Raw genomic sequence first — 103261 nt, 5'->3', positions numbered from 1 at the left:
TGGGGAGGCGCGCAGCGGGGATGTAGTCTCTTCTCCCGTGTCGGTTGTAGTATCAGGATATGAAACCGTCCCCGGCATTCACCGATAGCCTCACACACTGCACCCCCCTCCCTTCCTCGTCGACGGCACGTCGCTGCAGCCTTAAGTGAACACGAATGTGTCGATACGCACCGAATAAAAGCGCATTTCTTGGGCGTCCGTAGCTCCGCGAGCTTCCCCATCCCCCAATTCCGTCTCTCGTTTCAAAAAAAAAAAAAAATGGGAGCAGCTTCTTTTTTCTTCCGCGGCTTTCTCCGTCAAAACAAGACTTGTCGTTTGGTACGCGCACTTTCTCCCTCGCCGTCCGTTCCTGTGCTCGGCAGCCACCCCAGTGCAGCCGACATTGCACATACCGCCATTCCGGTGCGCAAGCAGTCCGTGTAACGGCACAGTGTAGCAGGCAGCTGGGGCTTCCAGGGGAGAGTTGTGAAGAGGGGATCTCTCTCGCTCTCTTTTCTCCCCCTCCTTCCCTCCACAGCGGAGCGGCAGCGAGGGAGAAGAGGAGGAGGAGGGTAAAGGAGGGGGAAGCCCACGCTGATAGCTGGAGGTGGAGGGAGCCCCAGCGCGCTGTGTGTGTGCGCGTATGCGTGCGTGCGTGTGTGTATGTGTGTGTGGTGTTCGCGCGTATTATAATCGTTGCTAGGAAATCCTTTCTGTGGGTGTGTCAGGGAGGATCTACAAGCAGGATGAGAAGGCAGCTGCAGCACACAAAAAAAAAATCTCTGAAAAACAAAATTTTGAACATTTTCGATTTGGATCCTTCTTTTTTACCCCCTTCTGTTGTGAAATGAGATGTGTGGCTTTGTCGTGGGTTGTTCGGCATGTGTGTTTTTAATGTGCAATAGTGTTTGTTTACTAGCATATTGTGGCCCTCTTAAAATAATCACGGAAGTAATTTTTTTCAAGTTTTTCAGAAAACACACAAAAAACTGGACAAAACATCATAAGGAGTGGCTTTAGGCCCAAAAATGTCAAAAATGACTTAAGCAGTTATTTTAAGGAGGTGACATATGTGAGGTAATATACACATATAGGCTGCTTCAGCTATTGTAAAGGAATTGATTCAGAGCAGGTGTGTGTGTGTGTGTGTGTGTGTGTGTGTGTGTGTGTGTGATTACTGGTGGTATTCTCAGATAAATCACTCTCTGCTTGCAGAACAGTCAGTCCTCACCTATGTAAACGCACCCCTGAGGGCAACAGATTTATCTGCAAGAGGACGGTTCGCTACACACACACAAACACACACACACACACACACACACACACACACACACGCCTCCCTCTGTTACCCCTTCCCCTCGGCGTGGAGATGGATTGCCCATGTCCCCATTGTCTAGATGCAAATGGACTTTAACCCCAAATTAATGGATAACTCCCCAGAAAGGCCTAATAATGCTCTGCTCACATGATGTACACACACACACTTTGGCTGGCAGGCACCGCCAACCTCTTATTTGATGAAATATTTAGAAACGCTGGATTCACGCTCCTATACATCATGTCCATCTTTAATTATCACCTTCAGAGCAAAAGCAACTCGCTGTGTTGATTAATTTCTAAAACTGTATGTGTTTTATTTTTCCTCGTCCCTTCCATGAGGAGCGCTTCCTAAATTAAATCAAGCCCTGTTGGGGAATTTCACAAACCACACAACCACTGCGACCAACCTTTTCTCCACAAGAAGAAATCCTGCAATCATGCTCTTTGACTGTTTTTCCATCTTCTTTTATAGCCTTTCTAACACAGACATATGACATTGTTGTAAATCTATTTTCATTTTATGTGTGGACATTTGATTTTTTTTCAGTCCGGTTGTATCCCCTGCCAAGCGCAGGAGATGATGACAGACACTAGGGGTTTCACATGGAGCTGGGTGCAGGAACAGGGATGTAGATATGATCCCCCATTAGCTGTGGCGCCATGCTGCTCCGCAACATTACCACGGCACTAAAATTTTATTTTAGTAGCCCGCTCACTCAAGTTGATCAAGAGGAAAAGGGAGTGGAAGGGGGACGAGTGCGTCTGTACTCACTTGTAATATTTTTGTAAACAATAAACCCCCTTCCTCTGTGTGTACCTGTCACCTCCTGAGCACACAAAAAATGACCCCCCCCCCCCATTTGCTTCATGTCAGGAGCCCACATTATGTAAAAATTCATCTGGGGAAGAGGCCACTTGTTGCTTGAGATGACGGAAGCGGGCTGGGGCGAGGAAATGTGAGAGTGTGTGCATGTGTGTGTTGGGGGGGGGGCATTTTATTCAAGTAAGATGGATGTTTTAATGCATCTGCTTCATGTAAAGTCCTCCACAACATGCCACATAAACATATCTGTCATTATGGACGCAGCCGCCTGGATGATATTGGAGAGGGAAAGTGAAGAGTTGTCAGAAGGCTGCGGCAGCATGTGTGTGTCTACTAGGAGTCACAAATAGACAGTATGTTTTCTTTTTGTGTGTGTGTGTGTGTGTGTGTGGGGGTGTGGGTGTGTGAGTGTATTCCTAAAATGATTTCTATGATATCTGATAGATGGATTAGCTCGTCGCTGCTGAAACCAAAGAGCAATTTAAGGGTTTTCCTGGAACTCACTTTTGGCTATTTTTGGTTAAAGTCAAACCAAGAGCCCAGCAATAATGATTATACTGTAGAAACTACAAACACACAATCTCTCTAACTTTAGCGAATTATCTCCGCCAAGGAGATTATGTTTTCAACCGCGTCTGTTGGTTTGTCTGTCTGTTAGGACAGGATTTTACAAAAAAACTACTGAACTTGATGGAAAGATGAAGGAGGGACAGATCAACTGAAAAATGGCAGCACGCGAGCACTTTGGATAAAAGCACATGAACGCACAATTAAATTGATTTAGTCAACATTTCTTGGAGATTTATTAAATTAGTTTAACACAAAGGCGATCCAACTAGAAAAGAATAGTTTAACGCGGACACGTACGACACTGAAAATAAAAACAAAAAAAAAACCCACCTTGCTCACATTTTTCTTCCTGCTCAGCAGTCACACATAAACATGTTCTTAAAAAAAAAATAAAGTAAGTCTGTTCCCTTTTTAGCAGCCAAGCGAGTCCTTTGAACTGTTTCCAAATCTCTCACTCCTGGTTATCGCCACATTCACTCAGTCCCATGATCAGCAGACGGCTGTATACACAAGCTATCATTGTGCTAAAGAGACCTGCCGCTGATGAAAGACCCTTGTCGGTGGATTACCAAACACTTCCTGATATTACACCTGTGGCGGCAACAGCCGGCACACCTGTACTTTCTGACCTTGATTGTTTTATTGTTTTGTGTGCTTTTGCCCGTGAAGCCACATTGGTCATGACTGGGCAATATAGATACGTCTCGTTTTGCAACGATGATACGAGTCGCAGTTGTCCACTATTAAGTTTTACTGGCTTTAGAGAGAGAGACACATTGCCTTGTTGAAGAGCAACAGAACTAAACAGGATTACCAGAGGATAATGTTAACCTCTCTAAGATTTTCTTTCCAATGATACATTTCTCCACAGAGGAAGCTCGTGATTTTTTTTGTTTTTTTTTACTCCGACACATTCGCTTATTGAAGTGAATTTTTAGTGAAGTTTTTCCATGTCGTGGGACTACTTACTCGACACATATTGATAACGAGAACAAAAATTTGCACTCGCTTCCCATCGTAGCGTCATGACTGGGTTGGTAATCACATCAGTTTTATTGATTCTGCAATTTTGCTTATTGATTCCTACTCAGAATTTGATTTGGATTCCCAACCCTACACACGTGCAGGCTTGTGCAACAATAATTTTCCAGTGTTCTCGTCACTACTTGGCTGCAGTTTGTGCGGGGAGATCGGAGGACGAACGAGGTGGTCTTCAATTTTACTTGAATTTCTTGGGGAACAGAACAACATTGATTATGAAGTAGAAATGGTGCTCAGGCCCGAAAAGACTGCTGCGAACGAAACGTCAAATTTCTCCAAGATTCACCAAAGACAGCAGTAATAGCAAAGATATTTGTGTTGACACGTAGGAATACGGAGGTATAACGTGATATTGTGGCATCTCTGCACCGGCTGACTTTGGGGAGTGATACAAATGAATACAGGATACAGCATTGACTTTAGAAAAGTAACCAGCCCTATCGCCGTCTATGTCCCTTTGCAAATGTACCATCAAAAACATACATCCGTGCAAAACAACCTTCGTAGTTTTGATAATGGTCAACTCTAAATCTGGCATTACAACGTTTTTTTTTTCTGAAGTCATTTTTGCTGGATAGACGGATCGACAATTCAGTATTCACATGAAAACTAGAGGTCAAAAAGAAAAAAAGTAAGATAAGTGAGTTACCCGGGCGAAAAAGCCGGAGGGAAATGAAGTAAAAGTGGGTTGACCCTGTTGTGGGTTGAACAGATCGGATCAGCTGACCTCTGACCTCACATCTGGGCCAAAAATGGCCTCCAACACATACTTCCCTTTTTCTCTGTCAGGCACCAGCGATGACCGAGATCACATGACTCTCCGGGCCGGCCATGCCGTTCCGCGTGATGCTGCTGCAGATGTGGAGAGAAGGGGGGAAAGTATAAGGAAGAAAAGAAGTTTTTATTGAAAGATTGGAAGGGGAACAAGGGCTAGGGGGTGACATGAAAACAAGTGAACGTGTCAGCAGACAGCGAGGATGGGAGGGGGCTCACAAAGCTAGCTTTGTTTCTGTTCCGGCTGCTGCATTAGCAGCTGCAATAAAAAAAGCTTAGAGTGAAAGAGGATGGATGGACGATGGCATGGGGGGATAAATGCCCTGGCATGACGTTTAAGAGACGTCTCTGTTTGCCACTTCAGTGTGCTGTGTTTTAATGCTCCTCCTAGAATATGCACACACGCCATAACTCATAGAGAGATGAGGATGTACACGATTATGGATTCATGATAGAGGCTCCACTGTGTGTCCAGTGATGTAATGCTCTTTTATGAGTGATACGCCAAATGAGAGCAAAGATGAAAGAATTTAGTGTTTGGCAAGAAGTCATATTCCAGGAGGCTTCGCTCTCTTAGCTCACCCTTTAGTGGCTGTTGCAGTTATGCTCACCTATAGGGTCACTAGGCCTCTATAAACTTAAAGTTCATTGTGTGTGTGTGTGTGTGTGTGTGTGTGTGTGTGTGAATTCACCATGCACTTCCCTCTGGGGCAAACAACCTCCTCCAAAAATCACATGACCATGTAAAACCGTACAAACAGGCACCATCTTTAAGTCTGGTGGCACCTTGAAGTGTTTTCCATTTGCCAGAGAGGAGCTGTTCTAAAATTGGAACCAGAGACAGGTTTAACGTCTGATTCTTAACCTATCGCAGATGTGTCACACACACACACACACACACACACACACACATGCACGCACGCACGCGCACCCGCACACAAGCGAGCAGTCGGGTTAAGAATGAGCAACTGTATTACACCACAGCAAATGAGAAGCATGGCATCCAGAGAGTAAATCTCAAACATTTGTCCAAGTTTATCAATACTGCCATATGTGAGCAACATCATGATCGGCTTAAACGCTCATCTGAAACTCACGAGCCAAATGTTCTAAAAGGCAAGTATTGTCTTCTCAGCAGCTGGGCTGTTTTGATGATGAATATTACAGATGTTTCCTGAATAAACTGCATAATGATGAGGCCCGCTGTGGATGCGTGTCACATTTAAGCAAACAACTTAAGACGTTTGCGCCCTAAACTAGGGTGTTCTAATGAACATAACTTTGTTCCAGCAGATGTACAGTATGTACATCCAGGAGTGAAAACCACCTGACATCTCTGCGCATATCCCACAGAGGCGTGTTTACCCAACACGGAGAGGGCTCGGGGGCTTTAGCTGTAAACCAGTCTTGGTTGAGGTTGTTCTAATGAGGGGAGGGGGGTTGCATTTCAGGCTGCAGGCGTTAGTTTGACTGAATGCAACAGAACCATCCTTCATCAGGGTCGAAAGAGATGGATGGGATAAGAATGTGGATCGGTGTGAGGTCAGTCTGTATGCACTCCCCTGTAACAGCTGAAACTTTGGTTGAAAGACGAAGACCGAGGGCATCGCAACTTTGACAGGAACTATGAAGAATTGAACACTTCTTTCCAGAATAAAAAGCTCTTGGAAATTCATTAAAGTAACAAAACTCTGTTGCACAATTTCCCACAAAAAGAGCAAGCTGTAAGAATTGAAACCCCAAACTTCTGCAGTTGTTGTTTTTGTTTTAGTCGTTGATGCAAACTATGTAGTCATTATTACAAAGTGATTCCAATGACATTCTTCAACTTCTGATTTAGTCCAAATGAAAAAAGAACCTGTAAAGGTCACTCATATTCAGCGTTTTGTAATTAGCAAATTTTTAAATGTAATTGGTTGGAGACTGCATAATCCACAATGCAACAGGAGGCTAGGGCAGAGACAAATAATGAGTGGGTGGGGTCTGACTTGGCCCTCCCACTCTTCCTACCCATCAGTCTTTCTGAGAGGCAAAGCCAAACCCATACAGGCTGGGTAGATGTAGGTATTGTTGCTTTTGTGTTTTCCCCCACTGCTATGTGGGCAGCAACTTTGGAAGAGCCCCAGTAGAATCACTCAGTTTGAACTTGCTGCTTCTGCCTGCTTGGGCTTGTAAAGTATATTGTTGTTGTTGTTGTTGTTGTCAGATGTCACTGGAATGGGACGTATTTATTGTACCAGGACCACTGTGGCTGTGAGGTTGGTGTGCCATCAGGTGCTGATGGTCACAACCATGTTTTGGTTCAGACATCTTGGCCTTCTAACGGCATTCATTCATTTAGTCGGAAAGGAATCCTACCTGAACTTCTAAGGGCTGCTGGGATTTATGGTCAAATGTGAGGAACAGATAATGTGACCTACACACGCATTTAAGCTGACTCACTTGACCGTTCTTATGTGTTGAGGCTCATTGGGATTCTGATTGGAATTCGCCTGACATTTCCAAGTAAAGTCGTTTTGTTTTAGCGCAACAGCATCGAATGTAGAGAAACAGCAATGAGTAAAACCAATACATACTAATGATAGCGGGCATCCTAATGTGAGCTCGTGGGGGGAATTTGCATCGAATTGAATTAAATTGAAAGAAACCTGTTCCTCATTTTGCCGAAGACCCCCTGGAACCGCTTGGAGATCTCCCCCGCACCCAAATTTTTGTGACACTTCCTCCCCACTTCTCCCCCATCTCCCTCCGCGCAGCCCACATGGCTCTCGGCACGCTTCTCTCCCGGCCGCGGTGATGCAGGGGTTAACGTGGTGACGTGGTTCTCCTGAAGCGTTGACCCGCGGGGGCAGCCGGTGGGGGCTGCGGTGGAGACACGAAGAAAGCCTCGGCTGAGGTCCTGTTTGGGAAAGGAGAGAAGAGGAGACTCCAACCGCCGCTGGTTCTGCAATTATTCTCAAAGCTGCAATTCGTCGCCTCTTCCGCTTCGTTTTACACACACACACAAACACACACAAACACACACAAACACACACGCACACACACTTCCTCAGTTTAACGGGATTGGAACGGTGTGTGTCTGTGTGTGTTTTACTGCACCTTCGCTTGCAATCATTTTTTTAAAGTCAGATCGACACAGACAGCGACGTAGCCCGAGCTCTTTCTCGGTCGGGCCAAATATGGGAGATAAATTCAGTTTTATGCACAAAGTTGTCCGGACCATTTGGACTTGATCAAAAGCTGCGAGGCAAACGCGCAGAAATGGACTCCTTTAACGCCCGTGCTAAATGTTTATAGTCCTTCTGCAATTGGAGCAGTGTGTGTGTGTGTGTGTGTGTGTGTGTCTGTGTGTGTCTGTGTGTGTGTGTGCGTGACAGTGTTTGCCCTGCGCTGGTCATCCACGGTGGGCTGGCGGAACAAAATGCCTCTGAAACGGGGAGCATATATATATATATATATATATATATATATATATATATATATATATATATATATATATATATATATATATATATATATATATATATATGATGTTTAGCAGGCACTGATGTGGTGTTGATTTTAACAAGGTGGGTGACCTCGGAGATTGATCTGTTATTTGGTGAACTACTATCAAATAGCTTTTAGAGTTCCAGGGAATGTTTGATTGTTCACTTTGATGTCAGTCCACATGAAACCCACCGCCAACCCGAAGTGTTTCTGCGCCTCATGCTTGATCAAACTTCTACAGGGAGAAGGAAGTTGGTGCTGGATATGAGGAAGATGAGCGAAGGAGGCCTTCCGCTCCTCCTCCTCCTGCTCCTCCTCCCTCGCGCAGATCCGGATCACCACTAATCACATTTGCAAACAAAACAACACCGGTCAGAGAAAGGTGTGTGTGTGTGTGTGTGTGTGTGTGTGTGTGTGTGTGTGTGTGTGTGTGTGTGTGTGTGTGTGTGTGTGTGTTAACCAGCATACTGCTACTATATCTTTGCTGACATGGATGGAGGTGGTGGGTGTGTATTCATGGTGTGTAACTCACAAGCATACTTGATGATGTCCCTTTGCCCCCTCCCCTGATTAAAAAAAATGCAAGAAAGCTCCGTTCTGGTCTGGTAGAGAAGCAGACAGAGTGCATGGGGAACAGCAGCAGCGCGTTTCTCCATCAGTTCTCTGCTTCATGTCAGCGGTTCAGCTCCAACCGTGGGAGCGAGAAGACGCGCACCCAGACAGTAATTCGCTCTACAGCCTCACGGCGACTCGCATCCACAGGATCCGGCGCTTGTTTCGGGAAAACCCCCTCGGCGGATAAATCCACCAGGAGGACTAAACGTGTAAGGAAGCGAAGCTATTTAAGTCCGTGCGTTTCAATGCACCCTTGCTGCGGACGATTTTTCGAATAGTCAAGTTTTAGGAGGAACGAAGACTTCTCGGTACAACGGTACAACAAACTTATATCTGTAAACGCTTTTACAGCGAGGAGACGGCCGTTTTGTAGGTAGGTGGTATAGTTTGTACCATTGCAATATTTTTTTGTCAAAAATTGTCATTGCAGTTTTTGGGATTAACCTAAACAGCCCTGAAGCTATTGTTTTTAAATGTACTTCTAATCGTGGGTCCAGTATCCAACGTGTGCCGTAGAAAGAGTATGTATTGCTTTATATGTTTGTTTATAGGCGTAAATTACGCCGCCTAGTCTAATTATGCGGTTCAGGGTGCTTTTTATTTGGGCCTCCTTGAAAGTCGCTGGACTGTTGTACACTTTGAACCGCTGATACGTTTTTATTGACTCATATTATCTCGACTGCCCACCAATATCCAAACTATTGTTTTTATTTATTTATTTTTAGAAGGGCAGATCCTCTACGCTACATACGTAAGACGGTTGATCGATCCGGGCCTCTGGTGGGCGAAACGGTGCCAGTGTGGTGGCGCAGACAAGGTGACTGATGCATGTCAAGTGTGGCTGCTGCGTTTAGGTTGCTCCAGAGTTGGCTGTTATATAGTCTGTCAGGCTTACTTCTCTTATATTAAGTTACACGGCAACACTGAGGATACTAGGTTGCTGTTTATACCACACACACACACACACACACACACACACACACACACACACACACACACACACACACACAGCCCGCACACGCGCACGCGCGTTGGAAAATTCACACCTCTGCCTATTTTACCGATCATGTCTATAAATGCCTGAACTCAAACTAATTCTAACATTAACCCTTTAACCGAATGTCCTCCCAGTGCACAGATGTCTCTACCATAAACTCGCTCGTTCTACCAAAAATATCGATACACACACGGTGAGAACACATCCATGTGCCTTTTTGGGATGTATCCTCGAATTTAAGGCCACTTTGGGGGTGAAGTGTCTACAAAATCACTGGTCAAAGGATGTTTGGAATCATTTCCATTATTTAATTTATCAAATTTTTTTTTTTTTTAATTTCAAGTGGCAGGTAAACATTTTTTTGTCACACATGTCATTTCTGAACAATATAGTTACTGTGTTTTCGGTGGCTACTTCACCAAGCACCTGCTTTGTGAGTTACTTGATCTCATCGCTGGAACATACACTTGTGTCAAAAATATTTGTTAATAATAATACATTTTATTATTATTATTTTTACATCGTTTTTATTTTGGACATTTTTTTTTAGCGGAACCAAGCATTTTTGTCTTGAACCTCCAGCATCAAGCATAAATCCAGGATTGCTGCTGGATGTCTTTTCATATCTGAGCAAGCACAGACCTGAAATCACCAGCCAAGGTTTGACCAAGCAGCGTTCAGGAGGACAAGATGACCGGAACATTGTTGCTGTCAGCCACGACAGTCGAAAGAATCAAGTACTTTAAAAAAAACAACAAAAAAAACTTTACATTTTGAGTGAAGAATAAGAGAAGGTCACCTGACCTTTTGACCCCGCTGCACATTCAGGGCGTCCAGCATGTTAAACCAACACCTTTTAAGATTCTTCGATTCCTCAGACGTTTTACACATTAACAAGGTGTGTTTTATGATCTTCGTGCAAAACTCAACAACTAGAAAAACAGAAGTCTGGCTTCAAAAAGGGATCGTTGGCTTTCATGTGTGCGTTGTGTTTGTGCGTGCGTACGTGCGCGCGCGCGCATGTTTTGCCAGAGGAGGAAGTATTAGCCTAAAAAAAAAAAAAAAAAAAAATTTTTTTTTGGAAGACAAATAGACAAAGTGAGGTGGCACTGCGCTGAGCTGGTCCGTCACACGTCAGGCACACGAGATGTTTAATCCCATTATTTGCGTGTTTAATATGCTCGCTTCTCCAAGCTGTCTGAATATGAAAACATGTGCAAACACACGCAGGACAACGCGCTATATGGCTCTTTACGTAGAAGTAGTAACGATAATTGCAGTCTCTACCTGCACGTTTTGATGGCCCATAAATAGATGTCATCCATACAGGCCTGCTGCTGCTGCTGCTGCTGCTGCTACAGCCCATATATATCTGGGAGACAGCTACTAATTTGGTGCCCAAACCATTCCCTCCGTCACCATCATCCTCTGCTGCTGCTTTATCATCCTCTTGATCTCGAGGAAGACATTTAGTCGTCGACGTGACGTAAGAGTTTTGTGTCGTTTAAAGCAGTTTCACTTGTTTTATTCATGTGTGCGAGTGCGAGTGTGTGTGTGAGAGAGGGAGAGACCTAGAGAGAGAGGGGGGGGGGAGGGAGGGAGACGGGTTCCTGCAGCAGCATTCGTCCACACTCCAACAGAACTTGTTTCTGTGTCCGGCCATCTTCAAACTTTTTTCTTTTTTTTCTTTTTAGAAATTTGGTTGCTTGGCCCACAAATCCTGTAAAATACACAGCTTTGTTCGCCTCAGTCGTTGTTTCGACTCTTAATACGGCTCCATTGTCTCATGAGACAATCGCAGCACCTTTAGATAGCCGGGGCGTCTCCCCGCAGAACGGCCCTGTTTGGAAATTCTCATCATTAAAGGGCTATCAGAAATATCTGGTGAGAATAGGGATGGCTGCCCCGCGAGGGCCTCCCGTGGAGACAGCTCTCCATTTGGACCTCATTTAAATCCAGCCTCGCCAATGTGTTTCCCGTTGGCGATGAATTATGCCTTTCTGGAGCAGAAAAAAAATGTGGTCCTATTTAGACGTTCAAAGTTTACTCAATTAATAGTGAGGTTGCAACGGAGCGTATAGCACCCACTTTAAAGTCAATTCAGCCATCCGCGGTTTAATGTGCGGAAAATGCTTTATTCACTATTTTTTTCCACTTCAGGTGTATAACTTCATGTTCACAGTACAGACGCTGCTCCAAGCCGAGAATGTGTAGGAAGCAAAAGCGTCGAAATCTGGAATGTTTTATACCTCATGAGCAGGGGGAGAGCTGGGGCTTGGCTGAACGGGCCGGACGGCAGGAGCACGGCCGAGATGTGTGGCTCCTCCAAGCGGAGGAGGAGCCCCGTGCGGCGGTCGAGTGTTGTGGGAGAAGAAACGGCAAAACTAGGAAGCAAAGACGGGAAGGTGCAAAGTGTCAGTCAGCGACGCTCCAGTGCTCGAGGACAATCCGCGCGCAGGACCGGTCTGTTTCAAGAGCAATCAGTCAATCCGCATTAATTATCCGCGCGCCCCCCGCCAGTGCGGGGAACTCGGCACGCGGACCAGGGGGAGGCTTGTGTGTATGTATGTGTGTTTGTGTGCGTGCGTGCGTGCGCGCGCCTTCTTTCAGCGTGCGTGCACTCCCTCACACGCACACACCCAACCCCCACGTTTTTTAAGTGAAAAAGAACCAATAAAAGCCAAGCTATAAAAGGCGTTTCCTTGTCACTAAATAAATTCAATGCATTTTTTTGTTTTGTTTTGAAGCGCCAGTTGCCAATTTTTTTGAGCTGCCATTGCTCCTGAAAAGGAAGTCGTTTCCAAGTAAATATGTGAAACATACATACAAATACAGTGGATATTAACTTCAATTCTGGTGGTAGCAGAAGCGCATGGGATACCCAATACACTTATTTAATTTTACGTTTTTTTTTTTTAGAAGTTCTTCATGAAATTTTACAATAAATAAATAAATATAATGGCATAAAGTCTACTTGCCTAGTACTTCTATAATAATGTAATTATGCAAATGAATAGCACACATAAATGATTTTTTAAAGTGTGTGGTTGTACTAGTAAGTGTGACCTGCGAAAATTCCGGTGACACACAGCGTAAATGTTGTCGTTGTTGGGTTTTTCTTTTCTTTTCTCTTTCTTTTTTAATTTTTTTAACAGATTCTGATCCAAAAATGATGATGATTCACGATTGTCCTGCTGACCGAAAAGCTAATTTGAGCTATAAAAAATTGATTTCGAGCAATTGCGGAAGTCAGAATATGGTTTGGTGTGTGTGCGTGCGTGCGTGTTTACGCGCACGTGTGAGCGCGTGCGTGTTTACGCGCACGTGTGAGTGCGTGTGTATGTACGCGCGTGTGTGGACACGTGGTGGCTGCTGGAGCTCGTTGGAGAGCACAGGGCTGTGGAATGCAGGCTGCTGTGCAAATGGGAAAAAGAGGGCAACGATTAACTAATTACAGACGTGATAAATCTGCTCATTTTGGCGTTATTTGATTTGAATTATAGGCTGTGTGTATCAATTAATTCCTCCGTAAAGTTGTCTCGTCTATGACGGCAGAAGCAGACTTGTTTCCTTTGTCCATACTGTGTTTTGTTTGGGGAGCAAAGGAAGAGACATAATTAGTTCATATTAAAGGACATCACGTCAGTTGGAAAAGTCTAGGCTTATATGATTTGAAATATATGAATTTATATAAATATATAGTTTATATTTATATGGAGAATTAACAACCTTATCTTTTTCTTTGTACTCTATAGGCTAAAATAAATAAAACACATTTCCCCAAAGGCGGAAATGCTGTCTTGAGATATATATATATATATATATATATATATATATATATATATATATATATATATATATATATATATATATATATATATATATATATATGTGTGTGTGTGTGTGTGTGTGTATGAAATCAATTGCTCATTGCTAAAAGTTCTCAAGGTGTAAGTGCATGAACAAAACGCCTAAATACCTCAGGTGACACTGATCTTGCTATCACATTAAGACGAAAAACCTTCGAATTGTAGGAATTCTTGCTCACTCTCCACCGCCTTCTTTTTTCCACTAAAACTTTTCTCCCTTCGTGTTTGTGAAAATAGGAACTCCTTCGCAGCAGCAGCGGCACAATTGCTTTTTTCCGGTTGCCGTTCTCGCCTTCATTTTCTAAACACAAAGTTGTCATTGCACCATTCCGCGAATCTAGCCTCTACATTTCATACGGCGTGTAATTTCCCCCCTTTTACCGTATTCCCTTTGATTTAGTCACTCTTGACTCTCCTTTTGCTCTGGGGCCAACGGGGTTCGCTGTGGGGGGCGCCTTGAAACCGCCCCCCCTTATCTCCTTTCATCGTTCAGCGCGGGGCCGCCTTGAAACCGCAGGGGCAGTAATTGCTTTTTTCAGGCAGCCCAGTGCGGACTGGCCAGCAGCCAATCAGAGCCTTGTTTACACTCGTTGATGGACAGCACTGTGGCAACATGCCAGCCAATCAGGAGCCTCGCAAAGCCGGAGCCACGAGTTTTAACCCTTTGCTTCCACTATAAACAAACCTGGACGGGAATATTAGCCTATAGCAGCTCATATATTTCGACATGGAAAAACACAAGCCCATATCCTTCCACTTTTAATTGGCTAAATTACTGAACCGTGGGCAAGGCTAACCCGGGGGACAGTAATGCTTTCAAATTACGCAGTGATTCAATTTGCTTGTGTGTGTGTGTGTGTGAGTGTGTGTGCGCGTGTGTGTGCGTGAGACAGGTAAACAGACATACAGCCATGAAATAACAAATTGTTTAATGTAACCTTTCTGAACATTCCTCCTCAAATGCGCGTGAAACACTTTAATTCTCCCTCTCATACCATCTGGTGGTGTTTTTAATGTTGTTAAATGACAGATTCCTTTATATTGTGGATGTGGCATTGATGGATGAGCTGAGCTGATACAGGACAAATGCTGAAGACACAATCTTCACCGTGAGACGAGGGTTTATGAGTAAGTTGTGTTTTACTCCCTAGTCAACACATTTTCTACATTAGGCCTAAGTTCACTTTCATGTTTCCATGCGGACAGGTTCTAATCTCTAACTTTTAAGAGCACCTGAGAGTCAAACATGATGGATATTTGAATTTGCATGTCTGATAACTCAGTACTGAGCTTAATAAGGATTTATTAAGCAAAACATGTGCACTGGGGTGTGTGGGGGGGAAAAAAAAGCAACTTTCCCCGAAGGAGCATCAATAAAACTATCACATCAGGGCTGTCACATAACAAAATAACGACACACTCGAAGCGCATGCAGCATTTGAACTGAATTTAAGTGGGATCACACAGAATAGGCTAGATGCTGTTTGCTCCCCACCAGTGATCAGGCAGCGCTGCGCGGCTCCTCTACGGCTCCTCTCCTCCCCGCACACGCAGCAGCGCCGAGCTGTGCCGCCTGTCTCCTCGCATTTGCTTGTGCACGCAGCGCGCCGAGGGCTGCAAATCAAACGCCCGCCGTTTCGCTGCTGCTTGGCTCCGGCGGCTTCCTCATTGGCTCGGATCGGCATCCAATTGCAGCGTGTGTTTACCGTCGAAGGGTGTGTGTGTGTGTGTGTGTGTGGGGGGGGGGGTGAGTAGGACGCGCGCGCGTGCGTGTGTGTGTAGGAAAGGGTAGATGGAGGGTGATGGGGGGGGGGGGGTCGGGGGCACCTCACGGGCACGCTTTCACATTGTCGTCCTCAAACCAATAGGCGCGCGCGTTCACCCTCCCGGCGCACACACACCCCTCCATCCTCCTTCTCCTCCTCTTCCTCCTCCCCTCCTCCTCCTCCTCCACCCCCCTCTCCGGCGTGTCTGAGTCTCCGGCTGCAGGAACGAGCCTCGATTCACTACAAGCCTGAACTTCTACGATGCGTCTCTGCCATACCTCCACTGACTGCACAGCTCCGTCTGCAGCAGCATAGGATGTAATCAATCCCACATGTTTCATCTGGGCGACTCGGGGATTTTCACTTTGAATATTTTTATACTTTTTTTCTTTTATTCTACCCTTCTCGCCACGCAAGGGATATAACTTAACAGTAAGTAGTAAATTATGTTATAGTTGGGTTTTTTTAATCTATGGGTTGCTCTGGCTTGTTGCTGGCTTGTAACAGATGCGATGTAGCGTACATTTTACCGTTTTATTCAGCTACAATAATTGTCCCAATATTCTATTCTACACTGTCATACCTTTAGATCTAGAAGGAAATGGTAAAACGCAAGCTGACAACAAGAATAATGATGCATTGACAGCAGCGTTTGTCATATTTCTACAGCAACAAATCTGATGATTTTAGAGTATTTTTAGGGATTTGTTGCAGATATCCCTTTCCTGCTGTCTCCCCTGCTGCCCAGTCTGGAGGGCTAAGCTGTGGGCGATATGTGTGTGTCACTTTTTTATTTATTTATTTATTTTAACCTCTCTTCACAGATTACTTGTGTGTTTCTAATTCATTCAGAGAACCCGTTCCCCCCCCAAAACTACTCTACTGGCAGCATGCCTCTAGCTGTATAGATTATACATTGTAAATTTTTTCATTGTGAGATTTATTTTCAACACCCGTGTGTGTGTGCGCGCGTGTAGGCGTGTGTAAATGCGTGCGTGTGTGCGTGTGTGTGTGTGTGTGTGTGTGTGTGTGTGTGTGTGTGTGTGAGTGTGTGTGTGTGTGAGAAGGACAGACAGAGAGGTTTAGTGCGAGCTGCAGTGCTCCCTGGCTTCTCTGCCTCCCCCTCAGTATGAAGGCTGCGTAGACGCCGGGTTGTCTTCGGCTCGGCTGGGCTTGTCGCTCCTGTTTAGCCGGCCTCTGAATATCCGGATTTAGTGTCCCGCTTATGCGTAGTGACTTTACTTTATTGCAAAATTGTTGAAGGTAATGAGCTCGCCTCTTGACCTTAGCCACTTCAAAATTGAATGCCCTTCAATTTCTTTTTTAGCTTTTGTCCAAATGTTCACACACACACACACGCACACACACACACACACGCGCGCGCATCCTTAATAGTTTTTTTGTGGATTTTTTGTGCAATGGCAACATATGCGCAATTTAGAGTGATGGTTACATGGAGGTGAAAAGCGCAATTCTTTGCGGATTAGTGTACGAGTGAGATTGTTCTGGCCAGAAGTTTAGTTTTCATCTGACAATAGTTGACCTTTCCACGGGCGGCAATGGCGAAGGAGTGTGTGTCTGTGTGTGCTTTGGTGTGTGTGTATGCGGGATTGTGTAAGAAGTGGGAGGAAGTATATGCAGACTCACGCTCACCAGATCCAAAACGACATTTTTCTCCAAACTGTTACGCGCGATGCACTCAACGTCGTCCGTCGTGTTTGCGTGGCGCGCGATAACACCGGATTTAGATTCAGGTTGTTAAATGCAGCCTGAGTGGCTCTCTGTTGACGTGGAATGTAAACACCAGGACGTCTGTTTACGGCTTGAAAATTTAAAAACGTATAGACCAATGTCAGACGAGAGTAGTTTATGATTGCTGTCCCGCGGAGAAAGACCATTGTTTCTCTCAGCGGAGGGAACAGGGGAGAGTCCATTTTGCTTTCCCGGTGCGCTTCAGTAGCCGAGGTTTGTGTTTGTTCAGCCTCGTTTTTCCTCCTGCAGATATGGGCAGGGGTGATAACGGTTCTTACAGAACCTTCTTGTGGATCAAACTAAATATTCTTATAGGCTGTATTTGTGTATTCGCATGTTTTAGTACCCATCGCACGCACACACACACACACACACACACACACACACACACACACACTCACACACAAGCACACACACAACCACACACACTTCTGAACTTTAAAGATGCCCCTTCCCCAGCACAATTCCTGAAAGTTAAAGTCCTTGAGCAGCGTGTGCGTAAAGGAGACTTGAACACTATAGATATTCTTCTGCACTCCATAAAGCCCCCTGGTCCACCAGAGCATATTTTCTTTGTTCCTTCATTCCTGGGAGGTGCTATCAGCATCTACACAGCGCTAGATGGACGTGCCATGCATCGAAAGGCCTAATAGATGGACTGCTGTGGTGTGTGTGCGTCTGTGTGTGTGTGTGTGTGTGTGTGTGTGTGTGTGTGTGTGTTTGGGTGAACGTAGGCACCCATCTCTCTCCATCTGAGCGTCACTGGGAATCATATTTAAGTAAATGACCGAGGCTATAAGGCATACATATAAAGTCAATGATTTCCTGCTATTTCAATGTTTATTGCCCCGCTTTCTCGCGCTGAAGCATAGAGGTGATTTGATTTGTGATTACAGTGTAGCAGCGCACTGCATGTGTTGAGACGCTGCCATTGTCAAAGGCGAGGGCCACCGTATAAGTTGACAGAAATGGCTGTTTCATTGCTGTTTTCATTAATAAGACAAACACGAATTTGGCGGCTGTTATTGTACCATAAAATGTGAAACAAGTTCAGTCTAAATAAGAATTTATGAAACCTACATTGCACTGTGTGTGTTTGGACCTTAGGTCAACTTCATGTTGCCCCCATATAGCCCCCCCCCCCCCGCCCATTTGAAATATCCTACATTCACATCTACATGTTAGATCATATTTTATGAAACTAAATGTGCAAAGAAATGACACTTCATCGACATAAACAAGCGACATTAATCATAGCAGAAATGTGGCGTGTGTGTTTCTGGGCGGAATTGTGGTCATCATTTCGCCCCAAACTGCTTCTATCACTCTTGCTTGTGCAAATGACTTCTCTCACATTTAAAAACAGGGCCCCCGAGGTCCAGCCCTGTTTTTGACCACTTCTTTGTGGAGTCTAAAGACTTAACAACTCGTCCTTCAGCGAGAGGGGCTTTTTTACAGTTGTTACTCTCCTGTATATAGATCATTTGTTTGGAGCTGCAGTCCCCTTCCCTTCTATTCTTTGCCTTCTTAAAGAAAGCCCCCGTGTGTGTTATTTGCATCGTGTTTGGTCACAGGATGAGGGCGAAGGGGGTTGGGGGGGGGGGCAGATAGACTACTGTCTGGGCCAAGGATATAGCGCAGATCCACATAAACTCAGTTCAGCCAGCTTATATCCGTGGAATAGACTTCACTCACCTGTCTGCCAGCATAGGTTGTTCCTATATTAGCACCTATAGTGCCAATAATATTGACATGTGCTCCTCTAAAGCGTCGCTGTGAAAATTGCTTTTTGTTGTTCGTCTAAACACGAGCAGCGACTGTCTCTCAGCTCAGCACTGCATCCCTGCTTGGCTCATTATTGTCAGCGCTTTGACGTGTCTCCTGCCTTCTCTTTTGTAGGACATGACGGGGACTCCGTTTCTACCCTGCCAAGCCAAAACTCCGCTCAATGCAAGGGGATCCCGAAGTTCATAAAAGGGATTATTTGCATCTGGGTGCCTGAGACCTTCGGTGCCTCCGGATTTTACTTTGGATTTGGGATTTATCGGTTCTCGACGGGATGGAAAGCCGAGATTTTGCTCCCCCGCACCACCTCCTGACGGAGCGGAGCGCGTTGGTTCACAGTGCCGCGTCTCGGCTGGCGCCAGGCGGCCACAGCTCCGTGCAGCACCCCGCTCACTTCCAGCCTGGGAAATACTACTCATCCCATCTCTCCATGGCTCCGCACTCAGGTCTGTCCAGCTCTTCTCTCCAGTGTGAATCACAGCGTTGAATTCATTTGTCTGAACAAACTTGGGAAAGCTTGTACAAACTACAGAAACTCCGCAGTTTGTGGGCATTTATAAATTAGAAAAAGAACCAATCAAGAGTTCCACGTTTTACTTTATTCAGTGAGTTGTGTTTAAAATAAACGTTCTGTTTCTTTTCTTAAAGCAAAACGACGGATTCTCTTCCAGATACATTTGCCAAGTGATTAAATTGAGGGCACATTTTAGATTTGTTAAGAATTTAAGGATATTCCAGGATCACACAGGGATTATTAGTCGTTTCCGTGGCATAATCTTGTCATATATTTATATGGTTGCATCAATTAGTAAAGTGCTAATCATTGCCGTTTGATGTAATTAATTAGGATTGGGTAATTCCTCTGCTTATATTTCCCATTAAACAATACATTAGCGCTATTAACCGAGCGCACTGTTCTCTCCTGCGTGCATGTGGGGTTCCAGGAGGACGGTGCCCCGGCGCCGATTGGTTCGGGGTACACATGCTGGGTTGTTCTGGTCAGAAACTCGGGGTCGTGGTGGTGGAGAGTGGCGGAAGGGAGCTTTGGCTAATAGAGGTGCGGGTAATACCAGAAAATCCGGCTTCTATATTGAGCGGGGACGTGACGGGGTGCGAATGGGTTGACAGTGCATGCATTAGATTTAACAAGTAGCTTTGGTATCCTGTCTCAATAGGGGAGGAGGGGGGATGGGAAGGTGTGTGTGAGTGTGTGTGTGTGAGTGTGTGAGTGAGTGTGTGTGTGAGTGTGCGCGCGCGTGTGTGTGTGTGTGGAGAGAGAGAGATAGAGAGAAAGAGAGAGGCTCAGCTCTGAATCATACAGTGTCTAGATACTGGACTAACTGGATGAATGTGAACGTGTCCGATGAGAGATCTCATTAATTATCGTTTGCAAATGCAGCGGGTTCTTCAAATAGACCATGAGACTCGGGCCTATAGATAGCCCATCGTCTGTTATGTGTAGGATCCACTTATCTCCACTTATTTGCATATTCATTAGTTTAACACAACAGCAAAACCACAGCAGACGTCCATTTCAACATTTTAACTGTTAAAATGACCATAATCAATCATTTCCACAAGTTGGACACAGTTTATTGAATACGCCATTAAAACACGTTCGCTAGGTATAAAAAAATACTCGAATATTTTAAGACAATATGCATTTTAAACAATATATTGCTTATATTTTCTATATAATACCCTGAATTATCGTGAATTTGTTCTTGTGAGGGCATTTTAAAAAAAAATTATATATTAAATAAAATTCAATTTATATATTCAATATTTTTACAATGTCAATATTTAATACTAATATTTCACACTCAATGTGCAAATTAAATATATAGGAAATATACTGTTTTATGTGGTATTTCATATATGACATATGATAGTAATGCATGTTTTTAAAAGTTCTAAAATCACACTTATTAATTATATTTAATTAAAAAAAATATTTTACAAGACTTCCAAAAATGCATTTTTATATCAATAAATATTCCATTTTACAAATTTCTTCTGATGGCATTACTCTGCTGATGTAACTGTAATTATTTAACCCTCAAATATTCCTGTGTCATGTTTTCGTCTGGAACCGAAGCAGCACACATCTAACCTGCATAATGATTTAAAGCGATTATTCTCCACACTGACTGATATCACTGCTCGCTGACATGCATTATGGTCCAATTTTAAAAATGATTCCGTAATGTCGGGGGGGGGGGCATAGTAATGCAGGGTTATAATGCTATTGAAATATATTCAAGAGGGCCTCTCACTGGGTCTCAAGGTGCATGACACTGTATTGAGCTTCCAGATATCCAGACTCGCCATGCATGTCCCTGATGGGGTTTTGACTGACATGATGGGCATAGAGGATTGCTGTTTTGGGGGTGGGGGCTTGGGGATGTGCATGTGTGTATTTGCTAGGAGGGGTTAGGAAGGGGGTTACCTTTGTGCTTGGCCCCCTTAGAGATTCAGAAAGTTCTATGCCTGGCCCTGGGCCTCAGCACAGGGGGTAGATATGATGTGGGCTTGGCCATATTTGGGGGTGGGGGTTGGGGGGGTGGTGTTCAGCTCTTTAGATGACACACAAACACACACACACACACGTGCGCGCACACACACACACACACACACACTCAAACATGGACACTCACAATTTTTACCTTCTCACTGAACTGAATTGGGTGTATCACTGGCAGAGAATGAAAAACAAAAGTGAGCTCGGTCCCCCCTGTTTCTTCATATCCCAGAAAACCTGCAATCCATCAATTTGCTGAAGCCTCTTATTTAGATCAGCATGGTGTCTGCTTGAATATGGTTGCGCTTGACAAGGTGATGGAATGACAGCCGCATACCAGCGCCATAAGACTCAGCCCCCATTTGATAAAACCCCACTATGATATTACACAGGCGTTTAGATTACTGATAGGAGCAGTGGGAAAGCCTTTGTCTGTGTGTCTCTCTGCCCCCATCTTTACTTTGCTGTTATTCCAGTTTCTCTTTCTTTCTGTCTGTCTCTCTTTCTCCATTTCCTTCTTTCTTTCTTTCCATTTCTGTGTTAGCCCAGGGGAGTAGTTGTGCAAGTGTGTGTGTGAGTGTGATTAAGGTTAGGTTTAGCCTGCAGTAGCACAGGTGTGCAGTATTATGGAAGGCGTGGCAGAGCTTGTCATTGAACAGGTGTGTTACTTCCCAGACAGCAGACAGTTCTGTTTACATGGCCATGTATGTATGAGTGTGAGACGTAGTAAGAGACACCAAAAAAAGCTTATATGTGTGCAGCTGCACGTAAAAAACAAACATCCTAAGCTGCTTTTGTTTTGCACTTTGAAAAAGTAATAAACCATAATCATAATGTTTCGGGTGGACCAGATAACCTCTCTGCCACCTCTTTTCTTTTCCCTCAATCTTTCTTCTTTAGCCTTTCCTCCTGACCTCCCCCCTCCCTCTCTCTCTCCCCGTACTCAGTCTTGTTTGTGAAGCCCAAAATCCTCACTTGAATTCTATGTTTCTGGGCTTCAATAAATGTGTGTGTGTGTGTGTGTGTGTGTGTGTGTGTGTGTGTGTGTTTGTGTGTGTGTGTGTGTGTGTGTGTGTGTTTGTGTGTGTGTGTTTTTACATGTAGCCACCCTGTTCATTCATCATGACGCTGTCATTAATGTCTTTCATCTCTCAGAAGTTTTCTCAGCTTTGACTTTGATCGTCCAGGCAGCACAGATGAGACACACCCCTTTACCCTCCTACCTGTGCGCACGCACGCACACACACACACACACACACACACACACACACACACATGTACACACACAAACACACACAGAGAATAGAGAATGATGAGGATGATGGTGTGTGTAAGTTTTTGTGTGTCTAGGCTTACTTGGTTACATTAAAACGTGTGTGTGTCTGTGCTTGTGTGCATGCATTTTGATAAAAAGATAAAGGGATGGACAGCCTCTTGTAAAGATGGAAGGAAGGAAAGAAAGTAAGAACTGAATGAGATAGAATATATATATATTTATATATCTGTGCATAAATAGGAAGCTAAAGATGGTTGAATGGAGCAGAGGAGGAGACGGACGAGTTGAGGGAGTAAAGAGGCTGAATGTTTCCACCTGGTTGGTAATCCAGTTGGATTACAATTGCCTGATGGCACCCACTGGCCGTCATCTCCTCAGCCTGGCGTCTCCCCTGCCTCTCAAGAGTGAGGGAAAGCAGGAGAGTGGAGACACTTGCCTCCGTGTGTGTGTGTGTGTGTGTGTGTGTGTGTGTGTGTGTGCGTGTGTGTGTGCATGCGTGCGTGTGTGTGTGAGTGTGTGAGATGAGTCAGCAATGGATGAGTCTCAGACGGACTCTTCTTTACTACCCAGGGCACCAGGGGCATATCCCGGGTGCAGCGTGCAAGACGACCCCCTGTGTGGAGGAGACAGCTGGTGGAGGCTTCAGCCAGCTGAGCTGCGGATGTAGGGAGGAAGAGCAAACAGTCAATTTACTTCAGTTCAGTTCAAACATACTGTAAATACTGGTTTGATTTCCAGCCAAAGGCATACTTCACAGCCAAGAAATTCTATAAAAATTATGATTTTTTTTTGTAATGCACACAATATTATAAAACTAATAAAACACAAGTTAGAATCCAAAGAACACTGTTTGTAAAAAGGACTAAATTAAATATGTCTTTTTAAAATTTTGTTAAAGGTATGAAGTCAGGAAGTCAAGCCATGAATGTATTTCCATGCAGCGCTGAATGCTTTGATATTTTAAGCGTCATTTAAAGGGTTTCCAGCTTTCTGCATCAAATCAAGATGACCTTGATTGCAATAAACTGATCCAATTTCAGTCCCGAGAAGGGTCACATGAATGGAAGACAAAATATATTAAGTACAACTCCTTTTGATGTTTTGAGTAAAGCACATTTGTGCTGAAGCACATTTGCTACTGGGACAGAAAGACGCTTGTCTCATCTCCAACTCTCATCCAACATGTGAACAGCTGCTTATTGTCGGCAGCAGTAATTTGAAGGGAGTCGGGCGCGTTTGGTTGCGACATCTCCGGGGTGTGAACACACACCACCATCTGATGACTTGGCATGTGAATGGAAAGCGCCAGACTCTCTCTGTCCATGTGCTCTCTTCTCTCTCCTCTTCCCCCTTTTTTCCACTTCTTCTGTCCCCCCTCGCCAGCGAGACCTCCCCTCCACCGTCTCCTCGTTCCTCTTTAACCACATGCTCACCCTCCCTCTTCTTCCTCTCCTTCTGCTTTCCTCTTTCACTTCCCCTTCACTCTGCGTTCGCTTCTCTCTCCATTTTGAGTGGTCCTCCAGCCCTCTGTCTTCCTCCTCCTCCTCCTCCTCCTCAATGCGCTACCTCCCCACTCTGTTCTCTCCCCCTTCACTCTCCTTTATTTTCAATCGATCCCCCCACCTCTTACATCCAGCTCATCTCTAACTCCCCACACACCCATCACCTCCTCCTGTTGTTAGCAGACCAGCTTCTCTCAGCTCTACTCCTATTTCTGTCTCAATTTCAGCCTGCTTCCTTTCCTTCCCATCCTCCTTTCCTCCACTCCTTTGCCTCCTCAACGCTCGGACCGTCCCAGTACTGTGGTCCATAGTTAGTGGTGGTCTATAATAAAGTACATTTACTCAGCTACCAGCATAAAGAAAGCCGTTGCTGTTTACTGAAGGCTCACAGGCAATTATTTGATGACAGTTCATAGTTATTTTACAAATTAAGATGTTTGCACTCAGAAAACTTAAAGAACTTTTAAAAATTGTAAATTTCTGATAAATACTACTCGAGCATGCACAGCTAAAATGATGAGTTAATTGCCAGTTATTGATGTTTAAAATTTTCAAGTTTTTTTTTAGTTTTTTTTTTTTTTACTTGTAAAACATTATATAGTTCCAGCTTTTATGATTTTATGATATTTGTTAATTAGTTAAGAGGTTTGGAACAAACATTGTAACAAGTGGGTTGTCAAAATTATTGCAGCATTTCTCACTATTTCTGCATTTTTACAACGTGAACAATTAATAGATTCATGTGGAGAATAATCAGCGGATTAGACATATAATGAAAATAATCGCAAAACAATTCAAAATGAGATCCACAACTACAATGCTGCGAAAACTGACGTCGTAACAAACACATTTGTGTAATTCTTCGTTAAAAAATTCCTGTAAACAATTTAAGACAGAATCAAGTACAAGAAGCATTTTAAGGCAATATAATCCTATTTTAGGAAATCTTAAGAATATCTGGCTTACTTCACTGGTAAGTAAGTAAATCCTGTTTATACATTAATGCATGAATAATAATCTCATCTGGAACATTTTTGTGCATTAAGTGCTTTTAAATTTCGTATTTTTTTTGTACGTTTTACTGATTATATTTGAAATTTTGAGTTTACTTGAATGGTGTATTTATTGTGAGTGGATTTAAGTAGATTAAGTGAAGTAAATAGATCTGAATACTTCCTCACCTCTGCCCATGTCCACCTCAGTAAATCCGAAATGACTGGAGGACTTGGTGCGAAGAGGTCAGCGCCACACCTTTGCATTTAGAGAAAATAAACATGTTGCAAACACACATCCAAGAAAGAGTTTCTGTACAGGTGGATGGAAGCTGGTGTATGTTAATTTGAAAATATAATATGAGTGGCCATGAGAGTCCCGCGATGTGAAAAGGTGTGTATGTGTGTATGTGTGTGTTTGCAGACACTATAATTCCCTGCTATTTTATGGCGCACTGCTTTGTCGGAGGGGTCAAGGCGATTCCCTGTTTACGCGATGTGACAGAGGGGTGACATCACTTTGCAGGGGGCAGACATGATGTCACAGTCTCGGCACATCTACAGGTCTGCACCCCTTCTTTTAAAATGCACTTCACAAAGTGAGGTGGTGCAACCACAGCAAGTCTCATTGCGACACCTGAGATAGGTCAGATTTTGATTTGTTTCAGGGTCACGTTTATGCCTGACTCATGGACACTCAAGCTGACTTGTTTGAGTCGTTTCTTGTGTTTCGGTTCTCCATTCGACTCATTTCAGCTGTTTGGCTCATTCATATTGTAATGGCCTCCATTCAGGCAGTTCTATGTCCAGTTTGTTTTGCTGTCAGGGGCTCAGATGGATGGAGGGGCTGGGGGTTCATCTGGAGGTGAGGTTAAAGAAGGATGAGTGATCCAACTACCTCCTGATTACTAGAAGTTTTTCTTAGTCCTGCTGTCATACAGATTGAACAGACTGGTGTGAAAGACGAGTGCTGGGCTCTTAAATAAGAACGAGATATCTATGCGTGTGTGCATGTGTGTGAGAGAGAGAGAGAGTGAGAGAGGAAGAGAGTGAGAAATAGAGAGAAGCAGCTGTGTGGAACAGCATGGATCGTTACACAGTGACACACATGAAAGCATTAAGTATATTCAGGAGCCTTTGTTGAATATACATGGATCTGTGTGTGTGTGTGTGTGTGTGTGTGTGTGTGTGTGTGTGTGTGTGTGTGTGTGTGTGTGAATCCCCTCCCATGCTCTTGCCCAAGCTGAGAGTAGTGAGAAGGAAAACAAGAAAAGAGAGAGAGCTCGAAAAAAAAAAAAGATCAACAACAACAAAGATCCGTCATCAGTCATTCATGGCTAATCAGTCTCGTGGGACACACACACACACACACACACACACACACACACACACACACACACACACACACACAGTGCTGAGGTCCTAATCCTACTGGGACTGCTTGTGCCTCTATGTGTGCCTGTCTAAATTTTGGATCCAGGCTGATTAAAAGCAAACTCTCCCTTTCTGCATGCCTCTCTCTACCTCTATTTTTCTCTCTTTCTTTCTATCCTCCTCTTCATCTTTGATTGCCAATAAAGTGTCTCTTCTCCTTCTCTCTATTTTTCCTCTCTTGTCTCTTTCATAACAGGCCCCTGTCTTTTCCAGCCATTTTGATCTGTGTTTTTCTAATGTTTGCTAGCATGTGTGCATGCATAATATAAGGCCTTCTTTTGTGGGTGAGTGGCAAAACCTCTTCATCTGTGTTTTTGCGTGCATGTGCTCAGTTCCTTCCACGTGAATGTGTGTTTTCACAAGTCCTGTTTCATTGCAAAGTGTTGGTCTTGTTTGTGTTTCATCAGCTCTCCCGTCAGCCTTGTCTTTTTGAAATCTAATAAGCTTTTGACTTGTTGCATATTGTAAAAACTTAATCAGACTTGTATCAGTGAATGAAACTGCCTTGCTGAAGAACAAAAAAATCACCAGAAAATATAAATGAAAACTAGTACAAAGCAGAATAAAGGAGGTGTCACATGGGTTTGCGCAGTTACTTTTGTGTCATTATTGGGTTTGCAACAAAATTAGTGATTCCAGAGAAAATTGTGAACTGTACAATGGAAAAGTTTGTTTTTTTTAAATTTAGTTTAGGTCTGTTGAATTGAACTGAGTTCTGCTGAACAGTAAAAGATAAAACACACTTTTGTTGGCCAACTTTGAGCTAAGCGCTCAGAGATTAGCCAAAAGAGATGTGTCTGACATGGGCGGCATGGCTCGGAGGTAGAGTGGCCATCTAATAGCCGAAGGGCCGCTGGTTCGATCACCACTTCCCCCGTGACCATACTGAAGTATCCTTGAGCAAGATACTGAACCCTTACTTGCTCCTCATGGCCTTGCGATGGACTGGCGGCACTTTTTTTCCAAAAGTGTAAATTCAGGAAACAGAGGATGTCTTAACCTCCTTTCTTAAATGAATTGTGACACATTCAACCGCTGCGGATAACCAGCTGTTGCTAAAAGGATCATCTTAAACTTAGCCTTAACCTTTGGACAACAGTGCAACATGGCCGATACAAACTAGCACAGAGGAACAGTTCAATCTTGGCTGACTGAGAGGAATTCCTCAAGACTTCTTAAGATTCGACAGTAGATGCCTGTAAACGGCCACTTTTCCTGTTTGTGCCACTGGTCAATTGACATTTAAATAGATTTAGATGTTCAAGGAAGTGTTACCTCTTATGTCAATATTTTAATTACAAACCATTTCTGTTTGATTGCACAGGAAGGATGCAAAAGTGACTCACGTGACATCATTGTTGCAAGTAGATATCTGAGGGCTGTTTTGCTGGTCTGTCCTAAAGTCTGAGGAAGTTCACATCATGTGTCTAAAGTCAGCCAGCTTTGTATGACATTTGTTCTCTCAAGTCTGTCAAAGTGGTGTACATAGTGAGAAAGCGAAGCTCACTTTTAGCGAAGACAGCGTGCGCACGAACAGGGCTCGTTATCACGGTGCAAATGAGGATATTTCTCTATTGATATGCCAGGCGTCATGAAAATCAACTTTAAAATATGCATAAAGCAGTTCGCTGTGTTTTGTTGTTGTGCGTCATATAAGATCAAACTTTTCAATTGTGCGGGGGGAAAAAAACTTCAATAATTGGTGCTATTAATTTTTAATTAAACTTTGCTCAGAATCATTCATTTGGACAATAAATGTTTTGAGAAATTTAATCAATTCCATCTTACATTTCCACTGAAATTAACAACAATGGTGTTAATGAATGACTATACAAATCTACAAAAGCTAAAAGTAAAGCAGCAATTCCCTACGACTAAGAAGCTGCAGAGTTTCGCTTTTTATTCTTATGTATCCAACTTTCAACATTATTTTTCGCCGTCAGTCACTCGATGGACCAGCTAATTGTTTCTGCTCTGTATTCAATATTTTTGATTTGGCTTTTTCTCAACTTCTTTTTTTTCCTGTCATATAGAGTATAGTGGTGAGATAAAGTGTTATTAAAAAGGTGTTTTAGGGTCAAATAACGTGCTTGCAATGTTTTGGTCATTTCTTTGCTAATGGATTGTGCTAATTAGCCCTTTATGTCTCTCTCCTCTTTGGAGGAACTGAAAACAAAAGTTGATTAGCTGGTTGACGGGGAATTAATCACAATCACCAAATTGTTTGTCATTTTAAAAAACAAAAAAACAAAAAAAAGCCCAATATTGTCTCATTCTAGCTTCTCCTATCGAATAATTTCCTGCATTTTTTTTTTCTGTTAATCAAATAGAAATCTCAAGTTGTGGAGTTTTCATCAAGACATTTCAAAAAGGTCACCTTCAGCTCTGAGAATGGAGAACAATGATTGGCTGCCTAATTAATGAGGAAAATAATTTGAGAATGATTCCAACCTGTTCATCACCCACTTGCTGTCTTTATTTCTTCATACCATCTTTTTCATCTCTCTGGCTCTCTCCAATAAGCTTTCATTCCTGTGTAAATATTACTGCAATGAAGAAAAATAAGGAAAGCGAAAGCCGCGCTGAAATAAGGTCACACCAGGTTATTCTCCTTTCTCTCTCTTTATATCGCACACTCTCTCTATCTTAGTCACAGCCTCCCATCCTGCTTCCCTCCCTCGTTTCTTTGCTCTCGTGTTCGCTGTCTGCTGATCCCGCTCTTCTCTCTTATTTAGTCTCTTCTCCCTCCACACACTGGCACACACTAGCTGTCTGACGCCCACACGCACACATACTGTACCCAAGCAGGCACACACATACACACACTCACGCTGACACCTGCATGTTGAGCCGTAGAGGGTCTAATTTAAGTAAAGTGCTTCTCCAAGAACCACAACCCCTCAACTTACGATGGTTGAGGGTGATATGGTGGGGTGTAGTTGAGCGTGCACACACAGACACACACACGCACACGCACAGGCACAGGTTCACACACACACACACACACACACACACACACACACACACACACACACACACACACACACACACACATCCTGCTCCAGTGATACTGAGATATGACTCTCTGTGGTGTGGGATTGATGGAAGCACTGTAGAGCTTGTAAGTAGCATACTGTAATAGTAATGTGATATTTGATCTGCTGAAGGAAATTCACCTTTTCTGGGCTGCTGGCAGCCCTGCAGGGTCAGTTACAACCATGCAGGAGGTGGTGGATTCAGTGTCTTGCTCTAGGACACTTCAGCAGAGTGAATGCTGCCTGACACAGATACACCTGAATTTGCTGATTAAAGGATGCTATCTTCCTCACCTCTGCTGTGTAGGTGTGTTTGTTTCCGCTGATGCAAAATGTTGCTGCACTGCTACCTGCAAATCCGGGGCTGTAATCCTGAGATTTCCTTGTAAAAGGTATTCTGAAATGCTCTGATTCGGTCAACATAAGTTCCAGATGAGGGTAAAGTTGAGAGTCATTATAGCTGCATCGAAGTCACATTTTTGCAGATGAAACAGCTTTAACAACACCAAAAAAAAAAAAAAAAAAATCCATTTCAGTTTACTGGCTGATACACTGGCAGGAACTCTCGTGTTGACAACTAAAGTGATGCGTTTTGCTTGTCGCTTCCAACGTCAACAGACGACTTCCCGCAAAATTCTCAAATAATAATTTATAAAGGAATGGCAACAAGAGGGGGAAATGTTTAACTGTAAAACATTATTTCAAATCAATATAATATTTTTTTTGGTTTATAAGTCCTCCGAATACACAGGAATTCTTGGAAGTAGTGTCTCAGTCACATGAAAGGCTTTATGTTGTAGTTAAATCATAATAGGCTTCATCTCATACAGACACAGGTTCCCTTGCACATCGATTGATTTAGAAACTCACATCTTCACCAAAAATGTAGTTGTATTCATACTAACTCTGAAGTCTTGGACTTAATATTTTGATGTTAAGTGTAGATCATTAGGTAGCTGCTAGTTAGCTGGGGTGGCTAATACATTTTACATTTTCTACTCAAACATACTTGACCTTATTTCTTGATGACTTGGGGCAGCAGCTGTAAAAATACCACAGCAACGACTCTACGTTTGTGGATTTGAGTTGCAAACGTGGGCAGAGAAATTAACATCTCAATGCAGCACTTCAGGGTTTAATTGAGCTTTATCTCGTCATAACCATAATAATGCACAAACATCATAATTGATGTAGAATAAGATGAGGGGTTTTTGCTTTTACCCGCATGTCTAATCTCACATTTGGAAAGAGCACAGATTGTATGGGACTCACATGTTACGTTACAGCACACATTATTCCTCCAAAACATTTTTAAATCCATGTCTCCTATGTGCAAATTGCAAATTTAACATAATATAAAAGGAAGTGTTCCTGAGATAGGTGATATATATAAAACGTGTGATATGCTCAACAACATGAACGCGTAATCGCATAAATATTGGGTTCTTTAAGCATTATTTGCCTCTTCAGCTCTGTTTACAGTGGATTTTCACTGAATACAACTAACCCTAATGAAAGCTCTGATAGTGAACCGAAACAGCTGACAGACAAAACTATTTTGGCTTCTTTTGTGCCATAAAACCAAAACAATAGGCTGAAAGATTCTAAAATGACGCATCGTGACACTCAATAGAGAGAGAAATGACGCTCACACATACTTGGTAATCAATGAAGATAAGGGGTTGCATGTCAGTAGCTTACTTGAAACTCAATGAAATGTAGTTGTGGCATTTAATTTCTTTTTTTTCTTGCATACTCCTTTTTTCCCGCACCATTCTGGAGAATAGCAGGCAAAAAGTGTGTTTAAGTCAAAGTTGATTTATATCCACCTTTTCACACCTTCTCTCAGGGTTTGGAACTACAGTATATTTGTTATCAGGAAGACATGTTCCAAAGTAATAACGTGGTGAGTCAGTACTTAAGAATGTTTTTAATAGGGATCAGGCATGAATTCATTTGATGAGTGTTGAACTTGTATCGTGTCTGAACATCTGATGATCCGACAAATGAAGCAACACATGTAGTTACCTGCGCTGCTCTCGCTCTCACATTGTAGTCACGTGCTTTCGGACTAACTTGCTCTTCGTCTTGTCTTGACCCCAGGTGTATTTTATCCAGCAGCAGGCATATGCAGCTTCAAATCATTAATGCGTTAGTGTGTGTGTGTGTCTGTGTGTGTGTGTGTGTGTGAGAGAGAGAGAGAGAGAGAGAAAGAGAGAGAGTGTTTTTACTGTGGCTGCAGAGTCAATGGACCACAAGGGTGTGGCACGGGAATGTTAGACTGGAGAACCACCAGAACAAGCTTCTTCACTGTTTACCAGAACTGCAAAGCTACTAGTGGGGGTGGGAGGTGGTTTGGGAGGGGGGTACACACACACACACACACACACACACACACACACACACACACACACGCACACACACACACACACACACACACGCAAATAGATGGAATTGCATTATTGACTCTCACCGCAGGCTTTCCTGAAATATCAGCAACCTTATGCTTTTAATTTGTGTGTGTGTGTGTATGTGTGCGTGTGTGTATGTGTGCGTGTGTGCACATACCATTTGTGTTTCATTCTGACCCAGGCAGCAGAGCCAGTCTCGTATGACCCCCTATTCCCCAAATTCCCCTGTTTTTGTTGGTAAAACATGGAAAAACTTACCCTGACAGCCACTCTTTCCCCCTTCCTGCTTCCTAAGAACCTCACAAATGTGGTGTGTTTCAGTTCTCTACAACCATATATGGGCCTTCCTCCTTCTGAAGGTGGGTGGGTGGGTGTGTGTTGTCCAGAAAGTCTGTTGAAGACCGGAATATTTTCCTTCTCACTCACTGTTTGCTGGTGTGTTTTGTGGGCCACGTTCTCCAGTGGAAAATCATTGGTTCTTTTTTCCCTCCTGCTTATTCAGGATGATTTGATGCAAGGTGCAATGCTGCACATTTTCTTTCCTGTTCATTTAACCTCTTCTGCTTTTATTGTGTATGATTAATTTACTGTAATTTTCATGGACTCACAGTCAGTATGTGAAGAGTGTTTTAGCATCCACTGTAGCTTTTGGTGGTGTAAACGCGCACATGTAGCTGCAGATGGATCGACTGGTAGACTGGTACATGCATGCAGAGATGATTGTGTGTGTGTGTGTGTGTGTGTGTGTGTGTGTGTGTGTGTGTGTGTGTGTGTGTGTGTGTGTGTGTCAGAGATGATTGTTTGTGTGTGTGAATGACGAAGCTCTGGTCTGCAATCTTGGAGTCTTTGCTCTTCATACTCTGCTGATTTATGCGCCTCACAGGGAAATCTCTCATTTGTTGCTCTTTCATCTCACCCCCCACTCTCTACCTCTCTCTCTCTCTCTCTCTCCTTCTCTCTCTCTCTCCCTCTCTCTCTCCCTCTCTCTCTCTTTCTCCCTTTTCTCCTCCTCTGTCCTCGCTCTTCCTCTGGTAATGTGATTCAGTGCAGCCGCTTGTCCCAGGTGACATGCCATGCTTTGCTTGCACACCCTGCTCCCTCCAACATGAATGAGTCAAGAGGAATCGTTGATGAATAATAAGATAGAGCAGAAGGAAAATGCTATCTGGATGTAGTCAAGCAAAAGAACTCCTTTTCTCCCCTGAACATACTCTTTGTAAGCACCGCTCAGGCGCTTATTGACACATTGAATGTGTTTGTGTCCCTAGTGCCATAATGCTTTTATGGATGTGTGTGTGTGTGTGCGCACGTGTGTGTGTGTGCCATGACCGCCTTGTTTGAGTAGCCATGTCACTTGTGCAATTCTGTGGTGTCAAGACAGATCAGAAAGGTCTGGCTTGACTCCTGCCCGTAAATACACTCACACACTTGCACATACCCAGACAAACACACTCACACACATACACACACACACACAGACACAAGGCCCGGTGCCAGGGCCCTTGGTGGTTGGAGGCTTATGAAAGGGTCGGACTGACGAGAGGTTGCCAAGTGTACGGCAATAAGCGTAACAGCCAAACTAACGAGAGTCAGAACCTCTGACATACACACACACACACATGCTGAGACTGTACTGTCAGGCTCTTTCAGTAGTCGCCACCACTGGCAGAGTCAGTAAATCAGAAAAATGTGTGTGTGTGTGTGAATGAGAGTTCAGTATATCAGTGTGTGGACAGAGGCTTTTGTTAACTGGCAAATGTGACAATAGAACACGAGAGGATATTGATGTTCAATCGGATGGAAATCGATTGAACTAGTCATGCATCAAGGTATGCGTGTGGGTGTGTGCGTGTATGGGTGTGTGCGTGTGTGTGCTCGTGTTGACCAGCAGCAGTCCGTTCACAGCAGACTATCATTTCATTACGTTTCTGTTCGTCCTTTCTCCTTGTGATATTGATAATACGATTGCCAATACCTCTCTCTCCACAGGCACCTTCTTTTTCTCCATAATTGTCTTTATCCTCCTTCGCCTCCTTCTTCATCCTCTCTGCAGAATAGAGAGAAACTTTGAGACGCTCTGGCCTCATGTTTTACATCGCTATTCTGTTTCACTGTAGAGTTCATTAAGCATTTTACAGCAGCTGCTGAGACACACACACGCACGCATACACACACACACACACACACACACACACACACACACACACACACACACAGTATATCGTGAAGGTTCTCAGTCATCCAGGTCATGGTAGTCTTCAGTTCTCCAGTTCTCAGAACTGAAGAAGGATCAGAGGTAAAACATCTTCTACACCAAAAGAAGTCCAGTCGCCTCTGCCTAACTCTTAGACTCACACACACACTCACACAAATTTGGGTGCAGGGTTATTTATTTACTTTTATTTTATTCAGCAATATTCTGCACATGTTGTGTATGAGTGACTTAAACAAATACAAGACCAGACCCCCTTTTAATACATAAATGCAAAAATAACCTTGATGTTATTGGGTGCTTTTCATCATTTGACACTTTCTGTGGTCCTTGCATGAAAGCGTTTTACCCTGTTACCGTTTTTGAACATGACTGCACGACCTGAGCAAACCTGACAGCTCCATCCTTAATAAAACTGTCATAGCGTGCCCTGAAGGTGCGAAAACATGAGAGCAGACGTAGAGAATGCAGCTTTTATTGTACAATATGAGCCTGATTTTTTTTTAAATAAACGTTATTCATTTTGATTAACTAAAAGACATATTCCCACACGAACATAGTGATTATTTCAATCAGTTGTTTTCCGTTACTCTAAAAAGCTTCTCTCTGTGAGGAACTGCTTATTTTAGATGTTGGGTGTAAATTCGTTGAAGGAGTGCGGTACTAGACCTGCTCTACTTGTACAGTGTCATGAAATAACATTTGTTGTGATGTGAAGCTATACAAATAAAATTGATTTGACTTGAATCATATCTGCTGTCTTATGAAACATTGCCGTTTACCGCATTGTGGAGTTTAAAATTCAAAATATAATCAATCAACTCAAGCAGATTTTGCCCACCCTCTGTACACAGGCTTAAGCCTGGTTTATGCTCCTGAGTCGTGGCGACTCCAAAAAATCCTGACTACACGTCGCGTCGACGCGTCGTGACGTGAACGTCAAGGACTATGATTGGTCCGCTCAGAGGAGGTCGCCAAATGCATGAAGAGGTGGAAGAACCTCCGCGACAAATATGTGCGTCTTTGGAAGAAAATGATCACAAGAAGTCATGTTTGTCATGTTCAAAGTTTACAGTTTGATTCATGAAAGCAAACAGTCGTTCAAAGAAAAGTACTGGACTTTCTGTTGTAATAAGTTTTGTTTTGGAATCCGGCAAGAGCCCCCCGAAACCATACAAAGACACAGCCACACCCCCCTAGCGGCTTGGCGGTGAATTGCAGAGCAACGCTTTCCCTCGACGCAGAACTTCGAATGCTCAATGATGGCGTAGGGTCTACGCTGTCGCCGCGACGCAGAAGCATAAACCAAGCTTTAGTCTTAAGAGTTGATCCAAAATGCATATTTTGGCCTTCAATATGATTTTGATATGTCCTAAAAAAAATGTAAAAGGATCAAGAAATCTCTATGCTGCAAAAATTACAATCGAATGTGTTAGAGAGGAATGCAAACTCAACACGACCGTAACAGCCGAACTCAGTTCCCTCTACAATTTTTATGAAAATAAACCAAAACTGAACCCATAGTCATGAAATTTAGCCCCTGCTCAACTTAGCGGAGAACTCCCAGCAGGCAATTGTGCACCTAGCATCCAGGAACTAAAGTCTTTTAAATCAATGTTGCCAGTATGGTCCTGAAATAAGTCTTAAATATAACTCAGAGTGGCCTAAAAAGTCTTAAATTGAACCAGTTGAAAACTGCAGGAACCCAGCAGACTGCCTGAACAAAAATAGAAACTCATAATGCAGACTTTTATGACTTTACATTGTCAACATCTGATGAGGCTTCAGTGCCTCTGTATTGACACACTTTTCCAAGCCATGACGCCAACTGGGAAAGTGGGTATCATACAAACACATTTTTAATTACCACTATGGAGACTGAAGCTGTTTTCTTCGACAGCAGCTTCTGTTTATATAAATAACGTATACCTGTACAATTGTATGCAGCATGTTACGATAAGGTCACTTGGGTCAGAGTTACATTTTTGATGTAGATGCATATCCGGGGTTGATGATGAGTAGAGTTGGTGTAATGTTTGGTAAGCTTGTCTTTTTGTCTTTCACACACCAGTCCTCTGATACACCTCATCAGTTGCGGCTTATTTGGTGTGTTTCTGCTCAGAGCCACGGGAAACAACGAGAGGATGTAACGGTGACAGATGGAAAGGGAATGTTTGCATTGGGATAAAACAAAGGCGGAAACAGAGGGCCGGAAGAGAAGAAGGGGAGGGGAGAAAAACAAGGACAGAAATAAGGTTTACGTTAGTGGCTGGCCTCTGAGATGATTTTCCATATCAGCAGGCCAGAGGGAGCGGGCAAATATGATTTTCTCCTCAACTTGCCAACAGAAAACAGACAGAGAGGGCAAGAGGGGGAGGTGACAGGAAAGAGGGAACGGGGGAAAAGAGGGGAAAAGAGTGGTGATAAGTAAATGGAAAAAGATGAAGAAACGGGGGGAGGGGCTGAGAGCTGAGATTTTAAAAGATTAAAGAACAGCTGTGGGAAGAAATTCTACAAGGAATGCTGAGTATTTAAACCACTAAACACACTTATGAATATCACTACTGTTTGAAATCAGCATAACATTTTTTTTTTTTACTGACATCTTTAATCCAAGAGAACTTTGAAGGGCCTCAGAGACACTTCAAGATGCCTCTAATTTCCAAAATGCATGACTGCTCAGCTGGAAACAGACTTTTACCCCCCGATTGTCTGTTGTAAAAGATGAGATGCACAAAGCAGAGTGTGTGTATCATTCACAATTTGACGTGTGTGTGTGTGTGTGTGTGTGTGTGTGTGTGTGTGTGTCTGCATGTGTGAGAATTTGCACTGCCAGGGGGCCTTGTGAAACCAGCCTGAGACTTATATGAGCAGTGTTTTATTATGACTGGCTGAAAGGCCACTGATCTACAGTTGTACAAGAGAGGATTTGGAGCGAAAAAGGGGGAAAAAAAACACTCGCTGTAAAAATATCCTGTCTGCGAGAGGTTGAGAGAGAACACAAAAGAGTAAAAATAAATGTCTAGAAAGGAAAATGTTGGCCAGATTTTTTTCCTTACTCTAAAGTTATTACAGAGGGTGAAAATATATCAAACGTTGGAGAGATTTGTGTGTGTGTGTGTGTGTGTGTGTGTGTGTGTGTGTGTGTGTGTGTGTGTGTGTGTGTGACAGAAAGAGAGAGAGAGAGAGAGAGAGAGAGAGAGAGACAGGCCGATTGGCAAACAGTTGAAGGCAATTGCGGTTGTGGTTGTTAGGGCGCCGGGTTGTGGTTGAGGTGAGGGAACCATGCATGTTACTCTGTGTGCTTGTGTGTGTGTGTTTGTGTGTGTGCGTGCGTGTGCGAGATGCGGACTGTTGTGGTAATTGTCTCTGCGAGGCAGCATTTATGGGTAACGACCCAGCCCACCACACCTCTCTGCCTCTCTCTCTCCATCCAGTGACTAATTACCTGATTCCCTGTGGATTTGTTTCCTCCTTCCCCGACAACTGTTCGGGTTGTTCCGCTAAATGAGAGCACGCTGATAAGTGGAGATACATTCAAACGAGCCAAACTAAACAGAAGCCTGTTCGCTCACTGCTTAAACTCTTAAAGGATAAGACTGAAGAGCTAAGCTTGTTCTTCGTCTCGTCCAAGTAGAGGAACTAGATTTTACTTCCGTCTGTATCATTTTAATTTGATCTGTAAAATATACACCAGGTGGAACCGGTAACAGAGGTGACATCACATTAAAGATTTTAGTCTTCCGCATATGCCCATTTTTGAGTTTTAGCTGTGTTTCCTTTCAGACAATTTAATTCTCTTCCATGCTTGACATAAACGGCAGGAAAAAAAACCCCGAAGTAGCACCTGTTCAGAGATTTGACATTGTTTTACAGCTTTTTTTTTTTTTTTTTTTGCCAGTAACAGCAGCACATACGTGTGTGAACGTGAAAACAGTCCACTAAAACAACTCAAGGGGCCGCACTGCTTGTGACACATGAAATATAATCCAATAAGTTCAGCTGGAGTCATACATCAATGAATGTGAAGGTTGAGCAGATGGAAGGGAACGTTATCATCACTCATGGAAGTGATCAGGAAGAGGAACAGTCGAAATAGAGGAGCACGTGCATTGTTCATCTTACAAATGTATATGTGCTTGCATCACACTGAATGACATCATATAGTAACCAGACAGCTGTCTCCTCTGACCATGCTCAGTATTGACGGACTGCTTATATTTGAGGGTTTTGCATCCTCTATCCTTTTTTTTTAAGAGGAGGAAAACCATGTGTGTGTCACGTTTGAGGAAGGAAGTTATCAGAATTGGGGCGCTTCCAGCTGAAGGTAGCTCGGGGGATTTTTTTTCCCCAAGGGCAGGTCACATAATTTGATTTTTTTACAGCACAACACCACTCGGAAATATTAATACCACCCAGACCTGTAGTTTTTGACTCTTTGCTTTTCACCAAGAGGAATTCCAGCCTCAAACTTTGTTGTGTTGCTGAGTTTAAAAAAAAAAACAAAAAAACAAAACAAAACCTGTAGGCTGTTGGAAAGTTTGTCACCATTACTATGATCCGCACTTTTGAAGAGGAAAAAAGCCGAGAGAGCATACATATTTCCTTGTTTGACTTCTGTTTTGGACATGAATCTGAACATCTGCTTTCTCAATTAAACAGTCTTAAGTGAGAGCTTCTGCTTCTTCTGTGGTGTTGCTTGATCATTTGCACCTCCGTACATGCATCCCTCCATCACTTGCCCACCCAGAGACGAATTTAATCAGCACTGAGCAGCGATCTAACCTCCAACCTCTTTCTGTGTCTCTCAGGTGCTTCCTTCATGGGTTCCTTCCTGTCCAGCAGTTTGGGTTCCCCACCCCCTCACCCTCCTCACCCCTCAGGACCTGCTTCTTCCCCATCCTCTCCCTCATACAGGACTGGACCCCATTCTAACGCCTCCCCTATCTGGTTCCCCCATTCACATGATGGTAGGGCACACACACACACACACACACACACACACACACACACACACACACACACACACACACACACACACACACAGATTGCTCGTCTCTGGTTAATCCAGGGTCTTCGTTTGGGATTAGATCGAGATGGAGTTATTAAGTGGTTTAACCAACACTGAGCTGAGGCCAAACACACAAAGCAGTGACACCTCAGATGATGCTACTTATAGAAACACACACACACACACACACACACACACACACATAACTGTCTTGTTTCTGGTGCAGTAAGCATGTGGCTTTGTGTTTGTGGCTGTTTTCTAGTTCAGAGCTCGGCACCCTGACACTGTCAATACAACCAAAGTCTTCCTCTTTCTCTCACCTCAACCCACGAATGCTCACACATGTTTATATAGAGTGACAATACCACCATAATCAACAGTAATTCAGCAACACTCTGTAAGGAATTCCACTTCTCTGGTTGCCAAAATGATTCAACATTCCCCCTCTCCCAGCCCGTCACTCAATCATCTCTCACCCCCAGACTCTCTTCAAGTTGTGAGTTTTAGGTTTCTAGAGCTCCTTCGACCCAGCTCACACACACACAGTGATGGTTCCAGGGCTTGAGAGGAAATTAAATCGACTCACATTCAGGCTAACTTTAACCTTACCTTAACCTTAAACCCAGTTTTCACCCCAAAATGAAAAGATTTTAGAATATCACTATCTGTGTATTATTATAGTTGTCCCCTCAACATGCAAAAACCCTGGCACACGCACCTTGCACACACTCTGGTCTTCATGAATACAAAGTGTCCTGGTAAGGTTAGTGTTTACACCAGAAAAGGTCTCAAATAGTTAATAAAAGACAGGTATACACAAACACTCTCTCTCTCTCGCTCTCTCTCTTTCGCTCTCTGTCTCACACACACACACAAATACATACATACGTACACACACACACTGAAATTTAACCCTATTTCCACCATTGTTTCCCTATTCACAGTTCCCTCCCCCCTCTAACTGCAGCCCCACCCTCAGGGCCCCTTCTGTGATAACCGACCTCCAACGGCCCCCTTCCTGATTAGACAGACAGATAGACAGACAGACAGACTCTCTCTCTCTCTCTCTCACACACACTCTCTCATACACACACACACACGCATACACACGTCCGCATGCATCATGTCCTCTTTTGACTGTTAACCGTTTGTGGTTGAAGAATTAGTATCTGTCTTGTACAGGTGTGTGTGTGTGTGTGTGTGTGTGTGTGTGTGTGTGTGTGTGTGTGTGTGTGTGTGCGCGCACACGTGTGCATATGTGTGTGCGCGTGCATGCATGTGTGAGGTTTTTTTTTTTTTTTCTGACAGTGAGATGGCCCGAAAAAGATAACCTCAAAAAAGAAAGAACTAAAACCGAGAAACGATTTCCGCCACAGGCTGTGTTTCTCAACTAACTGAAAACAGTCAGAATCTCTTGTCATTCGTTCCTCAGAAAACACAGCCTTGGAATTGCTTTTCCTTTTTTCAAGTGCTGCCGTTGTGGATTAAAATCGGAACCAACCTGCCTTTTATACATCCAAAAAGTCTACTATCTCTAGTAATGACAACATTTAATCTTGATGCAGTGGATACAAGTTCACTGGAATGATGTACATGTACATTGTCACGACTATTATTAGATGTTTCAGCATGAAACTCCCGCCAGTTATCACACTAACCTCTTGACTGAGCAAAAGCCACCTTTGTCACTGTTTTTTAAGATGTGAACATATGATATCCAGGTTTATAGCTCTAGCTACAGTAAATATTTTTTAAGTAAATACATATTTTTCACATCTGTTATTGATTTGTGCACAAACCACACAAGGTACCGAAACTGGGGATACAAACCACCAAAACATATAAGTCCTGGTTTGGTGGGATACAGACAAGTTTTGAGAAGATGTTATAAATGGTTGCCACCACCTCTCACTACAGGATGTAATTTCTATTACCCTTTAATTGCCTGTACCAGAGGAAATAAGAGGGTATTTCTCCAGAAAGAGCATGTAAAACAGCATTTATTCACCTCCTATTAATTTAAATTTGTGTACACACAAACCCAAATTTAATATGGGCGAAGCAAGTTGAACACACTGTGTCTTGGTAATGGAGACATGGGCGCTTTCCCCCCACAAATATGCGATTCTCATCTCATAAGACAAACACATTAAAGCTGGGTTTTTATATCTCTGCTTGTGCTGCTTCACAGCTTGAAAGAGAAGTTTTGTTTTTCCACAACTGCCTCATTTGTAGCTCATTGAGCGATAAATAGAAACATTTTAGGCCCTGAAATGAGCATTAATGTGTCCCGGAGTAACTGCCTTATAAATCAGATTCATAGAAAGAGTCAGAGGCAGGACTGCAGCGCCGCAACAGAGGAGAGAGCAGCAGCAGTGAAAAGAGAGCAAGTGTGTGTGTGTGTGTGTGTGTGTGTGTGTGTGTGTGTGTGTGTGTGTGTGTGCGGAGAGAGTGTGTGCGACTATCAGACAGATTTTGTGTCTGTGTGGCTCAGCTTTGATGTCTGAACACATACACGTGTGTGCACACATTCACGAACACACGCACACACTACAAATGATTGTTTTTAAGAATTCAAGCCAGGGAGCTCCGGTAGGCGGTCTGCCAGCTGGCCACTGTCCAGAGAGTGGAGCGCAGCCAGCACAGAGAGAAGAGACCTGGCCGACACACTCTCACACACACACACACACGCACACACACACACGCACACACACACACACACACACAGATGAGACATACTCACCAAGAAATGCAGTTGTTTGAAAAACAGCATATATTCCCTCGCACGCACAAACACACACACACACACACACACACACACCCTAGCATGCAAACACGCACACACCTATCCTCTCACTGGCCCGCTCGCTCTCCCACACCTGTCCTTGTTTTTGCCTCCTCTCTCATGTGTGCTCACTTCTCTCCTTATTTTCCTTGCCTCCATCCTCTCATCTCCACCATCTCAAAGCTCTTCACTTCCCTTTCACTTCCCCCTTCATCTTCCATCCCCTCTCTCTCTCTCTTTCTCTCTCTCTCTCTCTCTCTCTCTCTCACACACACACACACACACACACACACACACACACACACACACACACACACACACACAGCGTCGCCAACGCACATACACTCCCCTCTCCATACGGCTCACAGCAACACCAGATTAGGGGCTTTTCATACTGACAGCCCTGTTCTTTTGGTGTCTCTTTTACTTTCACTGTCTCTCTGTTATTTATTCAATCACTAACCTCCTCAATGCCTTCTTCCTTTCTTTCTCTCCCCCTTTTTCCCCCCATGTCCCTCCGCTTTCTTTGTTCCTCTCTTCTTTTTTTCCCCCTCACCCGCCCTCCTCCCCACCCTCCTGAATTTTATCACTCATCATTACCCAGGGGATTGGCTTTAGATGGCTGATAGAGCCTTTTGGCTAATTGTCACCATTTAGATTCACTGGTTGTTAACCAGTCGGAGTAATCACACACACACACACACACACACACACACACACACACACACACACACACAGTACAGTGTACACATTCATGCATTTACATCGCCCGCATGAACATGCAGACACACTGAGTCCCCCACACACATGCTGGGAGCAGCGAGGGGGTGTTGGTGGTTTTGCAGTGCGACTGTGGAATGCGTAGGATGAGTTTTTATGGAGTGCTGTTTACTTTGGCCACCACCATTAAACTTTTAACGGCTGCCAATTAACAGGCCGGCAAGGACACTCTGTGGGGCATGAAACCAGCTGCTGGAGAACACACACACACACTCACACACATATACACACAATCCAAGCCTTTTGGCCAAATAATATAAAGATGTGTGTCCTGTGTGTTGTATGTTTATTTTCATGTGTTTTGCTGTGATTTTTACTGTTTTTTATCTCTGGATAGTACCCCCTCCTCTCAAACACCTCACACCCACAGTGACCCTAACCCAACACAACACCCATCCGCCCCTGTCAACACAACCCACAAGACCTCCTCTCTCCCACGATTCAGTTCAATGTCCTTGAAGACGAGGAACAGAGTGAAACGACCATTTACCTCCCTGTGACCTCCCGGGAGGACACTCTGTGTGGTTTTGTGTGTGTGTGTGTGTGTGTGTGTGTGTGTGTGTGTGTGTGTGTGTGTGTGTGTGTGTGTGTGTGTGTGTGTGTCAGGAGTGTGTGGGGGGGGTTCATGCTATTTGGCTTGGGTTTGGGAAAAATGTGTTTTGTAGAGAAGCAAATTCCATGCTGTTAAATGCTGCAGTAGCTGTCGTCTGTGTTTTTTGTCATCGCTTTGTCCACTGTAAACAATGTTAATTCTTGTGGCATGCTTAGGCTAAAGTGCATATAAAGTAAAAGTTACACTACGCAGACATGTTTTTTTCCCAGTCTTTTCAAAAATGTCAATTTCATGATAAATTGTAGAAATAAACTGTTTGTTTCCATGATTGCTGAATGTCAACGTTGCAGCAAAACATCAATTCTTTCCCACTCTCCCTCAATCTGATAGGGTACCCCAGCTATTCAGGAAGTCTCGCCTCTCCTTTTCTCCCCATGAGTCCCCTGGATCACCATGGCAACGGTCTCTATGGACAGCACCGCTTCTATGAAACTCAAAAAGGTAAGTGTGTGTAGTGTGTATATGTGTGTGTGTGTGCGTGTGTGTGTGTGTGTGAGAGAGAGAGAGAGAGAGAGAGGAATATATCTTCATATATATATATATATATATATATATATATATATATATATACTTTTCTCAACTGCTTCATCAGCACTCTCTGCTGGAGTAACAGCTGGTAACTTAGAGTCTTGTCTATCAAGGTATAAACTCAAGATATTTTAAAAAATGTTTTATTTTAACTTAAATATTAATTAAATATTTTAGCTGGCTTTTGCCACAATGTGTTTTATTTAATGTTTCTGGCTGTGCCACGTTTTATGGTTGAAATGCAAATGACCCTGTTCATGTCTCTTAAAATTTCCTAAATAAAAAAAGTCTGAACTTCAACCAGCTTTACAGACTCATTACAAGCCTTCTCTTCTCCACCTAGATCACTTTTATCTGAGGGGACTTCCTACCCAGCCCCCTCTGCTCTCATCCAATCACAGCCTCCCTCCACTTGCCAGGACAGCTCCAGGCCATCCGCTTAGCTCTTGCAGCCGAGAGACGGACAATGGGGGAGGAGGTGGGGCTGCTGGGAAATGCATCAAGGAGATGGGTGAGAAGGGGGTTTCATCTATGTCAAAGGAGAAAGAGAGATCCAGCAGTAAGGAGCGACACCAGGAGAATAAAGACAAACAACATCACATTCACCATCCTCATCAGACAAGCCATGCTACCACTCCATCAAGCTTCCATCACCAAGCTTACACCCACCCCCACCATGCTCTCCTGCCTCACCTCACAGCGCAAGGCAGGGAGGAGGACCACAGACACCCTCTGGAGCGACACAAGGACCACAGAGATGGTGACTCGGGGAGTCAAGGGATGAAACATATGAGTGCCTGTAAACTCTCCAGTGGTTCAGGGGCAGACACAGGCTCTGGGGGAAAGGGGGGCACATTGAGCAGCTGCAGTGGTGGTGGAGTAGGTCGACCTCAGTCTGGAGGTGGCAGGCGCTGCTTCAAGGATGGACCCATAAATGGGGAGATGAGGATCAGCGAATCCTCAACGTCCTCCTCTGAATGTATGAGGAGAGGTGCGGCTGCAGCCACAGCCATCTTGGCACCTCCAACTCCTCACTCCGTGGCCTCCTATTCCATGCCTCCTCCACCGCCTCCACCACCTCCTCCCCATGCCTTGCACATGGGTTCTGCAGTTGCGGGAGGCTGGCTACACCATCCTCATGCTGAGTTTTACTGCCCTTCAGCCCCCCTCACCCTGGCACCCTCAAAAGATCCAGCATCAACATCTGGAGGGTCTGGGCGTGAGGCAAAAGTCATCGGCCCAACTTATGTCCCTTCAGTTGGACCACAAGGAGACCTGGCAGCCCCTGACTGCCGTGGAGCAGGAGGAGGTGGGAGAAAGGGAGATGACAAGAATGGAGATGGAGCTCATGAAAGTCCCTCTCATCACCTTAGTCGACTTAATAGTTGTCAGAAGAAGGACAAATCCCAACCACATCTGCAGCAGCTGGGCTATGGTAAGGCTGACAAGCCTCCTGACTGGAGCCAACAGCACTTCCACAAACCAAGTTCCAACCCGAGCTCTCAGCCTGACCTGCGGCCCTGCAGTCTAGAAACATCTTCATCTCACAGAGATGTCGAAGTTGTGGATGATTTTTACCGACCCTCGCTACCACCAGATGCCCAGTTGACGTACCCTGGAAATGGACAAGGCATATCCAAAAATGGTCCTGGTGCAAGCACTCCGCCCTTCAGGGACTCTTCTCACTCAGGATCTCATCCTGATGGGAGGATCGGTTCAGGGTCAGCTGGCCAGAGGGAGGGGCAAAAAGTTGCTAGGATAAGACATCAGCAGCACAGCAGCCATGGAACGAGTACCGAGGAGAGGGGAAGAGATGGAGGTCCGACTGCAGCACTTTGGGGAGCTCGAGGGGGCCACCAAGAGGACCAGAAGAAAGGCTCCCATCATGCATCAGGTGGCAACAGTGAAATAAGGGCTCTAAATAATAGAGCTCCAAACACTGACCACAGTCAGCCCCAGTCTCAACCAACTCCTCCTTTATCCCGTTCCTCTTCACACACCACTGAAGGTGAGGTCAGCGCCATGAAGAACTTAATGAACTACAGCTCCCAGCAGCCCTTGCTGCTGCCCCAGCGAAGCCCCTTTGGAGGTCTGGGCTGCCTCAAGCAGGGTGGAGAAAGATCAGAGAAGGGGGACAGAGGAGGAAGCAAAAGCAACACCTCACAAGACCCTCTCAAACAGTCACTCCCTCCTCGCCGAGGATCTATTAATGAGGGGGAGAAATGTGACAAAGGAGGGAAGGAGGCTGGGGAGGCAGTAGAGGGGGAGGTGAGGCAGCCTCCAGTGGGCATTGCAGTTGCAGTAGCCAGGCCCCCCCATCGTTCCCCAGACAGCACCCCTGGACACAGCAGACAGGGCAGGGTGCTTCCCAGCATGAAAGGTCAGACATCATTTATGTGCCTTCAACTGAAAGTCAGTTAAGGCTATTTTTGTGCTCAAGGCTAAAAATAAACACCTTTTTGAAGAGCTGTTGGAAGGGATGTGCTGCTTCAACCTTTTCAGTCCTGATATCGATACAGACACCTGGGCTTTGAGTGTCAGCCAATCTGGTTAACAATGTTTGATTGATAAACTGCTTGTCTCAGTGTGTTGAAGAGACTAGGATTGTTTTTTCATGTGTAAGGCACCATTGCCTTTGACTTAAACATTGCTTTTTACACATGTGAAATGCAACAATACATATATTCACCAAAGGACTGATTTAATGTGATCATGAAAATGATAAATAAGTGCTGAGTCTATGTTTTTAGTGCCTTCAGTGTCTTTAGCCCTCCTTCGAGGGAAATATAGCCTCCAGGTCAGCTGGCTCACTGCTGACACATAATGTATTTACAATGACATAGAACTGACTTGAATAGATCAGCATGTTTTCACAGATCCAGCCATTTTAGCCAATATTGGATTGATATCCCATATCAACATTGTACTGCTGCATCCCTTAACATTGGTGTTGTATTCTAAATGTTTTGGTCCTTTGGAAACTTCATCTTGCATAATTAACAGGCGAAACATTGCAGAGAAAGTTTAATGATTAGAATTAAATTGCAGTCACTTTCTTGACTCACAATTTTGCACTTTCAGGGAGAAGTCAATTTGTAACAGAAATAGATGAGGTCGATGAGTGTTGTTGGATCGGCCAGAAAAGTAAAATGTACAAAATTGAGAGACTTTGCTTTCAAAGTAGGCCAGCTAACAGCAACAGAAAGGTGATTTTAAGATCATTTTAATTGACTGTGAGAGTTTCCATTAAGTTTAAGGTTTTGTTTTATTTGCATTTCAGGGGTGTCTCGTCCTGTGTATCCTCTTGGTCGGGAGGCAGAGGAGAGGCGGAGGATGACGGAGGAACAGATCAGCCTCCATCACTTGGAAAGGGATCGAGAAATGATCATCAGGTACATTCCACTTCACCAACACATACGAATGTGCACTTGTAGACATGCACACAGTAGCATCTATTAATTTTTTTTCTCTTATCTGATAAGCTGAACTTCTTTTATTCAGTCGCAGTCAGAGGCTGTGCTTCTCTTTTCTCTCACCCCCTCATTCCATTTACTCTTTGCAGCCTTTGATGTGGTAGTTCTGCAACCCCCCCCCCCCCACCACCACCCTCACCCCCACCTCTCTCTCTTCCCCAGTCCCTCTTTCTCTCTTAGATGAGATGTGGTGCATTAATGTTATGGGGACTAATACGAATGTCTCTGAAGTATCAGGCTCTTATTATGTAGTCATATTAAGGGAAGAAAAAATATAATGAGAACTCATAGACCAGGCAGAAGATGATGGCTACTATTGCCGTCACATTTCCTTTTCTTGATGATTATAATGGCAGTAGTGATAATGAAGATGGCAAGGATGAAGATAATGATCATAATGGTGATCATGATAACAATAAGAAGGATAATAAAGATAATGACAAAGTTCACCCTGCCTGCTGCCACAACAGAGACAACAAGGATCGCGTGGAGTTTGCTAGGATCCACCCCTCTAGCAGTTGCCACGGTGATCTGACCTCTCACCTCTTGGTCCCTGGAGGAGCCAGTCAGTTAGCAGCAGACCCCTCTCACCCAGCTCACCACCACTGGATGCAAAGAACAGGAAGTCCCTCCCTCTGGATGGGACATTCATACAGTGAGTAGTGTTCGGCTGGCCTTTTCATGTGCAAGAGTTTTGTTTGTTTGTTTTTTTTTCATGTTATTTTGTTGGCGTCACCTGTCAATAGCTTTGAGTGGTATATAAGGTTTTCTTTGGATTTCAAACTGTTAAAAGTTCTTTTGTTTCACTCTATTTGGTTTATCCTCTCTTCATCCATGGCACCGATGAAGGCAGAAAAGCTTCAAGGCTAGAAGCTGAATAACATTTGCATCATTTCCAGGAGTGAGAATTTGAAAAAAAAAATAGATCCAAAGACACCCATGTAGAAGAGGAGAAGTAATGTGGGGTCAAAGAGGACCTGCAAATTTGGTTAAACCTGTTAACATCCATTAATAAACTAATAAGCTTTTGTCAGCAAAACAGTCTGTTTCCATGAGTGCCTGAAGCATGCTTCTCTTGTCTTCCAGAGCAACTGTGTTTGAGTGTATAATTCAAGTAAATCTTGCAAATAAATATCACAAAGAAGATTTTACCCCTGGGGCAGGTGGATATGTTGGTAAATCGATAACTGTGAACAAATGCAATTGAAACAGATTCACAGATGCGTTTCAATCATGTGATGGTCCGGGCTTGTTATCATTCATTTTTATAGCCATCCAGTTGTTTTGTCTTCCTTCGTTTGTGTCCTTGCTTATCTGAAGTTCAAAGTGTGCCCTTTTATTGATGCCATCTCGCTATGCCCTCCTCTTCAACAGGGGTTGATGGGAAAATTAGAGCTCCACTTTCAGCATTTTTAATGAACGCTCAGTATTTGCATGACTATTGAATGGCAACGCAACATCAATTTACATTTTCTTGTACAAATTGTCTGAAAATTCTGCTTAAAGTCATGAAACATTTGAATGGAAACCTGACAGTGAGGGCAACCTTGAGCCTTTTGTTCGAGGAATGAATTGACATCAGTCGCTGATAAATCAAAATGGGTGCCATGGCCTTCAATGTATTTATATTTACTGAGAAGATACAATAACTATGTAAATGTCGCTGTCATCTTACTGTTTGTGTGAAATGTTATTTGCTTTGTGAAATTTTGTCCCAGGCCTGAGTCATGTGGGAATGAGTACCAGCTTTCCACCTGGTCTACCCAGCCCTCTGCAACCTGTGCTTGGCTCACTCACCCAAGACCCAAACTCCCCTCTAGTGGTTCTTCCTACAGATCCCGGGCCTCACCATCACCTTGGTACAGCTTAACACCCTTTTACCAACAGCACATGCACAAACCATATATATTGCCCACTGCCTCCCTCCTTCTCTCCATTTGTACCATCTGAGCTGCTGCCATTTCTCTCCCAGAGTTTTAGTATCATTGGCTAATCATAATATAATGCTCAACTAAGTCCCTCTGTCAGTGGCTCTGTGCTTTATGGCTTTGTTAATGGGAGCAGCTATTTCCATTGCCCTCCTCAGCATGTGCGCAGCATTATGCAAACCATTTGAACTGACGTTCATCTCTCTTGTGCTGGAGTGTGTGTGTGTGTGTGTTTGTGTGCTTGTATGTGTGTGTGTTTGTTTGTTTGTTTCTGTGTGTGTGTCTGGACATGTAGAGGTAGACATTCATGTCTGAAATAACATGAAACATTGCTCAGTGTTAAGGGTTGTGTTGTGGAGAGTGAGATAGTGTGTGTATGTGTGTGCACGCGTGCATGTGTGTGTGTGCGCATGTGTGTGTGCGCGTGTGTGTGAATGCTGATTTGCAAACAGGCTGTGAAATTTAATTATCTCCTGCCTCCCTTGCTTCTCTCCGTGGGAGTTCCTGCAGAGAAGGGAAGTGCATCCACTGAACCCTTCCCCTGGGAAACATTAGCCCACTCAGGCTAATCTCACAGAACAAAGGTTCCCAGTGACAAAGCAGCCAAGGAGCAGTGTGTGTGTGATTGTGTGTGCGTGTGTGTGTGTGTGCGTGCGTGCGTGCATGCGTGCGTGTGTGTATGTGTGCATTTGCTGGGAGGAGCTTTGAAAAACTGAATGTCCCTGCACAGAAAACCCCCTACCATTAGAAATGGATAGACAAAAAAAGAAGGTGAATGGACATTTCGAAGGTGCCAACATCTTTTCTTTCTATATTTCTCTTCCAGACGTTCTTGAGCAATCAGGTCTATGGCCTCCTGTGTATGGAGGACGGGGCCCGCCTCCTCACCTGCAGCATCACCCTGTCTACTCCCGCTCCTCATTCTTACGGCAACAGGAGCTGTACGCCCTGCAGCAGCAGCGAGCCATGGAGCACTTGCAGCGCCATTCTTTAGGACAGGTACCACAAACATTAATATGACCATGACACATGTTAAAGAGGACACATTTTCGTCTACAAACTGTGAAATGCTAATATATCATTGTGAAACCGGGAAATTAGAATTAGAACTTGTCTTAATATTTTAGATTTGTGCAAAAGATTTTCTTTCCACTGCAGGATTGGAACTCAGAGCTTCAAATAGCTGATGGAAGATACACTACAATAACATTTTTAAAAAATCTCTTAAGCAATATAAAACCTTCTTCTTTCATTGCCCATGTCACTCCCTTATCCCATTTATCTAAGCTTGCTGTATCTGAAGATATGATCAATATATTTAATCAATTAAAGAAAGATTTAATCACATGGCCTTCAATCTTGTGGTGACAGGAGACATATTTTTGGTGATTATTTTTTCATGGTGTTATTTTCTTTGACTCCATTTCCACAGCGAAAACATGAGGAGCACACTATCACAATAGAGGACTCTCCTTCAGCATCTAGAACTCCTTCCTCTTCCTCTTCTTCTACCACCGCATCCTCTCATGCCGCCAAACCTTTCTCTCACACCCCTCCTCCACCCAAGACATCGACACCATCACCAGGAGTGTGTCCCAGCAGTCGTCAGTCACCATGTTACCACTCTCCATCCAGGCGGCCGCACCCGCCAAACCCCCTGACCCCTGCGCCGAGCCCGGCTGCTGCAGCACCACGCTCCCCGGCGCTCAGCCCTGGTCCATCACACCTCTCCAAAGGGCTGGAAAGGGGCAGTGAAAGGGGAGAGGGGCAGCCACCTCAGGACTACCCGCAATCCCTAGAGCCAGGTGAGTGTAGAAATCTGATTAATAGATGACCAAATTTAAAGCAGTGCTGCACCAGCAGTGTGAAGAGCCAGATAACGAAATATTATAGGAACAAAGAGGACAGACATTGGAAGACACAGTGAGAGAAAGAAATAGAGCCAGAGATATAGAGGGAGCCGCTGCAGAAATGTAGCACCACTCTTTGAAGCGTGGTATTCTTTTGATTTTGCAGGAATTGTTTGAAGTATGGCTGAACCCTTGCACTGTGTGTCCTTGAGTGTGCAATATTTTTCTGAGCTAGCTAAAGAGGGACAGCGGGCAGGTCAGCCATTAAGGTCACAGAAAGCATATGGGCACTCAGTGTGTGTGTGTGGGTGTGTGTATGTGGGTGTGTGCGTGCGCCTGTGTGAGAGAGAGACCTGCCAGCGTGCACATGTGCACCTTAGTTTGTGTTTGTCAGAAGAGGAAGGTCAGTGATATCTTCAGACAGACCCTCCTTATCCTTCAGGGGTCCTTGAGAAGTGCAGGCGGAAGGATATGCATTCATCTGGCTGCGTTGTCAGGGGGTGGAGGAATACCATCAATAATAAGAGTGTGGGGGTGACAGGGCTGGCGCTGCAATCACAGGGAAACGGCAGGGTGTCATCAATATCCCACATGGACCCATACACACACACACACGCACACATGCACGCACATACACTGTATGTGGAATATACAGTACGTTACACAAGTATACTGTGTTCACTACAACCTGTTGTCAGTGCATTATGCCAACTGTAATTACATGCTTCATCCTGTCAGCCATTAAAGAACAGCAATGAATTCAAAAGATTTTTAAAAAACTATCAAGGTTTTCTTTAGATGCTTGTGAAGAAGGTTTTTTTTAATATACAGACTGTCCTATTGTGAGAAAGGTCAATCATAAATCATATTTTCTTTCTCCTCTTTCCACCAGACTTGCCACCTGTTTACTCCTACCCTCCGATCACTATGGGTTACAAAGCTGGGCCCTCGCCTCCTGAAGCCCGATTAGCAGAGCAAGCCTCAGTGGAGGAGGAACCTGCTGAGCCTGACTCCAAACCTGTAACACATCCATGTCATGTCCAGCCCCTCTCTAAAGAGGACACCAGGAGGAAAGAGGAGGAAGGAGAGAGAGACTGTGAGGTGGTGGAATCCCACTGTGGAGTCACAGAGGACAAGAAGGAGGAATGGCGGGCAGACGCAAAAGGATGCTCCATCTCTGAGCCCGAGAGCGCAAGTTCTGGATTGCCGCCATGCCCTTCCCCATCTTCAGACCCAGATCCAGCCTGCCCTGCCACAGGCAAAGGCCTAAAAGTAAGCCTCTCTCTGGGTTGCCCAGACCAGGAGGCCAGCCTGGAGGAGGCTGAGCTGTCCAAAGTGCAGGAGGCTGAGGAGGAATGTGGAAAAGAGGACATGGAGGAAGATGAAGGAGAAACAATGGAGTGTGAACAAATAGACAGCACTGTCTCTGTGCCTGCAGAGAAGAAAGTGAAAGTACAGGAGAAAGGGGAAAATGTAGAGGTTGTTGAGGATGATGAGGAAGAGGAGGAGTGTGGGAGGAGTTCAGATGAGGACGTGGTGGAACTAGCATGTTCCCCCACTCCTTCTCCGTCCTCTGAGCCTGTCCTCCCTACAACTGCAAGCACAGCAGCGCAGCTCCAAGGGGCCTACATGTGGAGCCTGGAGTTACTGATTGCTGCAGCTCTTTGTGCCACCAGAGATGCCTTGTACCCACCTGTGCTTGCTGTTGAGACCCCGAGTCCCCAAACCCACCACGGCATGGAGATATTGGGAGAACTGGCCGAGCTGGAAATTGAGCAGAGGAGCCGAAAGAGTAAAGGGAAAGACACTGAAGGTGCGTTTAAATACTTTTTCCCAACGTCTGGCTTTTCTGCTCAATTTAACACAGATCTATAGCATTTTTGTTTTATTTAAACAAACAGGGACAAAATGCCTCTGAAAATCTTTCTGACACTTACACACACACACACACACACACACACACACACACACACACAGAGTGAAGCAAAAAAAATAATAAAAAAAAAGAAAAGGGTCAGGGCGATGTGTGCAACCCAGATGTGGAGACTATCAAACTCACACTCTAACCACACGCACATGCATTTCCCACTCCTAGTTCCTTCCTCCGCTTGAAAAACTGTTCTTGCCCATAGACCATATTTTCCCCTCGGGCAAGGGTGTATGTGTGTGTATGGGGGGGGGGCAAAGATGGACAAACCAGCTGAGCATCAGACTCTTATCAGGAGACAGACTGACAGACAGACAGACACGCACGCACGCACGCACGCACGCACGCACGCACGCACGCACGCACGCACACTGCCCAGCATGTCCCCCAGGCTCTGGCGTCTTGCTTTGCTAATTAGACCCTTTCCTTTAAAACACTTCTCCTGTAAGCACTCCTATTTTCCTCTCGTCCCTCTGAGAGAAAGTGTTTTTATTTATGCCAGTGTGTGCGCGTGTGTGTATGTGTGTGTGTGTGTGTGTGTGTGTGTGTGTGTGTGTGCGTGCGTGTGTGTGTGTGTAAACTGTTAAGTAATCCCAGATGAATCCCTGCTCTCTTCTATCAGAGTCTATGTGTCTCTCCACCAGGCTGCCTCCTCCCGCCTCTCCTCCTCCAGCTTTGTTATTTTTTTCCCCCTCACCCACTACTTTTCTTTTTTTTTTTATTAAACCAATGTAATCTTGTGTGTAAATCCTGCCTCTGCAAGCCTTGTTGACGGAATTAATAAGTGTAAAAATCATAAGTCACTCTGTTCAGCTGTCTGTGTGCGTGTGTATGTTTGTGTGTGTGTGTATTTGTGTGTGTGTGTAAAATACCGAGCATGTGAGTGTGCATTTGTTTACATGTGTGCGCACGTGGTTAGCATGTGTAATAGGTGTGAAATCAATAAGTCCTGTCGTGGCGTGGAAAACGTTCTCCAAATTGCAGCACATTTATTTAAAACCCGCTACGGCATCGCTGCGTCGAATGTTATTAATACCACTGATGGTGTTTTTGTCATCGTGAATGTGTTTGGGAGATGAAACCGATCCCAGACAGATGCATTTATGCCGCTCCTTGACGCGGATGGATATCTCAGCCGTTCACTGGAGATTGCAATTACAGATTAAGGAATCAAGAGATACTTTCCCTCCTGTATGAATTAGCCCCATTTCTTCTATTTGCACATAGACAGACAAGCTTTTGTGTAGTTTCATATGTCTACATTTTCTTTTATATTCTAATTCAACTCCAGAAAGCTTTCTAATAACTTCTAATGATAAGTAGGCTCATGTCAACTGGTAATGGCTTTTAATTTTCCTCCCTGTTTTTGTTTTTCCCCTTGAAATCTCCAATGCTGCCTATTACCTTTCCTTCTGTTTGGGGTCACTCTTTTGTGATGTTATTGTGAAAAGGTGTTTGTGTGTGTGTGTGTGTGTGTGTGTGTGTGTGTGTGTGTGTGTGTGTTATTCAATGGGTGGAAGGTATCTATCGATTGCAGCCATCCGCCAAGATACTAAACTAGGCGTGGTGATGTCAGCGGTGATGTCATCCTGTCAGGGTAACCAGAGCTAGCCATTGGCTCAGAGGTCTGACATATGAGATGGCATTGACCTCTGTAAGCTGGGACAGGACAAAGCCACATCTCTCAGCTCCTTCCTAGCCTCTCTGCCTCTCTCAGAGGATTCACCTGCCATTCTCGCATCAGTTTGTTTTTATCTCCATCCTTGCTACCCGCTTGCTCTCTCTCATCCATTTGCTGCATTTCTCTCTCCCTCTCCCTCTCCCTCTCACACATGCAGGTTTTAATAATGTCAGATGTCAGTGAACAGGCCTTGCAGCTCCAGTGCATAGACTGATCCTCTCCTCTCCTCCACTCTCTTCCCCTCTCTTCTCCTTCACTCTCTCTCCCGCTCCTCTCCCGTTCTCCCTCCCCTCTCCTCCCCTCTCCCTCCTCTCCTCTCCCCTCCTCGACTTGTAGGGGAAATTGGACCCTGTCCATGTCCGTAATGAGGAGATGTAGGAGAATAAATAGATAGCTCAATAAACACTTTGCCTCTTATTGCTTCTCCTCCCCTGTACTCCCCATCCCCTCCTCCCTTCTTCTGCCGGTGTTACACTCCTCCCCATCCTCCCTCATGCCTGTTGTTCTCCTCTCCAATTTTCCCTCACACACTCACTGCGCACCTCAGCAAAAACATTGTAGGAACAAGTGTGTATTTACAGCATGTGTGTCTTTTATTTGCATAGATGTGTGTGTATGTCTAGACCGCCTCATGAATATTCCGTTTCATCTGCTGGTGCTATGACAATGACAGAGTTAATGACATTGACAGATGTAGAGATTGTTCTCCCGCGCAGGAACACCAGTATACATCAAATAAACTACACAGCTAATATCATAAATATCACCACTTTTCAAGGCACGGTTTCATCCTTCCAGAAATAAATCCGCTCAGCGCACAGCATGTTGTATAACACTGTCAGCCGCTCTGTCACTCTGTGATGTACCAATCTAACCCGAAACAATCCGTCTCTTTGCAGGTGAGCACATGCTGACCTTCGACCTCCACAGTCTGGCGACGTTGGCAGCCGCCCGTGCCCTGGAGATGGGAGGTGGGGCTGCAGATGTGGGGGTGGGCCAACAATGTCCAATTAGGAAAAGGCTCAACCTGCGCAGGAAGTGCAGCTGGACACCTCGCCATGAGCCGGTGAGGCTTAATTCAAAGTGGATTTGCGCACAAACATGAATCATTCTGTCTGGAATTTATGGGCAGTCTTGAAGGTCATCTTATTTCTAACATGTGATGAACACCCGTTGGTTATCTGTTAGATAATTTTTGTGCGTTTGAATGTGACCCATTCAAAGAAAACGAAGGGTGCTGTGAGACGATGAGCATTAGCAGCAGGGTTATTCAAATTTTTTTTTTTTGTTCCTGGCGACCACTGATTATATAAATGTGGTGTTATGTTAATCCTTTTTCTTTTTCAAAAATTGTTTTGCTTTTTCTTATATTTTCAAAGATCATTAGCATCAAGCGAGGGGTGCATCTCTCAGGAATCCTTACCTTTCGTGTTAGACGTTGCTGACAAAGTCAGGCTCATGTAAAGCTTGAACCTGTGAGCTTTTCATTATAGTGAAATGTAGTGACTGTTGAACTCTTGAAACGTGTTGAAATTCACCCGTGTGTGTGTGTGTGTGTGTGTGTGTGTGCGTGTGTGTGTGTGTGCGCGTGTGTGTGTGTGCGTGTGTGTGTGTGCGCGCGTGTGTGTGTGCGTGCGTGCGTGTGTGTGTGTGTGTCAGGTGTGCCCAGTGAAGGGCTCCATGGAGACGATGGGAGGGGAGGAGCTGGCCATGCGTGTCCAGCTGGCTGAGCTACAGCGCCGGTACAAAGAGAAACAGAAAGAACTGGCCAAGCTACAGAGGAAACACGACCACCAGTGAGCAGAGCATACACATACACACACACATTCACGCTCGCACACACACAAACACACGGACTAAACTGTGGATTTCAACATTAACAATTCTGCTGTCATGCTGCATCCTCCTGATCTACCAGAACTTCAGCCTGCTCATACCTAATGCAGTTTGACCTGTAGCCAATACAAATTTCCTCCTAATTTATCTGCTGTTCTGGCTGCATCTTTGATCTCTTTCCGTCTTTCTCATTCTCTCTTTAGGAAAGAGGAGACGTCTCGTAGTCCTGCCCGCCGAGGGCCTGGCCGCCCCCGTAAGCGCAAGTCCACCCCTGGCCCCACAGCTCCAGAATGCTCCAAAAGGCTCAGGTCAGTCCTGTGATATTGCGTCAGCATAATCAGTGTGATTGGCAAGCCTCGCTCATTCATCCTGATTTCTGTTTGTGTTTTTAGTGAAAGGCACGGTTGATTTTCAAGAAGTTCTTCTTCAGCTGAATTGATTTGAATGCTCTATAGCTGATGATTTGCTTGATTGGGCTCTGGAAGGAGCTGCTCACACACACATGCGCGCACGCACACACACATACAATGGGTTATGTGATGGGAGCAGTGCACTGGCTATGATTTGAAATGAGAGAAAGTAATGGAGATGAGGCCTTCATTAATCATCATTAATCATTGTTAATCATATTTATCACTTGCATTGATTACGTCCTGATTCCCTGTGAACCTCCAGCATATATTAATACAGCTGGACAAAGTCCTGATGTACAGTTATTACAATGATAAATGACTCAACGCCACCCCCACCGGCTGCAACACACACAACTACACATCATTTGGCACCATATACGTGCACACTTTGCTGACACACACATTCCTGCATGTACACACAAGCCGGAGACACACACAGTCCGTACTCAACAGCACAGAATGATAAATGTGTTTTCTCATGCTGCCCCACCTCTGTTAGTATGTGCACCCCTTGCCTTGATAAAATGATTAGAGAAACTCAAGGTTTGTCACGGTTACCATGATTAGAAAGCACTAATGATAGTGACAATGAAAGGCTGTAGTCTTACATGCCTATGCAACAGATACACAAACCATGCACACACACACACACACACACACACACACACACACACACACACACACACACACAAACACAATTTGTTTAATTAGTAAAGCAGGTCACTACGTGCCTGAACAGCATTTCTGTTGTTATTAACAAGTGATTTGTTTATGCTTTCATCTTCTTGAGGGAGTTGTGGCATGTGGGGGTAGGGGTTGGGGGTGTGATGGGGATGGGAGGGTGAAATTTTAAAAAATGAGTAAAAGAAAAGCAACCTTTTCAAACTCTAGCTTGATATACAATATGTGGCCAGATCAACACAAGGAAACAAGGAATCTGTCTCACCTCTTCACACCTGGATGTGTGTCATTGTGGAAGTGGCCCACCTGGATGGATACTGGGGGGTTGCATGCACCCCTAAGTTGTGATATCAGAAATGTGTCAAGGGGGTGTTTGACGATATGACAAGTAGAACATTTGGGGCCCTTTTTTAAGCATGGTGCAAGCTGGTGCTCAGTCAACCACAAGCATTGTGCTAGTTTCAAGTTGGTGCACGTAAAGTTTTCACCAAGCGCTCTCGCCCTTTAACTAGAAAATAAAGTTGGCCTCTGCCTGCACAGGCAGGTGCATTAGCATGTTAATGAGGTGTGATCTGGCGCAACCATGGTGCATTGCTATTTTGGAACAGCAGGAAACGTTCACGCTATAGACCAAGAAGAGGCTGGTCTTTGGTCAATGGCGTTATGTATAAAGTATTATTTCAAGGGCACATCAATCAGATCAGTAGATGCACTGCATTGCAGTACGGTTCTATGGATGCTGGAAAATGTAGAAGCATTTGCCGCCACCTCCTCACAGACCAGCTCACCTCAAATGGCTTCATTGGATGCTTGCTGCTCCCTTCGAAAACTGAAGACCTGCATGCGCGCCCTCACCTTGTGCACAAGGAGGTTCGTTTCTCCAGATGAGAAGTGCTTGTTTCTGAAATAGCAACATGCCAAGTCTTGGCGCAACTTGGGCTTTTAAGGGAATGACACGAGGCACTCTGATTGGTTTGATTAATGCCATGCCTGAAAAACACCTATGCATAATTGGGTGTTTAATGCCTGCCTCTTTGCACCGTGGTTTGTGCTCTGAATATGTACACTCTGAATACCAAAATGAGGCTGAACACGCCCCAAACCCACAGCACGTACATAGCGCCATGTATCGCTTAAGAAGGGCCCTTGAAGCATACTGACCCCTTAAGGCCTGGTTTGCAGTTGGCATTCCAGTTCAACTCTTCCAGAGATTTGAGGTCAGGAATTGTGACGGTGATACTGGAAAGGCCCTTTCCCAAACAGTTGGAGGCATGCTTTTTTTCCAAAAATATCTTTCTATGCTGTGGTATTAAAATTAGAATAAAATTAGTTCCCATGACTGGAACTGAGGGGTCCTGCCTAAACCATGAAAAACAACCCCAGACCAAAAGTATGAAAGTATGTAGTACCATACTTGCACCATCAAGCCTGATGTTCACCATGCACACTCACACACACTGCCCCCCTTACTCCGCTCCTCCTCCCCTGTCCTCTCCTCTCCCAGCAGCAAAGATGCTGAGAGCCAAACCTTCCCTCTGTGGGAATATAGGATTCACATGCTTCAGACACTCGCTGCAAACAGTGTGTGTGCAGACAGCCTGTGGTGTGAGAGAGCATGCATACAATGAAGCAAGGACAGAGAGAGAGAGAGAGAGAGACAGACAGACAGAGACAGAGAGAGCGGAGTAGTGTTCAATAGAGGTTAGTGTTTATCGATCGAGCCCTGGAGCTCCGGTCAACGGACAGACTCCCTCGAGACTGCTTCATCTCTCTCTCTGTCCACACCCCCTCTCCTACCATTCTCCTCTGTCTCCTCTCTACTCTCCCTCACACCAGATAATTCTTAGCCTTTCATGTGGTGATTCAGTGGAGTTTCATATTCGCATGGCCACTGAATATTTCTGTGTCTGTCGGCAAACTATGCCGAGCCTATCTCTTACCTCATCAAAGTTATGAGTCAGAGACCAGTGGGAAGGAGCACAGAGTAAAACAATGAATGGAATGAGAGCAGAAGGGCAGAGTCATAGAGAAAATCATCCTTGAGAGGAAAGCAATTGTGATCTCATTGACTCTTTGATCGGGTCTTTTTATGACAGTTTCTTATTGTATTGCGTCTCTGGTGTGTTTATGTTTTCAGGGCGGGCCTGAATCTGCTGGAGGAAAAAGCCAGGAAGAAAATGTCCAATCATGGATTCAACAGCCTCAGCGCTGCACAGGTCGGTCCCTCTGCTAACTCTCCTGACAGCCACTTTGAACTGCTGATGTTTATTTCTTGGATATTTTAATTAGTGGAAGTAATTCGTCAATAATTATCTGTTCCCCTACTTTAAACAGATGAAAGCTCGTTGTAAGCACAGAGGTCGGCCCAGCGCCCTGAGCTCCCAGCTGGCCAGGCGAGTGACTCAGTTGAAGCAGAAGGCTGCAGCCCAGCGGGGGGCATCGTCAACAGGCATGCTGCACTGCAGAGTTTCAACACGGGCAGAAGAGGCCCCCAAGAGACACTGTAGACAAGGGGGAAAAGGTGAGGACAGAGGAAATGTATACACGCACCCAACTGTATGTGTACTGGGCCGCACCATAAAAGTTTACTGTCCCTCTGCTGTTGATCCACCAGAGCCACAGCAGGACTGGGAACCTGGTCAGACCCTGAAGAGAAAGAGGGGTCGAAAGCCAAAGGTACTGATGGACGTGGATGCAAACAGAGCTTCCCACATGGATAACCGGGCCTTGGAGAAACTGGAAGGCAGGGAGGAGAAGACTGACAGTGAGAGTTCAGAGCATGGTGAGTTACATCAACTTTGTGATTGTGCTGTCAACTTCTCCTCCAGGGTGTTTTTGATGTGATGGTTTTATGGTTCTAATTGTAGACGAAAATGTTTATCAATTAAATCAATCAAGCATCCTGTGAGCGATGACTTGGCCTCAAAGAATGTATGACAATTTGAATCAATCAAAACCATGCCTTTGATTTGGCCTTTCAATGGTCCGCCACTGCTGTAAGAGGTTTCATTATGCACCTTTAAAGTACCGTTTGAGCTAAATAGAGTTCATAAGTAGTTATATCAGATGAGTCATGCAGTGTTGGTCTGGCTGAAGGCTTGACCAGGACATCGTGACACTTTGCTGAAAGTGTGTGTGTACGGATGAAACATCTGAGTGAGATGTCTACCATCATCAGCAGTCTCTTCTCACTTCCTGGCTCATCTGTCACACCGTTAAAACCGTTAACGACTTGCCACAGGCATGCAACACAGCTACCCCTGCCCTCGACACCGTACAGTAACATGAGCCCACTCTGGCCCCATTCAGAATGTCACACCCCTGTCCTCTTCTCTCTTCTTCACCTCTCCAACCTCGTGAAAATGCCCTCCTTGGAGGCCTGGAGTTGAGAAGACACAATGACTCCTCTCCTGGGTTTTAAAGAAATGTTCCATCAGAGAGGATGCTCTAATATGAAAAGAGCAAAACTTCCAAAGGGCATTAGAAAATGACTGACCTGATGGCATTGGTGGCATGAAGAAAGTAGTGAATGAATTAGTGTGTGTGTGTCAGTGTTTGTGTGCGTGACTGAGCCAAAGTGTTGACGAGGACACCATGTAAGTGACAAGTGTGTCAGAGATGTGTCGACACCCGACACGACCCCCGCAGTCAGCATCACACAGCTGCCAATAACAATCTTTTCATCTCTGCTTTTACACACAAAGATGTGTCTTGGAATTGCAGGGCTACATGTACACACGTGACAAAATTAGCTTCACATCAATTATGTTGTGTATTAGAGGAAGAACATCAAGGCAGATTTGCTCCTCAAGAGTTAATATGTTGCAAAATGTCCCAAAGCTTAAGATGAATCTCATATTAATAACGACATCTGCAAACTTTTGAGCTGAAACATAGATACTGAAGAATTATTGAAAGCTAGCTATCGATCCATTCTATCGAGTCCCTGGCTTTAGTTTATGGTGTTCAAGTCATTTGAAGCTTTGAGACTGATCATATTGATGTTCTGATTCCACAGAGAATGAGGAGGACTGCAGTTACGACAGCGACAACGGAGCTGGTGACATCAAGATTAGCTCATCCTCTAAAGAACCTCCTGCAAACCCTGGTGGAATGGCGTCTTTTTCATCCCAGTCCTCCAAGCTCAAAGCAAAGCAGAGAGCCAGGAGCAAGAGACCAGAAAGTCCTGGTGAGAGCTTTATACATCTTTTTATATTTTCTCATATACATATACATACATAAATACATACATACATACATACATACATATATATATATATATTTTATACATATGTGTGTGTGTGTGTGTGAGTGTGTGTGTGTGTGTGTGTGTGTGTGTGTGTGAGACAACATTACTGATGTTTTAAACTTAATGAAAGGGAAAGTTCTGACATTAATCATACAAAACTGTATGAGTGCAAAGTGTTGCTGATGTGGTTGAATGAGAGTGTGTGTGTTAGTGCTTGTGTGCATGACTAAGGCAAAGTGTTGTCTAGAATGCAATGTAAGTGACAAATGTGTCAGAGATGTGTTTGAGACTGAGTGATGTGTTTGCTGAGAAAAGTGTTGGTTGTTCATTTCACTTTGATGTTTAAGATAATGAATTATTGCATCAGTTACCTGACCACTAAACCCTAAAAAATTCCCACTTCATATAGAATCCCATATCACAAGTCCTCCAATTCTAAATATCCATGATGGCTCCTTCATCCTCAGGCATGGCAAGCGTGCCCAGTACAGACCAGAGAAAAGTTCCAAGGAACCCAAACCTTGCTAACACAGAAAGTGAACGGCCAGACCACCAGGGGACTAGAAAGGCCTCCCTCCCCAGCTGGGGTGCATCATTGCTGGGCTGCAGCTTTGGGGACAACCGAGGGAACCGTGAAGCTCAGACAGAAGCAAACAGGCACAGCAAGGAAGCAATGAGGAGGCACTCTACAGAACACTGTAGTCTGGGAAAGGTGAGATGTGACGTTACAGTGGTGTGAGATTGATTTTAGTTATGCAGAGCGGAGGCCTCACAGATGTGACAGGGTGTGGATGACAGGAATCAAGAGTCTTTGTGAATAAACTGAATGATCTGAGGGTCAAAAACAATTGTGAACATAAGGGCAGTAGATTTAAATTACTCCTTTGAGTGATGTCACTTTTAGTAAAGCTGTACAGTTCAATACTAAAGGTTGACACCCTAATTCCATTCCTAATCCTGCACATCGAGGTTTCAGAAAAGTTAAACGAGCATAAATTTATTTCAACGATCCCCGAACTGCAAACTGTAATTAAACCAGTGACGTTGTGTAAAGAAACATTTTTCCATAAGTAGCCCAACTCAGGACAGGGCGTATGTTCAGACAGAGTAACTGCCAGGAGTACCAGTGAAAGGAGGAAGTTGACTCAGAGATGGTTATGCCCCTCTGTAAAATTCAAATTCAAACTGAGTATGAGAAAAGTAAGGAAGAATTTCGAAAAGCCCTCCCCTAAAGATGAGCCACACCCTTGAAATTTGAAAATGGAGTACATTACCATGCACATTATAGTATCTCCAACTCTTTTACTGAAAGATTCTTTGCATCGGATGTTAATCAGTCATTTTGTCAAGCCTTCCGTTTGCCCTCATGATTGATGTGTGTTTCCATGTGTGGCTGCTGTGCTCACACACCTCTGGTCTGTTGTATTCGTGCAGGCAGCTGTTTTTTAGACTTTGAGTAGGGAGAAATGCTGGTAGGCTTGCTTAGTTTTTGAGTCATAGTGAGGGAATGTCCAAAAACACACAAGTGCAGACTAAATAGGTGAGGATAAAGATAATCATTGGCCATTACCCTACACACACCCATGCATGCCTGCACACACACAGCACACCAGCACTGAAGGGAGATAATCATCCATGCCCTCTAGTGATGAAACGTCTGTCATTAAAATATACGATCTTCTGATGTGGAAAACTCCAGGAGACAAGCAATGCGCGCGCACACACACACACACACACACACACACGCACATGCACACACACGAAAGCACACTATCTTCCGTACGTTAAATATTATGGGATTTGCTTTTAAAAGCCTAAATGCAAGCAGAAACCTGTTCGGCAAGCTGACTTTCCATCATCAGTCAACTTCGCAAAGAGACTAGCCTAAACCGGTTCAGAGATGGTAGTATCCTGGTGTGTGTTTTCTGAAGCTGCTGTCTATGTGTTTAGACTTCCATGTTAGCAGGCGCTAACTTGCTGAAGTGTCCATGAGCAAACACTGTCCTAGCAGTTCAAGGACTGTAGTTTGCTGACCATGACATTTTGACCTTTGTGGAAACAACCCTGCAGCCTTAATAGGAGGTTGCTTTTCACTTAAGATTCTAAGACATCAGTCAAAACAGACCAGAGAGACTTGATTCTGTCACCTGCAGTCATATCCAGTCGACTTTTCATTAATGTAATGTCACATCCTGCTTTCCGCCCACTGATGCCACATCCTCTTTCCTGTCCAGGCCAAGGGCCAAGCGGTGAGCCGACTCCTGCAGAGTTTTGCAGCGGACGATGGCTTTCGCTTGGATGAGGAGAGCAGCTTTTCTGAAGGGGAGGAGGAGGAGGAGGAGGAGGAGGAGGAGGAAGAGGAGGAGGAGGAGGATGAGAAAGAGAAGAAGTCAACTCACCTTCCTCCCAACATGCCTTGCAAAATACCTGGTAGGCATAAACGGTGACACATCATTTGTCATTACACGCACGGAGGGTTTGAAAGCATGTATGATTCCATTCCCCGTGCCTCCTGTATCACGTCACATAGCAACTACTGAACACACTCACAAATAATGTACATTTCTTCCTTCTCCTCTCCATCCATCCATGTTCTACCCCACCCTCCCTCACCAGCTCTTCCGAACTGTGTGCTCAGTAAAGAGATGCTGGTGGATGGGCTGAAGATCTTGATTTCTAAGGAGGATGAGCTGCTTTACGCTGCCTGTGTCCAAACTCTGGACCTGCCTGACATGTAAGACTAAGTCCAAGGAACCCTTCTGTTTTATATATATTGCAAAAGTTGACAGCAAAACCCATATAAGAATGATATTAAAAGATTAACAAATTGATTGCACTGTTGTGAAATTTAAGATTTAATTAATGTGTTTGACCTTTCAATATTGATTAACCTCTACTAAGTAAATTAATGATATCAGAGGCACCAGAATGTTGATGGCGTACCACTTCAGGTAAATGATTTCCAGGGGGAAAAAACTCGAAAGACATATAGCAACAAGTGTGGGATTCATGAAAAGAGATGAAGAATCTGGACAAAGAAGGATGGTTGTAAAACCAAGACATAAAGCATCGGTGTCGAACACAACTAAATAAACAAACTTGTTATTTAGGATTTTAAGCAGCTGTTTTTCTTTCATTGCTTATGTTCCTTTTATTTCTCTCTTAGATTCAGTGTCGTCATCGAAGGGGAGCGCGGCAATCGGCCCAGGATCTACTCACTGGAACAGCTTCTGCAGGAAGCTGTGAGTTTCACTCTTTTGGCTCCATTACATACCATAATTTCGGAGTTGTCTGTTGACTGTTTTTTTGTGTGGGGGGTTTTTTTTCCTTCCCAGGTGCTAGATGTGCGGCCCCAGACTGAGACCATTCTGACTGCAGGGACGAGAGTGTGTGCTTACTGGAGTGAGCGCTCTCGCTGTCTTTACCCTGGATATGTCCATCGAGGTGAATGAACACACTGGTAGCCTAACACTCTATGCACACAGACAGATTCTCAGACACTCATGTCCTATATATTGTGTGACAGGAGGTCCAGGTGAGGAGAAGGAGGGCAGTGTGATGGTGGAGTTTGATGATGGGGACAGGGGAAGGATCTCCCTGGCAAACATCAGACTTCTGCCTCCAGGATACCAAATCTGCTGTGAGTGTAGCTGCTTGCAGGAAAATGGAGGGAATGGATGATTGAAATAACCAAAATTACCATTAAAAAATGTTTCTTTGTCAGGTGCCGAACCCTCTCCAGCACTTCTGGTCTCACCGGGTCGCCGCTGTCGCCGCAGCTCCACCCAGGAGAAGAAAGACACAACCACAGAGAAATCAGCCAATGAGGAACCAGCAGGGAGGCCCCAGGAGAAGAGACCAGGTGAGGGAGGACACGCAGCATATTCAGAACCATCAACCGGTTACCTGATGCCCCCAAGCCAAAGATGCACACATTCCAATTGAGTTATATAAAGGAAAGACTGTTGAAATTGCGTGTATCCCCTGTATAACCCCATTAATCATGATGTCATCAGTTTGTTTTGTGTTGTTAAGCAACATACATGTAACTCATCTCAGTAGTGCCAGAGGCAAAGTCAGGTTTACCAGGTTTGTTGTAGATTGAGTAATGGATATGTTGAAACTTACCCGGCCAGGTGAAGATCGAGGAGACAGAGGTATTAAATTCTTCCAACGGTCTTGGTTGCACAATTAATCTCTGTCTGTTCTTCAAACCTGTCAGTCCATATCGATTATAACACCTCTTTGTTGTTTGCTCCTTTTTCAGTTGGCAGGCCGAAGAAAATCCACTCAGTGCCTAAGACAGCCAGCATACCAACATCGTCATCAAACTCTTTAACCAAAGGCAACACTTCCTCGTTGAGCTGGTCGACCCCCAGGAAGAGACCTCCAGTTGACTTCTTCCTCTTCAACGGGACGTCCCGTAAGACCCAGAAGACCATTCGAGAACGAGACTTGGGGGTGTTTCATCGCCCTGCATCCCATTCTCTCACACCTCCAACCCCTCTCAAAGGCATCTTTGGTTCCCCTTTTGTAGTTGACTCATTTAGTAGTATCGCCAATGGCTACTCTACCTTTGGAAGCTCTGGAGCAGCGCGACCGGTCACCACCATGGCCCCTGTGGGACTCAGAGACTCATCTGCTTGCTCCTCAGCTGTCACCATGACAATGACAGCAGGGAGCAAGAAGTCAATAAGTGAACGTGACAGGAAACCATTCCTTGTGAAGCTGGATCATGAAGGGGTGACATCTCCTAAAACAAAGAACAGCAAGGCCCTGCTTCGACTCGGGAGTGGTGGAAGAGGAGGCAGGACTCTGAGTTCTGCAGGAGCCCCACTGCGATACATTCACCCCAGCATGCTGGTGAAGGATGGAAAAAAGGGAGGAGGGGACAGAGGATCCCGGTCTGAGGCTCTACTAAAGGGTACCCTGCAAAAGGACCATCTGTCAGCAGGGCTTGGAGCCCAAAGTGGAGATTACAGCTTGGACTACCCAAGCGACTGTCCCAGCTCCTACTCTGAGCTTGATGAGGATGAAGAGGATGGTGGTCAAGAAGCTGGAGTACGAACAAGGAGTGCAGCGGTCACATCACATCGTAGCGGACGCTTTCTCTCTCGTCTCTCCGTTTGCTTCTCCTCATCCTCATCATCATCTTCCTCCTCGGGCTCCATTTCCTCCTCATCCCTCTGCTCCTCCGACAATGATTCCTCTTACTCCTCTGATGAAGAGTCCTCTTCAGTGCTGCTACGCCGCGCACTGCTCCAGCAGGATAAACATAAGCACAGGCAGAACTTGTCCTCTGACCTCATGAGTCCTGATCCTACCACCTCCAACCCATCTCCTTCCACCAAAGCTCCCTCTCACGCCTATGTGGCCAAGGCAAGCATGGCCATGTCTGGCTCAAAGGGGAGGGCTGAGAGAACAGAGGACAGGACAGAGTACTTATCAAAAGGAAGCATGGTGGCTAACAGTGGTACGACAAAAGCCCAGCTGAAGAGGAGGGAAGATGTTCCCAACAGCCATCACCAGGGCCAAAACAGTCCTGTTAGCCAGCAGCCTAAACCTGCTTCCAAGGACCCAACAGCAGCTAAAAGGCAAAGAATGTCATCACCTGAGGCTCTGCCTAATATGGCTCCCCTGCTGCCTGGACGCCAGCTCTGGAAGTGGTCCGGTAACCCGACACAGGTAAAATAATCTGTTACTGAAGAGGTGGCATGCACTGCAATATCCTGATGAGTTGAGGCAATTATTTTGTTGAAATGTGTTACCAAGATTTATTTTGGTGTTGACCACTGAGCTACAGAGCTTTTGATCTGTTGGAATTTCTCCCAAGTTTATTCCAATCCATTAAAGTCACATTGTTTTTTCATACCGACAGTTCAACTAAGTCTTTACTATCTGTAACCAGACACATTTATCTTCAGACTGTCTTTCTGAATTAGTGCCCCGAATGTTATGATCCTGAGATAACTGAATAAAACTACAACCATTTGGCCATGTTGTTTGTTCTATCAACATATTTGTATCTGTTGAGTGAGATGTTGGGCTTTGAACAGCTGACACCTAGGGGTGTAAGCCCGAACAAATCCAAAAAGAGACCAAAATGTAGTGCCGCCCATGTTATATTCACTATCAGATATTCAATGATGAGCTGGACTACTGAATATGAACTAGAAATGGATTGAAAGTGTGCTATTTTTATTCTCCTCCCTCACCAGAGACGAGGTCTGAAGGGTAAAGCCCGCAAGCTTTTCTACAAGGCCATTGTGCGGGGCAAGGAGACAGTACGTGTAGGCGACTGCGCTGTGTTCCTGTCACCTGGCCGGCCTCAGCTGCCCTACGTGGGCAGAGTGGAGAGCCTCTGGGAGTCGTGGAGCTCAAGCATGGTGGTCAGGGTCAAGTGGTTCTACCACCCGGAGGAGACTTGCCTGGGGAAGCGACACCGTGATGGCAAGGTAAAGACCAGGGAGAGCAAGTAGAATCTCTAAAATGGGAATGGTCAAAGTAACAGAGCGTGAAATTCTCATTTAAATTTATTACCACTTTGCCTCTTTTTATTACCTATTCTCATCTGAGTGCTTGAACCTGTACCGAGTTCATGAAACATTTACTATTCTAAATACTAAGTGTTAGGAGGAACATTCCTAGATAAAATCTGGAGTGTGCATTCGATACATTTGGTAGCAAAAACTGTGTTTTTGTTTTTGTTTTTTTGCCGTAAAGAGAAAAAGAGCTGTTTTGTTAGCAAGAGTAACAGTTGCTACCGTAGCTGAAGAAACAAAAGAGAATTGCAGAAACTTCAAGGTCAAAGAAAAGGTTCTATGCAGGGTTAGACGAGGTGCTAAAGATACAGCTGAGCAAACTGGCAGCAACATTTGGACTGTCAGATCTAACAGCTGATTTATCATTCCTCTTGTGTCACTCCTAGAATGCCTTGTATCAATCCAGCCACGAGGATGAGAACGATGTGCAGACCATCTCCCATCGCTGCCAGGTGGTCAGCAGGGCAGAGTATGATCTCTTGATTCGAGATCAAAAGCCTGGCGCTACGGCTAACGACCTTTTCTACCTAGCTGGAACATACGAGCCAACCACAGGCCAACTGATCAGTGCTGATGGCATGACTATTGTGTCCTAGCACTAGCAGCTAGAGAGACATCCAAATACTGACCCAAACTCTGGAGTTGACTGCCTCCGGGATCACATCAGTCCAAGTGGCAGGAAGGAAACCAAGGCCAAGAGTTTCAGCTCTGTGGGTTGTTCTGTCCCTGGTAAAAGATAGAGCTAGCCCGCTGGATAAAGCATGGCAGTAATGGCACCTGGAGGAGTTTGGTTTGTTCTTGGGCAATATTTAAACCATGTCAGATTTTTACCTCTTCATCGGATGTGGACTGAAGCTCCTTGTTGCAGCAAGAGCCTTCAGCATTCCCTTTGGAGGAAATCACAGAATATCTTGTTACTGCAACAAAAGAGGAACCAAGGACATAAGCACTTTGGAGTATAGTAGCTTGGCTATGCTACAGCTTTCTGAGACAAAGACTGAGTCAGAGAGCGGAAGAAACTGTATAGTAAGGAGACTTACTGTAAACCACACTGGTTTGGAAGGTTTTAATGGTCTTATACTGGTAGTTGGACAATGCTAACTCGATTGGGAGATCCCCAACAGGACCAAAAAACACTGTCGTTTGGAATTTGTGTCTAAATGTAAGTGTGTATGTGTGTGTGATAAACCTGTTCGGCATTTAATGAGCTCTGAGTAAATAGTGCTTTAGTGTGTGTGTGTGTGTGTGTGTGTGTGTGTGTGTGTGTGTGTGTGTGTGTGGTCATGCACATGTATGCGTGTGCTCATTGGTTGCAAGCCAAGATCATGACCCACCGTCGGTATGTCTTTAACTCAAACAAAAAAGTTTTTTCTCCCGTCAAGCCATACACATTAATACCTCTCTCGTATCCTCCTATTCAGGTGCGAAGACACATGTACAGGTAGTTGGGTTGTTCGTTTGAACTGTGTGTGTTGGGATGCGTGTGTGTGAGTGTGTGCGATGTACAGCATTGTATATGATATGTTGTAAAAAGTATACATATATATTTGTTCTCCTTTTGTTGTTTTCTTTTGCAGAGAGCATTATTTTATTTAGATTTTTTAAGTGTGTGTGTGAGTGTGAGAGTTGGGGGGGGGTCTGGCGGAGGGAGGGGTGGGGGTATATTAGCTTCTCTCTCAATGCACTGAACAGGATCAGAGATTTGGGGTCTAAATGTGCAACTGATGTGAAAACCTTGTGGTTGTAAGCCCTGCTTTGGGGATTAAATATGTAGAAAGGGTGATTGGGAAATGTTGTTTTTATAAAGAAATCAGAAAAAGGCTCTTTTTTTAAACACGTGTCCAAAATCTCTTTGTTCTCTTTATTTTTGCTCTGTTAAGTTTAGCATTTCCTGTTGGGAGATTTTTTAAACAAATACTGGAAAAGAAACTATGTTTCTGCTGTTTTCTGATCCTGAAAGAATCTAGTTGTTCATTATCTTTTTTTTGCCTGTATTTCTATTGAAAAATGTAGATATTTATCAGGCATCAAAAAGAAACATACCAAAGCACCGGTGAGTTTATGCTCCACTGCATTATAAGAAAACAATTTTATGAAAAAGATAAAAAGATGTTCAATCAAATCTGAATCCGGGACCCCTGCAATCACTGAGGTGTTTGAAGTAGAGTTCCTCTCGTTGTCTGCTCATGTTCCTCCAGTGTTGCTATGACAGCCTCTGAGAAACATCGCAGTAACATTGTCTGCACGCTGCCCAGCTGATGCACTTGAGGTCTCTATGACAACCAGAATGGCATCACGTGACTGTGAAGGACAATCAGAGCCAATCAATGGGACAATGTTGAGACAAAAAAAGGAAAGGATCAAATCACAAATTATGCTTCTTGTCACTTTTATTCCTGCTTTGCCAAAAAAAATGTCTGTGTGTTTTATGTTTGCTTGTTTTCCTAGTTTTCTTACTGTTTATGCAAGCCTGTAATGACTGTTGTCAATGTAAAGGATGTACAGGAGGAAGAACACGAATGCCTTTTTCTTTTTAGGACTTTGACTGACCTTTAACAACAATGTTGCTGTTACACTGCAAAGCAAAAGCTTTTAAAGAAATCTAATGTGAAACCCTCTTTTTTTTTTAAAAAAAGGCTGTATTTTCTTTAAGACACTGGATTCAGTTCTGACCATCCCATTTTGATAGAAGCGGCAGCATTTTTGTGACCAGTTTTTGTTTGAGACCCACTGGAACCTGCTTTGTATGGTTGAGATGGCCTACTAAAATATATTATTTCACTCATTCTTTTGGAAATATGACTTAAATATTTCCTCATGTACAAAATGAAAAAAAAAATTATTTATCTTAATTTTATTGCCTTTTTGTGTTTCATTAAAAAAAAGGATTCTTACAAAAGAAAAATCTTGATTTTATTTTTTGTTGTTGTTGTGCTTCTCTGGTGGGTGTGAGCCCTCTGAATGCCGCCTTACGTTCGTCAATGCCAATCATTTGTGTAGCGAAGGAAAATGGACCGCAGAAGAAAAGCATTGAAGAATGGGGGGGGGGGGCGTAAAATATGAGAGGATGACGTAATTTGAAACGGTGGCTGTATCCAATGTAAGGGAAAGAGTGGGATAGAAAGGGAAACTGTATCTAGCGGCGTTTCACGAGAGGCAGGATAGAGTCTCCTTGGGCTGTACAGGTGGGTCAGGTATTCAGAATAATGAAAAAACGGAACAGAACCATTAAGAGAACAAAGTGAGGAGATCAACTTTCAGCCTGTACTGATTTCAATTCCTCTCTTCTCTGCTCCTATTTTACTACAGACACACAACATGTTAGTCTTATGTGCACGCCAACATAAGTCCACACAGTCTTCATAAATTCCTGTATTTTTGTGAATATTTGGGCTCACGTTTGTGTGTGTGTGTGTGTGTGTGTGTGTGTGTGTGTGTGTGTGTGTGTGTGTGTGTGTGTGTGTGTGTGTGTGTGTGTGTGTGTGTGTAAGCTGAGACCTAGGAGGAACATTGAGATTATCCCCTACAGGGGTGTGGAGTTTCTGGGACAAAGTGTGCAAATTTACCGCATTTTATTTGAGACTTCCTTTGACATATTCACACCTTTTTGTCACACTGTAACAGGAGCCTTTGTGACAAGGCTCATTGCAACATTAACGTCTGGATGGAGGATTTACCTTTGACCTCAAATTGTAGTCTGCTTGCCTTGTGGCACCGTGTGAACAAGTCTCGAGTGCAGCCCCTCCCTCGCCAGTTTACCCTCTGTTCTCCATGCATTACTTGTCAAAACAGGAAAAAATGACTCACTTTTTTTGAATAACTTTGCTAATGGTGCTTGGCCTTAGTTTGAAATCACACACATTCAAGAAAGATATTTTGTGCAGCGGTATGTGTGTGTGTGTGTGTGTGTGTGTGTGTGTGTGTGTGTGTGTGTGTGTTTGCCTTTCTTTTGTCTGTTTCGGCAGTTTAACTTGTTATTACAGAGATATGAGCCTCTCCGCCAGCCAGTCGGACCATACAGTCTTTCTGCTCACTCTTCTCTTTTACATCCTCCTCATCAAGCGACGCCCTGAACACACACAGACATTAAGTGCAGTCTTTGACTCCTTATCAGAAGGTTTGCATTGGGTTTATCAGGCTGACATTGTTAGACTACTTTACCCAGAATGCTGCAGGAGATAGGGGCACAATTGAAGGTTGGGGGGGGGGGGGTGCCCTCTGGGTTAATGAGAGAGCGCTTTCATGTCATAAGAGCAAATATGCCACAAGCTGATTTGAGCATGTATGTGAAGGTTCAAAGTGTCACGGAAAGGTGTGTGAGTTTGTTTTATTGGTTTTTTTTTTGTTGTTTTTGTCCAATGAGGGGCCGGCGGACAGGAGCCAAGATGTCGTATCTGAGGCGTGTCACCCGCCTCAGGGAGTTTAGAGGTTATCCATCAGTGTGCTTGTGTATGTTACTATTTATGCAAGTGTGTTGTAGTTTATTAAAAGGATATGGAGACCGAGTGAAAGGTGGTGAGCAATGACACACTAACGACTGGAGGAGTGCAAAAGGACAGTGTGTGCATGTGTGTGTGAGAGAGAGAGAGAGAGAGAGAGAGAGAGAGAGAGAGAGAGAGTCGGTTGCTTCCAATCCAGAGAAAGCTCTCCATTTAGATATAGCCTGAGCATGTCACTGAGGTAAATAGATGGATGCCAGCTGCAGCCGGATGCTGAGTGCATGTGTGTGTGTGTGTGTGTGTGTGTGTGTGTGTGTGTGTGTGTGTGTGTATTGGGGTATATTCAGGTCACTCAGAGTGGGAGGACGGAGATCAGCGGTCTTTTCTGCATCACCTCATATATCGTTCATATGACCCTCTGTGAGCTCGTCACCGGGATTCATGTTACAATCCATGCGTGTGTGTGTATTCGTGTTTGTGTGTGTGTGTTTGTGCGCTCCCTCTGACATTGTAGATGCCTGTATAGCCAATCTGACTCATTGGTAGTTGTGCAACGTATTCTGTGGCAACAGATGGTACACTTACATAAATCATGGATTCTTGGCAGTGAAGAACTCATGTCCATGTTCTCCTACATTACAACACCAACAAACCTCCACTGTTCTTTCTCTTTCCGCCCATTTTATGACTTGTTTTATTCTCTGGCCCATTACACACAATTTTTAAAGGAGACATTTAGTGATCTTTAGAGAAATGTGGTGAAACGTTTCCGTTCAGAACAATAAAGCACAAAATGAGAAAATATCTGCAAGATCTTCAGTAAACATTAGGAATTTGTCACCCAAAGGATCCTTTGTATCCTCGCTGTTTTCTTGTCAGTTTTGCAAAGTTGTGTGATATTTCAAATTCAGTAGCTTTATATATATAAAGATTCAGTGAAAACCTTTGAGAAATCCCTCGTGTGAAAGGCACTAATTACTAATAAAACAAACTTCACTTCATTACCTCCGTCGAGGAGGTTACAGTGAGTTCTTTGTCCGTTATCGCCAATAAACTACAGACTTAGCGAGGGCCAAGAAACCCATTGAATTTTGGGCTGCTGTGATATTTCTTTATACCTGCCTCAGTGGAAACCCATGATTTAAAATAAAAACATCTGAGAATATTGAACATATTTGCTTTAGAAGAGGAAATAGAGCAGAAACAACAACAAGAGTAGGAGACAGTGAAGGAGCATGGGGCCGAAGAAGAGGAGGAGATGACGAGCGTTTTTAGAGCTGGAACGCTGATAATATTCTGCACAAATTTAACAGAAAACTAAAGTGGTTATTAACCCTCCTTGATACAAGCACATCAGACTATACACACACACACACACACACAAGCACGCACGCATGCATACACACAAACTGACCAGGTTCTTCATTCCTCAGAGGAGATGTCGTGGTTAGCAAGGATGCTGGTATTTGATATTTGGAATAGTCGAGAAGTCTCAGCCAGCATGAGGTTGCCTGCCCTGACAGTCAGAAGGTCAAACATGCTGTAAAGTCTTAGTGGACACAGCAACCTGAGATGCAGACACCAGATAGTGACTGTGTGGCAATGTGTGTGTGTGTGTGTGATAATTATGCTATGATGTGAATGCGGGGTAGAATTTACATGTGTGAGAGCGACAGACACTTGATTGCCAGGCTGGCCAAATTTACACCAATGACATGAGGGAAAAAGATATGTATATTTATATAAATCAGCCAGTGCAAACCCTCCCTCCCACACACACACACACACACACACACACATTCCTCACACTGCCCTTCATTTTCGTTCATTCCGATATGTTGCCAGCTAAACAACAGGGGTCACAAATTAGAACACCGGTAACTGTGCACTGGTATATTTGTATATATAGTATATTAATGCGATACTTAAATATTTGGAGGTTTTATTACCACCGATGATTTTATCACCATTGTAAATATCAACTGATGCAGCAGCTGTGACATTTGCAGGGAAACTGGTTGTATTTCCTCACATTTCATCAGATTCCTCAAACAACATTCTATACAGCGTGAACACGGCAACACTACTTCACTGTACTTTTTCCAACTAATTTGCTGCTAATTTGCTCTCTTTCAGGTTTCCATTACTCAAAAGGAAAAGTCTGCTTTGCTCTAACGCAGCATAGTTACACTTCGCATCAGCGACCTCTACTGGAAAAGCTGGAAAATACAGGACGCTGGTGCACTCTTACCTGCTAATTTTAGTGCAGAACTTGGGTAAGATGATATAGAGTTTCAAAGGGATCAGCTCTGGTTCTGTGAGTAAAAGTCCTACTCAAGAGCTAAATGGACATTTCTGAAACTGTATATATAAAGAGTTTTACAACAAGTAAGCATGCAAGGGATGAATTGTAAACATAACCCCCCCCCCCCCCCAGCACAACAGTATCGTAAGAAAACTGAGAAAAATGCAAAGGTAGAAGGACTGTGTACTCGTACTGAAAATTTAGCCGCTTAGCTTTAGCTTCAGTGAGCAAGGTAAAATCTAAAAGGAGGAGTGAGACTGTTGAGGACCAGTGTGTGAGTTTTGCAAGTGGCTACTGAAGCTGGAAGCCTTCGTGTTGTCAAACCATCATTGGCGTGAAGAGTCTTGGGATGTAAACAAACACGGCGACACTCACATTACATACACAGGTGGGTCCAGCTAGAGGGGCAATCAGATTAGACTTTGTCCCATAAGGCTTTGCAAATGACATTTCTGATCCAATATGCACAAATATTATCTGACCAACTCATGATTTTTGATGTTGCCAGCTGTTTTGTATCAATATCCGTATCAAGAGGTTTCTTGTCTACAGAATCAGAGAGGAAAATTATGGTTCCTCTTAAACAAGCACGAGCAATTTCAAAAATGGTTCATGCTGATGAGTGCAGTAAACAGTTTTAAGGTACCAGCATGCTTCACCAATCAGAGACTGTGCTGTGTGGCCTTAAGATCCCGGGTAGTGTAGTAAATCTCCACAAGATCGCTCAACAAAGTCGATATGAAGCTTCTACAGGAAGTTGAACATTTCTCTCGCTCATCACGAGCTGACAACTTTACGTCTGACGCTCAAACTTCTAGATGGTAACATTCCTCGGATTTGGACTTCCAGAACTTCACTTTTGAGTTCTACCAAAGGGAGGACCTAAACTCACATGTTCAACGTGCAGTTAAAAAAAAGGTTTTTATTTTTTCCCTGCTTCCGTTTAACTCCTCTTCCTCTTTCTAGGTCATGATTTGGGTGTTTTCACATATGAGAGAAAGTGGACCTCAGTTCTGCCAACTCCTAAGTAAGGGAAGCATCTATTGGCTGTTCCTAAAAGTCAACAGAAGTCATAATATAATAATCTAAACTATTTGTGTCATAATTGTTTTGCATGCAGTAGATTGATGTGGCAGAGAAAGGACTGTCGTCTGGGAGAGGCAAAAAGTGAGTGAAAAATACCCTAAATATGTTTAAACCTACAAATGATCTTTTCTGTTGATCCTTGTTTTATTTTGATGATTAAAAAAAAGAACACAAACCATTCCTGAACAAACAGCTGCTTTGAATGTTACAGTTGGAGTATCTCACTTTTCAAACTAACTTCATGACTTCAGAGTAGCGCGGATCTGCTCTGCTCTGACCGCAGCTGGGACCGTTGCACTACCACACAGTGAGACCGACTACCTGAGCGCCTTGAGACTGGGGAGGGGCTCTCATGAGGGTCTTGATCTGGGGGAAAGGGTAGCATGCTGAGGTGGATTGGTGTCAAGCATTTTCGACACAAAGGGCCTCCCAAACACCAGAAAAATTCATTAACTTTGTTGCTATTTACTTTTACAATTTAACTCACGTCCTGCGACAGACTGGCGATCTGTCCAGGATGTACTCTGCCTCTCGCCCGAAGTCAGCTGGGACAGGCCACTTTGCAACAATACCGATCCCAGAGGGATCACTCTCTAGTCCACTTCCCTTCTGATGGGGCCTCAGTCCCCTTTCTGTTCACATATCTGGAGCTCAGACCTTGGCTGCTAGGGATTATGGGTAATTTCACTTGGAACAAGATGGCTGCTATACTTGAATTTTGAGCGCTGAGCTTCCTGGTGCATGTGATATGCATACGGCAAGCCTAGAGGGCCGTAATACACTGGCAAAGAGCGAAGTGAACCTGGAGAACTTTGTGTTCACAGATGCACGAACAGTAACAGAGACTGGGAAGTGAACTGGGTTCACTTCAGAGGGGTCTGAGTTCATTTGGACTGGTTCATCTGAGAAGGTTGACAGGGACCAAATGAGCCTCCTGTGAATTCTGAGCTGAACCTCTTGTACTTAAAAGTAGCACGAAAGGCTAGCAGAAGTTTTGCGTTTATCCCTCAAGTTCATGTTGAATGATTTTAGCATTAGCAACATTTCAATGCTAACCGTGTCGTGGCTATATCTTTAAATTTAACATCTTGTGTACCCAGCAAGGTTTTTTTTTTTTTTTTGCCTTTATTTTTACCTTAAAGTGCAGCCTCACTCTAGTGGGTCTCTGCAGTCAAGAAAAGATTTCTTACGTCTTTAAAACCTCACAAACCTTTTTTGACCAGAGGAAAAAAAAAATCCTAATTAATGAGACTCTGAACTAATATTACCGGATGACCTCTGTGTTTGGTGAAACGTGGAATGTAATTTGCAGTGGAATTTGAACTTTACAGTTTATGCATATGTCAGATTCAAAGCAATTAAGAATATTGACGACCTGCAATTATAACAAATCACAAGAGGAGCCCAGGTTGTACTCGTCCCTTTCGAACAGGCAATGTCAAGCCATCGTTACCATGGCGATAAATAGAAGAAAATTAATTAACAATTCGGGGAATAATTGGAAAATATCATCCAATTTCTAAAGCAATTCCTCCACTGAGAGCAGAAGCAGAGAACGATTTCTCATCGAAGATAAACATGGGACCGTGTAAGAAAGATTAAGTAGTGATATAATGCTAAGACCTACAACGCCTTCTTTAGGTCTAAACGTCCCCGTCTGGAGTCCCTGAAGCTGAGAGCTGCGCTGCTTGATCTGTATGACTGACGATTCATCAACTGACAGTGATCCTGAGAGATTAAGACGCCGCGCTGAGTGAGCAGGGCTGAACCAACACACCACGAATGTACAGAACAAAATCAATGGAAGAGTTAAGCTTCCTATATATCACACACAGACAACAGAAATCAAGAGAGGCGGCGAGTGAAATCCTGCTTATATTTTGCTCCTTTGTTGTCTGCATTGACTCAGCAGAGTGTGTGTATTAAAGGGATTCCTCTTTTGTGGGGACATCAATCTGTTAACGCAGTCGCAGTGTTGGGGCGCGCCTCCCTTTCCAATGACAAAAATCATCAATCATTAAATTTTAGGCTGGAGACCTGGTGTAAATGTGCAAGTGTGTGTGTGTGTAAGTGTGTGTGTGTGGGGAGGGGGGCGCACATTTATCCTTATTTGGGGGGGTCAACAGTCCCTGAAGGGCCTGCTTATCACAATATATCCTGTGTATACATTCATATATATATATATATATATATATATATATATATATATATATATATATGTGTGTGTGTGTGTGTGTGTGTGTGTGTGTGTGTTTGTGTGTAACACATACACATTTCATTTTTTTGACAATGGATGTATCAAACACAACACACTCTCAGTTCATTCTCCAAGTTCAAGTAAGCATTATTTCATAAAAACAATATAAACCTTGCAATGTAAACTTTTACAAGCTGCAATTCTTTCTTTGTGATGTCACTATGAAAAAAACAAATGAACTCCAGCATATAACTTACATGTCTCATCCAATTTAATGACCCATGCCCTACCCATTTACTTCTTCCACTATTTTTTTTAATTATTTTTGCAAGTACATGGACATACACAACATGTCAAAAATTTAGAAAAATCAAAATTAAAGCTTGTTACCTCTGCCTGTCGATCTTGGCCATGAATTCAGCTCGTCTGTGTTCAACAAGCTGCGCTCTGTCAGCCTCCTCTAGATACCAAAAGTTGTTAAACTGCTACCTTAAAAAAGAAATGAGTAAATAGAGCTTAAAACTGCAATTTAGTCAAAGTTTGCTTCCCGTGAAATTGCAAATATAAATAGTGTGGTATTATATGTTCATTTGAGAAGCTACAGGTAAAATCTCTTGGATGTATAATGTGATATAAATCGTTTAGACTCGAGTTTAAACGACAAATGATCATTAAATAACTTGGATAACTTTTGGAGTTAAAGGTAAGCTCATGTTTAGGTTTAGGCATTTACTCATATTTTTAAGGCAGCAGTTGGACCTAGATTTTTAAGTTGAACCTCCTTGATGATTTTTAAATGGTAATTAGGAAAAACATGTGCGATAGGGAGCAAAAGCTTTGTCCCTCATTGGTAACACAGAGATTTTTAGGTCCGTCTGGGTTATGCAAGTGGTATTTAAGGGCAGTCTCTAAGAATTTTCAGGAATTTTCTTTATCCCCGGCCCCTTTTTGGTGTGTTTGGATTAAAATGATCAATTGGGATCAAAATGACCGGAACTGTCCAACAAAAACGCTGCAACCATCCAATGTCTGATCTTAACTATCCACGTCAAAGATCAGCCACTAAAAAGAGTTTATTTCCACCACAACAATGATCATAAATTTTATCTTCACGTTCTGGATGCGTATTGTGAAGTTGTGTGTTTTCGACTTGTTTACAGGAGAGGACAATCTGAAACCTAACATTTAGTCAGCTGCAACATCAAGGAACGGCTTCAAACAATTTATGTCTAAAGTAAAGACAAATCTTCATCTGATTCTGATGAAGATGGGGTATTGAAATGTGCTGGCTGCCCGAATTTGTTTTAGCCAGACGGTACTGGTGAGAAACAAGCAAAGGAACTTAAGAACTCATTGTTGTTGCTAGGGATGCTTTGACCTGATACCCACTGAAATCTGTGCTCATGTTTTCACACGTTAAGAGTTCAATTATTTGGGAACGTCTCCTCCTTGTGTTGTACTTCCTGTGTTTTCCCGCCTTTGTTGATTTCTTCTTGTGTTTCACCTGCGCTGCGTTTCACTCACCTGTGCCTCATTAGCGATCAGTCCTGTGTGTTCACTTGCCAGACTGTTCCACTTGAGTGGAGACGACCGGCTCTCCTGACGTTCGCTTGCCTGGTTTTCTTGGCTTTTTCTGGACTTTTTTTCTTTTTTTGTGTGTTTTCCCTGAATGGATTTTGCGGCCTTCCTGTGTATGACCTCTGAGCTTCCAGGTAAAGCCTTGCCTATTCCTTTGTTTTCTGCTTTATCTTTATAAAGAAACATTACAGGGAGACCGTGTGGTTAAGAACGGGACCTGCTGTCATATCGGTCATCTGCGCTGGTCCAGCAGTGATGAGAATTCAGCACTACACAACACCGTGTCAGTTCACGTCTTTCCTCTAATCGACATTGCTGTACTGGTACATGTTGCCAAACTGGAAGAATCAACCGAGACCAGAGGGATCATGGGAAACTCTCCACCAACTTAAGTACATGAGACTTCAGTGACATGTTGGACATCTATCTAAATTCTTTCAGTGATGCCAAAGACTGATAATAACAATCTCGGTCAGCTGAAACCAAGCATCTTTTAGTGGACACACTTAAGTGCAGATAGTTCCAGCCGTTTGGCAATTACCGACTTTTGCGTTGCACTCACATCAGAATAATTCAAATTCCTTTGGTCGCCATCAATGATTTGACCCAAATACCCAGCAGCCCGCAGGTGGAAATGTACGTGTGTGTCTGTGTGTGTTTCTTGGCAAGTTTCTCTTCTGTAACTGTTCCCACATGTTGAAATGTTGGCATAGCACAGCAAGGGCACCATCCCCTGATGCTTTGTGTGTGTGTGTGTGTGTGTGTGTGTGTGTGTGAGAGAGACACACACACACAACGCTTGCAACCCTAACCCTTTTGAGAGGGATCTTGTGAGGGTATCTAGGTAAGTAAGTGCACATGATTGTGTGTGTGTGTGTGTGTGTGTGTGTGTGTGTGAATTAACTGATCCATCGATTATTTAATTAGACGTTATAAGACAAAGGGACGAGGGTAAGCTTGTGTGTGTGTGTGTGTCTGTGTGATAAACGGGACTTCAGAGCACCTTCTTTACATTAGCAGTATTCAAAGCTTTTTACAGTATTTCCTCGTCACACACACTCACTGCAGAGGCTGCCAGCTCATCAAGAGCAATTAGGGAGTCCCATGTCTTGCTCAAGGACACTTTGACATGGTTTCTTGAGCTGTGTGTGTGTGTGTGTGTGTGTGTGTGTGTGTGGCCTGACCACAAATTACTCTTCGCTATTGAGGGAGTTGCATTGAAAAAAAACAAACAAACAAGAAATTACATCAAGAAGTTGCTTCTGGCCAGAATATTGACCAGCCTGTGGTTTTCCACTCTGAATAGTCGTCTTTATGTGTCTAAGTGCGGAAAACTGGTGTGAATAGTTTTCTAGAGAACATCTACAGAGTGTGCAGCAGCTCTACAGTAGATTCAGGTTCTCATTTGTCTGTGTCTCTCTGTGTGATCCAGACTGACTGGATGATGTTGAGGTGTCATGTCATGTGTTGCAGGATTCCTGTTGTTCTTGTTATTGAAGATGGGTCTTAATGTAACAGTCATGGTACCAAATGAATTTGGGACAGTCAGGTACCTCCCAGAGGTTCTTCCCACTGATTCAGAAATCCCCAAGTCCACGTGCAGAAATTTTGAAAGAAACCTCCCTATGTGTCACGGTAAATGCTAGCTGTGGTTCTCCAGCCCACCAGCAAACTGCAGAGCACATGCTCCAGATTTTTCTCCTACCTAGTTAAAATAATGGTGGAAGATAACCAAAGGCACCCCTCCTGGCCAGACCTCTTCTGACTGAGGCTGGGTTAGGGTATGAGGATTCTGCTAGTTCCTGTCGGGTCAGGGCTGCTGCTGGATATCGTCCCATCTCTGAAGGAGGTCAGTTTGATGGGCCTTTTATCTGTTACATTCAATTTCCTTGGCTGGCCACTACATTTCTGTTCCCCAAACATCTGGTTATTTTCCCTGTACATCTGGAGACACCCACCTGACACATCAAACCCCCGTCTGAGAGCTTGACGATGCAGGACGACGCCATGTGTTTTGTTGTTTTTCCTCACAACTGCCATTGTTAAAAACCTGGCTCACATTTTGCAACAAAAGAGTCAGAATAACAATGTAATTTATTTAACTCAAAATTTAAGGATGCATGTTCATGCCAGGTGTGTGTGTCTGAATGCAGTATAAAGATATGTAAACTACAAGGGAACCGAAATCAAGCTACACCAGTTTGTTCGCCATGTGGTCAGCTGCTCCGCCGTGGAGGAGGAGGGAGAGCGAGAGAGAGAATTAAGGAGGCCCTTTGCTAAAGTGTGACCACACCCTCAGGTGTGGCCAGGCAGCTCAAACAGCCACTTCTCCAGGCTCCTGTGAAGGGAGACAACTGCAAATAGATAAACATGAATTAGCAGAGCCGTCACACCATGGTGTGAGACCTGAAGATGAAACTGTCACTACTTCAACACGTTTGGCTGGTCCCTCGCCCACTTGTATATCACCAAAAGACTGTCTCTTTCATTTCTGGTTAATCTGTCCAATGTTATAATTGATTTCACTAGATTATTGCTCTAGCTGGAAATCTAAAATCTGATCTTTCCTACTATCAGACAAATGTAGTTCTTATAGCATGACCATCCCAGAAAATTGTTATCTACAGTGCCTCCATGTTTCCTCTCTACAGCCTACAGTGTGTGTGTGTGTGTGTGTGTGTGTGAATGCCCAACATCCTCAGTGCTATTCATGACACGTTCCTATTGGCTCACAGAAAACGTTTTATCTATAATCATCCCTTCATCTTCCGCAGAGGTGTGTGTGTGTGCGTGCGTTTGCATAATGTGACTTTCTATAAGTTTGCGTGTCTGCTCGAGTATGCATGCATGTGCATTGCCTACACATGTACATCAGAGGCCTTAGTCATGGGTTTCGTCTCTCAGCGTGTGTGTATGATGTGAGTGTGTTGGCGTTTGCACACTGATGGCTCTTCACTCTTTCATCTCCTGAAGCGTTCATCACTCCGTCCTTCATCAATCACACCAGCCGGCAGATCACTCATCAACCGAGGGTCCTGCTTTTAAATGATAAGATCTCTCCCTCTACAGATTCTGTCTGTGACACACACACACACACACACAATGATGTGGATTGTGATCATAGCTAGTTTCGAAGGTATTCTTGCTAACACAGTGGGAGGCCTCCCGCCTAGCACCTACCTACACATTATTTCCCCTCCTCGTAACATACACACACCCTCCAGCTCACTGTTGGTTGCCAGTGCACACATACACAAACTTACACACATGTACACGCACAGTTTCCATGGTGACGGATAGGCAGCCATGCAGAATGAGTGCATAGTCCCTTGGGACATCTCCTTTGTCCATCTTTCCATTGCTCTCCTTTAGTGATGACAAGATGTCTCCTCTGTGTCTCTGTCTTCCCCTCGGCCTCAGCTCATTATGCATAATACACGTATTTCAGTTCATAAGCTAAATTTCACGCGGTCCATCCAGTCTGTTTCAGCACTGCTAGTCTTTGTTCCAAAACTCTTTCCTCCAGATTTGCCCACTGGATTGCTTTAAACTGTTACAACGAATGCAAGCGAGATTTTAATCCCAGCTGAGCTGGCTCATCCTGTAACCTCCACGGTGTTGCAATGAGTGCAGCTGCCGGCAGTTTTGAGTGGCAGCTCCACAGAGTGAATGAGTGAGTGAAGCAAGGAGGGAAGAAGAGAATCAACAGATTGGTTGCTTTGTCAGATTGTGAGAAAAGGCCCTCTGGTTGTGATTTACACTAAAGATGATCCCTTCATTTCCTGTGTGAGTCACCGGTGCTCGGCATGTCGGGGCTTTTCTCGGCAGAACAATTGTCATCACAGCAACCTGGACAACAACAGCAATTATCGACATTCCTCTTACAACAGTGTGCAGCTTGTAGATGTGGATGTTTTGGTCAGGAGGATCTGAGCCACCTAAATGTGTGAGGCTCGTAGTTCTGTGACATCTGTTTCAATCAAATCTCTCAGGGATGGCTGAAATACTGCAGCGTCTCTGTGCTGTCAGATTTAGACAATCAAAAAGGGTTGATCGTTGGCAACAGAAACTTTCTTCATTTTCAGTGTTTTCTCATCTGGCAATTTGTTAGTCTGGACAATAAGCACCACCATCGCCTGGCTGTTACACTTCTAAAAATGTTGATGTTCAGCATTTGCTTTAGACAACCATTATCTTAGGGGACTACATTCCTCAACCACCCAATGTCCCTCATGCTGCACACAGCCACTGTGACGGATACGGCTGTCTGACGGGAATGCAGAACTCCAAAAATTGTAGAAGTGTGGTAGACAGGTAAAGGGACATACATACTTTTAGATGAGTGGACAAATTAGTGCCTAAAAGACGTGTTTATGCTGGTACTCAAACCACAGCAGCATGCTTCCTTCATCTTGCTGTCTCCCAGTCAAAGGACTGGCTGACGGGTATCGACAGCATGTGAGACATCAACTGGGCATCAGTGTTTCATACAACCCCAATCAAAATAACCATTCCCTGTAAGACACTTCCAACTCATCAAACAGCAGCTCCTCTCTTTCAGCTTGATGTGTCATTGTGCATTGAGCCTGCCAACCCTACGCTGTCGCCTAACATGTGACCGCCGCCACAGGTAAATTCTTCTGGGCTTGTGTGGCTGGGTTGGTGCTGCTGTTTAACTGCCAAAATGCTGTTTTCTGATGGAGGTTTAATCCTATTCATGCACTTCCCACAATGGTGGCAAATAAATGAGCTAATAAATGTTAAAACAACAGTCACATTCATTGAAAGAAATAAAGACCAGTGGAGATGAGCGTGAAGTTACGGAGCAGACCAATCGCAACGGCAGCACGATGCATAGCTACAGTTCCAGGGAATTAGACGGCAGGCTACGCTCTAGGCTACAATTAGGGTATGCAGCTACAAGAACCCACGCCATTATTTACACCATCAATATACCACAGAGGAATAAATCAAACATTATACTAATGCAAAGGCCTCTTAACTTAAATGAGTTCTGGATACAATAATAACGTGGACAGTCCAGGGTTTTTTTTTAGGTTTTTTTTTTAGTCCTTTTATGCAAGTAAGGACTGAATATTGAGTGCCAGTATTACTTTAGCCCCGTGTTCTCACATTGACATAGATTAGCCTGACGTAGGTGTTAATCTCACGCAGCGCGATGATGTTCGGAAGCATAGACACGTCTTATTACTGCCTTGGCTGGGAAAACTTGCCTCATTTTCGACAACCTCCGTATTACTGGAACTCCGTCTTTCTCCATGTCCTGCGAGGAATCGCAATTGTTTACAAAATTCTAAATCACTATCATATGTGGTTTGCAGAGCTCTACTCTTCCTGTTAGTTATGAGTCATTTCATTGATTGGGGTGTGTGGAGAGCGCCTTGAACTTCCAGATGCACAAAAGTTGCATGCTGTCATTACACGAAGGCTGAAAGTTTAAGGAGACACTTCCTTCCTGAGCGAAATCTGCCATTCTTTACGTCTGAATTAAAAAAAAAAAAAAAAATTATTCTAATCATTGCACTTCAAGCCAGATGGTGTTCAGCGACGCAAACTTCCCTCAGGGTGGTATGACGTCAGATTCGAATCAAGATTATTTGTGAAATGATTGAACTGATTGTTGCACAATCCCAGCTCTATCATTCTAACAAATTTCATTGAAAGCAAACCACAACTTTTTCAGTTATCCTGCTAACAGACAAGCCAGTGACGGGGATTACGTGCGTCATTGGTAGGGTAATAAATAACAGTCTTAAGAAAACAAAATACTATTTTGATGCGTCAATCCACATTTGCATGAAACTGAAAAAAAAACTGCAAAGTTGTTTTTTTTTAATTTTTAAAAAGTGCTTTTTTATATTTTCCCCTTTCGTATTTAGATCCGCTCCAATAACTAATACGATCTTTCCATGGCTTATCTTCGCGCCATGTCTCAATAAAATCAGTTCAGTCGTTTTTGTGCCTGTGTAACAGGCAGAGAAGCGAACAAACTGGAGAACTGTCAGAGAGCACATTCCTCGGCCGAAGCAAACTCAGCCAAACCCAATCTAAAAAAAAAGTTACCTTTTCTATGTTTAACAGGTCTGCCTCAAATGGCTTCTTCCTCGGCTCCGCCTCCTTTAACTTTGATGAATATTGGCCACGTGTATTATCCGCTAAAAGACCACAAAAAAAAAGACCTCCTTAGTACAGCACTAACCTCGGAAACAGAGGCGGATCATTAGAGCTGCTCTTTCACTGATCACTCAGTGACATTGTTATACGTGCAAATGAATTGATGATAAATGAGTCCCCTGCCTCTTTCATTCTAAGACATTTCAAGTCAGAGCAGAGCCACATGCTTCTGACACACATGAGCAGACCGAGCCTGCCTCACACCAGAGGTAAAACGCTGGCACGTTTCCCATCCATGGGTTTCACCTAACATCTATTTTAAATGTTTTTTCCATGCCAGAACATTTTGAGAATTGCATTTTTACCAACTGTAAATAGAATCGACAAGGAATCCAGATGTTGAATGTGTATCATTAAATCCATTCATTTTGTAAAAGGTACTCTTAATAATAATTCAGGTAATTGGGCCAAAATGAAATAAAAAAAAAAAAAACACTCTTTTTTTCCCTAAAGTTCATCATGTCACTTCCAGTGAAAGCTTGGTATGTTCTCCCTCTTTTATCTTACTAGCATCTGAGTCAAAAATAGACTCGCTGAAGGTCAGCGGTGTTCATTCAGTAGCCCTTTTCAAATCCGTGGTGGTGTTTGATTGTAAGATTCCATGAGAGGGACACGCCCCAAAAAAAATCACAAACATGTCAACTCTCATATCTGCAACGAAGAAGACAAACTACACACATTCCAGCTTCTTAACCGGTGCCTGTCAACGTTTACAGCTTTTAACAGAATATACAGTACTTTGCTGAAATCTGTGCTTTTTCCTGCTCATTTAGAGAAGCAAAAGGTTGTGCCGACTAGAACATTTCAATCCTGAACCCCACTCTGCTCAAGATCGGATCTAGATCGTCATGGTGGGGTTGGACAGTAAGGGCAAGGGTGAAATGGGAAGCTTGTGTAACACGGAGTAAAGTCAGACCTCCGGCTGGACTGATTTATGGAGAAGAAGTTGGAGCTGATATGAACGTGACATGGAAAGCGAAAGGCATGAGGAGCAGGGGTGGCTTGATATAGTTAATGACCTCTCTGAAGAGGAATCTATTATGGTCATGGAGGAGACAACGTTTGATACCGGAAAAGTTAAGACGCTCATCTGGGGATTTCATCAGGAGCTTTTTCCTCTCTTGAAGCTGTCAGTAGTTGGGGACAAACTGCAACTGAACGATTGCTCTTGCAGCAATACAAGGAGGATACATTTTGCTTTTCAATCACGTACAAATGGGTGACTTGAGCATGCAAACAGGTTTTTCACCATTGAAATTGGTGACTCCAGAATGCATAATGAGACGGCCTCGAATATTTAACTTAAAGCTAAAGGTGCCCCCTGGCCACCATTTATGAACAACAGAACTGTCCAAAAAATGTTAATTCACAATCTCCCAAGCACTTCATCTGGTATAATCCATATCTACTTTATTCAGTTGCATGCCCAGTAATCCACAAACCCTTTGATTTCTGCTAAATAAATAAAAAGAATTATAAGACTTCTAGACTGTCATTCATTCGCGGTAATGTGTTGTGCATCCAACTTGCTCACCATTTGCCGGAGTGCCACACAAGAAAAGGTATATTTTGTTTTTTTAGTGTTTTGTATTCTCACCATTCTTTCTGTTGTTTGTAGATGGTTGCCATTGGGCGCCATTAGCTTCAAGCTAAATATACATGGCTGGTTCTTTCTGCATTCTGGAGTAACAAAGAAGTAATGCAGGAGAACAACCCCTTTTTTAAGCTCAACACTTACTTGTGAGTCCTTTTTAAAAAGCAAAATACACATTTTGGCTGAAGTATTGCTTTAATGTAATTAGTTTCATATTGCAAAGTAAGTAAGAATTCAGTAGGAGTCAGTTGAGGCCATGTGGTCACTAGCGTGAGGTTTGCCCTCCACACAGTGAAATGTTGAAAGTCAGATGGGAGATGTTGGATGTAATCAGGGAAAATGTTAAGAAAACATCATCTGGTTTTAGCCTGCGCCGCCCTACCACCCACTGACTGTTCACCCAGACCACATGATCCCTAATAAATAATAGCACAACTCCACACCTCACTCGTGTGTGTGTGTGTGTGTTTGTGTGTGTGTCAGTGACCTCCCCGTTCCTTTGGCGCGTGGAACATTTTGTTCGGCTGTTTTTACAAGCCAGGCGTTAAGCTGTCCATCAAATGCCAGGAAAATACCCTGGATCCTTTCCCCCGTATCACACACACACGCACAGACACACACAAACACACACACACATACTCACACATCGATTTCCCCTGAAACCACAGTCACAGTAGCAGAAGTCGCTCCTCTGCCAAGCTCTTAAACATGCTGAAACCAACCTCTCCGCTCTTTACGGCTTCTCTTACACATAAGCCGTCTCTCTTTACACGCCTCCCTCTCTCCTCTGTCCTTCCTCTCACCCATCATTCATCTCCCTTCTATAGCTCTTCCTAAATATCCCTTCTGCTTAGATACAGGCCACCGTTAAGGACAGTAACTGCTGACTAGATGGGCTGTGATACATCTGGCCTCGTCTGGCTTTACCAAGTCAGATTGGCTCGTTGGGAAATATCAAGTAAAATAGAATTTGACATGTCATTGCTGCCTTTTACAGTGAAGAGATTGGGTCCGAAGGTTGTATATGTTTTAGCTTGTATGTCTCTGTTTATTAGAGTGAAGCCAATATATTAGAATAAAATGATCTTATTTGTTGATGAATATTTCACAAAGGTGCCCATGTGGATCTGTAATACATTGAAGGTGAAAGGTAATTTGGTCATGATGTTGTAAATAAGTTTCATTTTCCTGAATCACTTTGCCCCGCCCACAGACGATTCATCTGGAAAAACAATATTTCCTGTGTCAATCCTTTTTTTGGGGGGGGGGGGGGGGGGGGGACTTTGGCTTTTTGCATGTGAGCAACAAACTCCCCATTGTGGTCAGAACCAACTGACAATGTATACAGTACCTTGGCTCTTGAGCACTATGGCAAGTTTATAGAAAGGCTGTGCACCAGAATGGATGAATCATCAGGAAAAGGTGTATGCCCTTCAACTGCATTCTAACCACAAAAAAAAAAGAGAGACAGAAACGTGCTACCATAGTCCGTTGCCAAATTGAATGATTCAAAACAACGACAGAAAGGTCTGTAGCCTCCTCCAGCAGCACCCAGGATCCGGGATGAGGGGAGCCCGAAGGCTCCGGAAAACAGGCCTGCCGGCGACTCGTGGTCCTTCCAGACGGCCTGGTGCCAACGGGCACCATGTTGGTGACCCCTGATCTATGGCATCCAAACAGCTTCTAGATATTACTCCATTATAATTTATACTGATGTCAACCGTTTCACCACAAAAATCAGTCCTGGTCTAATTTTCAAAAGTTCTGTATGAGTGCCAACACAATTGGGAATCTCTGACAAATAAATAGGCGGGAGACAAAAAGAAGAGCAAGAGGGAGGGAAAGCATCACAGGGTCCATGATGGAGAGAAAAATATTGATGGGTGAGAAAGCGAGAGCTATGGGAGAGAGCAGGGGGGCTCCACTGGGAGGGAGAAGGAGGCTTGAGATTGAAGAGGGAAAGTCTAACGGAGATTATCTGGCAGAAGTCGAAGACGATGAAGGACGTATCCAGTGAAATACACAAAGGGAAAGTGTCGAAGGCTTGCAAGAAATTGAGCTGCAGTGAGTTGTAACGCTCCAACAGATCTTCAGTTTTGCTTTGAGGGCGAGCATAAAGACTTTTAGGGCATTTTGCACACCTTAAAGTCTGGATCAAGTTTCATAGTTTTTTTTGTACATTGTGCATTTGATGTTTTTAGTTTTGGTTTGACAGTTTTGCCAACATCTCAAGCGCTTGGCGTGTCGTACCTACACCCTGTCGTCATCACCTACCTGGGTTGATTCTCACTACACATGCCAGTGACTGGTTTGAAGGCAGGCTTGTTTTCTGTATCACAGAGGCAAAATAAATGAATTATTCATTTTGTTTGTCTTCGTCGGTCTTTGGGTTGTTTTTTGACTCCTGTTCCATCTGTTTCTATATATTTATTATCTATCTATTCATTGTAGAGTAGCCTGCTTCAACTTCCAAGGTCAGAACATCTAAGCCATCATAAACATTTTTTCCACATCATATACTAACTTCCTCTTTAGGTCAGACTAAGTCTTGGTCCTTTGGTCCAGACTATTGCTTGAACCACCTTTCACACCTGCAACTATGGTTTGGACAAAACTGAAAAGTCCGAAGATCTGGATCAAACGTGATAGTTTGAAAAGCCAAAAACCAAATGAAACCAAGTTATCACATTCGGAGGTGGTGGTTTGAAATCTGATTCAAATCAGATCTCTACAGATGCGTCTCAGTCTGGACATTCAAATTGTCTCTCGCGAGCAGTTTCTCCACATAAACGAGCTTTCTCTAGTTAGTGCCCTGTAGAAAGACTGACGTGACAATTCTGACCTCATCTCTTGCAGTTTACTGAGGACAAAAAAGGCTACAAAAAAACCCCACAAATCAAACTGGCTTGCGGTCAGAACGAGTCCGATGTCTGTGTCAGACAGTGTTGGATGTGTTCACTCTATGAGCAGATCATCTATAGAGGGCAGGTCTGAACAAGGCCATAGAGGAGGCATGGTGCACACCTCCAAAATCCAAACAATGAAAATAAGCCAATTGCTTTCTCCTGGTTGCACTGAAATGAGCTCATTATGGTCACACCTAAAAGACACTGGGACATGACAACATCTGTTAACCACACCCGTGCACAGTCACGCCACATATGGAGAGAAACATGCTCTAATATTTGAGCAATAACATATTTAATAGCAAGTGGTAATATGTTGCTTTCTACTGACACTTAAAACACACTAACGCACTAACATTTTTGTCAGCAACTAAATATCAGTTCAGTAAAAAAAAAATAAAATGCCACACACAAATACAACGTATGAGCTAAAATGTTCATGATGTGCTCAGAAAGTGTGTGTGTGTGTGTGTGTGTGTGTGCGCGTGTGTGGATAGGGTTTTGGTGGGGTCACATCAACAGTCAGTCAGCGATATAATTGCACCTCATTAGTCGCACAGATTGGCACCTTCCACTCCCTCTCCATTTTCCTCGCTCCGGACGACCCCCCAGGACGGCTGCCACTCAGAAGAAAGTCATTAACCAATCACAGCATGGCGTTTGTCACTAAGGGAAAAATAATGATAATCGTAATCCTTAGGATCTCCCAGATAACTCATTTATTTCATTTAAAAGCCAAATTACAGCGCTCGAATGCAGCGGAGGCCACAGTGGCACTCAAAGCAAAGCGTCAGAGAGGGATGAGCGACGTGTCGTGCCTTTATTAACTGAGCAAGAGGGAACCAAAGACTCTGCATGCAATTAATGCAACATCACAGCACTAACGTTTATCACTCGCCCCCATAGACACACACACACACACACACACACACACACACACACACAAAGTAAGTGGCATAGACACAACAGCACACTGCTCATTACTCCAGTGCAAGACTGGTCTCCATGGTCGAGGTGGTGCGATGGGGGCTGTGGAAGCAGCCTCCCAGTTGTCTGACACACAAAGGCACAGGCACATGCATCTAGCTTCACCTACTATAAGGGATCAGGATGAGGGAAACCTCTGATTCACCGCCTTTTATCTCAGGCACAGACACACAGAAACACACACACTCCTCTCTCTCTCTCTCTCTCTCTCTCTCTCTCTCTCTCTCTCTCACACACACACATTCTCACACACAAGCAACAGAGTCATATCTTGATTAGGCGGCTTAGGTGGTCCTGGGGAAATACACTCATCTCTGTCTGTCTCTCTGCCTCCCGCTCTCTGGCATGTTGTTATCTCCAGGGTCCAAATGTTTGGAGATATCTTCACACACACCTGATGGCAAACAACCTCAGTTGTCTCCCCTGCCTGTCCTTCTTCTAACAGGCTCCTGCAGCCTTGACCGGACCATCAGCCTGTTTACAAAGAGTCAGCCCTGACATGCTGTTTAGCCCATAAGGTAGAAACAGAAAAGCAAATGCTTTGTTCTTCCCAAATCCTTCTCTGGAAAATTGGATTTCCAACCATTTGGGTAACTTCATTTGCATTTTGTTTAAAAAAAAAAAGGTCCCTTTTTTTCCTCTTTCCCTGTGGATGCTGTATATATTCGTTGAGGGTAAGCAGGATAATTAAATTAGTCTAGTTCAGCTCAGTCATGGATGTCAGTGAGAACAAGTGCAAGACCTTTCTCCAGAGAAAAAAGACAGCATCAGATTTTCAGCACAGTAATATTACATATGTTTGTGTAACGCCTGAGGGACTCACAAAGGAGGTGGTAGTATGTGATGTTGTTATGGAGCCACAAAGTCTGCAGAAGTACAAAGTCAAAGTTTTCAACAAAACACTGGTTTTAACCTTCAACTAGTTTTTAAAATTGTCATCATAATGACAGAGGCTCCGAACTGTTAAAGGATGTCCTGCTGGCGGTGGCATCTTTCCATTTACAGGTTTGATACAATTAAAATAATTAAAATGACATAACCTATATGTCTACAATGGAAATTTGAAATTGTGCCTGTCTTCCTTGTCCTTATAAAACATTTAATACCTCTTGCACGCCTTGATGGATTTTGTGTGTTATAACATGTCATTGTTTCATTGGCAAAGAGGGAGGGGTGGTTGAATAATGGTGTGAGGTTGAGATTGCGACAAGTGGCCGGTACTCCCGGCAGCTGGGAGGCAATGATCAGGTCTTGAAAAAGGTTCCAGATTAGTTGGCCCAAACTGATTCTCTACTAAGGCAGACCCGCATATCAATGTCACGATCCTTTAGTTTGGCTTCACATCAGATTTATCATGAGCAACAGTGGACATGAACTCACTGCCAACGTTGCCTTTTATACGAACTCGGACGCAAAAACACGTTACTCGTCAGGTACTGCAGGAACTTGCTGGCTGTTTTAGGGTGGCCCGCACTTTTATGTGTTCCACTGTGGAGGAACCAACTACGTCATATGTCTTTTCAGGGAAGTTTCTATGTACTTAAATTTAACCGGCTGAGAACAGTTTCCCTAACTTACAATCATTTTGCAACAGCTTCAGACTCAACATAAATACTTTGTCTGCCAAAACAACAATTGGATTTCAACAGATTGAACTGGCTGGTTGCAACGTTTCAGATTGTGTTCCATTTTGATCTTCTTCTACGTTCTCATCATTTGGGTTCACCGGTGAGTGCTTCGTTTTCCTGCAGTTGGGAAAAAATAAAAATCCTTGCCGCAGCAAACCTGGGCAGTACACAAAATCAACAGCAGGTTCATGCACTTTTTGAAGGTTTGCATGTTAAAACCTGAATTTTGAAGGTCAACAGCTGATACCAGATATGGTTCCAGATAATCCACCAGTAAATTTAGATGAGACACACTCCCCTGCACCAATACCTGCTTCAGCGATGATCACTTCCTCGAATTAACAATTCATGAAGTAATGTACATTTAATATTATTAGAGTTCGTATTTAGTTTTTGACCATTTCTACATCATCTTTGACCTTTTTTGGGGGGGGGGGGGGGCATATGAGCTCAAAGACTGTGTGTCCCAATCCAGGAGCCACCGACTTTCATACTTTCAAGACCATAATGTACAACCAAAAACAGAACATCAACATCCTGCAATGTTGCAAAAGGTCGTCACTTCAGTTGCAAATAGTCCTTGAAAGTAAACACACACACACACACACACACACACACACACACACACACACACACACACACACACACAAAACATCCCAATGACATGTTGTATTCACCTGTTCATGTGAGGGTAATCCAGGAGCTCATATACACAACTTGTAATTTCACAGGATGTAGCAATTAACCTCCAACATATAACTATAGCCCTCACTGCAGAGAGATAAGTTTGTGTGACAACAAGTAAACCACAGTGAGGAAATTCCTGCAGTGGCCTGGCAACAATGAGACATAGGGATGATTGACATGAGCACACACAGACAAACCCACACACACACTTGCAATCTCTCTCTCTCCCTCTCACAACCCCCCCTCTGATCTGGTTGAGTGGGCTCCGTTCAGCACGCAATGACTGTACTATGTAGTTTTTTATTTTTCTTACTCCCGTAATGTTGACTCATGCTCGGTTGCCTTGTGCGTGTATGTGTGTGTACATGCGTGTGTGTGTGTGTGTGCACGCGCGTGTGTAAACCCTAACAGAGCTCACTCTTCTCATATTCACAATAACCAATGATGTGGTGTGATCAGTGACTGTAGCCGAAACTATTGCAGACATGTTTAAAAATGAGTTTGAGGAGGAGCTGTTCAATTTTTCAACTGACTGGCCTGAGCTGCTTGTATAAATACACAACTTCACATGTATGTGCAGGCTCACACACACACACACACACACACACACACACACACACACACACACACACACACAGCCTTGTAGCAAAGTAAGTAACCGATAAAAAGGCAGCATAAAAATAATTCACGCTACTTCATCCTCAATCTTTGTTTAGCTGAACAAAGTAATTTTATCCATTTTGTTCACACACACACACAGGGACAGGTATATCATGCATTCTGGGGCCTATGGTTGCGAGGCAGTCCGTAATTGAAAACAGGGCTGAATAATCTGGGAAAATGACAGCCCTGAAAGATTATGTGAACTCAAACATTAACACAATTAAGTGTGTGAGCACTGGAGTATGTCGCAGCATTAGACACTGTCTTAATAGTCCCCCAGCACAAAGACACAGGAGTGTGTGTGTGTGTGTGTGTGTGTGCGCGCATTAGAAAGTGAGTGCATACATGACAACCCATATCACCATGGTGTGATGAAGAAAGACCAGAAGCGGTGACTGTTTTAGTGCCAAATGTTGCAAGACAAAGAAATATGCTGCTATTTTGATACCAGTGTGATTACAAACCCAGAAAGTCAACGGAATCCTGAGAAAAGAAAAACAGAGTGATAACTGATTTTCTTTATGGCAGTGATGTGGCTGTTAAAGACAGACACTTTATCAGACACCGAGCAAATGATTCAATTGTCTCCTGGTGATTCCACGCCTTAGCAACAGCCGCCGGGTCGATGTGGTGACGGCCCAGTTCTGATTTATCTCGCGGGCTGCACTCAGGTGCTGTTTTGTTAACAGGATTGCAGCCATTTCTAACTGTGTTTCATTACTGTACTAAGAGCCGATAAGATGATCACTCACGCACACACACAGACACACATTTGCACACACAGAGGTGCTAATTCAATCTGCTGACAGGGAAACATGGCAAACAACATCCATTATGGCCTCACAGCTAATTGGTAAGGGGGGGGGTGAGGCAAAGGGAGGGAAAAGGGAGAGGTGGGGGCTCTGCTACGGGGTGTACAGTACCTTCAGAGGATATTTCCCTTATTTTCAACCACCCACTGTTTGCAAATATTAATCACATCTATCTCCCACTCCCCTGAAAAACAGTCTTCATCAAAGTAGATCTCCTCTTTTTCCTCCCTCCTTTTCCCACTCATTTTTCTTTGGGGGAGAAAGGCACCACCAAAAGGAAAAGAAACCCCCCCCCACACACACACACACACACACCTGTATCACACCCCTGACCAGCAGAAAGTCTAAGCTCCAAACAAAGATGACATCTCAGCCTCCAGTGGCATCAAACTGGTGGTGACATTTAATAATTCCCTCTCTCCCACTTACCCTCACCCCCTCCCTCCTCCACCACCTGACTCGCCATTAGAATTAGAGATAAATCTTCTCCTATACACAAAAGAAATACAGAGGTAGAGACAAGGTGGTGATGAATTACCATCATTCATGCAAAGACAAGATCTTTTAGGATTCCTGGCTTTGGCTCTGTTTATTTACTCCCTCCATCACACCACATCAGCAACAGCGTGATGGTGGATGAATGGCTGGAAAGGCAGGCAGACCGTCAGACAGATGGAGTTGTAGGGAGGAATAAATAAAATCGGAGGAGGTGTTTGCATCCAGAGGAGAAGGAAAAGAGAGGGGGAATCAGAGTAAGGAGAGATGAGAGAAGACGAGGGACGGAGTTTGAAGGTAGACTGATAGGCAGATAGAAGCAAGTAGAGACAGAAGAGGCAGGGAGCGATGGATGAGCAGATTTAGAGGGCAGGAGATAAGAGGAGATAAAAGCGTGGAGGAACAGGAGGAGGGGGAGGAGAAGGTGGAGGTGGGGGCTGCACCGTACAGAGTTTACAAGCACCAATTCTTTGTTGAACATGTCTGCGTACTTATATCATTAGCTGGAACAACGAAGCCCACACACACAGGAGATGCACATGCAGGTACACGCATACACGCGCACACACACACACACACGCACACAGCGCGAAAGAGTGATGACGTGTTTGGAAAGCAAAGTGCTTATTTTAGCAGTTAAATTATCCCTATATTGGCAGGTCGTGTGTGCGCGCGCGTATGTATTCTGGTTATACACATTTATGGCATCTGATGTCTATATTGTGGGGCCAAATCACCAAAAAAACAACAACAATTGCTTCAGTCTCTTTGCTCAAAATGACCAAAATAAATAAGCAGAACATCTTCATGTGACATTACATGAACACGCTATCTTCACATGTTTCATAGCGCGTTATCTAAAGGCTATGTTTCCTGAAGTAAAACTCACAAAAGGGAAGGCAAGTGTGTGTATATGGAGGTAGCACAGACTACACGCTTGCACTTTGGGGCTTGTTCAAAAGAACGGGCCCTCCAACAGTTGTTCAGTTGCCAGCACTATGATTTAATGTGCTTCATGCTCACTTGAGATGGTTTCTTTTTGCTGGTTTCGAAAAAAGAATAAATCGGCAAAATGGGAGATCTAAATGTCTTTCTGGAATAAATTCTAATGTAGCAAATCCTCAAACAAATTTGATTGACAGCGGTGTTATAATTATTATTGTTCTTATCATTAATAAAACTTTAAAGAAAACTTCTTTTTTTTTTTTTTAGTCTTCATAAATACCCATTATTGACCTTGAAAATATTACTCCTCAGCACCTTTAGCAGATGGGCAGTGTTTCACCTCAAAGAACACACACTAAATCGACATTATTATTATTACATTTTAATTTAATTTATTAGAAGTTAGCCAGAAAATTAGAGCGAAGAAGAGCTGAAACTCAATTAAGATAGATAATAAGATAAACTAAGAATAATAATTACACTCTGCACCAAGTACAGTGTAATGCTTTTGACTGATATAATCAGAGATGAGGACATTTTTCCTTTAATTCAACACTTTAAGCATCAGCCAAAACATGACTGAGGTTGGGTGATTCGACTCCTTACTGATCTCACCCTTTGTATCATTCCCCTCACGTCCTTCAAGCTTGGGTAGAGAAGGACCGAACAATGCGCAGTTTAATTTTGACGAGAGGCATTGCAGCCTCCCAAAGTCAGTGCTAAAAACATAAAGCTTGACTTGATTTTTGAGCCAAAGCTCAAACTTTTCAGTTCCTCTAAGTGATGATTGATCAACTTGAATATCGGAAAAAATAAAGCCGCGTGAAAAAAACAAAACAAAACTATTGGAGCAGGTTTAATGTTCAGCCGTAAGAGGAACATGAAGGCGGCTCGTCAGATCATTTTACTTCTGGCTCGGCGCTCCAGGTTTCGCTGCATTTTTGTGTGTTGGACTTTGTGATGTACAGATTTTGAATGGCTACTAGGAAGAGCAGCCTGGCTTGTGAAGATCACACGCTGTTGGTCGACACCGCAGGGTCTTGGAGGGCCTGAAAGGTTGATTAAATTCTTTGTTCACTTTTACCTCCAGATTTCTACAAAGTTGAGCAGTTTTCCTGTCAAAATCCATGCCTGTCTGTCCTCATCACTGACCTTTGACCTACAACTTTCACCACTTTCACCGTTCTTCTCATCAATCATAAGACGAGCACAGCTTTTGTACATTTTGCATTCTACGTTCGAATGATGCATTCTCACATACAATGAAGTCATTCTTGCGATTAAGCCTACAGATTATTATTTTCTCAACCATTCAAGAGGGCCGTTCTGCAGCCTTTGATGTCATCTTGATGGCTCTTCTAAGGCGGGTACCAACACGGTAACGAGAGAGACCGGCCAGCAGCCGGCTGGTCACACCTCATCCATGCTCCATACATTTCAGCTGACTCGCTGGCACAAACTTCCTCTGCTGCTGCTCTCCCCTCCTGTTGAACCATCTGCTGCCTCTCAGTCCCCCTGAGCTTTGCTGTAGCGGGGCCTGGGTGACAATCCCAGTCTAGCTCATCCCGTGGATTGTAAACCCAGATTCTCCTTAGATACTGCCTGCGTCTACACTCAGCTACTTCGGATGGAATTAAAAAAACAAAAAAAGCACAAAAACCTTTTCACGTCAGCTCCTGGTCGACAATACCATCAATTTATCTATATTTTATATCAAATCAGGTTGTTGATGTAAAACAAGATATGGCATGCTCACATAAGCATATGTCAGCCACTAATATCATGACATCCACCCGTCAATCAACTTTTATCAGTATTTCTACATGTCTGTCTTACTATAAAATGAAGAAATCTCTGTCCGTCCGTCCTTCCAAGTCTACATATCTCCTCGCCGGGTGGCTGAATCCGTATGACACTGCTCAAGGCCACAGAGACGCACCAATCGCAGAGAGTGAAGCGACCCAATGATCACCATTTTTGATTCGTTTACTGATTTCATACAACGCAATTTCACGTCCGGCGTCGTCTTTTTCTGATTTATAAACAGTGCCATTCTGCCATTACAACCAACATTGGGGTTGAAGGTAGAAGTGATTTGCGATGTCTACATTTTTTCCACAGTGGTTACAATACCGCTGAAACACTTTTAGAGATAAAATGATGTAACATGGATGTGGCAAGAACTCAGGTTGTTCTAACATGTAAGTAAATACATTTTTTTACAAAAAGGAATACATAAATAAGTCACATATTGATACAGACTTACATTTTCTTAATTTTCTCAGCTTTTCTTTTGATTTCATCCCACTAAACTGTTACATCTTTGCACTTTTGTCGTACCACAGTTTTCTTATGGATGCAATACAACATGTTAACCCTTTTATTACATGTACATACATACGTTAAATTGCTCAAGACTTTTGTAAAGGCGTCAAAGAACTCCAGAGCTTCCTACAATCACTTACAATGCAATGTGTCCTCTCTAATGTATCTCCCTGGGTATGGACTAGTCAGCGGCAATGCAGTAGTTGGCTTGCTCGCAAAAATGGTACATCAATATGTCTTCTTTCCCTAAAATACTATGGTTACTGGTTCGCTCTGGATTATGAGCATGGCATTTTACAAAAGGACAGACACCGCTATCCTGTCAATGACCCATCAGGGGCCTCACCTATGACACACTCTGGATATAACCAGTTTTCTGTGTTTCAATGTTCCTCCAAATGTCATTTCTAAGCATTCTATCCTGTTTCATGATACAGTTGTTTCTTAAGCAATTGAGAACCTCAGGCAAGACATTTTTGGAGGCCAACGTAGATTTTAGCATCGCCTTGGGTTCCCTCAGCCGAAAGCCACTGATGCTACATTGGAGTTAAATTACTGAAGAAAGTAAGCTTATAGGCAATCAAAATGCAAAGACAAGATAACTTCTTCTGCTAGCAACAGCCCTAAGACACAAGTGCTTTCAATTTTACAAGTCTGGTATTTTCTGGCGTATTTAATGCTGCTTAACTTGTTTTGACCGTGGACCTTACTTCAGGCATTTAACCAAAAACCCTTTCAAAAATCCAGTTTACGTTAAAGACGCTGAGATTCTGAGGGAGCATGATTCTGGGAGAGCGTGACACCTGAGCCGCACTGCTACCATTCCCTGCACTTAAGCTAACTAGCAGTCCATCATTCGGTGGAGGTTTGGAGCTCTGTAATGTTTGAAGAGAAGATCTTGACCGGCAAGAAAAGAAATAGACCAAAAAAAAGTGTATTCCCCTCAAGATTTTGGAAAATTTCAGCATTCCCTTAAGATGAGCGACCAACACTCAACAGCGCTAACATATTCCAGGGCTTTAGAACTCTCCACCCTCTAAAATGAATTAGTGATGACAGAGAGTTCTCATCTTCGCTGCAAAGTGTTGCCTGGCTGAGCAGCTGCAGCCACAAGTTACTCTGCTGAGTGATCTGAATTTACAGTATTGTTCTCTAGGGTTATTTTGCCAGACAACAGAGCAAATTTGAAATTGCGCACTAATTCTGGCCCATAGAAGCTTCTTGTTGCCAACATTCATTCCCAAGAACGTAATAAAAGCAATATTTTACATTGTGAAATTGTCTAACAACATCAACAAAGTCCAGGTTAAAAATGTTAAAGTGAACTAAGTTTGCCTGATTAACTCATAGCCACAGTGACCTGACCCTCACTGGAGAGCTTACATCATCATTTTGAACAAGCACAGTTCACCCTGGTCACACTGAAACACACTCCGGAGACCAGTTTGGAAAGGCTGTGTTTTTGTGTGAGACATAGCATGGCAGGATGTTTTAGAGGTGAAAGGCAGCCTTCTGATTATGCTGAAACGGCTTTTTCCCTATCACATAAAACATCCCCAGACGGATTTCAATTAATTACTGTCTCAGTGTCACCGGCCAGGAAGAAAAAAGTACCTCAGGAAGCACGTGAAGCCAAAAATAAACTGATGAATTTATTTATTCTTGAGGCGATGGCAGAGTCAAACCCATGTAAATGGAACCAAACGCCAACCATTATAGATTAGAGCAATGCCATCTGGTTTGAATTTATATCTCTATGTGCATGTAATTTGTGCTGTAGTTGATCCGAGAACTGTGTAAACACGTTTTAATACACCGACAGGGAAGCGAGAGCAACATCAGGATAGAAGTGATGGGATAGTGCTCACTTGTTTCTCTCTTCTCCTCAAGATTCTCTCTAATCATCTTGATGTGTTGATGGATACAGCATATTTAGTAATATTTCAAGGTTTGATAGCAGTAAAACAAATCCTTTCTACTGCAAAACAAACAGGCTCGGAGCTGCTTAGGCTTGTGTTGACAAATGGGGAGGGAGCATTAAGTACATTAAGTTAGATGGCGATGTGAATCCCCTGGAGAATAGGGAGAAAAAAACTTGGTTAGACCCTAACTGTGAAACTGGGTAAGTCTCACATTGACACACACACACACACACACACACACACAAAGTCCTTTGAGTACCCTGGGGCCTGGAGGGAATAATGGTTAGAATCCTGAAAAATGCCCTCATCACAAAAGGCCTCCTCTAGTAATAAATGAAATAGTCAAGCACATTAATCCACGATGGTGCTCTTTTTTTCACGTGTGTATATGTATGTTAAAAGCAATCCCGCTTGTTTGAACCGCCACCACATTTTGCAGTTATCTGCAAGTGCTTTGTGTGTCCGCGCCTGACGGAGAGAGTGGACATAAAGTATGTGAGCACCCAGTGACCGCAGGTGAGCCATAAGACACTGTCAATATGAACATTTTCAACCTCGCTTTCGTCAAACATTGACAAAAGTAACTAAATCTGAACTTGCTGTTCAAATGTGAACATATCTGGCATCTGCCTTTTTCCTATTTTTTTTTTCTGTCCTATCTTTATACAGTACTATTTTGGTCAGAAAACAACAAAACTGTTCATGAGTGCAAACCTTTTAAAACAATATTTTACCCAAAAACAGTACATTGCCTTTCAAGTACTAACAAATAGGTGTCTTGGGCTCACAAAGATATGTTTCCCCTCCTGCTAACTCCAGAAGACAGAAAGAGCCAGCCACATATATTTAGCTTGAAGCTAACGGTGACGCAAGAATAACAAGAGCAACCCAACAAGAGCATAAGTGCCCAAAAATGTCAGTTTAGAAACTCTCAATAGCATGGTGTGGTATAACCTACATTTTTATCTAGCTAAATAAGTGAAGGATGTAATTCATAAACACTTTGGTAGGAGCCAAAGTGTTTCATTTTGGCACAACCCTGAAGGACCGAGAGTGGGTTGGTTCAACGGAATGCACCAGTTGTTACCTCATTGTGCTACCATGAATGAGATCTGAACTGAAAGTGTTAGCTGCTGTGTTAGCAAAGGGTCAGTTGCTATTAGCATCAAGCTAAAATATATGTGGCCGAGTCTTTCTGCAGGAGTCACAAAGAAGACATGGAGGGGGCGAGTTTGTTTGTGATCTAAAGACATTCATTTGTGAGTGCTTGAAAGCTAAAAATTTATTCATGTAAGAAAAACCAGGCCCCATACAGGCTTATAGATGGCATGTATGGATGCCATATCCCCCACAGCAATATGCCAACAGAGAAAACGACCTGAAAATACACAGAGCAAAGCTTAAAAGTTTCTTTATTTCATCCACAAATTGCTTGCTCTCTGTGCACTCTGACACATCTAATATTTGTTTGGTTTCTATGTAAACCAATGGTCAGCAGCTAGTTAGTTTTTAGTAGCTATCATTCACTTTAATTTCTTGTGTAAACTCAATGCTGGGGTTGTTAGCACAGTTTCGTTGCAGGCCATACAACACCATCTGATGTATTAGCATCAGCTCTCCCCCAGATAAACTGTTCAGTTCCAACACTAGTCAAGACAAAAGTGAGGATGTAGGCTACTCACCACTACTTCTCTCATTCAGTTATGCATGCAGGCTTCTCCCCCTTTATTCTCTCATCTCTATCATCATCTGAATGGTTTCTTCTATCTCTATTTGTCTCTAAACTGTGTATTTTTAATCACCATTTGGCCTCACCTTGTTCTCCCCCCTCTCTCTCTCTCTCTCTCTCTCTCTCTCTCTCTCCCTCCCTCCCTCTCTCTGTCTCTCTCTCTCTCTCCAAACTGTGTATATTAGGGTCTGTCTATAGGGAGTCAGGGGTCATTATTAATCTTGCTAGCTCTCCTAGCTTCAGGCGTAACAGCAGGGCAGCGTGTGTGTGTGTGTGTGTGTGTGTGTGTGCATGTGGATGAAAGAAAA

General features: G+C 43.8%; 2 protein-coding genes across 5 annotated transcripts in view; both read left to right on the top strand.

Annotated features, from left to right (window-relative positions):
- Window positions 1-8630: 8630 nt before the first annotated feature.
- Window positions 8631-70090, top strand: bahcc1b (BAH domain and coiled-coil containing 1b). Of its 4 annotated transcripts, XM_086195500.1 has the most exons (29): window positions 8631-8984; window positions 9337-9428; window positions 18895-19226; window positions 38975-39133; window positions 43683-43793; window positions 44224-46260; window positions 47161-47272; window positions 47824-48008; window positions 49072-49212; window positions 50108-50280; window positions 50714-51086; window positions 52024-52944; window positions 55639-55805; window positions 56399-56535; window positions 56779-56883; window positions 59807-59885; window positions 60004-60190; window positions 60284-60451; window positions 61688-61858; window positions 62386-62630; window positions 64153-64348; window positions 64535-64652; window positions 65085-65160; window positions 65254-65362; window positions 65445-65558; window positions 65643-65780; window positions 66186-67603; window positions 68137-68373; window positions 68847-70090. In XM_086195500.1, the coding sequence occupies exons 3-29, from the start codon at window positions 19055-19057 to the stop codon at window positions 69054-69056; spliced, it is 8259 nt and encodes a 2752-aa protein (XP_086051626.1). In that variant the 5' UTR covers window positions 8631-8984; window positions 9337-9428; window positions 18895-19054; the 3' UTR covers window positions 69057-70090. The 4 variants fall into 4 exon arrangements, with proteins under 4 accessions (XP_086051626.1, XP_086051625.1, XP_086051624.1 ...); XM_086195499.1 differs by lacking the exon at window positions 9337-9428; XM_086195498.1 differs by lacking the exons at window positions 8631-8984; window positions 9337-9428 and adding an exon at window positions 15341-15675.
- A 9779-nt stretch (window positions 70091-79869) lies between these two features.
- The window catches only part of fscn2b (fascin actin-bundling protein 2b, retinal), a 51662-nt gene continuing 28270 nt past the window's right edge, over window positions 79870-103261 (top strand). Inside the window, exon 1 of the mRNA XM_086195096.1 lies at window positions 79870-80199. The gene's annotated coding sequence lies outside the window, so the exon portion shown is untranslated. The remainder of the gene's footprint in view (window positions 80200-103261) is intronic.

This window comes from Aulostomus chinensis, chromosome 23 (assembly GCF_037954235.1).
Source record: "Aulostomus chinensis isolate RoL2024-O1b breed Wild chromosome 23, RoL_Achi_v1.0, whole genome shotgun sequence".
Classification (NCBI taxonomy): Eukaryota; Metazoa; Chordata; class Actinopteri; order Syngnathiformes; family Aulostomidae; genus Aulostomus; species Aulostomus chinensis.
The sequence above is the reverse complement of the archived record's forward strand: the minus strand, read 5'-3'. Positions and strand labels throughout refer to the sequence as shown.

Excerpts from the sequence above, each read along its gene's own strand:
- bahcc1b (XM_086195499.1), top strand. The coding sequence starts at position 19,055 with ATGGAAAGCCGAGATTTTGCTCCCCCGCACCACCTCCTGACGGAGCGG. Across the intron at positions 60,452-61,687 it reads CAGTGAGAGTTCAGAGCATG|AGAATGAGGAGGACTGCAGT; the intron begins GTGAGTTACATC and ends CTGATTCCACAG. Across the intron at positions 65,559-65,642 it reads TCCAGGATACCAAATCTGCT|GTGCCGAACCCTCTCCAGCA; the intron begins GTGAGTGTAGCT and ends TTTCTTTGTCAG.